We start from the raw sequence: 144,179 nt of genomic DNA on the forward strand, positions 1-144,179 counted from the left end.
CACTATTTTCTAGAGAAAAAAAATATTAGTCTTTCTAGTCTTTCTTTTAACATGATTGATCAAAATTTGGGTTTTTTATTGTTGTAGCTTAGAACATTTCTTTCAGCTTCCCAACTTGCATGTGTGGGTGATATGCATATTTGAGAGAAGCTCCGTAAGTTCTTTCATATATGAGCTGTAAGATTTCAAATTTTCTTGTGCAGAGAACCATCTTAAATACCTCCACGTTCTTCAGGAACTGTTTCAATGGTACACACTCATATGATAATATAACTTCCATTCCTACACCTTCTTATCTCTATTTTGTGTGAGTCAGCACAGTGGGAAGTCAGAATATTTCTGTTGGTCCTTCTTTCACTGCGGGGGACTAGCAACCACTTGGAAGTGCATACAATCCCTGACTTATGTTGGTTCGACTTAACAATTTTTCGATGACTTACAATTTTTCTAACTCACAGTGATACAAGCAACATGCATTCAGTAGAAATGTTACTTCAAATTTTGAATGTTCATCTTTTCCCAGACTAGTGACATTTGGTAAGATACACTCTTGTGATGCTGGGCAGAGACAGTGAGCTGCAGCTCCCAGTCGGCTACGTGACCACGAGGGTGAACAACCAATACACATGCAACCATGCTGTACCCAGACACCCACTCTGTTTTTCACTTTCAGCACAGCAGTGAATACCTTACATGAGATATTCAACACTTTATTATAACGTAGGCTTTGTGTTAGATGATTTTGCCCAACTGTTAACTGGTGTAAGTGTCCTGAGCATGAGGCCAGGCTAAGCTGTGATATTTGGTAGGTTAAGTGTATTAAATGCATTTTCAACTTATGGTATTTTCAATTTATGATGGATTTATTGGGACATAGCCCCACTCTAAGTGGAGGAACATCTGTAATGGTGAACACATAAATACATCCTACTATCTCAATCTGCACTAAATTCCTGGATCACCTTCCCTTTCACCATCTCTCAAAAATGTTCAATGTCCCTCCCATACCATCTGACAGGAGGGAAAGTCAAAGTGGAAATAGCAATCCACTGATTGCAATTAAAATGTCTTGTTTTTGCAGATTTTACACATTGCCAAGGCCCCTCCCAGAGATTTGGAAGGGGCCTGTGTAAGTGAGGGTCTTTCCTACTGTAGCCTTCTCTGATCACTGAAGTGGGGGGAATGCATCATAGCTAAATTGAGGGGCCAATCCCTCTAGCTTACTTCAAGAAATTTACCCAGGTTCTGCATTATGAACTGGGAGTGCATTTCCCATGCCTCAATCAGCATTTCAAGGAAACAGAGATTCAGAATTTGAGGTTTAGAGCTGAAAAGGAAGTTAGCAACTGTACAAACCCCTCCCCACTCCATAGATGATTAAACTAAAATCCACGGAAAGTTAACATGAGGATGGCTTTATTTCTCAGTTCTCTTGTGAATTAATTATTTGGGGTTCACCAAACTGATATTGAGTGTTTTCCATGTACGAGACATTCTCCCACCAGATTCTCACAATGAGTTTATGGGATAAATGAACCTCATTTATCTAGGAGAAAACTGAATCTCAGTGAAATTGTTTCTGGACCAACTTTACACAATTAGTAAACTGTGTCATTGGGATTTTAACCTAAGCAGTCTCTTTCCAGAATTCACTTTCTTGACCACCATGCTATATCACCTGCAACTACCTACATATGTGTGATCTCCTACTGTGAGGAATATAAATAAGAATACTTTCCGCATTGTTTTTTCAGTTCACAAATTACTTTCACATATGTTAGCTTTCTTGATCATTACACTGCCCCTAAAACATAAATATTATAGAAATTATTATTATCTTATTTTACAAATGAGAAAACCAAGGTTTAGAGATATTAGGATATTTATATTACTAACAAATGGTGGAGGTGACCCTCAAATCCATTTCTTTCTATTCCAAGTCCCATGTTCTTTCCTACTATTCCTACAGGACATTGAACTATTAGGTGAACTGTAGCTACAACGACCCCTCACTACCCCTCTTATAGGAACTTCCAGTGGTCATCAGGATCAATGGCCTAGAGAAGCAAGATCGGACTAGGCTGGGATGCTTTGTCTTATAGCCTCCTCCCAATAGAGCTGTGTTTGAAGTCTCCCTCTCAGGCTACAGAATCCTGACATCTCTCCTATTGAAAAGATATTGGACTTTGAAAAGTCCAACTGAAAAGATATTGGACTTCTGTTGCAAAGTATTCCTTTGCTGCATGTTACCCTAAAAATGTTTGAAGTATAACCCTATTAATAGTAAACCTGAAAATTGTTACTAAAGGATGTATTAATAGTTTCTTCCTCCATTGGAGCCCTTGTTTACATCCTTTGGGAGTTCAGTGTCCTCTCTGGTCTCATCCACCCCAAAGCAGGGACACTGTTTTGCCTGTTCTTCCTTCTCCTCATGTTTTTCCCACATAAACCATTTTAGTTAAAATTAAGTTGGCTGTTAGTGGATTAGAGTTAGGGACATCAGTATGAACTCATGTTGAGCTTAATATAGATACAGATGGTTACATATAGAAACATGTATAGATGTGTACATACAGCTTGCTCTGTCAGCTGAGAATGTCTAAAAGAAACACCCCAGTATCAACTATCAATCTAATGTCCAGATCTTTGTTCCTAACACCAGTCTCCAAAAAGGCAAACAGGGTCCCTGGGAGAAACTGTTGATTCTAGGACTGGAGGATGAAATAAACAAGATGAGCATGCAGTATTTTGCCATGCCAGGAAGGAAGGAAGGAAGGAAGGGAGGGAGGGAGGAGTGAGGGAGGAAGGTAACGATGGGAGTATGTCAAGGAATATAGAAGCCAACAGAAAGGTTTGCCCATGGTCAAAGCTGAACAGTTCCGGCAGCAAAATAAATATAGTAGTATTGGATTATAACCCAAAGTACAAAATAAATATCCATGAGCCCATACTGATATAAATAAATGACTAAATAAAGAAAAATAGATACAGGAGAATGGACAAATCTTCCTTGCAGACAAATCTCAAATCTTTTGTGTAGGTGCTCTACCCTCAAGGAGATGGAGCTAAACCCTCCACCCCTTAAGTGTGGGCTGTGAATAAAACTTACATCCTCTTTATAGAAAGAGGAGTAAAAAATAAAAAGTACCTTTACTGCAAATACCACCTCAGCCAGGTGATCAGGTTTAACATCAACTAGATATTCTGTGATTAAAATGGGGTTTTACCTCTGTGGTCCTCCTTCCCCAAACCCACAACTCCAGTATTATCATGAGAAGAACATCAGACAACTCCCAAATGAGAAACATTCTACAAATTATCTGATCCGTATCCCTAAAAACTTTCAAGGTCATCAAAAACAAGTGTGAGAAACTATATAGCCAAAAGGAGACTAAGGAAATATGACAACTTAATGTAATGTGTTTATCCTAGATGGGATCCTGGAACAGAAAAAGGACATTAGGTAAAAACTAAGGAAATCTGAGTAAACTATGGACTTCATTCACATAAAACGAGATAAAACTGGACAAAATATTCTTGCAGATGGGATTTAAGTCCCCACAGAGAATTTAAATCAGTCCTGTTGGTGAGCTCAATAAGATGTAAAGACAAAATGAAAAGATTCCAATTCAGATTTATCGGGTTGTATTAGCAGTGGCTGCCTGTTACTATCAGATTTTGAGAAAACGTATCCATTAGGTAGTCAGTTGTCTTTAAAAAGTAAAATAAAATGAAATACCCAGCAGAATTCTTTATTTGTCACCTAAGCCAGCCGACTCCCAAAATTTATCCAAACAGTCAGACAGTTCTTCAACAATAAAACTATTAATGCATAGAATTTGAACAATTTGAAACTTTACTGAAATACTATGAAATATTGTATTATAAAACGTAATGTAATTAAAAATAGGATTGGGTATACTGAGAAGGCATAGAGGAGTAAAGAGGATATGGAGAAAGGGATAAGACAGAGCAACAGAGAAATATTATTCGAAAAATTGAAAAATTGGGAAAATTTGCACTAATCAAAGAAGCTGAGAGCAGAAATAAACAGATATTTCAAGGTATAAACAGGTCATCTCTAAGGAAAACTGGACCTCAGTCAAGATAGTATGTCCTTGTAATGATACAATGATAATTAATGATTAGGCATAGAAGTATTTGACTAAAAAACTTAGGTCATTTTTCTCTATTAACTATAAAAAAAAAATTTCAACGGGCTGGTGAATATTGCAACACAGCAATACTTACCTTCATTTTTAAGAATCAGTAAGAGAAAGAAAAAATATTGCCACAAATAAAAGAAATATTTGAGGGTGGAGAAGGTGATTAGGATAATTTGCAAATCTGGATGATAACTCTTTATGATAAAGGTGCATTGTCTTGCTTATAAGGAAAGAGTTCCATGCCTTTCTTTAATGAACATTTGGAATAGGGCATTTCTACAGTAAAACAAATACTTTCCCATAAACTCCAACTGTTTGAAAATTTTGATGCATATAAAAGCATTTATTATAAAGGGGTTTCATCTTCAAGGAATTCATGGAAAAGACTGACAAGTACAGGTTTCTGGTAACTGACTATACTGCTGAACTGAATGAATAAGCATTTTCAGAACTCTAATGGAAAACTGATGAATTCATAAAAGTGCTAACAAAAGATCAAGATGAAAAAAATTAATTACATGGGACTGAGTGAACTGACGAGGATGATTATAATTTTTGTGACTTTCTGTTTGAATTTTTAAAAAGCATTTATTTGTGAATATATCTAATATAATTTCTGTTCATACACTCAAAATACTTTCAATTTTGGATTTGTTGCTTGCATTTGACACTTCCAGAAAGATGACTGGGTAAATACCTCTGGCCCCAAGCCTCTGGGCGCTTTTCAGGGAGCGAAGAAGATTTTTCTTCTTCTATTATCTAAATCTTCATCTCATTCCACAAGTCACTAAGAACGTTCCCAATTGTTCCTGGGGACCATTCACTCTAGCCACTTCCCCTCAGCGCAAACCTATACAGTAGTTAAATGAAGGAAATGCTACCTCTCTCCAAATGCTCTCTCTCTCCGTATATGGGGAAATTGAGACCTGGAGAAGAACAGTGATTTGTCCAGAGTCACAGGTAACATCAAAGACAGAAGCTATAATAAGGACTTCCTGTATAGCACAGGAAACTCTACTCAATACTCTGTAATGATCTATATGGGAAAAGAATCTAAAAAAGAGTGGAAATATGTATATGCATGACTTATTCACTTTGCTGTACAGCAGAAAGTAACACAACATTGTAAATCAACTATACTCCAATTAAAATAAAAAAAAAGACAGAAGCTGAAGTGCAACAACATCCTCCCTCATCTCAGTCATTGGCATGAAGAACTATCGCCAAAGAGCTGCTTTTCAGAATCAGGAATATATTCTGCCATCTATCATTAAACTATCATTAAACATAAATATCCTTACTTTTTTAGAATCTCAGTTACTCAAGACATGTATGTGAAATGCCAAATGTCCCCAAAGATAAAAGAAAGATGACTTTTAAAACTATAGGTAAACAAACTGTAACATAAAATATCTAAAATGAAAAGTCAAAAATAGAGGTTCTTTCGTTAAAGTGACCAGTTGCTTCTTGAACAGCATCATGAATCATTGCACCCCTGAGAAAAGTAGATGTCATTACTCCTTCCTCCATCCAGTATTTGTTGAGCACTAGACATAGTGTGCAGAAAAGAAAAAGGAAGCCGAAAAAGAAAAAAATCTTTAGCTTCATATGTTTATTTTTTATTTAACAAACATTCACATGACACTATGTGTCTGGAACTGTTCTAAGCACTTTTACAAATACGTACAAAAATTTAAGCATCATGAAACCCTAGGAGGGCGGTGCTGCAACTATCCTGATCCTCAAGATAGGGAAACTGGGCAGAGAGCGATTATTTGCCCAAGGTCACACAGATGGAAAGAGGCAGAGCTAGGATTCAAATGCAGGTGATCTGCTTACAGAGTCCAGGCTTAGAAATATGGTTCTGTGCTATGTACGCTTAGTAGTTTAATATGTCCATACAAGTAGCGGCTCTCTTCAAGGATTTAGAGCACTTTGCTGAGTGATGATTGCCATAGGTGAGATTTGAGGGCAGCACTCACTGAGGTCCCATCAAACTCTTATCTATGTGCTGTGAACAGTAAATTGTTTACTTTACAATATTATAAAGACTTTTATTAATTTTTAGATAATAGGTCAATATAATCAAAGAATTGAATAATACCACTTTAGTCAAATGCCAAACACAGTCTCTGATTATAACATACCTCCTTGTTCTTTCTGCAGTTACCCTGATAAATTTGAAAATTTACCTTTCATAGTCCATCAACATATTTATTGAATAACTACTATGGGCGAGATACAGAGTCAGGCTCCATGGGAAGTTTTACCAGGCACTAGGCTCTTTCTACCCTAGAAACTTATAATCTAGCTGAGATCATAAAACATATTTTCCTAAATAAGCAACTAATAATACAAAGAAGTAAATAATAAATGTGAAAAGAATATTACAGATAATAAGTGCTATAAGAAAATTAAGAACCTGCTCCTTTCTGCTCCAGTAGTTCATTACACATACCCTTATTAGAGCAATTATCACAATGTAATTACTCACTTGCTGTGTGTAATTTACCTGCCTGTCTCCTCCATTAGAATGTTAGCCCCTCGAGGGCAAGAATGCAGTTTTATTCATCATTGTATCTTCAGTGTTTACCACCTTGTCTGGTATATAATAAATACTTGGCATATGCTTGATGAATGAATAAATGTAGGTCACAGGAGGCAGGCATTTCTTCTGTGGCCAGTGTAGCAGACTGACTCATCTCTAGAGTCAGATTGTGGGGTCTGAATCTCAGCTGTACCTTTGAAATGCTGTGTGACCCTGAAAAATTTACTTGATTTCTCTGCACCTCATTTTGTTCATTGGTAAAATGATAGTAATAGAACCTTTCTTTATCAGCTAATTTTACTATGGAACATATCACCCCGAAAACGAATAGCTTGAAACGGCAGCCATTTAATTAGCTCAGCCTTCTGTGGGGCAGTAATTCGGGGTGTGTTAGTTCTTCCGCCTCGGCTAAGTTCAGTCACACAGCTGAGTTCAGTTATCAGGTCAGCTGGGCAATGGCTTGGTCCATGTGGTATCTCATCCGCCACAGGCTAACCTGGGCTTTTGCACATCGCACCTGGCAGGGTTCAGAGAGGGAGAGTTGAATTAGACAAGGCCTCCTGAGGCTCAGACTTGGAGCCGGCACAAAGTCATTTCTGGCAGATTCTGCTGGTCAAAGCAAGTCACAAAACCAGCTCACACTCAAAGGGTGGGGAAATAGAATCCACTCTTGATGCGAAGGGCAACCAAGCCACATTATAATGGGGTGTTTCTATGGGGAAGGATGGAGAGAAGTAAGTCAGAAAGAGAAAGACAAATACCGTATGCTAACACATATATATGAGACTGGGGCCATTCTTACAATCTACCAAATTCTCATAGGATTAGCAAGAGGATCAAGAAAATAAAACACCTGAATGATTTAGACTAGTGTCTACCACACAAGTAATAAGCTCAATAAGTATTAGCTATTATTAGTCTGCTTGAAGTTGCCAGGAAGTTTCACCTTGGAAAGAAATCTGAGTTCAATCTTGAGAACTACGTGCGGTTTCTATACGTAGAGAACCAAGGCCTCTGATAAGAACACAACCTAAGCGTTGGCACTGTGCTGTGAAAGCGGGTTGTGTTCAGAAAACAGCTAACAACAGACTTCCCAGAAGCATTAGAACTAGATCCTGGGAACCCAGGATGCTGGACAAGGAGTTGGATTTGACCCCAGGGCAATAGCAAAGCATTGGCTTTTGACTACGTGCTACTCAATAGCACTATTTCTTGACTTTTATTGTTATTTCAGATTTTTTGTTCTTCAGTAAGCTCCTTGATGCTGATGGTTTGTGCTATCTCAGGCCACATCTACCCAAGATTTAAAATAAAACACTAGAAACCTGCAAGTTTTGTCTGGGTTTTGCCACTCCCTGGCTTTGGGGAGCCAACAGGTCCCTCCTTCCTCCATTTCATTGTAAAATGGAACAATACCTCTCTCCGTCCACCCATTTTACAATGGTGGCAATCTGAAAGGTCAGGCCACGGGAAGTAGTATTTACTAACCGAAAGACACACGGGGAGGCCAGGCTTTGATATTGATATAATTGGAGGAGAACTCGTAAATCTTAAAAGAAAAGTCAAGAACCAGAGAAGTAAAGTTTCAACGTGGCCGTCCCTTCCTGTTAGGCAGCAAAATGCTTCTTGAACTGCTCTGAAGATAAAATTAAGTTCACCCAGTCCGGTGAGATGGTCCGGAGCAACCTGAACCACAGATTCTCCTGGGTCCCTGTCACCCTGAAGGCTGACCAGCCTCCTCAGAGCTGGGGGCAGCTCTCGTTAAACTGCTCAGTGCCAGCAGTTTCCGCATCTTTCCACTGTAAGTAGTTTAAATGCAGATTCACTGATGAATAAATCTGATAATTCTGTCAAAGTGTGAAGACTGTTTGAATTAGATGACTACATGATCATAATTAATTTTTTTTATAAGACAATTCTGGCTCCTCTTATGTCATGTGAAATCCATCCTGCTGAGTACTCTCAACTAGTCACGTCCTTCCTGCCATTTTAAAAACAATAGTGGCAGAGATGCAAGCTGCTGGTAGTACTCAGCAGGACAGATCAAACACACAGATGCAATTTCTGTACGTTGAACAGTGAAGTAAGATAAAATTCAAATACTTACAAACGCTTAGTAGCTAGCATCCGATTTTTGCAAAATTGAATCTTTCATAACGGGATTTATTGTAAATAGTGTCATATCATTTGTGAGTTCTGCGATAATTTCAGTCAAAGCCAGGGCAAGATATTGGAGGTATGTAATTTATATGATATAAACACTGGTTTACGCACAGATTAAGAACAGATTTTTTTTATTATCAGTATTCTTTTTTTAATTGCTTACAAAATAGCCATAAGTGTAATTTTTCTCTGAATGTTAAACATTCTCAAATAGTGTAACTTTAAAATCGAGAAGAAAACAGCCTAACCTCTTCATTTTAACAGCTGTTTTAGAATTGCAACCCCCAACCGGTCCCCCTTCCCTTCCGTCCAGGTTGTTAAATAAGCATTACAATTGTAGGTAGTTAAAATTTTTGAAATGTGGCTTTTATATTGTTTGAAAACAGCAAAGGTCCTAGTAATCATAATTATATATCAATATCAATATATCCTATCAGTAAGTATATATACATATATATATAAATTCAAAACTAAGATACTGCGAGGTCTACAAAACAACCTTAATCCCTAATTCCTTTATGATAAAATGGAAATATGGCAATAATTTAAGCGATCAATACTCTTATTCGCCTTTGGGTTTAGTTCCAAATACTTCATTGGAAGCTCATAAAAGATCAACGGCAAAAGCGTACCATAAAATTATACTTTGCGTGGCAGAGAGTTTGGTGACACTTCACACACTTGCTAATGAAACAGAAACCCCAAAAGGTGTTATATTACAGTCACACAGTCTTCCTGTTCAAGACCTAAATAAGAGAAATTAAAAAAAAAAAAAGAAAAAACATAGAAGGGCCAGAAGATTTGGAAGATCTGTTCTCTTTCCTTCCCCTGCTCTAATCAAAAAGTCCTTTTCTGTTATTTTATCATGTATTGGAGCTTTTTATTATAAATATGAATATGAGAATGCAGCATCTCAGCAAGATCTGAATAAAGTAGTCTTACCCTCAGATAATCTAGGACCTTGATAGAGAAAGGCCTTTGTGAAGGATAAACGCTTCGCTATGATCCTTCCTCATCTATTCAAGAGTAAATATCCCATATGCATGTTAATGTTGATCATTCTAAATGGGGAATTCCCGATTTCTGAACCAAAGAATTTTCAGGTTTCCCCCTCCCTTAAGCAGGTGTCTTTCCATCTCTCACCAATCAAAGGGGAAGGTAAAAAGGCAGGCTTTCAATGAGCTGATGTGTATTTTAATAAGTTTACTAATCAGAGTACATATCAATTAGAATGAATCATGTTCATACGTTTAATAGCAAACAAAACTCAATCTAACTCAAGTCCAGCTTTCTTCCATGTTCATTTTATTCAAGGGCATACCTTCTTTTTTCTGCTTTTTTTTCCCCTTCTTTCTCGGACACCTCCAGCCCCCATTGACAACCAAAATGCAGGGCTATAAATGTAAGGGTGCAATACATCATGAGGTAAGTCTAGAGAACATGTCCTCTACCAAAATGCACATGAATCTCTGGTACAGCAAAAATTCCAGAGTCATGCTGGGGTTCTTTTTGCATGCTAAGCAGGGTCAAAAATGTGAGCTCTCTGTGGCCAACCTTATATATCAGATAAGCTCCAAAGTTTAAAGGTTATATTTGTGAAATTGCAGCTGGCTTTCCTGGCACTTGATTCTAGCTCCTGCAAATCAAAGACTCCTAATTGAAAGGCACATCTGACAATAAGCTTAATCTTCCAGTAAAAGAAAAAATTGTGAGTTCTGAATCCTTACTGTTGAAGAGCTGACAGAGAAGTTCAGAGATGGTTGTATAACCAGGGAAAATATGTTTTCCAACAAGATCATAAAGCTTGAATGGTGCAGGGAAACAAATGTAAAGCAAAGGGCTGTCCTCTATTCTGTCTACTTCCCCCACCCCCACCCCCGTTGTACACTTAGCCACTCACCTCTTAGGCAAGGGCTCCTGACTTCCAAGTCAGACTCAAACCCCAAATACCAAGACACTATAAAGTGACATCTTGGCATACTTTGAGATCAGATTGTTTCTGCATTTCACAGTGTGAGGGGTGAGGGGGAGGTGAAAGGGAAAAGCAGCATACCAATGTAGTGAAATCTGGAAACAACAGCACATACACAGACACAAAAAGTTTGCATATTGCACAGAGCGCTTGAAGATCATAAATCTATGCATGAGAAAGACGTAGTGGAAATTTTGGGGGGGATTAGAGTTTATTTTTGTCATCTCTGTGAGACAGCTACTCATTCATCCAGATCACAGCTAAGAAAAAAGCTGGTCACAGAAATTAGCAGTTTCAGCTCAGCAGCGAAGTCGCCAGCCTGTGAAGGCAGAGAGAAATTGACTAATTAGCAATGCGCACTAAAACTTGACGGTTCTTTATAGAGAGAGAGAAGAGAGAGGGAGAGAGAGGGAGAGGGAGGGAGGGGGGGCTCGCTTTTTCCCCTTCTTTCTTCCAAAGATGTTTGAAATCGCAGTCATTTACGCTCGACAATTTTTACAATAGCCTTGAGCCATAATTTTGCGAGTCTCTCCAGCATCCATCCCCCTGTATGGTCTCTCTCTACTGGCCAAGCACGACCGTTTCTCTCCCCAACCGTGGATTTCCTATTACTCTCGTTACGACTCACTGAGCCCCAGGCCCAAGGATAATGATGTGTTGTTTCTTGGTAGCATAATTTGTCACACGTACATTTTTTCTTCTTCTTCTCTTGCAGAAAGCTCTGCTCCCTCTCTCTCTCTCTCTCTCCCCTCTCTCCCTCTCTCTCTCCCTCTCTCTTTCTCTCTTTTCTCCCTCTCCTACATTTTCTTGCTGTTGCTAATTCATGGTGATCAAATGATGTACGACAAAATAAATTGTAAAGAGTGACTGCCCGGAGTTGGGAACCTGAAGGTGTTTTCCCCCTCCCAAGGAGAGAGCAAACCTTTAAAAAGGAAGGACAATTGATTTTGGGGGGGAGCTTAAGTGAGCCCTGACTTTGCAGCTGGTTGAAAGCAGGTAAGTTTCTGGCCTTGTGTCTGCCTTGTGTGTGTATTTTGTTGTGTCTTTTGGGTTGTTGGACGCGTGGGGAGGGACGGGAAGGGAGTCTTTCAGAGGGGTGGGGGGTGATTGTGTGGCAAACGCTCATAAAGAATAAAACTCCTATTGCAAGAAATAAGCAGATGAGGGGGGAAGGCAAAGGAGGAGAGCAAGAAGGAAGGGGAATAGGAAAAGATGGGGGGGAAGACAACGAAGCGGGGAGAGCGAGAGGGAGGTATGATCGAGTCCACTTAAAGGGAGAGACTCTGGGAGATGTTTCAGGAGAGCCAGAGCTTTGGGGGCGGGGGCGGGGGGGGGTGCGGATGCTGCCGGGGGAGGGAGCTCGCGGGAGATTAGGGTCCACCTGGAACGGGATGATAAAGTGAGTCGAGAGGAGCCCAGTCCGGTGGAAATAGGAAGCCGGCGATCCAGGACTGGCGCCAGGCAGGGCAGAGTGAGCCGCAGTGGAAGGCGCAGGTCCGGCGGGATCCCTCTGAGCCGGGCGGCGGCGGCGGCGGCGGTTCTCCCGGGCTGGCGGGCGCGCGGGCCGGGTGTGGGCAAAGGGTCCCTTTCTGCTCAGCCCTAGAAGGTGCAATTACACGTTAAGGACCTGGCGCATCGATCTCGCCCCCCCCCCCATCCTGCCCTCCTCCGCCTGGATGCGGGCGGCTCAGACTTTTTGCACAAGTAGTTCCAGGGCCGAGGGAGTCGGGGTGCCCGAGTTGGGGGGCTCGGGGTGGGGGGGCTGTGCTGAGGGGCTCTGAAGGAAGCTGCGGCTTCGGCGGCAACGCTGGATCCAGAGATCCCGCGCCGAACTGCGCGCCCCCCCACCATCGGATAGCCCCCAGCCCCTCCCCCAATACCTGCCGGTTAACTTGAACTTCTCATAGTTACAGGAGTTAAAGCCACTGCGCCCAGTGCCTGGGAGGGAGAACCGTCCACACGAATCCCACCGGGCCTCCCGGCTCTTGCTCTAAATCCACCCCAGTAGCTCCACTGCCTTCCTCCTCATCTTCCTCGGTGCCGCCCCGCGGGGGAAGGGGAGATACACGCCCGAACTTCCGCGCTTTGAAATGCAGGAGGTGGGGGGAGGCGGGGGAGAGGGGGTCTGGGGCTGGAGGGATTCTCCTGCCAGGTTTAAAGGCGTCTCTGGAAAATTAGCAAAACTGAGTGGTGACTGGGAAGCCAACAGTTTGCGAAGCAGGGAAGCAGGCAGGGCCGGGGTGAGGGAAATGAGCTAGAATTGATAAGGACAGCTCCCGCCTCTGCCTAGTCCACTGAGCTGGTCCTCACCGCGCTCCGCTGCACTTTCCCGGGAGAAGAAAGGGCTTTATCTGCTCCCTCAGACTATTAGTCTAGGAGTTTCTCGGGGCAGCACGGCTAATCGAAGGGGTCCCCAGCTTTTGGAGGGCTAAGTATTGCCCGCCCGCACGCCTGTCGTGTCCCCGTTCCCACCCCCCAAAACTGGACCAACTGCGAAAAGCAAAGCTGCGGGCGCGAGTTGACCTGGAAGCTCCGCCGACGGTCGCCTCTGCGCTCTCGGGCCACCCCCCGGCTCCCCACTCCCCGGCCTCTCCCCGCCCCGGCCGGGCATGGACACGAGCCCACGGGGTGTCTCGGCCTCAGCCGCCACTTTGCCGTCGCTGATGCCACCGCTGTCGCTGCCAAGAGCCGAGCCCGGGTGGTTTTAGGAAAGTGGGGGACGAAGTGTGTGGGCGGTGGCGGGAGGCGTAGTAGGGAGCAGAACGGGCGCCCGGACCCCAGACAGGGCCCTTCTGGTGGCGCTCACGGATCCAGCGCCTTCAGACCTCCTCCGAGGGTCGGTGTCCGGAGGCCAAGCTGAGCACTGATTGTGGTTCTTCGCCCTCCCCTCCCCTCCCCTCCACACCCGTCCCCACGCCGACCCCACCCCACCCCCTCCACTACCCTTCTCCCCTCCCTCCCATCCCCCACCCCTGTCTGCCAGGTCGGAGGAGGGTTTAAAGCCAGGTGCGCCGAGTCAGCTCGCCATGTCCAGATCCGGGGACCGGACCTCCACCTTCGACCCCAGCCACAGCGACAACCTGCTGCACGGCCTCAATCTGCTGTGGAGGAAGCAGCTGTTTTGCGACGTGACCCTGACGGCCCAGGGCCAGCAGTTCCACTGCCACAAGGCCGTGCTGGCCTCCTGCTCGCAGTACTTCCGATCGCTTTTCTCCAGTCATCCCCCTCTCGGGGGAGGGGTCGGCGGCCAGGACGGTCTGGGGCCCCCCAAGGACCAGCAGCCGCCGCAGCAACAGCCGCCGCCGCCGCAGGAGGAGCCGGGGACTCCTTCCTCCTCCCCCGACGACAAGCTGCTGACCAGTCCTCGGGCCATCAACAACCTGGTGCTGCAGGGCTGCTCGTCCATCGGGCTGCGCCTGGTGCTCGAGTACCTCTACACGGCCAACGTGACCCTCTCCCTGGACACGGTGGAGGAGGTGCTGTCGGTCAGCAAGATCTTGCACATCCCCCAGGTCACCAAGCTCTGCGTGCAGTTCCTCAACGACCAGATCTCGGTGCAGAACTACAAGCAAGTGTGCAAGATCGCCGCACTGCACGGCCTGGAGGAGACCAAGAAGCTGGCCAACAAGTACCTGGTGGAGGATGTGCTGCTGCTCAACTTCGAGGAGATGCGCGCCCTGCTGGACTCGCTGCCGCCCCCCGTGGAGTCGGAGCTGGCGCTCTTCCAGATGTCCGTGCTGTGGCTGGAGCACGACCGCGAGACCCGCATGCAGTACGCGCCCGACCTCATGAAGCGCCTCCGCTTCGCGCTCATCCCGGCCCCCGAGCTGGTGGAGCGGGTCCAGTCAGTGGATTTCATGCGCACCGACCCGGTCTGCCAGAAGCTGCTGCTGGACGCCATGAACTACCACCTGATGCCCTTCAGGCAGCACTGCAGGCAGAGCCTGGCCAGCAGGTATGAGACAACAAAGCGGGGGGGGGGGGGGGGGGGAAGAGGCGAGAGGCCGGAGGGAGGGGTGGGGGCAGGCAGGAGGAGGATAGGGGTGGGCTGGGCGGGAGGCTCAGGCAGGCTGAAAACAAACGAAAACAAACAATTCAGACTGTGTGGGGAAAGTTGATTTCAGAGTCCCTGAAAGGTCAACAGGAAACTGGCCTCACAGCATCCCCGAGCTCTAGAAAGCCCACGTTCTCAATATCCCCAGAGCCGGAGATGTGGGACTTGCGGGCTGAAACTGACAGGCAGGTGGGGTCAAAGGCCAGGCAGTTAGAAGTACAGCCTTGGAGCCCTTTTTATCCAGGCTTCCCTCTACATCTCAAAATATGCTTACTTAAGAAAAAGGGTTCTGTGATGAGAAGTCCCCACCCCAGTCCCCCTCTTTCCTGCCTTGGGCAAGCAGAAGTGCCAGGCGATGCTCGAGGAGGAAGGCTTTCATTCATTCTGACACTCAAGTTATTTTCTGTTTTTCAACGACTGGGGTTTGCTTAGAGCTCTGAAAGGCTTTGTCTTTTAGGGTCGCTGTCAGAAATTCTGGCATCCCATACCCAGGCAAACTTTTCTATCTTATGAAAAAGCAAAACCTTTCCTTACAGCAAAGCAAGAGGATTCGGGATGTCAGAGTGAATCCTGCCTAGTAGTTCCCATGTCAGAGGGAAGCACAGTTGAAAACTGAGAGAACTGAGAGGAGGGGAAGGTCATCTAGCTGCAGTTAGGTCTGTACGCCTGCTCTGAAGTCACAAAGAAGTTGGAGAGTTGTTATTGTTGTTGTTGTTGCTATTTGGAATGTGTCCCCTGTGTGTATTGAACGTGGGATTTCCTGTCAAAGTTGAGAGAGAAACAATGCCTTTGAAAAATGCTGCTGAGATTAAAAAAACAAAAAGACTGTTGGAATTGGCAATCATGTTTTATTGGCTCCAATTTTAAACGCCTTTTTTAATGAGCCCTAGCAGAGGGTTGCTTTCTCTTTTTAGAAAAGAGAAGCAGTATCTTCTCAGTTTCTCATGATAAAACATCATGATTCCAGATGCCAGGCTATCCCAGTCTAATCCACCTAAGTGCTATGTTAGAAAGTACACGGTTTAAGAATCCACCATGGCCTTTTCCCACTCAGAACGATGTCTTAAACATGGGGTCCACTTTCTGCAGTCTTATGGAATTAAATGTTTATTTTTTCCATCATGATGTTTCTACCAGACCTAGGTAACTAAACTTTTAGGAAACAGGAAGATATTCTTACAGTTGTTTAGGGAGCACTTGTATTCAGCTGAGGCCCACGGGAGGCATGGGAAATCTTGAACTCACAAATCTTGTAAGTTGATTTTTCTACTATTTTCAAGAAATGAATTGTAGTGTCAGAACATGACAGTTAAGACAATAACACAAATGAGGATCCAAACTCATGTGATTGAATAGTGAACACAGGAGTCCAAGCGACAATAACATGGAATGTATTTTTGTTTTGTAAGAGTTCCAATTTGCCTAAAAATCAAGATGGTAAGCTTAATGTGACAGGAAATGCTACCACACCAAGGAACACTGGTGATCAATATTCTGTTATTTTAACTTTTGTGACTTACACATATACTTAACTTAGCATGTATCATACTATTAAGTTATAGTCCTGAACATACATTTATTCATATTTTTAAATGTACAATCTAGTATAAATTCAGAAACCCAGAAGGATAATAAAATTAAGATTTAACTTGTTCTAAGAGTAATTTGGGGAAATAAGCATTATAAATTTGATCCAATAAATAAGCTTGAAGTCCTCATTGCACTTTTACCTGATAAATATGTCCTAGGTTTCAGTGTTGGAAGAGTTGACTTTCAAAATGCAAAATCCGTTTCCCACCTTAGTCTGGATTTAGCATGCCAGCTGGGGCCTGCTGGCTCTGTCCTGGTGGATGGCTGAGATACTAGGCTGCCTGGCTCCGTGACGACACCGTCCAGCTTCACTGGGCCATATCATTTGAAGGATATGTAGTGGCGTCTGACCACTGAATGCTTACAAGTGTCATGGATGCTGCAAGAATCTGATACTTCTGCCATAGGAAGAAAACTGTATTTTCCTTTAAAAGCGGAAGATACGGAAAATAGTTCATGTGAACCTATTGTTGATCTCAAAATAATATAATTTAGACTTTGTTCCATTATTAGTAACTGAAGCATTTTAATTTCAGGGACTAATTACATTATTCTAATTTTAATTCACAGAAAGAATGCAAGAATAACCACCAAGATCTTAACTTAAATGTAGACAAAAATGTTGTAAGTTGCAACCAATAGTATGATATCAGCCCATTTGTTATAGCATCAGAGCAATATAAAAATGTTCTCTCAGTCTTACATGTAGTCTAACAGAGGGATAAATGTGTTAAACAATTGTTTTTATTGAAGACAATTGAATGGAAGGGCATTGTATTTATTACTTTTTATCCACCTGTAGTCTAAATATGAAAGAGTTCCTCAAATTCAGAGAAGGAGTGGGAAAATTTAAATTGGCCAGTCTGTTGGAATAAGTTCAAAATACAAGCATATAGAATAACTTCAGAAGGAATTTACTTGTTTAAGAATACATGCTATCTATAGAATGTAGGGCTATTAATATAATAACAATATTTTAAATATTTTTTAAATTATTGAGTAATTTTGAATTTTTATTAAGTCTAGAAAAATAAAGCAAACCAAGCATAAAGGCTTTATAAATATGCAAATTAATTTTTATCCTAGTTGCTTAGTTTTTCTGATTATGACATTTATACTCGTATTCATATTTTATTTTAGCAAACTAAGCATTAAGGATATTAAAAATAATAGACTTATTATCTTATATTAAAGTATATATATAACTAATTTAAGACCACAGGACCTGGATGGACAAAAATTAAAATATTTTGAAGTCTTATTTCTTATTTTCATATTGCTTTATTGCAAGAAATGGGACACTTAAGAAATAAGTTTTGAAAAAGTTTCTGGGAAAGTCATTATTAAAGGCTTCTAAAGCAAAAAAATTTAATAGAGTGACATGACATGCAACATTTAGTGCATTAAAAAGTAAATATCAAAAGACTTGTAGTGTAAGTTTAGCTTAAGTAACCCAAAAAGTTTTTTTATTTGTATTTTAAAATTTTTTATGCATAATTTAGTAATTGTCCCAATTAAATCAAATTGGACTGGCTTAATTAACTTCTCTTTTACATTTTCATTGCACCTCCCACAATGTAACAGTTAAATAAATGTTTAGTGAAAGTTGAAGGAACTAAAATTATAAAGTAAGAAAGCCTCAGTGTTACATTTTACCAAAAGTTCTTCAACCTATGTTACTATTGCACATAACAAAAGTCCATTGAACCTCCTCCAGCAGAACACCTGTAATAGAAAAGCATTCATAAAAATAATTATATTTTTAAAATTTCCCACCTTAGTCTGGATTTAGTCTGGATTTAGTCTGGATTTAGCATGCCAGCTGGGGCCTGCTGGCTCTGTCAGCTATCCAGCTGTTACAGTCCTGTATACAGGCCTGTATTGAAGTGTAATTTTGAAGAGATTATATTTTATAGATGATAAAAGGCTACCTTATAAAGATTTCACTTTCTGCAAAACAGTCTATTTAAAGATTTCATATAAATTAATGTAAAAATCTATTTAAACATCAGAAATACTAATTATCTATTTGCTAAAATGACTTGCAATGATTAAAAAGCCATTAGAATTCCTTAAGGCACAGTTTTGATTCCTGGTTTTGGTGCTTAGAAAATGTTTCTTTAAATGTAGGACAATATTTTCTATTGATTCCCTTCCTAAGACCTGAATAACAACCTTAACAAAGCAAACTAATCTTGTGTCCTCGCATCCTCTAAATTGTGATTTCCCTTTATGTCAATTAGATACCCTCAGATAAGAACTTGTTAGGTAGTTAGATTTTGTATCAGAAGTCACTCAACCATTCAGAATACAATTTGTTTATTATCTAAAACAGGACCATTGATTACAAAATTATATCACAGATATGGGAGCCAAATAGTTATATCCTACAATCAAAAAGCAATTAGAGTAGATATTAGTGCATTGCATTGGTTCAGAGGACTTACTGACAATAGTGGACATGTTCAAATTTTAACTCATCTTTGTTTTTTTTCCCCATACTTATGAACACATTGAGGCTCACTCATTACCTTAGCTAATTTCTAAGTATCTCAAATTTCTTATCTTAAAAATACAGTGAAAAATGTTACTTTACTTACAACAGTTACTTCATACCAGGTGATATTCTAAGCCTGTTACAAATATTAAGTTATTTAATGCTCATAATAACCCTAAGGGATGGGTACCATCATTTGTTTCATTTTATGCATAGAAAAACTGATGCACAGAGAAGTTAAGCATTTTGCCCATGGCTGCACAGCTGGTAAGTGGTAGAGCCCAAGTCTGAGCCCAAGCAGTTGTGGCTCTTGAGTCCGTGTTCTCATCCATGGTGTTCTGCTTCTTACTATGAGCCTCTCTATTCTATCATATAATCTGGTGATTGACCCTAGAGTTATATGTAGGTTTAAGACTTCCTTTTTGGAAAGACATTTGTGAGGGTTAAATTTTAATGTATCTGACTTTAAAAGAAGTTAAGGACATGTATTATTCTGGACCAAAGGTCAGCTTTTTTGTTTCTGTAAAAGGTCAAATAGTAATTATACTTGGCTTCAGGGTCACACTAATCACACTAACTCTGTTGCAGCTACTTCACTCTTCCTTGGTAGCACAAACACAGCCACGGACAATACGTAAATGAATGAGCATGGCTACGTTACAATAAAACTTCATTTGTGAGCATTGAAATTTCATGTAATTTTCACATGTTATGAAATATGATTCTTCTTTTGATTCTTTTCCACCATTTGAAAATCTAAAAACCATTTTGTGTTGGGGGGGTGCTGTATAAAAACAGGAGGCAAGCTGGATTTGTTCTGTGAGTCATAGTTTGCCAAAACCCATTTTAGGCACTTGGGATACATCAGTGGACAAAATGGACACAAAATTTTGCCCTTATTCTAGTGGAAAGAATCCCTCTGGTGTTCTTGCTTCTGTTTGGAAGGAATTCAAATCTAAATAATTCTATTATGCTAAGTTAAAATTTCAACTTTCTGTAGTAAGACTTAAGAATTTGAATAGCAACCCCAGGAAGGTAAATGGTGATTAATTAAAAGAGTGAACGCGTTGCTCATTTTTTTCCAACATACTGGATATAGAACCAACTAACATAGATTGGTCATTATTCAGAATAGGCTTTAATATCATTGATATGGTATTTTAATGATTTCCAGGAGGAAAGGTACATTTAACACACTGCTTTCTGAGACTGACATGTACATATCGAATAAACGAATCTAGGCATATGAATGAACATGTGACCAATTATTCTTCTAAATGCCAACCTGTATCTCCAGCTGCTGTGATCAAAGGGCATTCTTGGCAGGATTCCTGACTTCTGAGTGCATCAGCTGGATTGACTATGTCTATAGAACCTCCCTGCCTTCTCCAAAGTGGGTAACCTCTGGAGGAGCGTGCGTGCTGCTGTAGGTTTGGCTTATGTGCTTATCTCCCCGACTGGATCAAGTGCCTGGACTTGACCCCAAAGTGTGAGTTCAGTATGAATGCGTATGGGTCTTAAATATAATTGTGGTGGACACTTAGGATTTGTTTCAGTTTCATGTGAATTGACAAAGCCAATGAAAGATAAAAATGGAGGTAATTTTAAAGATGATTACATACACACACACATACACGCACACAGCTGCTGTTTGCCAGTAATAATGGTACCTGTCACTAATGGAGCACCTACCATGAGTGAGCTTGACACATTACTTACATTCTTTCTAGTCCTTTCAATCTTTTAACATATTAGACAGTTGAGGCTCAGAGAAAATAAGTAAGTTGTCCAATTATCTGAATGATGTTGAGTTGGGAGTCAATTGTCATCATCTGAAGAATAGTCTCTTATTATGAGTGCATATTGTACATATGGCCTCTATGAAAAGCAAACTCCAATCTACACCTCCCATGTCTTTGTTTTACCACAGCACAGTAGTGATTAAAAGTTCCAACCCTCTAACGCATCTTCAAACCACCCAACCAATGAAGAAGAGTGAGAGGAAGATAGTAGAAAGCCCAGATTTTTTCCTACTGGTCTACCATACTCAATTATTCGTTCTGAGATTAAGGGGTTAAATAATGAGATTGCTGAGATTATCACTATGATACTGACTTACTAAAAATAAGATGAGCCAATATATTTTAAATAAATCAATAAAAATAAAAACTTTTCAGCTTAACTCTGAAAAATAATTGTGAAAATAAAACAAACCAAAACAAAGCCTTGGAGCTCGTATTGGAACCAAGAGATTGCCCCCAGCCCCCTAGATTTCTGTGCACTGGAGTCCTAGAGAAGCTATCAGCTTTGTTTCTGTGAAGACAAGAGAAAGCTCTTCACATTGGTGATACTTACAGGTGATAAATACAACAGGTAGAAGCCAGAATTATAAAAATACTCGTATGTTTTAATAACAGAAAATAAGATTAGTCTAATTGAAAATTTATTCTGCTTATCTTTTGTTTCAAGAAAATCATTTTAACATTCGCTACACTGTAGTGTTTATGCCTTCTGTCATTCATTTGGAATTTCAGAAAATATATTCAGTGCTATGTCATTTCCATCAACATCCAAGTTAATTCTTGATGCATGAATTACTAATGATTTCTCTTAAAAAAACCAAACAAATAAGCACTGTTATGATATGGGCAGGACAGTGAGTTAACCAGGGGAAGGACTCTCGGTTGTAACATATAGTGAGTATGTCTATTTTACTGTAAATATCAAAAGGGCTTATTTACTCGCAAGTATTAATGACAATCAGGTTAGAACTATTTGCAGCATTAGAAGTAAAGCAGAAATGCACTAGAGAAAGCTTATTGTAGTTGGGAAATGAAAATAGCGAATATTTGTGATAGAGAGAAAATAAATCAAAGGGAAGTAAAAAGAAAAAACAGCAGTAACAAAAATGCAAGGAAATATGGGAAATCAAAGAAATTATTAAGATATAAACCATCTGAAAAAGAAAGAAAAAGAGAACTAGTAGTAAAGGAGGACGGGCAAGAAAATTCTAGAGTTTGGAGAGTAGACGCTCAATATTTGCTGGACTAATAAGCACAAATTAAGAAGCATTTAAGTCACTACATAGTGAACATATAATTTGCAGAGTTATAGACAAAGTTCCACTAAAAGGAAAAAAAACCTCTTTTCCTCAAAAGAAAAAAATCTCTCAACAAGAAAAAAATGGTCAGTCATGGACCCTTCACTCCTATAATTTGATTCAGTTCAATAATTATATATTTGTAATCTGAGTTAAGATGTTTTATAAATAACTCTTTGTTCTTGCGCTAGATAATGCAGTAGCTTCAGAAGCATCAGGGTTTAAAGGGGCAGTCTGTTATGCCAACAGGAGGAGATGAAAATGTAACTGTATTCTTTGTAAATCTTGATTCTCAGTATAATTAGAGCTGGCAGCAGACCTGAGAAACAAGGGGACCTTCATGACCTTGGGCACATTTTCTAAACCCATGCCCATGGCCGTGCCACGCCCACGGTGGGAATTTGGGATGATGCGTCGAATTTACCACTAACAAGAAGTTCTGCCACGGAATATCCCCCAAACTTATGCTGAACGTGTATAACACACCAAACTCTGTGCTGTGCTCTGAGATACAGAGTGAAGAAGACAGACACATTCGTGACTTCACGTGGTTTACCGTATAAGGAAGAAGAAATAAGTACACAGATTAATCACACGGGTAATACATGCTATAGATTGGAAAAGTGCCATTTGCTGGGAAACGGTATAACACAGTGCTGTAACCTTGTCGGAGTGGCCGAAGAGTTCTTTCTCTACAGAAGAGGTTTAAGATGAACTTTGAGAGATGAGATATCCAGAATAGTGGGTCTGGGGGAAGGCAGGGTCTGCAGGTGGGGAAGGCATAAGCTGAGAGAGGAGTACGTACACGAACACCAGGCGGCAAAGAGTTCGGTACCTTGCAGGGGCTGAAAGGAGGTGTGTGTGGCTAGAGATTGTGCAGGGAGGGTTGTCCAAATCGTAGAAGAAGTTGTGGGCTGTGCCAAGGATTATCCACTGCATGGATGAATTCCATATGGAAAAATCAGCATGCTTTTATACTTGAACTGAGTAAATGATCAATACTATATTGGAAACACTGCCGCCTTTGAATTCGTAAACCTAAGTGTGTATCTTAGCTCGACTTTAGCTGAGTCCCAAATCAGTAAAATGGGTTAAGAATTATAGTTCACCTTCCTGGGGTTTTGGTAAGGATCAGCTCAGAACGTGAAAGAACTCCAAACAGAAAGTGCTAGTTGTAATTGATTTCTTTTTAATTTTAAAAGATACACTAAGCAAAGTTACCTGAATACGTTTTTGCCCATCTAGAAAACTCTTGAACATATTTGTGATTTCACTGATAGCACAGAAATAGTCAGACTTCTAAGGACCTAAGAGTGAAGTTGGAGGGACTCGAAGGTGAACACAAGGTCATAGAAGGAAGTGGGAAAATCAGAATTTTTGATTGCTCTCAGCAATTTATATTTCATTCCTGGAAATGATGGTCTTTTTAGGTATAAGAGTCTCCATTTCTTCCTTTCACAGAGGAGAGTCCCTCCTCTTTTTAATCTCATACATTCGATGTAGGGCTTCGTTTGCTGCCGCTCGCAGAGCCTCTGGCGTCCAGCGTCTGGCTCTCTGCTCCCACAGCGCCTGCGAGCGGGTTGGTAAGTTACACCTGCGCAGGGACCGGAGCTTCCTCCGAGCTCAGCTGGGCCACCGTATGGAGACTGGCTCACTGGAGGCTGCAGAGAAGTGAACTGAAGAATTACAGTCGGTTTCACTTCCCTGCCTTATGTGCCTTCAGGTGCCTCTGAAGACAGACGAGGCCAGTGAAATGGAGAGGAGGACGAAGAGAGAAAGACCTAGGTTAGAAAAGAAGAGTCCTTGAAAATGTAGAGGCATCGTTGAAAGATGCGGAGGGACGGATGTGTTTGCGTGTCTGCGTGCGTAGCCCCAGACACTGCGTACTGCGGGCTGCCAGCTTGAAATTTTCTGTACGTCTTCTGAGAGGTGTTTTTATGAGCTAAAGGTCTATTTTGCGTGTGGGTGGGGCCGGGACAGTCAAAGATTCACAATCTGGCACTGAGTGAGGAGTTACTGGGTTGGGAGGGTCAGTTTTTTGCCAAAAAGAAAATAGTCGTATTTTGTAAATCCTGCTTAGAACAAAGCAGCAGACTCTGTCTGGCCCTGATTTTTAGCACCCCTCAGAACCAAGCACACCGGAACATCCTGGGCAAATGGAAAGGATTAGAAGAGGGAATGGAAAATCTGTGTCAGAGAGGGAAACTTCGAAGGAAGAACTTTAATGCTTTAGGATGAACACCAGGACCTCGGCACTTCCTACCCCATATGCATTAACAGGGGGCCATGGATACTGTGAGGGATCCCAGCCAATACTGGTGTGTTGTAGAGGCAGAAGTGTGAGCCTCCTAGCAGGGACCAATTTGGTGGATTGGTTACTATGACAACTGTACCACTACTGTCAGTGGCAATTCCTGTAAACTCCCTGTCTTAAGGTTTTCACAAGGGTTCACTCCAGAATAACATCTGTAGGTACAGACTACAGAATAAAGCTAGGAGATATAGGTACGGAGAGAAAGAGACTATGACATAATAGGAGGTACAGATAAAAATGTTATGTTATAGTGCAAATATCTTAAACAGTTCTATTGCATAGTAATTAAGACCTAAAATTCAGACAGATGCAGGTCAAATCCCACCTTGACCACTTAAAAGCTGGCTGTCTTTGGGGAATTTACTTAATCTTCTTTCAGATCGCTTACCTCTGAAATGTAGATAATGATACCCACCTCATCAGGGCAATTCTGAATGTTGGAAGAATGTATGTATACACTTAACACAGTACCAGACAGTAAATACTTAATCATTGATAGCTTTTATTCTTATAGGAATAGTTCTGTTTATATCCAATTTGCCTTTCTGTTCACTTGTTAGGACTCCTAATTCCAGGAGTCCAGGATGTTCATTCTAGAGCCAGATTCTCACAGTCTGGGTCCCAAGTGCTGCTCTGATAATGATAAGGTTTAGCTGACAGTGTCCGTTTTATCCACCTTTGAGTAAACTACAGAGCTGAGGCCAGTCCTGAGTCTGGTCCATTCCCTTGTTCTATCCATGTCAGCAATTGGAAAAGTTAGAAAAGCCTTTGTGGATTCAGGTTGAACAGCTTTTTGGAGGTGTAATTTACATCCAACACAATTTACCCATTTCAAGTGTACACTCCAAGGAGCTGTAGTATATTCAGTGTTTGCCACCATCACCACAATTAATTTTAGAACATTTTTACCACCCCCTCCAAAAAGACCCCATACCTATTAGCAATCAGCCCCCATCTGCCCTTGCCCCTTGCAGGTGTAGGCAACCACTAATCTACTTTCCGTCTCCATAAATCCATAGATTTCCTTATTCTGGACTTTTCGTGTGGAATATGGCATCATGCAATATATGGTCTCTGGAGGTGGCTCCTTCCATGCAGCATAAGTTTTCAAAGTTCATCTATGTTGTAGCATGTAACAATACTGCATTCCTTTTTATGGCTAAATAATATTCCATTGTATGGATAAACCACACTTTATCCATTCGTGGATGGACATTTGGTTTGTTTCCACTTTTTACTATTATGAATAATGCTGCTATGAGCATTTATGTACAAGTTTTTGTGTGAACATATGTTTTCAGTTCTCTTAGATACATACCTAGGAGTGGAATTTGCTGGGTCTTATGGTATCAGTTAACACTGAGCAGATGTTTAACTTTTTGAGGAACCGTCAGAATGTTTTCCAAAGCATCTGCACTGCATTCTCACTAGCAGTGTATAAAGCCTCCCATTTCTCCACATCCGCGCCCACACTTAATACCTGCCTTTTTGACTGTAGCCATCCTAATGGATGCAAAGTGCTATCTCACTGTGATTTGCATTTCCCTAATGGCTAATCATGCCGAGCATCTTTTCGTGTGTTTATTAACCACTTGTATATTTTTTGGAGAAAAGTTTTTTTCAACTCCTTTGGCCATTTTTTAGTTTGGTTATTTTCTTTTTCTTATTGAGTCGTAAGAGTCTTTTTGGCATTTTTAGGAGGGCTTCTTATGGTTCCTAGATCACAGCTGGGGGCACCTTCTGCAGGAATTGGGTATTCCATTTGACAAAAATGAAAATCAAATGCATGCACATGTACAGTGGAAAATTCTCTAGATACTTTCATAAGGCACATATGTCTTATTAAAATTCTTGGTTTTTAGTGTGGCAGAGGAAACTATCTGTGGTTGGTGTTTGTTTTCTTCTTCATTTGATTATTTTGGCTTTATGTTGATTTAGGCATTATATTCCTCAAGTGGTAGTTGCACTTGGTGTAGCAAATCTTTTATTCAAAGAAAAAATATTTATTACTCAAGTTATTTATTTACATTGTCTTAAAGGCACATCAGAAAGTTTTATTCAAACTATGTTTATACGATAATTATTTTAGGGAAATGAGGTAAAATTCTTTGACTGCCAAGACAGTGATGACTCATAAGAACCACTGAAGAAGAAGAAATTTTTTAATAAAACCTGAAAAACAGATGCTCTTATTCGAAAGGGGATGCAAAAGTGTTCCTTGTGGGGGTGAGCAGGAAACAGCACAGCCCAGGATTTTCAGTCATGGCTGACATTCAACTGAGGGCTTCCCTATACGTATCACCAAGGCGGTTTTTGACATGGAAAAGCTAAATTCATCATGAGAATAACTTGTCCGGTTTCATCTTCCTTTGCTACAGTGTCCTTGCAATTTTCCTTAGGGACAAAAAATATCGACTGCTCTTGACAAGAAATTACTTTTACTACTCTTAGTAGGTTAGGTTACTTCATTGACTCTTTTTTTTTTAAGTTTTTAATTTATTCATTTATTTTATTTTTCGCTGCACCATGCAGCATGTGGGATCTTAGTTCCCTGACCAGGGATTGAACCCAGGCCCACGGCGGTGGAAGCGTGGAGCCCTAACCACTGGACCGCCAAGGAATTCCCATAGGTTACTTCACTAACTCTTGCTTTGAGTGTATGGATGTGGCAGAATGTTCAGCAAATCATTTCCTGAGCTTAATGTTTATGCTTCCAGATGGAACAATTTCTATTTTGATTATGAATCTCTTTGAACAATCAAATTCTTGCTTTCTGTTAAAAGAGTTACATGTCTATTACACGACAAAGAAGACTTGAGGCCACCATCATAGATCTGAGTGCAAAGCAGTAGAAATTTTAACGTGGATTTCTTATCTAGCTATTCAAAGGGACCAAGTGTTATTAAAAGCATGTGATAACTTCATAGGTTTTAGTAGCACTACCAACAGATCCCAGGTAAGCAGATAATTGCCTAAATTAGTCACTTTGTGTGTTTAGAAGGCAGGCACCTTCTTCCCTCGGCAGAATTATAGAGAAGATACCTAATTCAAGGTAGTCAGTTCAGAACCCTGAGAAGCCCAATAAACTTCATCTGTCACTCAGACATTATTTTTATTTATTTATTTATTTATTTTTGCGGTACGCGGGCCTCTCACCGTTGTGGCCTCTCCCGTTGCAGAGCACAGGCTCCGGACGCGCAGGCTCAGCGGCCATGGCTCACGGGCCCAGCCGCTCCGCGGCACGTGGGATCTTCCCGGACCGGGGCACGAACCCGTGTCCCCTGCATCGGCAGGCGGACTCTCAACCACTGCGCCACCAGGGAAGCCCTCAGACATTCTTATATTCAAAATTTGGAAAGAGAAAGCAGACAAAGCAAAACTGAAATAGTTAAACACCACTTTGTTGCACTCAAACTGAAGATCTGTGATTGCTCCAGAGTTAGGCAGCAGCAATCAAAAATCCATTCCAAAGAAGGGGCACCCCCTGTGCAGGAAGAAGCCCCTCAAGTCTTGCATCAGCCTTCTCAAACTGAGAGCCCAGGTTCCAGAACATGATAGTCTTTTTGACCTAGAAAGAATAATCTCACCTCAGAAAGATTTTTGTGGAGAGTGCTTCCCATTTTTTATGGCAAGGAAACTTTAGAATCTCAGAGCATGAGAAACGTTTAAAATGTCTGAAAGCACAAAGAAATGTATGTCTATAGCTTTACAGACACTAATTAGAGTCTGCCACAAAAGCTTATGGGAATCACTTCTCTCCTTTATCCATATCTGTTCTTATCCCTCCTAGTCGCCCTCCCTTCATTGGAACATTGTTAACCATTAACATTTACTGCATATGTAAGTAGGCGAGCACCAAGCAGAGGAGGAGATAAGGAGTCTGCCTCCCATATTCCAAATTCTCCATACGGTGAGGTTGGCTGCTATAAAATACAGCTGTTGTGTGGTGAAATTAAGACCATCCTTTCTTAAAGCAGTGTGCAGGTTTTGACCATTGAAGCCTCCTTCTCAAGTGTCAATTCCCAAAAACGAGTGTGAGAGCCATTGGCATCATTCTGCCCTGTGTTTCTGTTGGCTGGTTAGTTCTGTTAAGGACTGTATTAGTCTGCTCGAGCTGCCATAACAGAATAAATATGGACTAGGTAACTTAAACAACTGAAATTTGTTTTCTCACAGTTCTAGAGGCTGAAAGTCCAAGATCAAGATCCAGCAGGGCTGGTTTCTGGTGAGGGCTCTCTTCCTGGTTTTTAGACAGCTGCCTTCTCACTGTGTGCTTGCATGGCCTGTCCTCTGTATGCAGAGATGGGGGGTGGGGTGGGGAGAAGAAGAAGGGAAACTTTGGTGTCTCTTCCTCTTCTTATAAGGACACCAGTTCTATCAGATGTAGGCCCCACCCTTATGACCTCATTTCACCTTAACTACCTCCTAAAAGCCTTATCTCCAAACACAGTCACATTGGGAGTTAGGACTTCAACATAAGAATTTGGAGACAACACCATTCAGTCCAAAACAAGGGCCAAGAATAGAACACAAGGAATTATAAAACAGGTTCGAGGCGCTAACTGAAATGTTACTTTTCAACTAGATCTATACAGGCAAAATTATCTAGGCAGATGAGCAATTATCCAAGTCAGCAATGTGTTGATAGATCCTCCAATAATACAAACCTAGAAGAGAAAAAAAAGTACAGATCTGTTTTCCTCAGCCCCATAAAATCTTGCCTAGATCAGTAGTTCTTTTTTTTTTTTTTTTGTGGTACGTGGGCCTCTCACTGTTGTGGCCTCTCCCGTTGCAGAGCACAGGCTCCGGACACGCAGGCTCAGTGGCCATGGCTCACGGGCCCAGCTGCTCTGCGGCATGTGGGATCTTCCCGGACCGGGACACGAACCCGTGTCCCCTGAATTGGCAGGCGGATTCTCAACCACTGCGCCACCAGGGAAGCCCATAGATCAGTAGTTCTTTGAAGAATCAACCATAGAGCTTTTTTATTGAAACATATCTTCCCTAGTCCTACCCAGAGATTCTAAATAGATTGATCTGGAGTGTGGACCCAGGAACCTGCATATTTAACAACTTCCTGGGTGATTTTGGGACCGCACTGTGAAAATCACAAGACTAAACAGATGCTTCTGTTTTCCAATTTGCTACGTATCTATGGACGATGGAAGAAAATACTGATTGCGATTTACTGGAAGATAAGTTTAAGGAAAATTTGTTGCAAAATTAAAAGAAATCAGATTCACTGACATGAGAAAAAGGGAAATGAGTCTTAGGGAAAGTTATTGGAATTACCGGACTCTAGGGGATTTGTTTCCGGATGATGAAATTTGGGTACCTACTGTGCTAGAGAATTTTCAGGATAATTCAAGCTGCACAGTATAGAGTCCACAGTTCAGCTTCAGAGAATGTGGTGAATTTTCCCAGAATAATTTGTTTCTGCCTGTCAGAGATCTGATGATTGTAAAGGACAGTGTCAGGGATTGGCTGATCGGTGACTGCAAATTCCCCTTCCTGGGGGTACGTTGGAGAGCCTCCCAGATCCTGCAGATCCCTCGAGCCAGGGTTTCCTTTATCACTTAGCCCCTCCAGGGTTGGTGAAGCAGCAAAGAACAGGCTCCCCACAGGGAGGGAGAGGAAAAGAAGAGGAAGATAAGAAATTCCTATTTCACCCACCACAGTGGGGTGTCCCTAAGCTGGATCCCACAAGCCACACCTCATCATCTCCACATCTCACACCCCAGGCCTGCCTCAGTCCCTCACGGCTTCTCTACCCCAAAATAAGGATAACTTTCATTTATTTTAATCCCAGGCTGATTTCATAACATTATTCTTCCCCTAAAAATAAATTCTGGGCCCCTGTAGAGGGTATCAGCTACAACTCCCTTTTCTTGAAAATGGATACCTATTTATTGCCATGAATATTCCAAGAGAAGCATGGGGTAATACATTCAGTTACCAACTAACTTTTCTCCCTGTCTCTCTGCACGACCACTCCTGCAGTGATGCTCCAACTGGCAACAGCCTGCCTGGCGGGAGGCTGGCTCCTGTTACTCAGTACGAGCTTCCTACTTTCCCCATGAGAAATCTTTCCCTGGAGTTAGAGGAATGGACAAAATCAGTCTCTAGACCCATTGAGGTGTCAGTCAGGCCATTGTTCCCTCATCCTGAATGGCTGAACTTCTATTTGGGGAACGTGATTTTGTTAAAGATTCATTTTTACTGTTAGGTCTGGAACTGTCAGATACAAGTAATTTCAGTGGGAGGTATGTAACATCCTGAACTTGGATTTTCAGCGTCATCATGTGATCTTGCGTCTTTCTGCACTTTGTCTTGTGCAGCAGGTACCAACATTTCCTCAGGTCAGGAAGTCACTCTTTTCTCTTCAGAAAGGCGGCCAGATGGGAGGGAGAGAGAGAGAAGTCTCAGTAATGAGATTGGTTCTCAAGAGGCAGCGTAGTCTAATAATTGGCCTTTATTAGGGGTTTAAACGCAGGCATTACTTAGGAGTCCATCACTGGCATGAGAGTGATGCTTTATCGCTTTTCATCACTAGGCTACACAGAGCTTGAATAGCTCCTTGGTGACAGGCTGCACAGAAGCACTTCTCTCTTGAGTTTTTTCCTATGACACAAACATTGGTGTCCCTGCCAGCGTGTTGGGTGGCATCTGTTTTAGTGAGTAGGGAGACCCCGAGTCCCACTTGGAGGCAGGAGGATTAGTCGAAGAGGTCATACTTGCCACACAACTTCCTCCCAGGAATAGGGAGGATTAATGAGATGCTATTCCCATTGCAATTCATGCTCCTCAGAAAGTCACTATGTACTAGGTATTAGAATTAGAGATTATATAGGTAATCAAGCAAAGAAGATATGCAACTACTTCTAGTTACCAAAGGAAGCTTTCAGCTAGGAGGTTGGGGGCGGGTGGAAATGCAGTGAGTATAAAGTTGGCTGGAAGCCATTTTTCCTCATGAAGCAAAGGACAAGGAGTGAAGTGTGAAATGCTATGTACAGTATAAAGATAGACCCATTCTGGCTTATGAACTAAGCCTTGGGGAGGCTTACATTTCATGGATTCAGATGAGGACCTTAAGACACTTCTGTCATATCTGCCTCTGCCATCATGAACCAGTCTACAGCTTTGGTGTCCAGAGAAATGTGGCAAAAACATCAGTAAACTACCCCACCTGCATGCTGGAGGAACCGGTGACATTCTGAGTTCAGTATGTGTCAGTGAAGAATTGTGGAAGAATGTCCTAGTGTGCTACGGGGGCTGGGGTGAGAAGTGAAGGAGTGGGAAGATGGTTCATTACAATTGTAACATGCAAGGCTCCAGTCATTCAACATGTTGAGCTTCTCATGGTCAAACCTATAAGAAGGGGCCAAGTTGGAATGTGACTAGGTTTTCAGAGTCACAGGATTTTAACATGTGTTAGAAGTAAAACACAGTTAACCCATGAAGTCCATGATTCATAAATATAATTGCTAGAACAATGATTGTATATTAGAACCACACAGAAAGCTTAAAAAGATTTTTAAAAGACACCGATGCTGGGTCCCACAGTAGATCATGAAATCAGAATCTCTGAGAGGCACCCCGACCCTAAATATTTTATAAAAGCTCTCCCAGGTGGTCCTAAAGAGCAGCCGCCATTGGGAAAGACTAGAACAGACTAGGGATTAAGCATTTTAAAGTGATCAGTTTTAAATAAGATATTAAGTAAATAATATACGGATATGGCAAAGATCATTAAAGCCCTGTATTGTGCTAATAACTGAAATTGGGTAAACTTCCCCGTATCGTGGGTAGCCCCCATTCTGGGGGACAACACTGATCCTAGGTAGCAGGTTAGATTTGGGGGTTAATCAACAAGACTGTCTGTTCTCCAATGTCACCCTCTGACTCTTCCACATTTTGGTTCAGAAACATGGCTTTTCCTCTTTCCCTTTTGCCTTTTGACACCCCCATCACCACACCCACTGACTAGACCTTAAAACAGATGAGGAAAAAAAAAGGATGATAAGAATCTGTAATGACATATATCTGGATTAGTGGGATTGCAAATGACTTTGACTCTTTTCACCAGTTCGTTCTTTTATTCATCATTTCTTCATTCCTACAACAAGCATTTACTGAGTACCTATGTAGTACTAAGTCCTTTTTGTGTTTAACTATACTTAGAATTTTTCTCAGTGAGCCTGTGTTGTCTTTATGATCAAACGAATCGTAAAGTTACTTCCATTTTAGGAAAACTAAATACTGTATATGACTGACCATTCTCCAGTTACCACGCAGCCAGACTCCTGGCGGGAGATAAAGTGTCAGAAGATGGAAGCAAAGACATTTTCAGCCGTTCCTGAGAATCACAGAAGGGTTGTGTACGAAAGCCCTAGAGACATTTCCTCTGTGAAATGGAAGAAATAAAACCCATCCTGAGGCACTGGAAAAGGTGCCCAAACCCTTTTTCCTCTATTCTTTCATCTGTTAAATGGGGATAATGATACTTTATGTTTACCTACCTCAGAGAGGCATTACCAGGTCTATTTAAAGGCTCTTCTGATGAAAGCTGCTGTGTAATTACCAAGAACAGCTATGATAAAAAAAAAAAAAAAAAAAAAAACCTAAATACAACAGCAAATCAGCTGGAACAAGTTCTCCAGGGAGTTTACTTCTCTGGAAAAACTTAAGAAAGGGGTAGCAGCTCTCCTCTGGCGACTTTTGGGTACCCTTCTAGCTGGAAGTTTAGGGAAGGCTAGCTGATCTGGAAAGTCTCCTCCTGGCTACTGATTTGGGATCTTTCTCTGTTTACTTTTCCCCCATGGTCTAAGCAGTTTCCATCTGAAATTCCTCTTTCAAGTTTTTCAGATCTTAACTCAGAAACTGTTTTATCCGTGAAAAGAATCTCAAGCAAGGCAATTACCTATGACAGAGAAAGAGAGAGAGAGTGTTTGAGAGAGACAGAGACAGAGACAAAGAGAGAAAAGGGAGGCTATAATGTAGAGGATATGTGCATTTTATCGAGGATAAGTAGTGGGGAATTCTTTGATAGTTTATAAAAAGAGGACCGAAGTAATCGATCATTAATGTCAGGCTTTGCTGAAATTCATTTGACAAAGCATGTAGGGTAAATTAGATGGGAGCAGAAGCTCACAAAGCGAGGACATCACTATTACAACCGCTCAAGAGAAAGTCAACCTAGCTGAATCAGGCTACTGGCAGTTCGGTTGAAATGAAGAGATATATATTCTTTATATTGGAGTATATTTGATTAACAATGTTGTGTTATGTTCAGGTGTACAACAGAGTGATTCAGTTATACATATACATGTATCTATTCTTTTTCAAATTCTTTTCCCAATTAGGTTGTTACAGAATACTGAGCAGAGTTCCCTGTGCTATACAGTAGGTCCTTGTTGATTATCTATTTTAAATATAGCCGTGTGTACATGTTACAGCTCTAGAATCCCTAGGATTTGGTACAACATTGACTATAGCAGGAAACTGAGAGAAGAGTCAAGATTACCATACGATTTGGAGAGTTGGATATCATAAGGTTTGGGGACTTCCTTAACAGAAAGAGATGGCAGCCAAGAATGAGTGGGTTGAATTTATGAATGAGATCTAGACCAATGCCATTGTAGGAAGCCCAGTGGTTTTATATTTTTGTTAAACTTGCTTGTGCAGTAAATATTCTGACTGTTTATAAACGGTGCACCTATGGTACCTGAAAAGGCTTCTAAACAATAAAAGAAACTGCCAAAATTCCAAAGATGGATGTTCAAGTGAGTGCTTTGTAAGCTTAATAATTATGCATAATAATATTGTCATTTATCGATTGATTACTATGGGAACTACATACATATTTTCCATATGCAACTCAGATGTCAGCTGGTGGCTTTTCAGTTCTGGTAAAGATCTGGTAAAATTGTTGCAAACCCCTTCAATCCAAAGGCCTGTGGAAATCCAAAACCTTTGTCTCTGTGACTCCCTAGGGCTTTACATCTTCCCGAATTTCCCTGCCTCTGGATCACTACCAAACACCACTGCTGTACCACCAGATGTGAAATTGCCCATTCACTCGCCGCTTGTATAAAATGCTAAGCCATCATAGGGTTAGCAAAGTTCACTGAAGTTGGAAAGTCGTGGGAAAGAGGCATAACTTCTTCCAGTCTTCTCCAGCCTCTCCCTACTGGATCATGTTGGGAGCATCAGTTTTTTTTGTTGTTGTTTGTTTTTATACATTTATTTATTTTTTATTTATCTATTTTTGGCTGCGTTTGGTCTTCTTTGCTGGGCTTGGGCTTTCTCTAGTTGCGGCGAGTGGGGGCTACTCTTCGCTGTGGTGAGCGGGCTTCTCATTGTGGTGGCTTCTCTTGTCGCGGAGCACAGGCTCTAGGCATGCAGGCTTCAGTAGTTGTGGCTTGAGGGTTCTAGAGTGAAGGCTCAGTAGTTGTGGTGCACGGGCTTAGTTGCTCCGCGACATGTGGGATCTTCCCGGGCCAGGGCTTGAACCCGTGTCCCCTGCATTGGTAGATGGATTCTTAACCACTGCACCACCAGGGAAGTCCTGGGAGCATCAGTTTTTGTCTCCCCTCACGGTGCAGAGACATTCATCTTTAAAGGCAACAGCAGCACAAAATGCCCTTCGTTGGTTGAAGAGACTAGCTCTAGGAGGTGATTTTGTTTACGAGTTGCAGCCATTTCTTTTCCAAATTATGCTTAAATGACTTCATTTAACCCTCACAACATTCCCACTTTACAGATGAGGCAACTGAGGCTTCAAGAGGTTGAATACCAGCCCAAGTATATAAACGTATGAAGTGGTAAAAAGAGAACTTCAGTCCAGGTCTGGCTGATTCTTAAATTAAAATTAACTTGGCCTTTAAAAGATGGAATAATTATTATCTACCCCCATTTACATTGCCCCTTCGAAACTGCTTAGTTTTTCCATTACATTTTTGTTTAAAAAAAAAAATGGTGATACACCTCTGAAGACCATATATGGGGAATTACAGAGTAAAAATCCCAGTATTTATGTATCATTTCAGAGAGAATGAGTTGGGATGACTAAAATATCTAAACCATGGAAATGTGATGCTATTGCTTCTAAGTGATACAATTTGGATGGGGACATGGGCTACTCGCTTATCAAACCTGCAGCTTACACAAAGGAATAGCTATACTGACGATGATGGCGATGAGAGGAGGATGGTGATAGCATTTAATTAGCACCACTGTAAATGCTTTGCATATATTTTTTTTAAGCCTGAAGATGAAACAAACCTATGCCTTAGGTCTATTCTTATCCCAGTTTTACACACGAGATTCAAGAGGACAAAGAAGCTAGCCCAAGGTCACTCATCTCAGAACAGCTGAAGCCAAAAGTCTCACCCCAATTGTGAGACCTACACTCTTAACAACCAGGCTGTCCTGCTTGGAGAATTGTGATATTTCCAATAGATGTCCCCACTAGAATGGAAGTAACTGCCACGAAGAACAGGGAATTTATTCCTCTTATTCGCACCATGACCTTTAGTGTTTAGAACATAGTAGAAACTGGAACATAGTAGAAACTCAATTAATAATTGCTAAATGATAAATTAATTGAAACAAAGTGTCTCAATCAGTAGAGGGTATAAAAGCATTTAAAAAGGGTAATGCATTGATATTTAAAATACTTAACTAGAAGAAAGATAGGATAGGGAAAAGCCTGACTTGACAACCTGGGTTGGTTTTTTTAAAAACAATCTGTGTTTGTAGTCAGCTGGAACCAGCACTGCATTGTGACAGCTGAAAGACCATTGTGATTTTTAAAAAGCCTTAAAAAGATACATCACATCACATATCAATATCGTATTTGTTATATTGTGTACAGTTCTAATAAGGTACATTGAGTACATTTTTAATAAGGAAAATGGAAATTTTTTCAGAAAGAAATGGACATTTTCAACATGCTAAAGAGAAGACATATAGCAACCCTCTGCCGTTATCGGAGGTGCTGCCACGACAGCACCTTGCTCTTTTTCTCTGAAAGACTTTGGCAGATTCTCAGCTCAGCATAAGGAGAAAAAAATCAATCTAACACAACTGTCCAACAACTTGCCACAACAGAGTGCATTTGAAAAACTAAGGTCCATTTCATTATAAATTTCCAAATTAATAAGAATACTTACATAAAAAAAAAACGATTGAAAGGATTTCTACATTATGTAGAGAACTGGACCAAATCAGTGGCCTCAAGTCTGGCTGTGTGTCAGAATCAACCAGAAAACTGTGAAACATTATCGATTTTTAAGGCTTCATCCCACTGAATCATAATCTCCAGGAATTAGGACCTAAGAATCTATCTCAAGAATCTTAATTTTTTAATCCCCTCAGATGACCTTGATGACTTGCCAGACTTGGAAATCCCTGAACGAGATGACCTCAAAGTTCTCTTCTAACTCTCTGACTTAATGATTCTTAAGAATATTGCAGAACATTTTCTTTCATAAATAAATAATGATTTGTTATCTGCAAAATGAACTTAGCCTAAATGTACACGGGTGGCTCTAAGGTGCCAGCAGACCAGCTGATTTCTTAAATTGGTTAAAACGCTTCTTGTAATCTAGTTAATAAAAAATTTTTATATGTATCCTGGGAAGGAAAACTTTATCTGGCCTGTTTCCCAATTATTGAAGTTCCAAATCACTGAAATATAAATAAATGAGACTTTACCATACTTATAACACCAGTACGATGAAAAATTTGTTTACACCAGGAGGTTTTAGGTTATCCTTCAATCATTCATCCCTGGAACCAAAGTACCTATGCGCGCGAGCGCACACGCATACACACACACACACACATGCACAAATGTGACACATGGTAAATGTTGGGCAATTACTGAGCTGGAACAAAGGAGACCTTCAAATTCCATCGCCTTTTTAACCTTATATTTTTCTTTGCAAGAATCTAGGGACCCAAAGGCATCTAAATAATATTATTAATCACGACATACTCAGCTCTTTAACTTTCTCTAATTACTTAACTCTTAAATATATTACTTTGGTCTAAGTGGTGCTAAGATGAGGAGTAAAAAGGAGTATTTGTAAAACATTAACAGACTTAAAGAGAACAGATTAATTCTGGCTAAATTGGCTTCCTGTGTAAAGAGCTTCTAAAAAGTATACTATGTTGCCATATGAAGGAACTCTAATTATTGCAATATTGTAGATTTTGCCTAATCTAAAATTAAACCTGTAAGGCTCCACTGGAATTGTTTAGAAGAGAATAATTGAAACCCCCTTCAGCAAGTTAATTCAGATTCTTCTAATTTTACTTTTCTAGTTCACAAGGTATCTTTTTTCATGGCGTTTTCAAATTGAAGTTCACACACATCAAATAAATGGCATGATAATCAGAGGTTTCAATATCCAATATGCATTCATTATTATCTGTCATTATTGTCATTGTCACGATTATAATTGCTCACTGTAAAAAGAATGGAAGCTTTTCCACAGGAATTATTCACGTGTATTAGTTTCTAGGAGTAATTGAATAGTTGACATTGCATTTATATCAAAGTAAAATATGTGCTGGTTTTTCTCATTTGTTTTATTCTTAAGAAATAAGAAATGTAGAGTAATCTCCATTAGGTCTCCTTATTTGGATCCAGAAATGTTCACAGTTTTATGTGATGTCTGATGTATACTTTCTTATTAACAAGGCTCAAGATAGCCAATATAATTAAAATGATAATTTTCTAAGAACATACAATTATAAGATAACAGCTAGGTAGTGAAACCCTCTTAATTAACTTGTATTTATATATATGAACTCAGCAAGTATCTCTATGAAAAATACTACTTTTCTTTTTTAACTAATCAGGTTTGGCATAATGAAATAAAGCCCACATTGTATTGTCAATACTAAAGATAAATTAATAATAATTTACCTTAGAGTTTACATAGAACTTTTCACCTCATTGTTTTACATCATTCTCACGACAATCCTTTGAAGATGCAGATCAGATATTACTCCTCTATTTAAAGATGAGAAAACATAGGCTCCAAGAAGCCAAGTAAATTATACAAAGTCACTCTGCTGAATAGCAAAATCAGCCCTAGAATCCAGGTCACCTGGGTCTTAACCAGAATTTACGGTAAAATTAAAATTTTTTAAATAAATTTGAATTTTAAAAAGATCATGGACCTGGTAGAGTTAGAAGGGCTAGGTCTGAATACTGTTTCTGCCACTTTATTTGACTCTAAGAACTTTCTCACTTTCCTATAAAATGGAACTATACCTATGACGTAGGGCTGTTTTGCGAGTCAATGGAGAAAATGGTGAGAAAACCACTTAACTGTGTTTTGTTATTTTATGTGTTCTTTCTTCTGTACTATGCTACTTCTCACATGCTTTATCCTGTTTTTGCTTTCTGTGTGCTTCACCTTCACAAGGTAGAGTTTTAAGCTTTCTTTAGAATTAAATAATATTAATAGCGGGTTGGAACATTGAGTAACACTAAACTCTAGAAACAAAATACTGCAAGGAAGAAAGCCATAAATTGAATGAATGATGATATAAATATAATAGTGCAAAAGCTTTAGAATGTGTCTTCACTCACTAAGAAGGCCAAGTGTAATGAACTACTAGGAGAACTGTGCCTTTACAGAAAACACACAGCCAATGAGGGGAGCTGGGGTTTCCTTTACTTCCATGTAATTCTTCAGGAGGGCTGGGGGGTTTAGAGACTTGTCCTAGTTGATGTGAAGTCTCTCAGAGCTGCTATGCCAGCTAGCCTTTAAACAGTGTCTTTGCTGGCAGGGTGGAAGTTGTTATCATTTGCCATTTGATCAGTGGTTTATTTATCGGTAATCTCAGTCCAGTTCTTAGGGGACAGATGGCAATGACTGGCTCTTGGGGCACAAAGAGTGCTCCCCATTTGCAGAGATGGTCCATCTAAGGAGGTGGTGAAAATCACCAATGGGATTGGTCCAGGGAAACTAGCCTTATCAATGAATGAAACACCCTTACAAACATATTTGAGCCATGAGTTTATCTCCCTTTGTCACTCATGAAACACATTTTAAAAGCAGTACATTTATTTAAATATTAAAACAAAGATTTAATTACATTGCTTTGGTCATACCACCATTCCAATGAGTCCTTGCCTCTATGTCTAACCGGTAGATACGGTCCATCTTTACCCACCTTCAGTCTAGAGCACATACATGTGTCAAATCACGACAGCCAATCGTGACCTCCCGTTGAACAGGTCTGTCTACACGTGGAAACTGACAGCCATCTAAAAATATAGAGGCTTTCATCTTAACTTATACTCACAGAGTGGTTGATTATTTGAGCTAAACCTACAGGAAAAAATTGTCTTATATTAGTCCTGTAACCAGGCATTTAGGAGATTATATGGCGCATGAATTATGTATTGTTTGCGAATAAAAGAGAGGTACTTACTGCACTGAATTTTCTTAACCCCTGTGAACAAACCACCCCAATCGTTGACATCCTCAAAATATGGAGCTCTTTGCCATTGTATTGTTTTTGTTTCCCAACTACTGATCTATAAGGCATATGGGTACAGTTCCAAAGTACTTCAGCTTCAAAGAAGTCGAGTTTTTTTGTTCGTGGCAAAATTAATATTGCAGGCTGATATCACATTGAACATTCTTCTACAAGTACAGCTCCCCCTATGCATGAGTCCCTGATAGGAGGTTTTCCAGAAGGTATTTTTTTCTGCTGAGGCATATACGAGGCATTCTATAGCACCAGAGTTTCATTAAAGGAATTCTCTTGTTCCCTTCCTTCCCATGAAAATGTCATTAACTGTATTCAGTTAACTCTCCGAGTGTTAGGTTCTTAACCAACGAACAGTGCTTCTCCACTAGGGCGTACTTCGCCAAGCGTCCTTGAATCAGAACGACCAGGCTGAATATGTAATAATAGATTCTGAGCCACGCTGTGGGTGGTGAGCATATTTAAGAGGAATCCTTTTACATTTACTGACTTCTTCCTTCAATCATGGTTGTTTCGTTTCTTCCACCACCACCTTCAGCCTTTCAGGTGAACAAAAGTTTCAATTATATGTAAAGCAACCGTTAAATCAGCAGGACCCTTGTGGGGGGCTGGGTCTCCCCTCCTCCGTCCAATCGCAAGTGAGCTCAATCCATTACTGTTCCCGAGGGTCATACATCCATCAGGTCGAGTGTGCCGGCCAGGGTGCGTCTTACAGCTTTTACTGCATATGAGACATTGCAGGCCTGTTCTCAGGAACTGCCGGGCAGACTGGGAATCACAGTCACGCTTAATAGCAGCGAATTGCTAGCTCTTGATGGGTGGGTAGTCACTCCTTTCAGTGGTTGCCCCCTGGGGGGAGAAGGTAGAAAAACAGAGGGAAGGAATTAGAGTGACTTTGCACAGCTGAGCAAGTTCATGCCGCTGGATCAGTGGCAAGCGTTGGCAGGACTCCACTCTGGGGAGGCTCAAAACAACCTCACAGTCTCATTTTTACCGATTGGTGCTGCTGTGTCGCCCCTGGTGCCCTGGGATGGGGGGAGGGAGGGGAGGGGCTGGGAAGAGGATGAAGGTGGAAGTCTCAGCTAAATTCAACAAAAAGTCCTGTTCGTGCTGGTGAACCCACCCCAGTTAGCCCTGTGCTAATTGTACCAAACTGGTACTTGAAGTTCGCTGGGTGATTAAAGAGTTGGCTCACAAAGTCTCTGCATAACCTTAATTTTTTCAAGGTTCTTTGAGTGGAGAATGGTTTATAATAATGATTTTGACTAATACGATTTTTGACATGCAACTTTAATGCTTAACCTTAGTACAACTCCAGAGCATTTCATGTGTACTCAGCTGTAAAGAGTGATGATTTAAAGGGATAATATAAGAAAAAGGTCGTTCTAGAATGAACCTCTAACAAATTGCATAAAAGGAGCTTATTATTCCTTGAGTATGGGGATATGCCGTGCTTCTGATCATTTTTCTGCTTGGTTCAAAAAAATTGTTGAGACATGAATGGGAGAAGAAACAGGAAAAAAATGAAATAGAAATCTGCAAGCAGGGTACATTCTTTTGATGGTTATGATTTTGTTGCCACTAAAGAGGCTCTACAATAATGTGGTTATTCATCTCCTCTTTTGTTTTGGGTGAAGAATTCGCTCTAACAAGAAAATGCTGTTGTTGGTTGGTGGATTGCCTCCTGGGCCGGACCGGCTCCCCAGCAATTTGGTTCAGTACTATGATGATGAAAAGAAGACGTGGAAAATCCTCACAAGTGAGTGCCTTTCTTTATTTACTTACCCACCTACTTATTTCAGGTTAGAGCTATCTTGATGAATTTGAAAACATGGTTAATCAAATTAGACATTTTATTGATCTGTTACCCGTTGGAGGTGTGTTTATGTATCACAGGGGATTTAAAGTCAAAGACTAAATTAACATTGCAGAGTGGCCGATTTGGTAGTGGAAGAGGCCTAAATTAAAAGTGGCCTAAAATCAGTGCACTTGAGTTGGTGTTTCTGTGTGTGTTGCCACAGAGGGGGAGGGAAGACCGAGATCTTCCAAAAGAAATTCTTCCATTATGGTTTTGCTCTTGGAAAAGGGAAAGCTTGGTTAATAGCCCTAGTAAATTTTCTCATGTCAAAATGATTGTTTAGTTCATTGTCTCTGTAACCAATGTTCATTGTCCCTGTAACTAATGTTCATTTTGCTTTTTAGGCATCTTTCCTCATTAACCTTTAATCTGTGGCCCCGGGTCTTTAGAGAACCATCCCCTTCCATTGCTCCACTGTTCAGATGGACAGATATACCCAGGACCTCTCCCTGCTGCATTAAATTGTACTTGAAACTTCCACCCAAGATTCTTCTCCTCCCCTCCTTAAAGGGTGATTGTGTTTTAGAGCAAACTCTTGCCTTGGGCACTGAGATTTGGAACTTATTGTTACATCGGTTATGATTCCCAATCTGACTCAGTCACGGAATCAAAAATCATCATTTCTTGAGTGCAGGGGACTGTGTGCACCGGTCCCCTTGTGGACACCGTGGCTGCACTGGTCAATAAAACTAAATTTTAACTGTCAAAATTGCCCAGAGCTATATAGATAAAATAATAAGTGAGCAATTTTGATCCATAAATCAAAGCCATACATTTAAAACTGACAAAAGTGAAAGTTAGATTTTCTTATTGCATGTGTCTTTTAAGCAGTTATATATTTTAGCAGATTTTTTAAAAAGTCATTTCCTCTCCTCTTACTGAAAGCCCTTTAAAATAACACAAACAGGACAACAGTTTGCCCATAAATTCAGGAAAGGAGCAAAGACATGTGAGGTGGTGCTTGAAATAATACATTTTGGAGCTGGCTTACCCCAGCAAAACCTGCAGTAGCGTCGTCCAGGAACTGCAATGAGAAAACTCCCCGGACACCTATACACTCTGGTTGTAGTAACAAAGTGACGGAGAGTAGAAGCCAGATTAGGAAGGAAGAAAAATAAGTTAGAGATGCCTTCAAATGATTTTCATTCTCTTTTTGACAAAAATACCGTTCATAGTGGTTTAAACATCTGAATGAGTTGAGCAAGCTGTATTTTCAAGATTCGTCAGAAACTCAAGCTAAAGTAAAACCAAAGAATCAATTTTCTGACACTTGATCAATAGAGAAAGCCTACACAGAAGTAGACATGGATACGGGGAGGAGGAGAGAGGAAAGAGGAAGAACAAGAGATTCTTGATGGGAGATGACAGAGGAACAGAGGCCAAGGGGCAGGGAGATATTACACCCAAGCGATAAATGATATTCACTCACAAATCCATCTCTTCTCCCAAATACATCAGGCAAGGTCCAATTTTCTAGTGGTTTGAAGCCCTACGTTAAAGGCAAAAAGATTAATTAAAGCATTATGAACAATACCTAAGAAAAGTCTTAGGCTCAATTCAAGCCTTGTTCAGAGACAGGGTGATCATCTAATTTATTGTTCAACCTAGGAGACTTTAGAGCATGAAATGGGGATCTGTTAATTATGCTGGGGCAACGGGTATAGACTGGAACATAGGGTCACCCTACTTCAATTTTTCATATTGCCTGATGTAACTCTTTCCTTAGCAAGATGTAGTAAGAAAGCATGAAGTTGAGTCGGTCAGACCTGGGTTCGACCCCACATCTGTGACCTTGAGCAAGTCATATACATGTCCTGAGTCATGGTTTCTTCATTCTATAGCATCCTTTGAGTATTTTTAAAATAAAATTGTGTTTGTAAATCATCTAGCACATAGCAGGAACTCAGTGAATTGCAGATACTATTGCTATTGTTGTAACACTGTTACCAATATTAGCGTAAGAACTGTATGTACCTTTATACCTTGGAGGCCTCAGTCAACTCAAGCTCTCCAGGAAGAGGGGAGACAAATTACATTTTAACAGACACAACACAAAGACCCACTGCTTCAGTAGGGAGACCACTTTCTCTAGTTTTTATATGTTGAATGTAGTCATCTGCAGACTAAGAAGTAAAGATAGATGGGTTTCTGTTGACTCCATTCATCAGATTTGAAATGGAAGGAAATAAAGACATTAATGTATAGAAAAGTTCAAATAATGGGAACATTTGCAAAGATCTTGAATCGTTTTTCTGTACTCAGGCAGCTCACAGCTTTGAAATAAATGTCTACTCTACTTGTACTCTTCATTTCACTTGGCTTGTACTTTAAAAAATAGAGTTTATTACTTGCTGGGCTGTGACTACATGGTCCCGAGTGAAAGCATATTTTTTAGGTTTATTGGAGAAATATAGACAGTTTATTTGGATGATTTCTGCTGCTGGTTTGTATTTTTTAATTAAGGCATCTTATTTGGCTAAACTGAATAAATAAGTCCGGTAACTGATCAATTTCCACACTCTTTAGCCCACCTAATAATAAATGAAGAAATGTTTCTTATTGGAATAAGAAAGTATCCAAATTCTCTCCAAATCCAATGAAACATTAGGGATTGCAGAGCTTTCCACGGTCATTTTTTTTTTTTTTTTTTGACCCCAAAGAACTGCCAAGCTAATTGGCAGGGAGTTGAGGATGACAATTAATGCTAGCAGACAGTTTCTGGTGTGGCGTCTGTTCATTTACTGAATGACTCTCTCCATAAAAACTAACAAATAAGCTAACCAGCAAAAACCGAAAACCTGAGATGAGCTAGAGCCTCTGAATCTTAGAATCCTTTACCCACTTGGCTTGAGCAAATATTTTCCAGCCTGTCTCACAGACGTGCTGCTTTTAGAAGGGTGCCATCCACGGGCAGAAGCACAGCTGCCCACTTATGGGTGTCACACCACTTACACATGTAATAAAACCAAGAAGAATTAAAAGGAAAGTCAGTCATAATTTTCTTTAGCTCTTATTCTGTTATGTTATTTATGTTTTAGAAACACTATATAAAGGGTCCACAAATAACAAGAAATTGAATGGAGTGGAGGTGAGTGGAAGTGAAAAAATGATTCTACCTAACATAAAGAAAACAGAATTCAACAGTCAACTAACCAGTGGCTTGGTCTACCCAGACAGCAAAGGGGATGATTATTTTCACTGAAAAGACTTAGTAACATACTAACACAACCTTCATTTTTATCCTCCTCTTTGGAAAAAAAATCACTTATTTAACATTATAGAATTAATATTAAGAATAGTAACAGATTCCCCAGCCTCTATCAGCAAAGTACTGAGAAATACCCTGTAAAAATGACGGTAGGTCCTTTTGTAAATGTGAAATGTTAAGTGTTGGCGTTGTTCTCTTGACTGTTAATAATGAAAGGGAAGTTGAAATGCACTTTTGTTCATTTTTATTTTACAGTACTGCTTTTCTTGCATTTCTCACTCCTGCACGCAGTCTTCCATTTCATTCTTAACCTATTAGGAAGCAGTACAGGAGACATGAATACTAAAATGGCCAATGCAAAAAGCATGCCTCTTGCACTTTGCAGGTCCTAAATCCTTCGTTTAAAGATCAAACAAAACAGTTCCCATGGCTACTATGTACTTTCATAGCATATGACTGACACATCAAAGTTTTTATGAAGTCCTCATGTGGAAGCAGCTTACCTTCCTTCCCAGGAGACAGTACAGAGGGGCTGTCTATTCTATTTGGGTTCCCCACTGACCACGTGTTTCCCGGAAATTGACTTCCTTTTACCTACATTTCAGATAAGAGAGTCTACTTATTAGATGCTTCTTATTGTTTTCTGTGAGCAATACCAGGAAAAGGGATTTCAAAATATAGATTTATCTCTCCATGTGCTGCTGAGGAGTTCCCTTTAATAAGGTTAGAATAAAAACTAGAAGAGCTAGGTTAGAAAGGTGTGTTCCTTCTTTTGGCCACTTGCAGTTCCATTCATTAGAGGGAGGGGGAAATGCCTTTTTTCCTCTTCCTTTCAATTTACAATTCTGTTCTTTGCTTGGTAGTGCAAGGATTTGGGGACTTGGATTTCTTCATTCGTAGAAAATAAAAGAAACCATTGTGCAGAGGTTTCCTGGGTTGTCTTCTCTGGTTCATGGAGGACCGTGAACTTGATCCCATCCACCACACAGGAACGGTCCCGGGGCTGGGCATCATCGATTTCTTTTAGGAGAGTCACAAAGATCAGAGGCTGGTGGACTCTTCATTTTTTTAAAAAAAATATACTTTCCATAAATGTTGAAGAAAGACTACTGAGAAAACACATCTTATCTAAGACATTGAACTTCAGTTCCAAAAGATAAATATAGATTTGATGTTTATCTGATAATTGAGCAATGGAGAATGGTTTAATTGCTGGTTATTCAGGGAATAATAAACCTGCACATTGACAGTTTTTTTTGTTTGTTTGGTTTTTTTTTTTTTTTGCGGTACATGGGCCTCTCACTGTTGTGGCCTCTCCCGTTGCGGAGCACAGGCTCCGGACGCGCAGGCTCAGTGGCCATGGCTCACGGGCCCAGCCACTGCACGGCATGTGGGATCTCCCCGGACCGGGGCGCTAACCCGTGTCCCCTGCATCGGCAGGCGGACTCTCAACCACTGCGAAGCCCGACATTGACAGTTTTGATCAGACTTTTTTCTTGGTCCTCTGTTTCTTGATTTCAGTTCATTTCCGTTCTTTGAGGTTATATTGAGAGGAAAGGCAAGTTAGTCGAAAACAATCATTTCTTATAATTTGTTTTGAAAGAAATAAAAAGTAAGCTTAATTGAGGGTTTTATACCTGTAGGTTTCCTCTATTCATATGATCTTTATTACCAGGAACCAAAACCCACAAATTGTTTAACTTAATTTAATTTCTAGACAGATAGGTAGGGTCTGTAGACAGTGCGCTTCTCGTTGCAGGAGAACCTCAGAAAACAACTATGTGCTTCCAGAATGACTCAAAATGCCTGGGAAGAATTTAGACTTAACTACAGACCTTATTCCTTTATGTAGCAAGCAGTTATTGCATACCCACTCTGTGTTGGGTGGTAAAGTAGAATGTGATCATCTCTCCTTCCAAGAACCAGAGGAAGCAATGACAGTAAGAGTGTGCTGAGGGATAGACAGGGGAAGCTGGGCTGCTATGGGAGCACAAAAAGGGCCCTTCATCTAAACGTGGGAGGTTCGGGAGGCTTTCCTAAAAGTGACCTTCTGTAAAGCTGGAAAAAACGGGTAGGAATTATTGATGCAAAGAGGTGGGTGATAAAGTATTTTAATAAAAGGGTCCAGTACTGGGAGTGGCAAAAGGCAAGAGAGACTTGGTGCCTTCTAGAAACTGAAATGAATTTATGTATCTATAGGAGAGCCTGAGGTTGGGGAGGTATGTGGTGGGGCTGGAGCAATACAATAACCAAGAGCCCTATTGTAGGGGACCGTTTCAAGGAATTCCTAAGATAGATTCAAGAATTAAGAATTGAGAGTAGACATACCCCTCTCATTTTTATTTTTAGTGAAAACACAGTGATCTAAAGGTTTTAAAAAATAGCATGACAGTTCTTCTCTCTTAGCTTGGAACTTTGAATTTCAATTCATGGAGTAATTGTTTCCAGGACATTGGACAAAGAAGAAAGAGAGAGAATTGTGTTTGGACTTTTAAAATATGTTAGCATCTAATTTTACCTTCAATGAGCTCAATTCTAATTTGGTATCCATGGCTGCACATTGCTATATATTTTGAATTATTTGCTTCTGTGTATTCATGCACCGGTGCATTAGTGTATTTTTCATAGATTTTTTTCTAAAAAATGTGTGGTGGTCACTCCATATACTGTATTTCAAGTAAGTTGGGTGACTAGAAAGACCAGTTGACTGTATTTCTTGTTTATATGTACCTCCCTTGAATACGGCAAATGCTTTTTCTCCAGAGAACAGCATGGGTACCAATAATTCTGAGGCCTTCTTTACACCCCAGCTGTGGTATTTGCTACTGAATCTGGCGTGAAGGAGGTGTGAGTGATACGGGTTGCTTGGATTTGCTCTGTGTCAATCCTAGGCAAATTGCAGGCGAAGTCCAGCAAACCGTTGAATGTGAGCACTGAAAGATTAAATGATCTTCTTACCCAACCCTCTCATTTTACACATTAATTTCATTCATTTAACAAATATAAGTGATACCTTCTATGTAGCAGGCATTATCCGAGATACAGAAGAAACAATGATGAGTCAAAGCAAATAGCATCATGTGTTCACCAAGCTTAGAGTTTAGTGGGGGAGTCAGCATTAGTAAATAATTCCGGATAGCAGTATAGAATAGCAAAATGTGATGGTGCTCTGAAGGAAGGGTATAAAATATATAAAGTCGTGTAATGGAGAGACCAGATCTAGTGTAGGAGTCATGGACGATATCACCAAAGAAGTGACACTTGAGCTGAGATCTGAAGGATGAGACAGAGGTAGCTCAGGTAAAGATACGAGGGACGATTGCTTCAGGTTAGTTAAAAGTAAGTCCTAAGACCCCGTAGGAAGAAGGTGCATGACTGAACTCAAAGAGTGAGGGGGAGAAAGATATGACATATGGCTAAAGACATCAGCAGGAACCAGACCACGGAAGCACTTCTATGGCACATTCACAATTTTGGTTTTTACTTTAAATGACTGAAAGAGCAGAGGTGTCGTACCCAGAGTCCCATGATGATTTAGTGGCAGGACGAGGAATAGAACACTGGTCTCTGTGTTTCTCTCAAACAGTGCTACCTCACGTACCACACCAGTCTGTCTCACCAACAAGTGCTGTTAGTCAAGACTCCAAGCAGATGAATGGGATTTAATCTGTGCCGACCCATTGCACCCATGAAAATCTAAATGGATCCAATGCACTTGGATTAGTTCCACGTTCAGAGAGTAGAACTAGTACAGGTTAATTGAATAAATATCCTATTCCTAGAGGTCAAGAATATAATATTGGTTTATGAACTAAACTGCAAATTAAGACGTGTAAGTGATGAAATTTGCATGGAAGATTACTGACAAGCCATAATTCAATGAAGATTTCTTGACATTTTAAATCTGCCTTGGAAGCAGTGGCAAAAATGAAACTACACACACACACACACACACACACACACACACACACACACACACACACAGAGCAACATCTCTCAGGACAGACACGTCTAAATGGAAATGTACCCCCAGACATTGTTGACCGTGAGCCTTTGGTCATGCTGCTTCGTCTCTGATCCTTGTCATCTGCACTGTGAATATAATTATACTCACCTCTTAGATTTATTGTGAAAATTAAATAAAATAATACAATAAAATTCTGGGCTCAGCATCTGTAATATAGTTGTTTCCTTATACATTTTTTAAATTTTGTTTATTTAATTTATTTTATTTTTGGTTATGTTGGGTCTTCATTGCTGCATGTGGGCTTTTCTCTAGTTGCGGCGAGCGGGGGCTACTCTTCGTTGCGGTGCGCAGCCTTCTCTCTGCAGCAGCTTCTCTTGTTGCAGAGCACAGGCTCTAGGCATGCGGGCTTCAGTAGTTGTGGCCCGGGCTCTAGAGCGCAGGCTCAGTAGTTGTGGCGCACGGGCTTAATTGGTACACGGCATGTGGGATCTTCCTGGACCAGGGCTCAAACCCGTGTCCCCTGCATTGGCTGGCGGATTCTTAACCACTGTGCCACCAGGGAAGCCCCTTGATACATTTTTATTCTATTTGACTCCATTTTGTATTGTTTTATAACCAAAAAGAAGTGAATCTTGTCTTCTGCTCCTATCATCAAAGGTTTGAGGAAGGAGACACACTTTTTTTTTCTTTTTGTAACAGTTATACATTTTATTTTTTAATCTAATTACATATATATTTTTAAATTTTATTGAAGTATAGTTGATTTACACTGTTGTGTTAATTTCTGCTGTACAGCAAAGTGACTCAGTTATACATATATTCTTTTTCATATTCTTTTCCATTATGGTTTATTACAGGATATTGAATATAGTTCCCTGTGCTATACAGTAGGACCTTGTTGTTTATCCATCCAATATATAATAGTTCACACCTGCTAATCCCACACTCCCAATCCATCCCTACTCACCCACCTCCTTTTCGGCAACCACAAGTCTGTTCTCTATGTCTGTGAGTCTGTTTCTGTTTCATAAATATGTTCATTTGTATTGTATTTTAGATTTCACATGTAAGTGATATCATATGGTATTTGTCTTTCTCTTTCTGACTTACTTCACTTAGTATGATAATCTCTAGGTCCATCTATGTTGCTGCAAATAGCATTATTTCATTCTTTTTATGGCTGAGCAGTATTCCATTGTATATATATACCACATCTTCTTTATTCATTCATTTGTTGATGGACATTTAGGTTGTTTCCCTGTCTTGGCTATTGTAAATAGTGCTGCTATGAACATAGGGGTGCATGTATATTTTTTAATTATAGTTTTGTCTGCGTATATGCCCAGGAGTGGGATTGCTGGATCATACGGCAACTCCATTTTTACTTTTTTAGGAACCTCCATACTGTTTTCCATAGTGGCTGCAACAACCTACATTCCTACCAACAGTGTAGGAGGGTTCCCTTTTCTCCACACCCTCTTCAGTATTTATTATTTGTAGACATTTAATGATGGCCATCCTGACCAGTGTGAGGTGGTACCTCATTGTAGTGCATTTCTCTAATAATTAGCAATATTGAGCATCTTTTCATGTGCCTCTTGGCCATCTGAAGAAGACACACTTTTGACTCAGGATGAAATTTCTATTTCTAGCATGAAGCTATGTGTATCAGTTGGGATGGGCTAGATTATGCTGTGGTAACAAACAACTCCAAAATCTTAAACCAACAAAAAACTTAGTTCTAACTCATGCTACATGCCAGCACAGGTTGGCAGAGGATGTCTGAGTCATTCAGGGATCCAGGCATATGAGGCTCTACCTTAACAGGTATTTCTACCATCGGCACAGCAGGGGGAGAAATGAGCTGCAAGCGTCTTGCACTGGCAATTAAAAATGACATTTGTCATTTCTGCTCAGTCACAGGGTTCATTGGAGACTCCTCTTGATCTGGAAACCAAATAAAGAGACAAATTATCTGGCTCCCTAACACAAAATGCACAGTGATAGATTAGGGACAGTATGAACTCGGCAAACTCTTTAATTTAGAAACAGCATAGCAATTTAGCAACCCCACCAAATAGGCATTTGGAAGGGTGCCTATCCAAAGTTGTGTTCCCTGATAAGAGTCCTCCCTAATTCTGCTCATCAGCCTTTGTTCTCCATGGCCATGGTTCCACTGTTCGGAAGATTCTTCTTTTTTCATTATCTTCCTTATCTAAAGTGAACCTGAGGATTGTACACTTCCTAGGAGTGGAAGAGTTTTCTAAGTACACTTCATGTCTAAGACATTTAGGGGACAAGGGTTATTTTAAGTCTCTAATTGTCACAGGCTCTTGTAGTCCAGACTGGTGAATCTTTTGGTAATTCATCCTCTAAAACACTTAGCTGTCTTCTTATATTTATATTTCCATCTACTCCATGGCCAGTGACCATATGCACTTTTCTGATATACTTCTTATATTGCTTTTTCCTTTGTTTTCTTATAGCCATTTTTCTCTTCTCTCTCTCTCTCTTTTCTCTCCCTCCCTAATACTCTATATATTTGTCTATCTACCTGGCTCTGCTGGGAAAGCTCCCTTTTTACTCTTTTCCCTGGGTTACAAGAGTTTACTCGGTGTCTCTCCTTTCATTGAAACTTTCTTCTAAGATACTCTAAGGTGGTAAAATTACTATGAAAGCAATACTTTTTCTGTTTGTTTTTGGAGTTCGGAGCAGAGAAAGGTTTATTGGAGGACCAAGCAAGGAGAACTGGTGACTCGTGCTCAAAAACTCTGAACTCCAAAAGCCGTACTTTTAATTTTCTTTGTCAGTAAGCTGAGTTTTTTTTTTAATTTTTATTGGAGTATAGTTGATTTACAATGTTGTGTTAGTTTCAGGTGTACAGCAAAGTGAATCAGTTATACATATATCTACTCTTTTTTAGATTCTTTTCCCATGTAGGCCATTACAGAGTATTGAGTAGAGTTCCCTGTGCTATACAGTAGGTGCTTATTAGTTATCTATCTTATATATAGTAGTGTGTATATGTCAATCCCAATCTCCCAATTTGTCCCTCCCCACCCTTACCCTCTGGTAACCATAAGTTTGTTTTCTACATCTATAACTCTGTTTCTGTTTTGTAGGTAAGTTCATTTGTACCCCTTATTTAGATTCCACTATAAGCAATATCATAGGTTATTTGTCTTTCTCTGTCTGACTTACTTCACTCAGTATGACAGTCTCTAGGTCCATCCATGTTGCTGCAAATGGCATTATTTTGTTCTTTTTGATGGCTGAGTAATATTCCATTGTATATATGTACCATATCTTCTTTATCCATTCCTCTGTTGACGGACAGAAGCTGAGTTGTGTTTTTAAATTTTTATTGGAGCATAGTTGCTTTACAATGTTGTGTTAGTTTCTACTGTACAGCAAAGTGAATCAGCTATACGTATACATATATCCCCTCTTTTTCAGATTTCCTTCCCATTTAGGTCACCACAGAGCACTGACTAGAGTTCCCTGTGCAATACAGTAAGTTCTCATGAGTCATCTATTTTATACATAACATTAATAGTGTGGATATGTCAAGCCCAATCTCCCAATTCATCCCAGCCCTCAGAAGCTGAGTTTTAATTTACCTTTTTTGCTCAAAATTCTTTTCATCTTTTCCCAGATGAGACTGAAAAACATTGCTTCTTCCAATGCTGCACGCTCCTAGATGTTGAGACTATTTCTTTCACTCCTACGTATAAATAGGCCGATGTTTTTTGTGAGATCACCTCTTCTTTGCAGATCTTGCCAAGCACAGCCAACAGCAACCAATACACACTATCAACATTCTGTTTTCAGACCTCTTCCCTTGGAGGTGGAAGTTTATTAAATAACTGATGAACCATCCAAGTAAAAGCAAACAACAGTTTTTACCTAGTGGTTTTCCATACCATAACGCGCACTTCCATCTTTCCACCTTCCAGCATCAGTTTCCTTGTCATCAGCCCCTGGGCCCTCTTAGAACCAACGCCTATATCTTTTAGAGGCTAGGCTAGGTTAGGCAGTCATAACAACAATCCCCAAATCTTAGTGGCTTATATAAGTAAAGATTTATTTCTTTTCATGTCACTTGTCTATGGTAAGTTACCTAGGTCTGTATTCCATTTCTCCTCCTCTGGTACTCAGATTGATGGAAATTCCACGATTTGCCTTATTCCGGTTGCCAAGGCAGAGCATAGAAAAATTTCATACTGACTCCTTAAGCTTCTGGCCTGAATTAACATATTCTATTGGCAAAAACAAATCACATGGCCACACCTAACTTCAAAGTAGGTGGAGAAATGCAACCCTCCCAAGCTCTCAGAAGGATAATCAAAATATTTGTTCAATAGCCCTAATGATTACAACAGTGCACCCTTACGTTCAACAAATATTTGGTTCACTCTTCATGCAAAGTATTCTCACTCCTCCTATGAGCAGTTATCAGTCAGAGGTCATAGCTGCTCCATGCGTCTTTCTATCTCTTCCTCTATCAATGTGACATTATTGTCGGGACTGATCTTTATTCACAGAAGATTAGATGCCTCTACGTTAAAGGAAAAGTTTTAAAGTACACTCCAAATATTATTATAATGCATTTGAGAGGAAATTTTTCTAATTTGGACTCAAATAGTTTAAATATGTCCTAGTTGATGTAATTTTTACTAGTTCTACTGTTCATTATATGTCAACTAGTATGCATCTCTAATATAGTTATACAAAAACAAATATAGATATAAATCATATACATACACATAATTCCCATAGAACAGAATGGTTTTTATCATTGAGAGAGATGATAAAAAAGGAATTGAAATGACTTTCAAAATTACAACAACAAAAAAATGAAAACCTAGGGCAGTGATTATTATATGCAAATAACTCCATCAAAATAAAGGAGTAATTAAGGCAGAGTGCAAATAAGCAAACTTCCTTTTCAGACTCACAACATGACTCTATGGTGGCGTCAAGGAACTAAATCTATATTTTGTGACTATCTGGCCAGTTAGAATTTTTGGTTTTGTGTATCATATAAAAAATGACTCCATTACTGGGGAATGATCATACTATGACCATACCTTAGTATTTATTAATGATATTGCTTTCAATGAAGCAAACAGTTATGCTTCATAGAAGATACCTGAAGGGCCTGTCTGTATTTAGCTAGCATTAAAGATGGTTTTGTAAAAGGGGAGCGTTGAGCAGATACTTTCTTATCTCTGTGTCTGGATGTCAAGGCAAACTACTGCTTGCAGTGTGTGCTAATTATTAATCCCACTGACATGCCTTATTTGGTCGTTAAGTCTTAATTTCTTTAAAGAAAAAATTTTAAGATTGAATTCCAGTTATTCAGCTAGAACAATAATCATTGTGAGTTTCAAAGACGAAAATCTTGCCACATTTTTATGTTGAGAACCACAAAGCACTTTCAGAAAATCCTACTGCTAAGGCAATGATGTATCACTTTCACTTTCATTATATGTTTTTAATCAGAGCGTGACTTCACACTAGACAAAGCGATGCTTTACGCATGGTCTCACTTGTTTTTGCTAAAATCTTTTGACATGATTAATTTTACTTTAATGCTTTTGTCTTGTTGTAATGGTAAGGATGATGGGTATAAACCAGGCAAAAATACATGCTTTTCTATTATAACACCTCTGAGCATTAAAAATATCTTAGATGAAAGGGGAAAAAAAAAATCACAGGAGACTGGTTGGACTGGAATTAAATTTCTTGCTACTTGAGCACAGAGTACATGAGATTAAAAAAATGGTTCAGTCACTGTTTTTAGTTTTATTTTTGGTATTTTTTATAGCAATTTATTCATCTATATGATTAGATCTGAAGAGGAGGAGAGAGATTGTAGCTCACAGATTTCTTGATCTCATTTGTCACTTTGTAGCATTTACCTCCTTCACAGTATTAAGGGACCAAAAAATTAACCGATTCTATACGAGGTGTATCTCAACCAGATGCAGGTAAAGTAAGCCATATTTTCCATAGTGATGCCTGGCATCGGACATAGGCTAGTTTTCTGTGGTACTAATTTTCAGTCTACAAAAACTGAATACAATATCCTTTGTCCAAATTACAGAAAAGCAGTGGTGTAGGTGACCTTAAGAAGAAAACAATAGGCCATTCAACAAGTGAGACCTCCTGTGAGCAGCTGTCCAAGTATCAATTATTCCATATTCACTTTTTCTTTTTTGCTTAAAAAATGGAGTTGCTTACCCGTATTATAAGAATACAGCACTTGCTTTTTTCTACACGAACTGTCTGCTTGTTTTACTTGCCTGCTGAATAAATCCTATTACAGTACAAATATCATCTAATGCTGTCTAATGGAACTTTATGCAATGATGGAAATGTTCTATATCTTCACAATACAATATGGTAGCCCCCTGTGGCTATAGGGCACTTTAAATATGGCTCATACGACTGAGAAACTGAATTTCTAATTTTAGTTCATGTTGATGAATTTAAATTTAGATAACTCTTTGTGACAAGTGGCTTCTGTATCAACAGCACAGCTCTAGATGAAGTTGTGTGATGTGGTCACAGTCACTTAGGAGAGCTGTCTGCTGGCCCAAACCTATCCCCTTTTAAGCAAGGTGAAAAAAATCGGTGACTCCATGAAATAACTAAATTCAAAGAATACCCAGTGAACCACCTGTGAGCTCTCTTCTAGGTGCTGGGATTTCACCTCATTCTTTCCTAGAAATCCCCACTTTTTGTTTTTTAATTGTTCAAGGTTCTCCTTAAGAAGTTATGGGGTTTTTTTTTAATTTATTTATTTTATTTATTTGGCTGTGTCAGGTCTTAGTTGCGGCATGCGGGATCTTTCACTGCGGCACACAGGCTCTCTGATTGTGGTGCACAGGCTCTCTACGTTGTGGCGTGTGAGCTCCAGAGCGCGGATGCTCAGTAGTTGCGGTGTGTGGGCATAGTTGCCCCGAGGCATGTGGGATCTTAGTTCCCCAACCAGAGATCGAACCTGCATCCTCTGAATTCCACCAGGGAAGTCCCACTTTTTCATCGAGGTTACCTGCTATATTCATTTCCTGGGGCTGCCATAACAAAGTACCAAAAACTGGATGGCTTAAAACAATAAAAATTTATTCTCTCACAGGTCTGGAGGCTAGAATTCCAAAATCTAAGTGTCAGCAGGGCCATGATCCCTCCAGAGACTCTAGGGGAATAATGCTTCCTCGCTTCTTCTTAGCTTCTGGTGGCTCCTGGCAATCTTTGGTCTTCTTTGGTTTGTAGTTTCATCACTGCAATCTCTGCCCTGTCTTCACCTGGGCTTTTTCCCTGTGTCACTCCTCTGTGTCTCTGTGTCTAAATCTTCCTCTCCTTTCTCTTATAAAGACATCTGTCACTGGCTTTAGGGTCCACCCTAATCCAGTATGACCTCATCTTAACTTGCTTATATCTGCAAAGACCCTATTTCCAAATAAGTTACATTCACAGGTTGCTTCTGGTGGTTAGAACTTAAGCATATCTTTTTGGGGGACACAGTTCAACTCACTATAGTTGGCAAATGACACACATCAGGAAAAAATATAACAAAGCAAAGAGCTATTAAACACTTGCTGTGTGCAAGGCACACATTCTAGGCACCTCACTCGCATTTACACTCTATGGTATTAGGCGCTATGATTGTTTCTACTTCAGATGCAGAAATGGAGGCACAGAAACATTAAGTCATTTGCTCAAGGTCACACAGATGGTAAATGGCAGAGCCAAAATGAGTACCCAAACAGAGCTCCAGAGCCTGCACCGTTTTCTGTTTCTCATTACTATAGTAATGACAGAGAGCAAATCGTAGAAATAGTTAAAGGTGAAGCAAGACTAGACTTCAGCATTTTATGCAGGATAAAGTGGAATATTCTCTGCACAAATGGAATATATTAATATCCTAAATATGCACGTTTCTTTGTTGAAACTTCCACTACCCCTTTGTTGTTAATTGAAGATTGAAGAAAGAATACGGTACATACTGGGTTATTTCTAGGTGAAATTATTTTAGAAAGAGGTGATTTTCACTTCCTGGGGCCTTGCAGTTCCTTCCATTGCTTTCTGTGTATACCTTCTCACTTGCAAAAATTACAATTGTAAGGGCTGTGTGGCAAAATTCAGTTTCCTAAAGAGGGGAAAGCTGTGCATCTTGCTGTCTTGGGTTGGTCGTCTGATTTATCTCGAACTAATGATGCCGAGGTATTCCTCAGTCTGGGTATGTTGGTAAATCTCAGATCTTCGTTTCCTGTTCATTCATAAATTTGTTTGAAGTTTTTCATTACCGAAATCATTAACTTTACCAAATATCAGTAGCTGCTTTTGTGTGTGCATAAAATTTCCTAGCATTAAATTACTTATTCCACGTTAGAGCTTTCATTTTTTAAAAAAATGATAAGGCATCTTTTTTGTCTTTATTCTTGTCAAAAACCCAAATCATTTTCCCCACCTGAGTGATAATCAAAAGATGTATGTGCAGATGAATTAAGGAGAAGTGTAATGGTTACTTGTTTTCAGTCTTATTATTAAATTTGCAAGGTTGGATATCCTGTATTGTGTTTGTCACATATACATGTAAATAGGTTTCCTGATCTAATTCGGAAAATAATCCACAATGTTCCTCATAATTTATGTGTATCTCTAACGTCCATTTCATTTGCTAATCTCAGCATTGGGGATTCATCTTCCATGTCTTACTCCAGCTAGTTTCAGCCCCGAACTGAAAAGCTTGAGTGGACGTGGGTAGAAGATGAAGCCAGAAGTGTGGCACTACCCAACAGTTTCATTGGAGGGAATAACCTTTCTTGGCCTTTGGAAAACTTTTAAATTTTCCATATTCTGTTTTATTTATTTTATTTTATAACTAAAATAAATATTTTTTTTTGAATTTTTATTTTTATTTTGAATTTTTTATTTTTAAGTTTTTATTTTGAATTTTTTCACAGAATTAACCACATTACCTCTTCTGAGATCAACATCCTTTTGAACATGAAACATTTGTTAATAATTTCTGTTCCCCAACATAAATTTTGTTTGTTTAATTTTTGTTGAAATCTAGTTGATTTGCAATGTTGTGTTAGTTTCAGGTATAGAGCAAAGTGATTCAGTTACATATATACATTTATATAGATTCTTTTTTAGATTCTTTTCCATTATAGGTTATTACAAGTTATTGAGTATAGTTCCCTGTGCTATAGGTCCTTGTTGGTTATCAATTTTATATATAGTAGTCTGTATATTTTAATCCCAAACTCCTAATATACCCCTCCCTCCCCCATTGCCCCCTTTGGTAACCATAAGTTTGTTTTTTATGTCTGTGAGTCTATTTATGATTTGTAGATAAGTACATTTGTATCATTTTCTTAGATTCCACATATAAGTGATATCATATGATATTTGTCTTTCTCTGTCTGACTTACTTCACTTAGAATGATACTCTCTAGGTCCATCCATGTTGCTGCAAATGAAATTATTTCATTCTTTTTTGTGGCTGAGTAATATTCCATTGTATACATGTACCACATCTTTATCCATTCATCTGTCGATGGACATTTAGGTTGCTTCCATGTCTTGGCTATTGTAAATAGTGCTGCTATGAACATTGGGGTGCATGTGTCTTTTTGAATTAGAGTTTTCTCCGGATATATGCCTAGGAGTAGGATTGCTGGATCATATGGTAGTTCTATTTTTAGTTTTTTAAGGAACTTCCATACTGTTCTCCATAGTGGCTGCACCAATTTACATTCCCACCAACAGTGTAGGGGGTTTCTTTTTCTCCACATCCTCTCTAGCATTTATTACTTGTAGGCATATTCTGTTTGTTTTTTTAAAAAAAAAGAAACAGAAAATACTTGTCTTTTTAAGAAGCAGCTTTTGTTCCTTTTACCAAACAAAGTTCAGTCATTTACAAATATGATAGCCAATGCCTGATTCTATCAGGTCTGAGAAAAGCCAGGGGTGAGACTTGAATTCCCTTTACAGTTCACCTGGGTTCGTATGGAGGGAATTTTTTTCCCCAAACCACAGGCTGCACCCCAGCCAGCTCTGTATAAGCATATATGACTATTGATAATGGAAGCCCATTGAAAAGAGAGGCTGGAAAGGCGCATATCCATTAACATTACTGGAAAGTAACAGGACATTTATTCTGCTGAAAGTAGGTTAGTAGCATCATCCTCATGCACGTTGTTTCCTTAAGCAGAACTGATGGGGGCAGGGAGAGCACAAAGCAGTACCTTCCAAGGTCTTCTGAGTTACACTTGTTTGCGGTGTATAATATGTCACTTGACAGAGTGCAAACGCTATAAACATATTTCCCCAGAATAAATGTTTTCTATGCCAACTTTTCCTTCTGAGAAAAATATGTTAATAGTAGTTTTCTATCCAGGAATCAGCAAACTTTTTTCATAAAGAGCCAGATAGAAAATATTCGGGGCTTTGTAGCCATAAGATCTCCATCGCAACTACTCAACTACCAATGTAGCATGAAAGCAGCCATAGACAATAAGTAAATGAATAAGCGAAGCTGTGTTCCAATAAAGCTTTATTTATAAAAATAGGTGGAGAGCTGGATATGACCTGCATTCATAGTTTGCCAACACTTGCCCTCTAATCTAAGGACATGTCTATTTTATTCACGAATCACACCACTTTGTAATAAAACAATACTTATCATGGTAAGCATGACTAACATTTATTGTCCTGACTAAGCCATTTATATATATTAGCTCATTTAATCCTCACAACAATCAGTCCAATGATGCAAGTTCTACTATGACTCCCATTTTATAGAGGAGGAACCATGGCATAAACAGGTAAGATAACTTGTCTAACACCAGGAGTAAAAAGCAAAGCCAAGATTCGAACTCAAGTCGTTTCCCTCCAGAGATCACGCCCTTAAATCACAAGCCATACTGACCCTCAGGGAATATTTTGTGACCTTTATATTTAACTTTGAGACAGACTCTGTTCTGAACATAAATGAAGCACTTTCTCAGCCAGCAACATGGGGGCAGACATTATATTTACTTTGTTAATTACCTCCATTCCCCTGCCTATTTCACAGGACATGCCCCACAAACACGGGACAAATGCTAAATCAGGAGATTAACTCACACTTGCCAAGGCCACAGGCAAGTACCAAAAGTAGCTAAACTTTGGCTCATTAGCTACGGGCTCCTCCAGGAGGTCGTACACTGCTTGCGCTGAGACGTCAGCCTTTCAAAGGTATGTCCAGCCCTTAAATATGTAGTTAGGTTTCTCTGCTTACCTGTCTTTGAACTTGCAAATACTTGTTATGTAAACCAGCCTCTTTGTGGACTCTTCATGCAAAAGAAGTAAGGGATAAAAAGACAAGGAAGGGGAGTTTTGATTTTAGCAACATCAAAATGATAATGACCGTTTTAATTGAGAACTTGTGTTAAGCACATTATATACCTCTTACTTGGTGCTCACAAGATTCCATTTTGTGTTAAGCACATTATACACCTCTCTGTGGTAAGAGGTATGTATCCAGCATTGTGTTAAGCACATTACATACCTCTTATTTGGTGCTCACAAGATTCCATTTTAAGGCAGATATAATTATCCTGATGAATATTTTAAAAAACTAAAGCTTAGAAAGACTAAATAACTTGTTCAGACTTACAGTTAGTAAATATCTGAGTTAATATTCCAAGGCATGAAATTTTGACTCCAAAAGCTGGACGCTGCGCCCTCTCTGACCCTGGCTCTCTCTCCATCTCGTGGCTGAGGTTAATGTAGATGGAGAACTTCTATGTGTGAGACACTGTGCTTCATGCTTTACACCTGGGGTCTCCAGCTCCCGGGCCACAGACCAGCACTTGTCTGTGGCCTGTTAGGAACCGGGCCACACAGCAGGAGGTGAGCGGCAGGTGAGCGAGCAAAGCTCTATCTGTATTTACAGCCGCTCCCCGCCGCTCCCATTACTGCCTGAGCACCGCCTCCAGTCAGCATTATGGTGAGTTGTATAATTCTTTCATTATATAGTACAGTGTAATAATAATAGAAATAAAGTGCACAATAAATGTAATGCGCTTGAATCATCCTGAAACCACACCCCACCCCAGTCTGTGGAAAAATTGTCTTCCATGAAACTGGTCCCTGGTGCCAAAAAGGTTGGGGACCGCTGCTCTACACGGATTATCTCATGTAATACTCACAGTACCAGTGTAAGGTTGAGATCATTATTATCCCCATTTTATCGTTGAGGCAACCAAGGAGCGTGTCCAAGCTTGTTTGTGGTGGAGCCCAATTAATGAACCCAAACAGCTGGCTTCAGGGCCTGCCTCTTAAACTCGGCATTGCACTGCTTTTATCTTGTCGCTGTGATTTTAAGGGTAAGAATGGACATGGGTTGAGGGCTTTCTAGGATAATGGAACTTTATGTGCTTGTTTATTGGATAAATTATATCCTCATAACCACTCTGGGTTATATCCCTATCTAGTCCTCACAACTGGAAGGCACTTTCAAGTCTATCATTCGCTGGGTCCCCCACAATAACAATGTGAGATAAACAGGACCGGCATTATTATCACTGTCTGACATATGAGAAAACTAAAGTTCAGAGCAGTTAAGTGACCTGTCAAGGTCATGTCATAATTGATGAATCTGTGACTCAAACCCGTGGGTTCTGACCTAATTTAGTTTAGTGTTCTTTCTATTAAGCCATATTCCATGAAACCTTATTAGGAGTTCTTTGACCTGTAACTGACATTATTTGAACTCTTTTTAACATGGTATTTTTTTTCCAACTGGATTATTTAGAAAAGTATATATCAGAAGCTTTTAATTCACTCAAACCGTTTTGAATGGAAAAATAATTAATTCCTCGATTGCAAATAACACGGCAGTGAGAACTCACAGGTGCCATATTAAAGCGGAAGCACATTTGGTGAATCACACAGGAAACAGAAGATGTTTGATTATGAGTGAGTTACTTAGAGAGATGCGGGCAATGGTTAAGAACACCTCAAGGAGTAGTTTACCTCCTTCCCCGTCCCTCATTGCTAACACAGTGGGGCACTGTCACCACTCTTAGGGCTGAAAGGCTAGGGGAGGGAAAAGTTTCCAGAACAAGAGACAGAGGGCTGTGTTGAGATGACCATCTAATAGACACTTTATTCACACAAGGAAGGCAGCCCACACTGACCCAGAAGCAAGCTAGGGAAAGAAATACCCTAACCTTTCTCTTCTCCTTCCCTCTGTCTTCTGAAACCAAATCCAGCCAGAAGCCAGAGAAAAGGGAGCCCTGAGATGTGAGCCCTGAGATGTGGTCAGTAGCATCAGCACCTGGAAGAACCAAGCAGGCTCATTGGGGTGGAGAGTGGATCTGCAGGGCAATCAGAAGATTCTCAGCATTCATTATTTTATTTTATTTTTTTTTGCGGTACACGGGCCTCTCACTGTTGTGGCCTCTCCCATTGCGGAGCACAGGCTCCGGACGCACAGGCTCAGCGGCCATGGCTCACGGGCCCAGCCGCTCCACAGCATGTGGGATCTTCCCAGACTGGGGCACAAACCCATGTCCCCTGCATCGGCAGGCGGACTCTCAACCACTGCACCACCAGGGAAGCCCCAGCATTCGCTATTCATAAGCTACCTTTTATTAGACATCAAACCCTTCGATTGACAATGTCAAAATACAGACATTTTCAGTTCTTTGGAACTGTAATACTTAGTGTGGCTTACCAGAGTTCCTTAAAACCTGAGCTGTATTATATTTTCTTCTGGGTCAAACTGGCCCACTACCAAGTAAACTGGAGTGGAGGCAGGTAGCAAGGAGATAGTGACATGGTACCACCAGGCCTGCACACCAGTTACAGGTCAAGCCTGTAATCTGTATTATCCTAAGTCCATCCGCCATAGTAAGAATGACCGTGAATATTGGTTTGACTTTTCAAAGATGGATGACTTTTCTTCTTTCTTGCGATTCTCTTTGCCACGTTGAAGACAGTCTCCATGGTACAGTGTTATGCTTTACAGACATTAATGCGATGAAGTGAAAATCTGTGGTTTGACTCACCTTTAGCAGAAAGCACAAGTGTGTTTGAGGTGAGAACTCAGACCACTGTCTTCAATGGCGTAGATCCCTGTTGAGTTCTGTGAGTTCCTTGTGTACAGAGCGCTGCCCTGCTGCCTTACTGCTTCTCTCCATGGTCCCAGGTTCCTTTTGGTTGCATTTCTCTCTCTTTTTTGTCATTGTTGGTCATATTGCGTTAGACTTGAGCCTTGTTTCTGATCAAAAAAAGGCCCTACATATCTGAGGGATGGCATAGGTTTGAGCTGGGGCCTCTGATTGGCACTAAATGCTGAAGGAAAAGCCATTGTCGGGAGGGTCCTGTGGGAGAGTCACACTGTTTTGCAAGGTCAGATGGGTATTTGTGGATTTAAAATGGGTGAATCAGGCAAGTGGGTTCACTGTACTTGAGATCTGAAAGCAGAAGGAGACTTCTGGAGAAGGTGTCCCCAAACTTGTGTCCACTGGAGCACTAAGCGTTCTAACACTTTCATCACACAGAGATTTTCAGGTCGGCGACTGCGGAAGATCAGCCATGCGAAAAAGAAGAGTTTGATTAAAAATCCATTTAAAACAAATGTGTCAGGGTTGGGGGAGAGGAACCCTTCCCTTCCCTGAAGTGAATAGAAAACAGGTGAAAATGTAAATTTCAAAGGCGTCAAGCCTGAACAAATGCTCAGGGAATGTAGATGTCAAATACGCATCATTTTTAATGAGTATTATTAACTTCAATATAAATCTAGTTTGAAAGCCATTTTTTTCCTCTCTTTTATCCCTTAAATATATGGTTTACCTCTTACCTATACAGTTTCTTATGATTTATGGTACCAGGGCTTCAGGGCTGGCAGACAACTGGCGCATCCCTGTGCCTCTCTAAAAGCCCAAGGGGTGCGTCACTCTGCAGACTACAGTTGACCTTTGAACAACGTGGATTTGAACAGCGTGGATCCACTTACATGCGGATAATTTTCAGTAGTAAATATTACAGTACTACACGGTAGTGTTTGGTTGAATTCCCAGATGCAGAGGAATCGCGGATACAAAGGGCCGACTATAAATTACACTTGGATGAATGCTCTGCGTTGTTCAAGGGTCAGCTGTACTAAGAAATGCCCAGCTTTCCTCTCGGCAGGGTTTTAAGTGTGACTTTGCCACTTTGGTTGTCCCCTGCCTCCTCATGTCATCTAAGTGTCCAGAGTCATGGAACAGAGGGTATAGTTTTTAGAGTGGTTTAGAAATCACCAGCCTCAGAGCAGCAGCGCACTCCTGGCCCGCACGGGAGTAAAGAGCCTTCTCTCTAGAGAGCGTGCTTTGTTCTCTACAACTGTACTCTTCCTCCTGCCACTGTGCCATCTCACCATTCTCCCATATTTCCAGTTAATAAGACTAATGTGAAGGGGATATCTTTAAACACATGCGCTTCCAAAGGAGGGGAAGAGGAAGAACTTGAGGAAGAGGAGAGTCATGACAATTATTAACGCTGTTCGTACATGAGGAAGCTTGGTGGCCCTGGTGTTGAAATCGGGGAGTGTTTATTTGGCAATGACTTCTGGTCCAGAGAGCATCCGTTCTGTACTTCTAGTACTTCTAATATGCCTTTCACCTAGATGAAAATTGTGTCTGTCTGGTTAAGTCATCTTCTTACTCCGAAAATGTAACTTTGTGAAAAATGTGTTTTCTCAGTAATCCTGGATACTTCTTTTTTTAGTTACTCTGTAAGTACTAGTGTTTGGCAGAACATCACCCTGAGTCCTCTTCTCATCCTGAACTCCCTTCCTGCAGCATGGCATCTGTAACAGTTCATGATGGGCCATTAATCCTAACACTAACCCTAACCCTAATCTGTATTTACATCCCAGAGCTCTCTCTTGAAACCAACTGCTATATTTCCAACTGCCTCCTGAACATCTCCACTTGGCCTTAAAATCGTTATCTTGCCTTCGAACTCATTGTCTTTGTTGGTCTCTATTGTGGTGAATGGCATCTTCATCTCCCCAACCTGAAAACCCAGGTGTCATCCCGGACTTGTCCCTCTCCTCCAGTCCTTTCTTCATCTTGTCAACAAGTGTTGTGATTTTTATCGTCTGTATCCACTTTAATCTATTTCTTCATCTCAATTCACCTTGTCGATCCCTAACATAAAATCTTTCACAAATTCCTGAAAGTAGCTTCCCAAAAGATGAGCTCCAACCCGTCAGCAGGGTTTCTAAAGCCCACCTGCCTGGATTCACTTTATGCCCATTGTCCCGTCCCACACCTTTCCTCCAGCTTTTCCAAACTACATGCAGATCCCTGAGATGTAGCATTTCTGACACCTAGGCGATTGCTCGTGCCCTTTCTTCTGCATGGAATGCTCTTCAGTTCGAATTGCACATACAATTGGGCAGCTCTTGCTCTGTTTCAAGCTTTGTGCTTGGAACTTGGCATACAAATAGGACATGGCCCATATTATTAAGGTTGCCGCAGTTTTCCCAGGAAACATACATGACTCAGTTCTATATAATGTGCTAGGTCAGCATAAAAGTAGGTAAAGGCTGCTAAGGGAGCACATAGCAGTACACCAACGTGTCCATAAATGTCCTTCTGAGCAGGTGCTTTCTGACCCACCTCTAATAAAGAATCGATTTCTCCTCCGTGTTGTCACAGTTCCCTGCCCAGACCTACCTTAGAGAGCTTATTGTTTGTTTGTGTTGTAGTTGTTTAAATGTCTAGCTTCTTGGGGAGGGGGAGATAAATTAGGAGTTTGGGATTAACATATACACACTGCCATATATAGAATAGATAATCAACAAGGACCTACTGTATAGCACAGGGAACTCTACTCAATATTCTGTAATAACCTAAATGGGAAAGGAATTTGAAAAAGAATATATATATGTATAAGTGAATCACTTTGCTGTGCACTTGAAACTAACACAACATTGTAAATCAACTATACTCCAATATAAAATTAAATTAAATTTAAAAAAAAGAGAAAACCCAGTCATGAGACACAGCTCATGGTATATATATATATACAAAGGGTATATATATATACTTCGTGTTTTCTAATCTTCCACATATATTTATGAAGTTTCTTCTAAAAGCAAAAAAGTTAAATCAACAATATCTATAAAAGTGGGGGATGTAAAATACATTAGACTTTTTTGCAATATTTGTATTAATGCATTTGAGACAAAATTAAAAGGTCTAAATATGAAACAAAAATAAATAAATAAAATAAATGTCTACCTTCCTAGGCTGAAAGCAAGAATTACTGTGCCTTATGTTTCTTTATAGCCATTGTGTCAACTACATATAATAATCATTGAAGAAATGACTGAGTGGTACCTAAACTGCAATAGCAGCTTAAGCATCCCTGGAAATCAATAAACTGACAGACATCAAAGCCAGTTTACCTTCACATCTTATTCCTCCAGTGATCAATTTGGATGGGAGTTACATCAAATTATTTGAGATATACATAACATGTTATACAGTGAGGCCCCAAGGTGCTTATAGTTGTTAATGATGAGAGAAATTCCAATTCATTCTGGTCTTCGAAGAGTGGACTTATGGGTTATACACATGTCTTATTTATAGTTCAAGCTCAAACATTGTGGGCAAGCTTTGAAAATGTATTCTTTCTTATGAAGTGTTTATTAAAACAGGTACTGCTAAATATCTGTTGAAATAGTGTGTTTCCACCAAATTGTAGCACATTTTGATGAAACTTGCAGGTGGTATTTTTACAAAATGTTCATGAAAGGTAGGCTGTACCAATATTTTGAGTATATATATATATATATATATTTTTTTTTTTTTTTTTTTTTTTTTTTTTTTTGCGTTACGCGGGCCTCTCACTGTTGTGGCCTCTCCCATTGCGGAGCACAGGCTGCGGACGCGCAGGCCCAGCAGCCATGACTCACGGGCCCAGCCGCTCCGCAGCATGTGGGATCTCCCCGCACCGGGGCACGAACCCGTGTCCCCTGCATCGGCAGGCGGACTCTCAACCACTGCGCCACCAGGGAAGCCCCTGTGAGTATATTTTATATCACCCTAAAAATACACAAAGATTGAAAATAAGATGGCGCTTACCATAGTGACTATAAAATGTTGAAATTATTTTTTAAACTCTGATAAGTATAATAAGTCCAAAGATATATGGAATTTAAGAATTGACTCTCTGTGTAAAAGTTGCTCTTAGATAAAATATATGACACCATATACAGAGGGAAACCTATGCCTCAAATTCATTTTATTCAGTAAAAATGCTACACCTCAGTCTAGTCTGCTTTTTGGTGCTAGGGCCCATTGATGTTTAGTATCTGGGCTCTCCTACTAACCAGAAGACCCTCAGTAAATTATTTATATCTTCAGAGCCCTGGCTCTTTCGGTTTTAAATTCTGGGAAATGATCCCTGCCTACCTCATGGAAGGTGCATGGGAAAAATCCTTATAAACTGGAAAGTGACATACAAATATGATGAGTTCTTATTATTCCAGGCAGAGAGAGAACAACATAAACAAAAGCAGAGTGTGACATTGCATTTTAAACTTAGGAAGTTGCAAAGAGTTGGGAACTGCTGAAAAGTGGGTTGAGAGCAGGTATAAAGGGTCAGGTGAAAACCATTTAGATCTTATTCTATAGTCAGTGGGGAGTCACCAAAACTCTTTGAGCAGGGTAATAACATAATTAAATCTGTGTTTTAAAAGTTAATTTAGGGTAAATTAGAAAAGGAGAAGTTGGAGACAAGGTAACCATTTATTACATAACCCAGGCAAGGGATAATTAGGGCCTGATTTACAGCAATGGCTATGAAAACAATGAAAGAATGGCAAAATTAAAACTCATTTCATAAGTAGAGTTAAACTTCGTTTGGTAATGCTGGACACTAGGAGGTAAGAGACAGTCTGGCTTGATGGGCTAAATTGAGTTGATGCCTTTGCTCAAAGGAGGAAACCAAGAAGATTCAAGTTTAGAGAAGGATGGAATAAGTTTAGTCTTAAACATTGAGTTGTGGTGTCCCTATCCATCATATTCAGCTTTGTGCCTGGTACGTTGTAATTGTTCAATAAATATTTGGTGAATGTATCAATGAAGGAAGGAAGAATTAAAGACTGAGAGAGATTTAAGGGAAGTTATCCAGGAAGGACTGGAAAATATTGGTCTATATGACAGAGGAGAAAAGACTGGAAATACAAATTCTGAAGTCAGCATATAAGCAAATTGAGATCTGAAAGGAAGAAGAGATGGAGTAAAAAAAAGAACTAATGAGGCTTCCGTGGTGGCGCAGTGGTTGAGAGTCCGCCTGCCGATGCAGGGGACACGGGTTCGTGCCCCGGTCCGGGAAGATCCCACATGCCGCGGAGCGGCTGGGCCCGTGAACCATGGCCGCTGAGCCTGCGCGTCCGGAGCCTGTGCTCCGCAACGGGAGAGGCCACAACAGTGAGCGGCCCGCGTACCAGAAAAAAAAAAAAAAAAAAGAACTAATGACTCTAAGAAAATAGGATTATGTATGTCCAACGCCTGGCATAGCATAGAGATCAATAAATAAATATTTGTTGAGTACATGAATGAAGGAAAGAATGAATACCAACTTTTCAGGAGCAGATAAAGGAAGAACAGCTGGGAGTCTTGTTGTAGCCCTTTGTTTTGCCTGAAGTGTTTGTCTGAATTGTAGACTAATTCTGCAGTTCATCATCTGGCTCCCATGAGGAAATGTGAATTCTATAGCCTAAATTTCAGGCAACCATGAGGAATTTCTTCTTGTCCTTCTCACCTCCACACGTTTTCTTTCCAGTTCAATGTATTTACTTAAATCTATCATCAAACTGCAGTTGTAACAATTATTCTTTCCTTAAGACTGCCCATAATACAACAATGACAGGAACTGATAACACTTTTTCATGTATTAAAAATGGGCCAAATAGAACCAAAATGCTCAGTGCATTCGTGACCCGTATATACAACATGTTGCATGAGACGTTTTGGAGCTATTGGTCTAATACCTTGACCATCGTTAATTAGGAAAGCCAGTTTGGTGAGAGAGGGTACTTCAGTCTCAATCAGAGTTGGCCTTTCTCTTACAGGCCCAGCCTAGACTAGCAGATGAGGACAGCAGGGTGAATAAGAATATGTAAATAATAAGAAATTAAACCTAAAGCTTTTAGGAGTCCTAATGAAAAAGGTTTATATCTACAAAAGCAGTATCTGAAAAATACTAGAAATATAAACTAGATACAAAACATAATGTAAAAAAACCAATTTCTAAATATTAATTGTATCAGTAAAGGGATAAAATTGATTGTTAGAATTCAAGCAAACTACAAATCTCACAATTTGTAAAATTTTAACCTTATCATCCCCTTTCCTCACCACACACACGCACACACACACAAAATCAAAGTTTTTTCATAGCTGATACATGATTGATCTATTTGTATTTACCACTGTCCTTTGGCTTTACCTACTCTCTGAAGAATTAAATAACCAAAGAGCAGGCAGCAAGCAGGTAACAGAAGAAATAATAATATTAGAATAATATAGGAACCAGACCACTGGTCATTGAATAATCATGAGGTGACTCTATTTTTAAAATAGAGTCATCATTTATCATTAGAGTCCAAGAATTCTTGTTTCTCAGTTAATAAAAAATTTTCCATTAAAATTACTTCTAAATGTCAAGTGAAATGTAATTCAAAAATGAGAACATAAAATTATGTCTGTTTTCAGAAGCACCATTAAAGCCTTTTTGTAATTTCACTGACTTTTTCGATTTTCCAACTGACGGTGCGCATACAGACATTTTTGCATCTCATTATTGTGTAGTGGAAATGAACTTGGAACACTTTGTCAGCTCAAAGACCCCAGTTGGTTTGAATGATATTTCCCCACAAAGGATGATCATATTGATTTGCTACAGTCATCTTTGACTATTAAGGATTCAGAAAGTTAACTACCACTTGAGATGAGGGGCTGTGATTCACATAAGACCTAGGTTAATATGACAAGAAAGGGTAGAAAATGTGGTGAAACTACTTAATCCAAAAAGGATCATCTGTAGTTTAAATGCATGTGTTATTTGTAAAGTCTGGGGGATTACTTTAAGGTAAGGAAGATGACTTTTTTATTCTTTCAACTTCTTCACTAAAATGTTTGCTTCTTAACTGAAAGCAACTTACTGTATTAAAGGACTTACCTGCAGATCTTTTAAGTTATTGGAAAATCTGGTCTACTTAAAAAAATCTGTCTTTAACAATATCAGCATAGGATGTCTCTGCTAAGTATTTGTCCATATGAGTCTCTAAAAGAGAAAATAAACTATTTAGATTGCTTTCAGCACTGAAGTATGAAGTTCAAAAGTAGGTTACCATGAATAGCTAGAGAATGAGAGAGAGATTTTGTCCAGCTCAGATATTTGGAATTACTTAGGAGAAATGGAGTAAAGGAAATAACGTTTATATTATTCTCTAAATCAGCATGGTCTGCATCAGAAAAAAAAAAACCGGACACCAGAGTTTTAAAGAGATCCCCCAAATCTTGTCTTACCATTGTAGTTTTCCTCTTTGTTTCGTTGGTCTTACTTAGAGCCATATCTGAGCATAGTTCTTGATGTTTTTTCTGGGGGGCAAGCAAAGAACAGTGTACACCATCTAGTGGCTTAGTTCAAAATTGCAGCAGTGCAAGAAAGGCTTTTGAGCAGAGTGCAGCCAATGACAATCAGCAGACTGACTTCCACATTTCTCCAAGCGCCTGAGGAACGCTGAAGGGGTTGCCGTGAATTCCAGAGGGAAGCCCTCACAGCACATAAAAAGATTCGATCAAGGAAGTTAATTTAAATAGCCCACAGTTACAATCCTACTCTATTCTGACTACATATCTGTAATCACTCTGCTTTAATGAGAACTTTTTACTTGCCTGTTTAGTACCAGAATTCATATTCCTACTGTAAAACTGTTATGTCAAGAAGTGAGCAACTTGGATGGGAGAGGAAATAGGTTCCATTTGTGATCATATGCTAAGTGAATTGCTTCTCTATATCATCAACCAAAGCTGTGGTTGCCAGTCTCTGGACTCCTGGGGAGCCATGCAACTACCACAAGAACCTTGAATCCACAGTCACAAGGCACATTTTCTAAAAATCAAATGTACAATGTCTTTTACATACACTGGACTCACACTGCAATTCAAATGTAATTGGTAAAAGAACATTACTAAATTATCAGTAGTTTATTTGTTATGTGATTTTCATCTATATAGATTAGCATATCGTGCTCATCTAGGAATCCAGAAAATGCATTTATTTATTTTTATACAGTTATATGTAAATTACATAAAAGATAGATTTTTAAGAAACAGAAAGGTCCTGACTTCAGCAGTGCTACTTCTAAGATTTGTTCTAAGGAAATAATCATTCACATGTTCAAAGATATTCACATCAGTATTGTTTATAAGAACAATTACTAAGAACCAAACTCAGGTGTTCGACAATTAGGGGTTGCTGAGTAAGTTTTAGTTTATCCATACCAAAACATACAGCATACCACTATTAAAAACGACCAATGAAAATCTATACTGTTTTGAAAATGAAAATACCATACATTTACAGGTGAAAAGAGATTAGGAAAGCATATATATCATATGCATACCATTTTTATGTATTTGTGAGTAGGCAAAGAAAAAATCTAAAAGGGTATCTTTTATCCCATGAGAAATGAATAATTTATTTTGATCAAGCATAATATAAGAGAAAGAAAAGAGTCAAGGATTCTTCTACTAAAGTTTTTGTCCTGAGCAAGTGGAAGGTTAGAGTTGACACTGACTTAGGTGGAAATGTTTGGATGGGAAAGCCAGGGGTTTGTCTGGAGGCATGTTGAGTTGGAGAGTCCATCTGGTACCCAAGTGGAGCTGTATGGAGGTTTTTAAAGTCATGTGGCTGGAAGATCTCCGAGACAGTGAGTGATGGAGGTGAGAAGAGATTTCAAGGCCAAGCTCTGGGGGCCTGCCAACATTTACAGATTGAGTTGATGAGAAGCAGCCAGCCACGAGTCAAACTAGAGAACAGCAGTCAGGTAGAGGAGGATCCAGAGAGAATGGTCTCCCGGAAAGACACAGGTAGAGAGTGATCTGTGCTAAATGCTGCAAAGAGATCTCATGAGATGAGCACTGGGAAATGACGTTGGTTTGAGCAACATGGACGTTGAAAACAGCTGTTTCCATGCAATGATGAAGCTAAAAGCCTAATTGAAAAAGCTTCAGTGAAAATGGGAGGGGAAAAATTGGAAACCTTGAGTAAAGACAACTCTTCTGAGAATTATTTATGTAAGGGAAAACAGAGAAATGGGATAGGGAGGAAAACAAGGATATTGATTCAAGAACTTTTTTTTTTAAGGTGGCAACATATCAGCATATTTCTCTGCTGATAGGAGAGACCTGATAAAGAGGGAAAAAATTAAAGACATAAGACATGATAAAATTGCTCAGAAAAATATCGTTGAATAGTCAAGAGGGAATGGGACACAAATGGAGGGCTTGACTTTAGAAATAAGCGTGGATGGTCCATCCATACTTAATAGCAAAAGGAAGCAAAAGGAAAGGCAAGTATAGGTAATACTGATGCAGGTAATTTGGTTGGTACAATGCTGGGAGCCTGCGGGAGTTCTTTTCTAAATGTTCTATATTCTCAGTGAAATAGACAACAAGGTTATCAGCTAAAAGTAAATCAGGGAGCAGATGTTAAGGGAGCTGAGGAGAGAGAACAAGGTATGGGGTAGTCATTTAGGACAAAGGTCAGAAACCTTTTTCTTTAAAGGGCAAGGTGGTAAATATTTCATCCTTTGCAGGCCCTTAGGTCTCTGTCGCAACTATTTAAATCTGCCATTGCAGCAAGGAAACAGCAGTAGATAAAACGTAAACTGACGGCCATGGCTGTGTTTCAATAAAACTTTATTTACAGAAACATGTAGCAGGCCCAATTTGGCCCTTAGACAGTAGTTTGTTAACCCTTGGTGGGATAATAAATGGTGTAGGGGAACACAGTAGGAACTTCAGGCAACAATAACATGAATTTTAAATGATGGTATAAATATCACCAGCCACATACAGTTGTGTGGGGCTGGATATAACCAAGATTTGGTTTTTCTACACAAGTGTGAAGAACGGAGAATGGAGCAAGAGAGTTGAGAGTGTGTGCCAGGAAACTATTACAAGGTGAACATTGAAATCTAAGCTGAGTCAGGAGGGAAGTAAGGAAATGAGGGCTATGGGGTATGAGGGACAGTGGGAAAGAGGAAGGTAATGGATTTAGGCCTCACTACTAGCCTTTGATGCTCAGATGCTTTTCCTGAGGGAAGACAACAGCTCATTGGCTATTTTATTGCAGAGTAAGAGCTAAACAGTGGTTCATACATTATAGAGTAACAATGCTTAGAGTAGTTATCACTCTGTGGGGTAGACGTAACGCTACTCCCCATTTTATCAACTGGAAGGGAAGGAGAATCCACATCGATGTGGACGCTGTGTTTGAAGGACAGTCTTGTTTACAATAATATCTAATTTTTTAGTCATTAGGACTACTCCCTCTCTTCTTCCCCTGTGTTATTATAAAAATGTTCTTGCTTAGTCCTTCTCCACAAATAATCCATATATCCATTGGCATGTTTTAGTTAACGGTCTTTTTTTCCCCTCTCGATGTCTCCCTCTTCCCTTGTCTTCACCTCTTAGCCTTTACGTGTGGTTATGTTTTACCTTTTCTGAGTCGACACTTAAAGGTGCTTATTCTCTGCTTTTTTCTCCCTCTAGACCTTTCTCTTTTTTGTTGCGCTTATGATCTTTAAGATGACGGCTTTTCTTTATTTTAGTAGAAACATACGCAGGTGATGAAAGAATGTTAGCACCATCTAAGCACAGGCTCTAGCCCCTGTTCACTTGGTTAAGGCTTTACTGCCCTCCTGAAACCTTCACGGCCTCTCTACTGAGAGTCATTTACTGTTTGGTATTCAAGGACCTCCCTGACCTTGTCTCGCACTACCTTCCCAACTTTACATCCCATTGCTTTTCAAATCTTACTTTACACTCCAGCCCCACAAAGCTCCCTAACAGTTCCCCAGCCACCATGCCTCTGTGCACACAGATGGCATTGACTGGAATTCCCCGAGCCCCTCTCCATCAGTCCATCTCCCATCCTTCCTTCAAGGACCCATCACAAATCTCCTTTTGGATCTTATTTTCCAAGACAACTAAAAAAATTACCCTTCATTTGCCTCATCCTTCTCTGTACTTTGGACTTATGTCATTAACTACAGTCTACTTTGCATTATATTTTCATGTGCACATAAATTTTTCCTCCATTGGACATGAGCCCCTGGATTCTTCCCTGTTTTATACACAGCACACAGTAGATGTCTGATATATATTAAGTAAAAACTAAATGAAATCTCTTATCTTCACAAAACATGTGTTGTTAGGAAGTTAGTTTAAACCACATAAGGATCATCAACATACCTCTTGATAATATGGGGACCTGTGTCACTTCATCCCAGCCACAATCCAAATGTGAATCTTTTGGGGACCATACATTTCTACCCCAATAAGCCAAAAAACTATGTTTTAAAGTCCATTCCATAACAAATCCATGCTTTACCAATTTCATGCTTTTGTCAACTTGTTAATATTGCAAGTGAAGGAATTTTGCTTGTTTGCAGATTGTTTTTGTTCTTTGTAAAGTAAAACGACGTAAGAATATTTGAAGGAGGAATGAAGGAAAAGGAACAATGAAAGAACTAACTTTTATAGTTTGTCTGTAACGAGCCTGGTGCACTCCGTAAGTTATCCAATTTAATTGAATTCTTCCAATAGCCCTGTGAGGTAGATATTATTATCCACATCTTACTGATGAAGAAAACCATGACTTCTAAACTCACACAGTTAAATGATATCAAACCTAGATCTGTATGACACTCTACTGTCTTGAACCTAGGAGCTAAAGCCACATGCTTATGACATTGTTAGTCTACCTTAACTAAATTACTTTACTTTCTCCATCTGACATTTAAAAGTATTAGTTGCAAGTTACAGAACTCCAATTCAATCTAACTTAACTATTTTGTCATCAACTTAACAAATATTTATCGGGAGCCTTCTGTGTGCAAGACATTCTTCTAGGCACTAGGGGTTCAGTGGTGAACAAGACAGTCATGCAGCCACATGGCTAATATATTAGTATATTGCCTACCTACGCAGCTAATATATTAGTATATTGCCTACCTACGCAGCTAATATATTAGTATGAAAATATTTTATAAACAAAAGATCTGTCGGACAGTTAAGAACTGTTAAGAATAACACAGCAGGGTGAAGGAGTGGTGAATGAAAGGGCAGGCTTTTTATTTTTTTTGTGGCAAAGTCAGAATTTATTTGCAGGACACCAAGTAAGGGAGTGGGAGACAAATCTCAGATCCACTCCAACTTGGTCTTTGAGTTAGAGGGTTATTTATTTATTTATTTTTCCTTTTTATTAATTTTTATTGGAGTATACTTGCTTAACTATTTCGCTTACATGTGAAATCTAGAAAAAATGGTACAGATGAACTTACTGGTAAAGCAGAAATAGAGTCACAGATGTAAAGAACAAACTTACGGTTACCAAGGAGGGAAGGGACGGTTGGACGAATCGGGAGATTGGGATTGACATATGTACTCTACTATGTATAAAATAGATAACTAATGAGAACCTACTGTATAGCACAGTGAACTCTACTCCATGATCTGTGGTGACCTAAATGGGAAGGAAATCTAAAAAAGAGGGCATATATGTATACGTATAACTGATTTACTTTGCTGTACAGGGATGCTTTTTAAGTGGGATTGTCAGAGAAGATCTCCCTTTCTAGTAGACACTGAGTAAAGTGAAGGAGTTAGCCATGGGTGTAACACAAAGGAAGAACATATGAGGCAGAGGACAGCAAGTGCAAAGTCCCTCAACCAGGAATGTGTTTGGGATGTTGAGGAGATTCCCAAGGAAGGAATATGACCGGAGCACCACTGGGGAGGGGACAGTGGTAGGAAAGGCAGCTGGAAAGGTGGCCAGCAGCCAGGCCATATGGTCCTCGTAGGCCATTCTGAAAACTTTAACATTTATTTAAGGTAGATGGCAAGTAAGGAAAGGACTGACAAGAAGTGAATGTCCTCATCTGATTTGGTTTTTGAGGGATCATTCTGAGAGTTCTGTGAAGATTAAGCCAAAAGGGGACAAGAATGAAAGCAAGGAGACTGTTGGGGGCTTTCATAAAAGTCCAGTGGGGAAACAGATACATGGGCCACATAACCAGGAGGGCAGGGACGGGCCTTATGGACGATGCAGAAACAAAATTTCAAAACTGTGGTCTCATTTCTCCTCACTCCTCCTCTCCTCTCATTTCTCCTCACTTCTCCTTGCTCAGACCTGCTTCTCCATTGCCCCACCAGGATCTGTGGTCAGAAAGGAAAGGTTTCTTCTTGTCGGCGCCAGGGCGCAACCCCCGCTGAAGGGCCTGGCTGGGTCATGGGACCATCTCAAGACCAAGCGCTCACTGTGCCCAGGACTGTGATTATGAGCCCAGATTTATGGTCCAGGGGATGGGGTGCTCTAAGGATACCTGGAAGGAGCAGTGGGATAAAGAAGTTTGCATTTTCTTTGTTTTGGGTTTTTTTTTTTTTTTTAAAAAAAAAGAGATAAGGCAAAGCACCCTGTGAAGAAAGCAGAAAGATGTAATGGCTGGGGAGAGATTGAAGATTGTACATCGCTACCCGACGGAGCCCAGGCCCAGTGACTGCTCCTTTCTCCGGATTTCTCTGCCACAAAGCTCCTGGACCACTGTATACTCCTGACAGATGGTCTCCTATGTGTCTGTATAGTGTTTCAAGTAATATAGTGACTGCACATTTCCCAAGAAAATAAAAAGGGCCATAGTGTCAAATAATCCAATAAAGCCTCTAGTACCTATGATGAGACAGTGTTGAGCATTAGCAGGTTCTCAGGCGATTTGCACATTGATTCCAACCAGGGGAAATATGGAGCCCATGCTTACCCAGAGTCCAGAAGCAGTCATGTCACGCATATGTATATCCACGATCAGTTTATTGAAAGAACTTCACGTATGGGGCCAACCGAAGACAACTTCTTTTTTTTCCAACCACAGATTTTCCGAAACCTCTCTATTGGATGTCTCGTCTCTCCCTGTGGCTACACCTCAGGAAGTTCTTAAAGCAGCCCCAGGTGTCTTGGGATGTTCAATAGAAACCTTGTTCTCTAAATACACTTGAAGTTTCTCTGTCTCCTATTGACCCCCAAGTTCAGTGATTTACTAGGAGAACCAACAGGACCAGCATGTCGTCCTACTCACAGCTATGAGTTATTACAGGGGGGAAGTATAAGGCAAATCAGCAAAGGGAAAGGGTGCATGGAGCAAAGTCCGGAGGAAACCAGGCTCAAACTTCCAAGTGTCCTCTCCCAGTGGCGTCACGCAGGATGCATTTATTTCCTCCAGTGTCCGATTGTGACAACACCTGTGAAATGTTGTCTACCAGAGAAGTTCATCAGAGGCTAAGTACCCGAAGATTTTATTGAGGGCTGGTTAGGTAGACGTCTGCCTAGCACATACCAAAACTCCATACTCCCAGAAGCAGGCGCTCAGCATAAATCCCATTTTGTGGGATTTATGTGGCTAGCCACTAGACTCTTAACTAAGAGTCTAGCCACTCTTAGTTAAGGTTGTGGGAACACTCTTGAAATCTAAGTTCCCTAACATCGACCAAAGTCCAACCTTTCTAGGAAAGGCCAGGCCTTTCTAAGGATAGCGGTTTCAGGCCTGCTGTGTTAAATCTTTCCTGCACACTGACGTTGACATGAGGGTAAGAAAGGCTGACCCACCCGTGGATGGAAATCAGCCATGCAAGTAGTCTGCTTTAACCAGAGATAGAGCTGGAGGAGGGGAAGGGAAAGGGAGAAAAGCTCTTATTTGCCTGGTGTTTTTAGAACCTGGCTTTCAGGAGGTAAATGCGGTAACGCTGATTTTGTTTTCTCATGAGCTGTCTTTATGGGCTCTGCTGTGAACCTTTTTCTGAAGACTTCCCACTGTCTACCGCATAGCTTCTGTTAAGGTCACCTTGAACTAGCAATTAATCTTCTTGGGTGGGGGTGTGTGTCCTTTCATGGCAGTTGTAACCAAACAGACCCACAGCTCAGCCCACAGGGAGGTACTGGGTGATAGTGTTCCACCAAACCCAAAAATGCAGGCCACGTCTGCCCCCGCTCTCTCCCTTCACACTCCCATCACAGACGGCTCCCACCAGCCTCTTGTCTTCAGACTTCACCTTTTGCTGGCCAAGCCCCAGGAAGCACGGAGACATCTGGCCCAAGATTCTTCCACCAGCCTTTGCTTTTGTTTTTGGGGTGGAGGATAGGAGGAGAATTCTGTTCCACCGTGGATGGAAAATGCCCAGTGGTTCCACAGTCTCCCACAAACACTCTCTTTAAAAAAAAAAAATCCCTACCCACTAATAGTCTTCCACATCATTGTATATGTAGACAAAATATGTGTGTGCGTGTGCGTGCATGCGTGTGCACAGTCACATGACCAGTGAGACACAGATTAGGAACCACTTTTAGAAAGTCTGGCATCAGTGGCCTGGCACAGACCTTTTTCTTTTTTTAAACAAAGCTACATTTATTGAGCACCAACTATCTGCCAGACATTGACTTACGAAAGTGCTGCTTTCCATAGAAACGGAAGGAAGTAATTTACCAAAACAGTTTAAGGAGTTCAGTTTTTCTGACCCAATTTAAACATGACTGTTTGGACCAAGTCTTTTTGGGATTAGTGTGACTGTCGACGTGCCTAAGAATAATCTCAGAAGCATACTGAAATTCCAGGTTCCTGGACCTAACCTTAGAAATTCAGATTCAGAAGGTCAGGCCTAGGACCCAGGAGTCTGGGATGGGACCCAGGTGATTCCAGTGCAGGTGGTCTGGACCAGCCTGTCCTAGCTCAGGGATGCTCAGACTTTAGAGTACCCATGGGGTCTGTAACATACAGTCTGACTCAGGATGTCCAGGGGGGTCCTTGAGATTCTGCACTGCTAATTTTCCCCCGGGTGAGGTTGATGCTTCAGGTCCATGCAACATACTTTGAGTAACAAGAACTTAGATGGTCGGTCTCCCAGAGGCTGGTTCATGCAGCACTTACCCGCCAAAAGGCCCGACACAACTCTTTAGATTAGCTTCAGCCTTAGGGTCTCAATCTAAATTCTAAGACAAGAAAAGTGCCATATACTCATGCACGTTCATAAATATATTCATAAGTAAATATCACTTAACGTTCAATGACTATCTAGCTTTACCAGTAAAAAATGGTGCCCGAAAAAGAGAAAATGGAACTTCACTATTCATCATATTGCCTACGTGTTTCCCTGTTTGGATCTGCAGAGCTCCAAAAAGTTGTCTACTTTTTCCAGCAATACAGATTTCAGAAGTTTCTTAAGAGATGGTTCTAGGGGCCTTGTGATGGCCAAGACCAGGAGCTCATCTCCTGAGATCACTTCCCCTGTGTGTTATAAGCTACTGACTCAGTACAGTCTTCATTGCCCAGCCCGCCTGCCCTCGTGCTTCCCAGATCCCACACATACACATGGGTTCATGGGAAGGCACACATGCACACACCAGGAAATGACCATGGAGGAGTATATAAGAAATCTTTCTGGATCTTTGCAATGAAATGTCCTTTGAAGTCAAATAAGTGCAATAGCACGACGTACTGAAACTGCAAGCGCAAATGCCGTGAGGGGTGGTCTGAAAGGAACGACGGTGTTGCTCACTGTTCTGATAATCCTACCGACTGCTTCCAGAACCATCAGGTGGCTCCACATACCAGGAGAAATTCAATTAGGGTAGATGCCATGACTGCTTGTTGTCTAAGGAGAGAGTGCTCCAGAGGGAATTTGAGTCGAGGAATAGGCTGCCCAAAAGGACAGCGGAGGTAACAGTCCACCCTTTTTATTTGCTCTCATGTTCCCCAAACACATTTTCTCTGGCCTCAACATAATAGTTGATATAGTATAGTGATCATAGTATTAAGGACATTTTGGAAATTGATCTAATTTTAATAATCATTTTTATAAAAATAATCCAATTAAAATATATCCCTAGAACTTAGCCTAAGATCTGACACATAGTAGGAGCTCAATAAGTATTTGTTGAATCCATGTTCCTTTTACTGATAATGACTTTTGCTGCTGTGACAACCTGGAAAATCCCGTCTTGGTTTTATGATTTATCTTAAGTGTCACTTTCTCCCTGAAGTTACAGTTACTTCCTCCCTGAAGTTACAGTTGCTTCTTCCCTGAAGTTACAGTCGCTTCCTCCCTGAAGTTACAGTCACTTCCTCCCTGAAGTTACAGTTGCTTCTTCCCTGAAGTTACAGTCGCTTCCTCCCTGAAGTTACAGTCACTTCCTCCCTGAAGTTACAGTCGCTTCCTCCCTGGTGCTTCCATCGTTGTTCTTCTAGAACACTGTGTATTCGATTTCTCTGTTTATTCTCTCTGCACTGTGAGCTCTGAAATATAGGAATGGTGTCCCAGAGTTTAGCACAATAACTAATTCCTCAATACAAATTTTTGAATGAAAAAATGAATGAAGAGGTGGGTAGATTCTTTTGCTGTCTCCTGGATTTTAAAGTGAACCACTAGAGTTCACTTTCCAATCCTGAGTATGTGTGATCTACATCAGAAAATGCTTCTTTACACATCCTCATTCTACGCACCATATCCATTTCCTTCTTCCCGCCATCAGTAACTATGGGGCCATCATCTAAGAGAATTTAAGCTGTTTTACGATCATTTTTGCTATCCTGTTGTCATATCATTCACAGTATAAATAGTCCTGGCTCCTTCAACCTTTGTCAAGGATCTTATTTTCACACGTTTAAATAATGAGTTGATCTTCTACTTTAATTCATTTACAGAGTTGACTATTCTTTTTTACTGAGCCTTTTTAGGTGTAGAACAATGAAAAGTGCAATTTCTCACTCCCCCAGGACATGATCAGGAAGACACTGTACTGGCACTTAGGAAAGGACAAACATCAAAGCACTAGCATGTTTCATCAATGTGTCTCTGAAAACACACTTTAAAAAACAGGAAAAAAAAAAAAAAAACACCTAGCATTTGGAAGAAATTGCAGTGTTCATTCCTAAAGATGTTTTACTTTCCAAAAGTGAAAATAAAACTATTTTAAAATTCTAACTATCATATCAAGAACTAAACAAAATAAAATAGTTGGTACACCACATTGTAATAATAGGGTCATAATTTGAAAAGGGAGTTTTGCTCGAACAGCTAATAGAAGTCTTATTTTAAGTCCCCTCAGCTTCCGCTGGTTGTTAGCCTTTCCCTCCACTTAAGTGCTCAGAGCTAAAACTGTAAATCAACAAGGATTTATTGAAAACCTTTGACCTTGGCACAATTAGGCCTATGATAGATCCTAAAGAAATATGTCACAGTCTTTGAAGAACTTACAAACCTCCTTTGTTTAACACATGTATTGCATATAGGGTGACATCCATCCTAGATGCCACAGAATCCTGATCTAAGGCATATATCTTTCTCCCTTTCTTCCCTTTCTTTCACTTCTTCCCTCCTTCACATCTTCTGGTATCCATACATTTTTTACACCTTCCAAAGAAGTAAATGCCACGGTCTCTCTTAGTTATAGCATTCACTCATCATGCTACTAACATTTATTGATTCATTAATATTTCTAATTACTGTATTAGGCATAAAATCTGTAGCCATGCCTAAGGCTCTCCTATCCTATGTACTGGGCATTGTGGTGGTCGTAAAGCTATAGAAATGACACAGTCTGGCCTCAAGGAGCTTACAGATTCTTTAGGGTGGGACACACAAAAGGCAGATGATTTTAATGCACTGTATCATGACTTGGCAGGTATAGGGTAAAGGCATGCATTTACTACAACAGTGGCACAGAGGAGAGAGTCACAAAGCAAGTTTTCATTGTCAGGAAAACTCTCCCTTAGATACAATTTTGTATTATGAAAGAGAAGCAAACTCTCTTCTTCTTGCATAGCCTCCAAAACCTAACACATAGGCACTTTTATTCAGATTTATACATTTCGAACTCACTTCAACAACTTTGTCTCCAGTGGGACTGTGGGAACCCAGCTCTGTGTGTGCAGAATAAGTTGGGAGTGAGGAGAAAGTGTTGGCCACCTTTGGGTTAATTCAGAACCTTCACCAACTCTTCACAGGATTCAGACCATGTGAATTTCTTACGGGATTTGGTTTTCCAGACTCACTGTCCATAATGATCAAGTCGTTCCCAAATGCACAAAACATTTCCATTTATTTGCAGCTTACAGGGATAGTAACCATCCATATACAACAGAAAAAAAAGTAACAGAGCCTTTTCCATGCATTATTTATTCAATAATATGTATCAAGCACGTGCTTCATGTAAGATGTTTGACTATGTGTCTGTTTCTACCTCCAGAGAAGCAATGGCCAAATTTCTAGATCTTTGCAGAAGGACAGGATGGTAGGATTAAACTAGTGATTTTTTTTTTTTTTTTGGCGGTACGTGGGCCTTCCACCGCTGTGGCCCCTCCCGTTGCGGAGCACAGGCTCCGGATGCGCAGGCTCAGCAGCCATGGCTCACGGGCCCAGCCGCTCCGCGGCATGTGGGATCTTCCCGGACCGGGGCACGAACCCGTGTCCCCTGCATCGGCAGGCGGACTCCCAACCACTGCGCCACCAGGGAAGCCCTAAACTAGTAAATTTTTAAACATTTATGTTTCTCAATTATACTTACTATAAAATTGAAGAAGATGTAAGAAAAAAATTTCTCTACAATCCTATAGCAAGAAATACTCTTTCAATGTCATTAGACGGAGGCACCTTTCTTTCAGGTTATATTTGTTTTCAACAGCATGTAATTACTATTTGAATTTGCTTTAATGAGTAAATATTGCACAAATATATATTCTAGCAATACCATGCTTCCAAAATATCATTTATTTTGCCAGTTTAGATAATTCTATAGAAAAGAACCCTTTAAGAACAGAAATCACGTAACTATAGGCAACTTATGATATCAAGAAGTCAAAAACCAACAGAAAAATGTATACCATACAAATGGATTTGAAACATATGGAAAGATGCTCAACCTCTATCACAAATGAGTGGAGATTTAAATTTTAACTAGACACCAATTGTTCACCTACCGTGTTGGCAAAGGTACAGATATAAAAAGGGATACGATGTGATGCCATCCATTAAAATGTAAAACGCACCCATCCTTTGGCCCAGAAATTTCACTTGGAGGAATTAATCCTTCAGATAAATGCACGTGTATGTGTGTTGTCGACCCATGAGGACACTCGGCAGAGCACTGTTTGTAATAGCAGCAACCTTCAACACATCCCCTTCCCTCCAGCCCTAGCGCCCGTACCTCATCCAGCCTCCATCGTCCCTCATCCGGACCACAGGAGGGGCGCCCTGCTTGATCTTCCTCTTTTCCCTCTTTCACTCCTACAACATCCCTAGGAGCCAGAGTGATATTTTTAAAACATAAATCAGATCATGTCCTGCTGCTGCTAAAACCCCTCCAATGCCTTTCCATCATGCTAAGAATAAAATCGACACCCCTTATCCTGGCTTCTAAAAACCCATCTACCCAGCCTCTGCCTGCCTCCTGAGTTCTCTCATGCCTCTCTAGCCCTCACCCTCGGTGCTCTAGACACAGAGGCTTTCTCTGGGCTGCTCAGGCACATCCAGCTCATTCGTGCTTCAGGGTCTCTGCATGGATCCCTTCCCCTTATTTTCTTGCAATGGCCCTTTCTCAACCTTCAAAATTTACCTTCAATGCCAGTCCCCAGAGAGACCTTCCCTGACCACCTCAGCTAGAGCGCTAGCCAGGCACTCACTCTCTAACACACTGTCCTATTTTTTTTCCTTTTTACATTGTCTGTCATCGCCTGGCTGTGTTCCTGTGCATTCCACTGTGTATTAGTTTACATTCTTCTTTTCCCTGTCATTTAGGTCTCGGAGAGCAGGGATGCTGTCAGCTTCATTCGTTGCTTTATTACCAACCAGAAAAGTATCTGCACATAATGAGTGTTTAGTAAATGTTTGCTGAGTGAATTAATCAATGGCCATCAGAAGGGGCTGGGACACATTATAGGACACCCATCGGGTGAAGCAGTGTATGGCTGTTGAAAAGAATGGGCCGGTAGACGATCCAAGTGTCTTCCTCCGACCAAGACTGCACCATCGCACAGATCTGGCCTCGGTCTCCCTCCGAGACCTCCTCTCAGATGCTTCTGTTCTTGGTCTTCTTGCTGTTCTTGCTACACTCCACACCTGTGCCCCAGGGCCTTGGCACTTGCTTTTCCCACATCTATGCCTACCACTACCCCTGCATGGCTCCCTTGCTCACTTCTGTCAGTCCTCTGCTCAAAAGTCATCTGTTCAGAAAGCCCTCCCTGACTACTCTCAAAATTCCTCACCCTCCTTGGACCCAGCTTTACTTTTCTTCATTGCACTTATCATTTGAAACAAAAGTGCCTATTTATTTGTGTCCATGTTTATTACATGCTTCCCCTGACTAGAACGTTCCTTGATGCTGTCATGACCTCCCCAGCAGGTAGAACCTTGCCTGACATACAGTAGCAGCTGAACAGGTCTTTGATTGGTGAGGAATGAATAAATGAATGTATTCTTGAGTGCAAAAAAGCAAGGTACTAAACAGTGTGCTCATAGAATGCTGTGTCAATTGTATTTTTAAAAAATGACCCGTATATATAATCTCTCTGGAAGAAAAATCCAAGAACACAATAACAGGGGTAGCTTCTACAGTAGGGAACTGCAAGGCTGAGAGGCATAAGAGGAAAACTTATTGTTCCTGTATATCATTATGTTTTATAAGACTGTATTTTTACAAAACATGGGCATTAATTACTTTTTCCAAAAAATTATGTCATATTTGACAGTTTTGTAAGTTTATGTATTTGAAGCCAAAAGGAAATCAAGGACCTCATAAATGTTACTTGAAATGATAAACATTCAACAGCCATGGATTTAACAATCCTATAAACTGTCATAGCCCTGTGCAATCTCGTTTGGATGTTCATGTACATCTGTGGTTGCAAAAGATACCTATACTTTCTGTTGGAAGGGGTATATATATTCCTCAGATATAAAATATGGGAGGAAACAGGAGCGGGAATCTTAAGCAGAACAAGGCCTTCGTAAGTGCAGCAAGACCCCTGCACATTTCATATGCCAGGAAAAGGGCCTCTGTGCCCAAGATACTTTGAATCTGCTTGCAAGGTTGAAATATGCCCTCGCTGTTCAACAAATAAATAAAAACCCTCTGCCAATAGACTCTACCCATCCTTAACTAGCTGATTTGGTCAGTGTTTTTCTAGCTCCATCAAATACATGTAAACGTGTCTTCCTTTAAGAAAATCCACTATTTGAATATGTGGATTTATAGAAAAAAAATGTGAAGGAAGGTCCACTTGCTTTATTACGGATTCTTTCAAATATGAAAATAAGAAACATTTAAAAGTGATTCAATAACAAAAAATTATACAGAAATTTCAGGAACACCATCATTGAACACACAGGTACTCGGTAATTACTTGCTGGTTGGATGAACATACCTATTGAAAATCAGTAGAGTGAAATGGATGAGAGCATGGGTTGGGATCCAGATATCCCTGTGTTTGGATTCTATCTCTGCCATTCATTAGCTGAGTCTGACCTTCAACAAGTGACTTAACCTCTCAAGGCCTCAGTATTTCTTACAGAAATAAAATGAATGACCAATGCCTCCCTAATAGTTAGTTATATTAAATGAAAGATATGGGCAAATAAAATATAGATATATTTTATCATGTATTATAATATCATATATTATTTCCTTCATGTAATTTATGCCTGATTAGGAGCAAGTAAGAATGAATCATAAGTGCTGTTCTATTTTCAGAGATATAATATAGGTAACTATATATAAATATAATTACATATACGCATAAGTATATAGCACCTGCACAATGCCTGGCACATAGTAAATGTTTGGTAAATGGTGGTTTCTATTGTGAAAAGTAACACAAAATACTCTGAGAGTTTGACTCTTCATTTTCATATCCACAAAGACCAATTTTGTGTACCACATGCCAGTACATTTCATGTCACTGTACAGGGAGGGGTAAAAGAATTTGTGTCACTGAGATTTTTGTGGCCTTAACATTATGGGAAAACATTTAACAGGTATGTAAGTGAATTGTGGCAGAGATTCAACTTGTAAAATGGCTAACATCTATTGAGTGTGTGATGATCAGTCATTCTGCAGAGTAAATACTGTGACTTAGTATCCTCTCCAAGGATGGCCCGCTTCCTACTTTCTTCATTAAAAATATTAAATGTAAATGTTTTATTGAATTTCCCAGACTAGAATAGAATAGCAGGTATTTGGAGTGGGAAAGGCAAAAATGGTACAAATTGCTTCAAACTTAGAGACTAAATGAACGTGCTCCCTCGGATGACCAAAGGTTTCTTCCTTTTCAGTTTTCTGGCTTTTTTTCCCCTTTCCTTCTAGCACTTCGAGTTTGTTTAATAAAGTTGAGAATTTTCACAAAGGGCCTTATGAACACGTGTTATTAGATTTTAAATCTGATTTGAAAGTGCCTCTCTCCTCCTCCCTGTGAGTAAAGTGACCTTTTTAAATGGAGGGAAGTGGGTTTAGATGACAGTCATGATAAATGCGGTCATGTTCACTCAATAAAATAAGGCCCAGTGCATTTGAGGATAAATCAGTGAAATGTACAGCCCCACCTGTCTGTCTCCATCATTCATTTCCACTGTCACTTTCACAGTGGCTGATGGATCACAGTTGCTGTAAAATTAGACAGCCTTTAATCTCATTTCATCCTGATTAGCTTCTCTTTACCCTTTCCCTCTAACTCACTGACTGACACGCTAAAAACTCACACCGGGCTGTATATGAACAGGGAGTACAAACTTCTCCTCCGGTACCTGCTTGTGAGGGCGAGGCCGGCGAGCATCCCTAGAGAAATCTGGAAGGGAGAGGGCATGTCTTCCTTGTTATTTAAAAGATAATCAATAATTGCGGTACCCAGTGCCATTTTAAGCAGATGTTTTCTCTTGATCACTGCCCTCTTTATTTTGCTTTCGTTCAGGTTTAATCAGAAGCCAAAGAAATGAGGTCTTTTGCAAAACTCAAACATTGATTTCACATCGATTTTTTTCTAATAGATTTGGAGCGTTTTACATTCAGGATAATCCCCAAAAGTTATCTGTGTGTATTTGTAGCCTCTCAATTCAGAAGAGTTGAGTAAATAATAAATCAGAAGAGACAACAATTCAGGAATGAAAATGCTGAAAGAGCCAAGAAATATAGCATACAAGGTTTTAAAACAAGAGTAAAAAGCGTAGATAAATGAGAATATCTTCAAGCAGCCTTTATGTTAGCATTTCAAAGACCTTCTCGTATTTTGAAGGTTTCAATAGTTAGTTTAGTGCAATAGTTTCGTTTGTTTGCATAAAGCATAACAATAGAGGTAATCAAACGAGAAAGAGGCTTAAGAATAAATTATGTATTCTTTCCTTCACTTAATTTCTGCCTGAATGGGAGCAAGTAAATGGACAAACACAACTGTTGTTCTATTTTCAGAGTCTGTGCTTTATTATAAAGCTGGACTTCCGGTTAAAAAGAAGATAATACGATTTTTTATTACTTATAAAATGTGGGCATTGAACTGACCAAAAATTTTAAATAAATATTGGAAGACTGGTAGTCATAAAGTAAGTTGGTTGTATCAGTGGCCGCTGTTCTTACACGCGTGTCTCATGAGTATATGCTTACAGGTGACAATGCTGTAAGTTTACTGCCCAGATGGCATTGTGATAAACCAGAGTAGCACCAGGCTGTTCACAAAATGCACAATATACATCATATATTTGTAGCATAGCTTTGTGTTTGGTATAATCCAAACAATGATGAGTTAATTTAAGAAAAGAAAAAAAGATGTTCCAAACACATCCAGTCGCCCAATTTTAGTTGCTGCGTGAACTCAACATATACTCTGCCCCAATGGACTCTGAGAAGTGATGCCTGCAGGAGCTATATGGTTAAAAGCATTTTCCAAAGAGATAACTAAGGGTTGAGGGGCAGAAGGACGTTGTTGAGGTGACTCCCTAAATCAGTTGACCTCATTCATGGGCCACACAAATCCATGGCACACCCAATTTCTACATGATCCCGGAAATCCAGGGTTTCCATACCAATGTCTTCTCCCTTGTGGCTATAAGTTCGAAAATAGTGAATATTCACAGTAAAAGTGAATACATAATAAAATAATGAAAATTCCTAAAATCTTTTAATATGAAGCTTAAACGACCTGATTTGCTCTTTCAGAAGCTGTGTTACAGGTTTCAAAGCTATGCCTGTTTCTCCTTATTTTTGTTTACATATCTTAGCCAGCATAAGCACATTCTGAGAAAAAAGATAATAAAAACAAAGTGAAATGAGATATATATCATCCAAAGTAAATTGGGTATAAGGTAGGCTCTTTCTCTCTCTCTCTCTCTCTCCATTGGCAAAAGAGTACAGAGTACAAGCTGGCCCTGACTCATATTGATTTCCCACTGCACTGGTTTCTTAAGTGCTCTGTTGATCCGTGTCAAGCAATAAGTTCCCTGCCTGAACATGCATATCACCTCCCCATTTGTCCTCACCTAGATTTAAGGTGCCCATATGATGAGCTGAACAAGGACATCATTTTTCCTACTGGTGTCACTGGGCCCAAACCACTGCCTGTGATATGATAACGAACGCTGTGTAAGTTTACATTCACCATATGATATAATAATAGCAGAGACTGACACTGCACTGCACACGGGGTGACGGGGGTGTCCTATTCTTGTTGTGTGTGTCCCCAAAGAAAATGTAAATGAGAACAGATGCAGCGAAACCTTTGGTGGGTTTCTGAATCACTCCGCCCTCCTCACAGCCACCACATTTGGGGCAGAGCAGGGCAGGACGAGGGGAATGGGTATTTATGACGTTCCTGACAGTTTTTATCTTTGTTCCAGAAGAGCTCTTAAGCAGATAGATAGAAAATGTGTGATTATGCTGCTAATGGCATTGTACAGGAAATTAAGCGTATACATTTGGAGAAGGCATTAAATCAGCAGGACCTTAATTTAAAAACTTAACACTGTATGGAAATTCAGCTTGCTCGTTGCTGTGGAATAGAAAGCAACCAAGCACCCTGAGTCTGTTTGTGGAAAGATTGCCAGCGAGCCAAGTTTGGGCAGAGCAGCTTAATGGCTCCAAGTGGATGCTGGGTTATTTCTTCCAAGCAATAACCCCAGCCCCAGCCCTGACCGTTTGGGAGTGTCAGTCATGGTTGTAGACTGCACGATCCCCATCATCAGGCAGGTGAGGAGGACTTAAGAATTGAAAGCAGCCCGACAGGTTGTTCTTGACTAATTTGCAGAATAACATTATGTAAAATTAATCAAAAGGGGTGGGGTTGGCAATTGCTGGGAACACACCGCTGAGCCACTGTGGATTGGTGGGTGCCCCACTCTGCTTGTCTATGTGCTTTTCTTCCTTCTGACTTAGTCTCACGTTTTATACATTTTGGTGAAAGCACATAACTAGTGAGCCAAGGTATCAAGTCCTAAGATGGAAAATTTTATACGTTTTTTTTTTTTTCTCAATTCCAGTTATGCCATACAACAGTGCCCATCACTGCGTTGTGGAGGTGGAAAACTTCCTGTTTGTGTTGGGCGGAGAGGACCAATGGAACCCTAATGGTAACTATTGAACCACTTAACAGTAGGTGCTCGACACGTCTGTGTGTGATGAGGGGTGCCAGCGGCAGTCCATTTTGTAATTACCGTGGAAAACATATTTCTGTGCAGCAGGGACAAACGAAGTAGTCGGTGAAGTGGGCTGGCAGAGGACACACGCAGCAGTGCATTCACTCATGGACTATCTGGGGATTTGGCTCCACCGTGATGCCCAGCCCCTCTCCTGATCCATCCCCTGAGGAGTGCCACCAGTGTAAGCCCAGACTCCCTCAAGGGAGGTAGCAAGCGGCAACTATTAAGAATTCTCACCACCTTCTCCACCACTTTTCTCCCATTGTATCAGGATAATAATATGCAGTTTCAATACATAAGCGTTATCTGCTGTCACGCTGTACATGACCTGAGCTGAAGTGCCTTTGCAGCGTTTATTACTTGACACCTGTTCTGGCTGCTGCATCTTCTGCAAGGGCTTCGTCCACAGATTATCCACCATCTTCCCTGTTGATGCGATTACTTCATAATTGTATCACAAAGAGAAAGTCAACATTTGAATACACTTCCCAAGTCTAATGTAGGGAGTACACTGCGCCTTGCAGAACACGCAAAATTATCAAGATATTTTTGGAAATCTTGCACGTGAAGGAGGGGTTGCAGTTGTAGCCTTCTGTGTAACAGAGATCATTATGAGTGAGAAACCATAAAACAGCTTGCAGGTACACATTTTTGCTTTAAAACCCCAGAACAGCCAGCTGAAATTACATATACTGCATATATTTTATGGTGAATGTTCTCTTTCAGCATCTGCACAAAGGTAAATTATAGAAAATTGTTACATCTGTTCACTCTAGAAAATCTTAAAGGAAAACAACCCAGGCCACCCTCTAAGAACATTTCTTTGAAGGGAAAGGGACATTCTTTCTCCAGATCAGCTTTGTTGGTTCATATCTTTCAGTTTTGGAAAGATGGTTCCGGGGCTTTGGGAGAAACAGATTTGGAACTAAAATATTTAGTATCTCTCCTCTAACTTATCTTTGCAATGACTGATTTGATATGTTAAAACAAAACAAAACAAAAACCCTGGCCCATATACAACCCACTGTAAACTCTCCATTTCCTGTTTAACCTCTTCTTCCGAGGAAGTGATTTGAACAGAATAGAGCGTTTGTAAGGAAACAGTACACAGCCAGCAGGTTTATCTAAAAAAGAATCTGCAGAACTTCGTTTTGGGGGTTTTGTTTGTTTGTTTTCTTGAAGGCCAAATGAAGACTAACACATGACAAGACGAGGCTGGAAAGTCCTGTTTCTTTCCTTTTTTTTTTTTTTTTTGGTCGTACTGTGCGGCACATGGGATCTTAGTTCCCCATCCAGGGATAGAACCCCTTGCAGTGGAAGTACAGAGTCTTAACCACCGGACCACCAGGAAAGTCCCATGGAAAGTCCTGTTTCTAATGATGGTCCTTTCTCAGCCCACCTCCGTTCCCACGTGGGATAAGCCTCTGCTAAAAGACCAGTCTTGGGGCGACAACTCAGTTTTCACAAATCACTATGAACCTCCCATTCCTGTGAGACAGACCTTAATCAGCAACACAGAAAACCCACTCCCTGGGTTTACCCCTGCCCCCCACCCCTGCCCAAAATAACCTGCCACTGCTTACTGTTCAACTTCTATCAGACACACAACCGAGAGAATGGGTGGGGGGATTAGGGGCGAGTATAAGGGACATATTCCTTCCTCTAGTCTAGAGAATCGAGATTTTATCATTGAGCTAATTCAGATTCCCATAAAACTACACCATTGGACCTCACTGATTTGCCTCCCCCCGACTCCTGAGAGGAGCAGTGATTCAGTTTAAATCCCTCAACAAATATGCTGTGAGAAAAGACTACAGAAAGCACAGCATTGCATTTCCTGTGGGGGCACCTTTCACTGCCACCACTCAGCGTGCTCTATGTGAAGACCTGCGTGACAAGTCCTTGTCAAACCAAAGTACTGAGGCATGGTGTGCTTTGAACAATTACTTCTAACGCCAATCATATGATTTAATGTGTCTCTTTTGCTTTAGCCGCCAGGAGGCTCAAAATTGAACTTCAGTAAAACTTTAATTACTATATTTTGTTTACTTTTAGTCTCCATACGGGCCTAGCAGCTCACAACTCTCTCTCTCTGTAAGACCCTTATTTAGAACTTTGGGAGTTCCACCTGCATATCTGAGTCATTCCGTCCCTGACTTGTTTCGCCTTTGAGGTCATTTAGTATAGATCGGGGTAAGTGCTGATGAGCCACTGATTAGCATCTCCTAAGCACAGGATAATTGGTCACACTGTGAGGCAAGCAGGCCAGTCTTTTGTACCTCATGTCAACCAATCAGTCATTGGCTGAGGCCTTCCCCCAGGTGGGGGTGAGGGTGGGCAGTGAAGTGGCCTGTTCAGCTGAGGGCAGTTCTCTAGAGAGGGAGCAGCTGTGACCATGAACAACCAACAACCATCAGCTAGGGAACAGGTGTACCAATCTGGTAAACGTATCTCAGCTAGGTACCAAAACACACATCCACCACCATCCCTTAAATGGTTTCCATGGACTTTCATATTCCATCCATCTGGTCAACTGCAGCTGACCGTTTTGGTATTAGTCGTAGTATTTATTGAGTAGTCATTATTTCCCAGGAACTTTGCTAAGCACTCATCTGCATCATTTCACTTAATCCTCACAACCATCCTATGAGGCCTGTTGCATGATTGCTCTAGTTTTACTATGAGGAGTCTAAGCCCTAAGAGTTTAAACAACTTTCCAGGACACACAGCTTGCAAGAAGATGAGTGATTCCAACGTAGGTCTGTGTGACTCCACAGCCTCAGCCTTTAACCAGTGTATCACACTCGCCACCTCACATAAACATATGTATTTAGTTAGATATTAAACAACAATTGTGCATTTGCCTTTGATCTTGTGAAATTAAATCAGTATTGTATCACCATGGACAGTGGCTCTTACTGGCTCCCAAAGAGCTCTTCATTATTTCCCATTTAGAAAACCATGAAGGGACACCATCATCTCAAAAATATAGGATTTTCATTTCATAATACCTCATACAACTAAAAAGGAAGCAGTTGATACCAAAACTTATAAAGCACAGCAATCCTGGGCTTCCCTGGTGGCGCAGTGGTTGAGAGTCCACCTGCCAATGCAGGGGACACGGGTTCGTGCCCCGGTCCGGGAAGATCCCACATGCCGCGGAGTGGCTGGGCCCGTGAGCCATGGCCGCTGAGCCTGCGCGTCCGGAGCCTGTGCTCCGCAACGGGAGAGGCCACAATGGTGAGAGGCCCGCGTACCGCAAAAAAAAAAAAAAAAAGAAAGAACAGCAATCCTATAATAATATACAACATACTTTAATTTCACTACTGACAGGGAGGAAGAATTTAAAATCCATGAGTTTAAATGTTATGTATACATCAGTTCCAAAGATGAAATCTTAAGTTAAACTTTAGTTCTTATGAAAATGGTGCCTGAGATGCATGTCTTTGAATGAAATACAAAAATGTACATTTCAAGACATGCTCATAAAACACAAATATGTACTCATAAAATACAAATATAATTTTATTTACTGATTATCTTGATTAGAGGACCAAAATTTGAAATCATGAAATATATGAGTTACTGGAAATATAAGCAGGATACATACATTTTGTTTCTACTCAGCTATAGATATTAACTCCTATTAACTCCCTTCATGTCATTAGTGATAGACTGCATTGTAATATGCTAATATACATGCATATATTCCTTCAGTGCTCCAACTTACAGAGAACCAATTTACATTTGTCACTTACTGATGATTGACTCCCAAGAAAACTGCCTGCAGGTGATCTCCTTTTCATCCTGCTTCCTTCCCCTCCACCACTGGCTGAAAACTGCCGCCCCTGCCCCATTTTACCTATCTCCCAAATGATAGTCAACAACAGGGTCTGGTGACAGGACATCATCAAAAAAGGGAAGAAGTGGAGGAAGGGTTAGAAGAAAATGGAAAAGATGAGAAGAAACCAAAGGAGTGAAGAGTAATCCAAAATTCTATTGCATGTGGCTACCCCTCTCAAGCTTCCAAGTAGTGTCGATGAAAGCCACGAGGAAGAAATGAATATCCCCATTTCATCTCAGTTTCCTCACTCGACCACACTCATTCCTTCTGACATTTATTATCCCCTCTGCACATCCTTTGCCAACTTTAGAACATTTTTCTTCTTTTTATCTTCCCATCCTCCATCCTTGCCCTTTTTTCACACCATTGACTCTGCCTCTGGAAACCCTTTCTTCATCTTCCATCGAAATCACACCAGTCCCTGCTTAGCCTTTTCTCTGAGTGAAGGCCACTGGCATTCCCACCAATAAGCAAAGCAAATAGCTGATTTCCACCACCAGTGCTCAGCATGTGACGGCATCTGTCCCATAGCTGAAAGGAGGCAGATGTCTTCCTCCAAATGGAAATTCTAAACCAGACTTCACAGAGAAACACTCTTCTACATGGCGTGTATATTCTACATTCCTCTTAACAACACTGATCTTCAGGTACATTTGGGAATTAACCTTGAAACCTGACTATCAAGAATGGCTTTTTTCTACAGGGAGATGATTGCAAATTCTACAGAAGCTTACTTATAAACCAACTCTAGACATAATCCTTCCTTGGGTTGGAGCCTCCCTTTGTGGGATCCAAGTCTTTTGGGTCATACTCACTCCTGGCACTCTTAACTCCTTCTGCAATCCCCAACTCTTACTGTAATCCCCAAATAAAACTTGACTTACCACCCAACCAGGCCATCCAAACCCTCCCATGCAATCCTTGGAACTGATGATCTCACATCAACAAGATCCCTATAATCCTTAAACTCTTCCCTAAATGGTCCCTTCAGCTTCTTTTCTAATCAAAGCCTGGCTATTCTCTGAGAGGACTGTTTTCCCAGCCACCTCTTCAATGGGGACTAGGTTCTGTTCCCCACCCCCGCCCTTATATTTCACATTATTGGAGGCCGATAGCTTTTCTACTTCTTCTTCATTGCCACTCCCACATCCTTAAAACTCACCACTTTAAAGGATGTCTTCAGATTTTACCACCTGCTGCCCCTTTATGTGGCAGCTACCCACTGTTATCCTGCAAATGCCACCTCCTTCACTCTACCCTACCACTTTTTCATTGTCCATCATCCCCTCAAGCCCTTACTTCCCTCCTTACTGAGCTTATATTCTGTTGCCCATCCTTATAATCACATTAGTGCATACACCTGCAGCCCTCGTGTCCTTCTCTCCTATGATACTTGCCTGGTAAAGCCCTGGTCCTGGTTAAACCCAACTTTCTTCCACCTCTCCCCTCCCCCTGAGCAACTAAATGTGGACATAGAAAACCGTACGGCCATGCTGGCTACTAATGAACCATGCTGGCTACTAGCCAACTCCACTAAGTTTCCCTGGTCAATGCACTCTTCCACCCTCTGAGTTAATTATTTCACACCTTCTCTCTCCTCAGATACCTTTCTCCAAAACCTCCCTCCTCACTCTCAGCTGATAGCCTTGCTTTTTAGTCCAATGAGGACAGAAGCAATCAAAAGATAAAATCTGCATCTTGCTACTACCAAATCCATTGCTACCCGTATATTTTAGATAAAACATATCTCTCTTATTACTGTTTCTGCTCCAACTTAAAGCCTATTCCTCATTCCCTTTTGCCTACTCAAGGACTTTGGGGTACTTCTGAATTGAAAAACACAACCAAGAACTAAATAAAATTTTCTCTCGATGCTGCATCTTCCTGCTATAATCTTCTTTTCATGTCAAAAGTCCTAAGAAGCATTGCTTATCCTCTTGCCTCTGCTTTCTTACATCTTAGTCTCTCCTGAGGAGTCCCCACTCAGGCTTTCATGCCCTCCTGTCCACTGAAACAGTGCTTGTCATGGTCACCACCAACCCCCATGTTTCCAAATCCTATGGTCAGTTCTCCGTCGCTCACTCCTCTTTTCCTCCTGCTTCTGACAACTCCTTTTCTTTGCTAGTTTTTCTTCTTCTCCCCCAGGGCTCATTTCCAGCACTCATTATCTTCCATTTCCATACCCTTTCCCTAAAGAGTTTCATCTTGTTCTTTGATTTTAAACAGTATCTCTTGACTAATGACTCCAAAATTTGCACCTGCAGCCTCATTTAGCCAGTGGCCTACCAGCCACTTATGCTTTGAGATCCGATAGTCCTCTCAAGGTTAAATCCAAAACGGAACTAATGGCTTCTCTCCCTAACCCCCCAACTACCCCTGCCTGGTCTTCCCCACCTCGGCAAATTGCACGACATTCCATCCAGTTCCGCTGGCTAAAAACCTAGCAGTCGTCTTTAATTACTCACTTTTTCTTATACCAGTGCTCAATCTATCAGAAAATTGTATTGGCTGTGCCCACAGAATAGATCCCAAACTCGACCATATCTTGCTTCCACCTCCACTCAAGCCAGCTCTTGCCTTGACTGTTGTGATGGCCTCGTGACAGGTCCCCCACTTCCAGAGCAGCCCTTGTACGGTCTAGTTTTTTACACAACAGCCAGAGTGATCATGATAAGAGGTAAATTAGGCCATGTTTCTCATTTGCTCAAAACTTTCCAGTGACTTCCTAATGTTCTTATGACAAAAGATGAAATTTGACACCAGTCCACAAGACACACCATGTCTGGACCTTGATATACTTCGACTTCTGTCCAAGTCACCCCAGCATTCTTGCTGGTTTTGAATGCATGGCCAGCCCAGGGACTTTATACTCACCTTCCCCACTGCCTGAGACGCTAATTCTGCAGATATTTGCGTGGCTTGCAGAAGATATCTGTGAGCAGGTGACCACCCTACTGAAACTGGCTTCCCCTCTATCAATCCCTGCTTTATTTTTCTTTCTGGCATTTGGTAAAGAAAATATAGCATTATTATATATGTATTTATTTACAAGTCTGTGTTTATTTATTTACAAGAACGAGGACTTTGTCTTTCTCGTTTACCAGCATATTCCCAGAACCTAGAACACATAAGACACATAGTGAGTGCTCAATATATATTCTTGCAATTAATAATTGTTTTGTATATATGCCCGTGTGAGTGCGTGTACACACACACACACACACACACAATCCTATCTGTTTATTCCCGTGGTGAAGTTTGGTACCTATATTTCAATGGTTAGTTATACATACATTAATGAAAAACATACTTTTAGAGTTAAGACTTCAGGCGCTTTAGATGACTATCATCTCAGTTGCTACACAGAAAATGGAATACACACTTTTGCTCCTATTTCTTGCTTTGGTGTCAATCTGTATGTAAAACAAGATTCATTTTCATACCTTGGAGGCATTACTGTGTTTCTTAGGCTCAACAGAGGAGATAAGCTGGTTAACCAGCTCTGAGGACGCATGTTTCCCATTTCAGTAAATGTACTTGTGATACATCACAGCAACTGTGCTTTCCCCAAATGCACAAACAGAACTTGCATGACGGTCATAGCCTACGACTGATTTCCTAATGCAAACTCTTATGGTAGTGATTGCTATTGTTTCCCTGGAGACAGGGTGGACTCTTCCACTGCTAGAATTCTTGGATCATTTAGAAAAAGGTTCTATCCAGAGATATCACACAAGTTAGTCTCTGGAACTGATTATGTATAGACAATAACTTCATGTTTTTAAAACCTATAAACACCAAAATACAGAAATTTCACCCTAACTTTGGTAGTCTGATAAACATACTTGCTTTTATTATTATGGTTGAATTATTTTTATTCCAACTCATCCCCACCCCACAGAAAAAGTGGAGGAGAAAAGAAGGAAAAACGTTTGAAGAGGCATATAAATTTTTCTTCTGACTTATCGCTTCTCATACTGTGTTAGATAGTCCCTCTACTTAATTCATCTGTTTCTTAAACCTGAGAACAGAGGCATCTTATAAAATACTTTTAAATGTGCAAAACAACAAAGGAATTTAAGTTTTAAGTGTCTCAAATATATTTTTACAGGAAAACACAGTACAAATTTTGTCAGCAGATATGATCCCCGATTTAATAGCTGGATACAACTTCCGCCCATGCAAGAAAGGTAAGTGTCTATTTCTTAGGTCTGAAACATTTGTGGCTGCTTTACTGGAAGCAAGGATGCTGAATGGTTTTCCATGATAAGGTACGCTAAACAGAGCCAGTGAAAGTCACAGGCGTCAAATACAAAACCTGGCCTGGCCAACTTAGACTAACTGCCTTATTAACTCAATGGAAAAAATAATCAAATAAGTCAATTATTTGTCCCAGTGGAGGAAGAAAAAATTTGTATGACTTGTCTTCCTTTTTTTGTTACTAGTTAAAGTTCATTTTTTTATTGAAGTATAGTTTCTATACAATATAAGTGTACAATATAATGATTCAAATTTTTAAAGGTTATACTCCATGTATAGTTATAAAATATTGGCTGTATTCCCTGTGTTGTACAATATATTCTTGTAACTTATTTTATACCTAATAGTTTGTACCTCTTAATCCCGTACCCCTATCTTGCCCCTCCCCCCTCCCTCTCCCAATTGGTAACCACTAGTTGGTTCTCTATATTTGTGAGTCTGCTGCTTTTTTGTTATATTCAATAGTTTGTTGTATTTTTTGGATTCCACATATACATGATATCATACAGTATTTGTCTTTCTCTGTCTGACTTATTTCACTTAGCATAATGCTCTCCATGACTTGTCTTCCTTTTCCACGTTGAATTGGTTTTTGCTTTTTTTTTTTTTTAACAAACAGAGCTACAATTTCACTGGCTATTCCACTCTTCTTAGTTATAATATATTTAAATCTTATCATTGAAATATAAAACACCATTCTCACAATGATATGTATATACTTTGATGCAGAAATTTCAATACTGAAGTTTTTAGGTCTCACAATCTCAAATTCATTGCATTTACCTCCTCAAATATCTCCCCATCATACATTCAAAAACAGTTGATTTGTTAGCTTAGAAATAAGAGTTTTGCCAAGTGTCCTCTCATTTTTAATGTATGCAGTGTTTATCTCAGCCAGTTCTCCTAGTATCAAAGGACAATAAGGCAACTATGTTTATACATATTCAGTTCTCCTGACTGTTACTTAGGCAGGACACCGTGTCTTAATAGGCGCATGTAAATTCACATACTAAAGTTTGAACACTTGGTTCTTTTCAAATAATATCTCAACATCCTCTTGAGCAAATTTTCCAATATAATAGTAAGGATAAGCTGCAACCTGTTTGCTCTTCTCGATTGGACTAAGAAATAATTTTCTTTCTTATTTCCTTCCTAACCTTAACATCTCCTCCTTTAAACATTTAATCAGATTACCGTGAGATCAAGCTAAATCCTTAATCATAAATTCAAAGTTAAAAAGAAATTTTCAAATCATACCATTCCTCAAAAAGGTACATTACTACAGAAAGAGAGTATGAATCTCTGCTATAAAGAAACAATATCTAACTTCCCATTCCATGTAAGCATATTAAAACTCTCTTTCAGGAGACTAAAAGCTATACATTGAAAATGATGAGGCACAGTATAGTCTAAGGACCCTAGACACTGTTAGGAATGTCTAGCTGCAAGGTACCTCAAGAAATTATTCTGAGTCAATTAATACCCTGACAAACTTCTCAATCCTCCTGTTGTGTATACATGTATACATAAAAGCCTCTCCTGATGTCTTTCTCCAAAGTACCTTGTTTCTCTCCTTTTGGGGTTATTTTCTAGTTGCTGTTATTGTAGCTGCATCACTTTACCCTTTCATCAAAACCATTCCAAAAAATTTTGTTAAAAAAACATTTTAAAAATACACATCAATAACACGTTTGAAATGTCAGCATCTCATCACTATGGTCGCCTTTGCTGGGGGCTGTTCACCACGATAATTAACCTTCACGCCTTGGGTTTGGGAGGCATAACTCACGTCACGGTCAATTATCTCACTGTAGAGCCCCTAAGGATGAGAAGTATTGCTGCAAAACCTAATTAGTAATTTTTTAAAATGTGTATTGTTTACTTGATATTCTATAATGACTTCCTCTGAGGCATTATGGCCTATCATGGCAGGGTCCTACTTAGACAATTTTTAGCAGCTCATTGACCTGATAAAAAGACCTGCCATGGTCTGTCGGCGCCTGGCAGCCACCGTTGACAGGATGGACTGTTTAACGTTTCTTTCGAAGTCATTATGGTACATCATGTCAGGTCCCTAGTAAAAGAAGTTTTTTTTTAGATTTAGAGCAATCAACTCGATAGACCAAATAAAGAGCTCCTTCCAGAGCTGAATGGGAAAAGGCAGATCTCACAAATGCCCAGTCAATCTTCTAGCTCCATATCTCCTAGGGGTTGGTTGACCTAGGCAGCAATCCATAACTGAAAATGAAATTTTTCTGTCATCGCCGAGCTTCCATTCAACATAGCAAGTACAGTTAGCTACCAGCATGGTTTAATTGGTGATTCAACAAAGAAGGGAAAAAATACTAAAATATATGAAATACTCTTCAGATCAGAAAAGAGGTTTCTTGAGACATTTAATTGAGTTAATTTTGCATTGTCTGGACCATTAGTCAAACTCACCAGAAGTTTCCCACCTCCCTCCTTCCATTAGCTGCTGCCTAACTGCTGAGAAGTTACCAAACTGATTGAGAATAATAGAAACACATTGAAAGCCACCTCTGGGATCACCCGCTCTCACAGAGCTGGCTGGGCAAATTCCTAGGATTATCTTACCTAATCAGAGCTTCCAGAAGAATATAATAAAAGTGCAGAACACCCTCCCAGTTCAGCAGAGAAATGGGCACGTGACCTCCAGGCTCACTCAACCATAGGTCAACTCAAGAGTTGTATGCCTGCTGCCTATGGGGTTACTGACAGAAGTGATTAGACAAAAGTACAAAGATAAATGTAAAGCTATGAGTTGTTTTGCTCTCAGATCTAGGATTTGATTCTTCAGTAAGAAGAGGGCAAAAATGAACACTTGGATCAATAAAAATGCTTTGGTGACTTTAATGTTGTTTTAAAAAAAAGTAGACATTTTAGGTATTATTCTTGTGGAGATATTACCCCCTAGCTAGTCTTGGAAACAGAAAAGAAAAAGAAGGGAGGGAGGGAGAGAAAAAGCCATTTGGAGAGCACCAGTAACAAAGCTTAAGTTTCACAGACTAGGTGAAAAGCTGGAAGCAAATACAACAAAGATGTTTCCAAATTTAAATACTATGTTTCTAGCAGCCTTACAAGAAACAATGGGAGACAATATTGTGTTTTTTAAAATCTGTTGTTTTTAACCTGATGGTAGAAGTCAAAAGTTGAAACTGAGATACAATCTCAGTTTTCTGACCTAAGGGTCAGAAAGAACTTTTAAAGTTCTTTAAACACAGGTTTAAAGTATATTTGTAGAGGTCATTGGTAGTCTTTTTAAACTTATCTCAATTCATTGAATATCCTCTCTGGCATTGGGACGGGGGTGGAGGGGTGGAGGAGGGAGAGAAGAACAATTTGTAATACAAATAGTGTAATTCCATTAAAAAATCTTCAATAATCTTGAGCTTCCTTTTTCCCCCCGAAATAAAACAACCTAATCAGGTGTGCTCTTCATGTGGGTAGGTGGGGCAGGAAGCATTCCCAGGAGAGACCTGGTATGGTAAAATTTTAGCCTCGAGCAAATGTTCACAGTTGCTGATAGACCATTAACTATCCAGTGTTTCTATAATGCATTTCGTGAATTCTCACTTTGGGCATGCAAGGGAATAAGTCAGAGACTCAGAACCTTCGCTATTAAAATTTCTGCATAAAAATGCACTTTTAGTCAGGAAGTGAAACCTACTGATTTTTTTTCCCCCGTTCAGAACCTAACAGTGACACTGTGTGGATAAAGCTAGGAGTACACGGAGCATCAGATTAAGAACGCCTGGGCTAAAAATTGAGAGTTCCGACAGGCTCCCTCGGGTTAAGAGAGGAAGGAAGGAACCAGAACAGAAAGAGTGAGAAAACTGAACTTTAGACAAGATAAAAGGAGTTCACACTGCCAAAAGAAGATCTTTCTCTTATTCTCCACTATCTAAACTTCATTAAATAGAGGATTTTCATACTTGTCATGACTAACATTTTTCTCTTCTAAACCGGAATATAGTACATAATACATAGAAGAACTCAGAATATAGTATGTTACCCACATGGTCCAAACTATGGGATTGGCCCACTAAAGATAGCCTATTAGTAAAATTAGTAAATTAATTATTTCATATGCTCCAAAACCTGTCATAGAATCATATGGAAGAGGGATACTGACCTACCCTGGTGGCAATGATGCAAAGAAATATCTGTGTTACTTTAGTACAGATTTTTGTAGACATGAGTCGGTCTTTTCAATCAAATAGTTTAACTTGAGAAGGTAAAAGCGCTAGTAAAATAACCTTGACCTATCATATTCAATAAGAGAGCAATTGAAATCTGGTTAGAGAAATGGAAGGAACCAGTGGTCCATCTGTGTGCACTTAATTTTGCTATTGTTATTAAACCTAACTTTATATTTAGATGAGTTTTTACTTCTTTACACCAGGAAATCCCAAATTTTTTAGGTTGTTAATCCCCTTGATAATATGATTAAAAACTTCCCCCCAAAATGTTTCTCCAAACATATTCCAAAAATGCACATATATATATATATATATATATATATATATAATATATGACATTTTATTAAAAAATTCTTTTTACAGTTTCAGAGCTTCATATATCCCTCAGAAGACATGGGCCCGGGATAACAACAACCCTTATTTAATGAAATCTATCTCACTTGCTCTTTATTCTCCTTCCTACTTTTATCCTTCTCTCATTTTCCTTTCATCATCTTTCTGTGTTTTGCACAGCACATATTTCTTTCAAAACCATCAAGAAAATATAGGAAAAAAAACATAGCCAAAATATTACTCTCAAGCTATCAATGTTGCTAACAATTCTAGGACTATCCAGAAAAACTGAACCTTACGATCTAGCGATCCCACTTTCACATATACTGTATCCAAAGGAACCAAAATCAGTAACTTGAAGAGATATCTGCACTCCCATGTTCATTGCAGCATTATTCACAAGAGCCAAGATATGGAAACAACCCAAGTGTCTGCTGACAGATAAACAGATAAAGAAAATGTGGTGAATATATAGAATGGAATATTATTCCGCCATAGAAAAGAAGGAAATCCTGCCATTTGCATGACAAACATGGATGAAACTGAAGGTGATCGTGCTAAGTGAAATGCCAGACTGAGAAAGACAAACACTGTATGATATCACTTATACATGGAATCTTATTTTAAAAGTCAGACTTAAAGAAACAGACTAGAATGGTGGTTGCCAGGGGATAAGGGTGGGGAAAATGGGGAGAGATTGGTCAAAGGGTACAAACTTTCAATTATAAGTAAATTCTGAGGATCTAATGTACAGCATGGTAACTACAGTTAATAATACTGTATTGTTACTTGAAATTTGCTGAGAGAGTAGATCTTAAGTGTTCTCACAAGAAAAAAAGTTACTACATGAGCTGGTGGATGTGTTCATTAATTTGATTGTGAAAATCATTTTACAGTGAATGCGCAAATCAAATCATTACCTTGTACCCTTTACGTGTATTACAGTTTTGTCAATTATGCCTCAGGAAAGCTGGAAAAAATAAAATAAAACTGCATAGATCACCGTCCATAACTTATGCCATACATTTATGGTATAAATTATATAAAAACACTGAAGAATTTAGTCATCACTTAAAATACTATTCGGAAAAGTTTATATGCAAGCATCCTGATAGCTGATTTTTAAAACCTTTTTATCCAAATAATATCAACCGATAGCTCCTGAGTATGAACAAAACGTTGGACACTATGACAAACACTTTACGCATGTGTTCACAAATAACCCCATGAGGAAGGTACCATCATAATCTCTATGTTACAGATGAGTAATCTGAGGCTGAGGGGGCTAAGTAACATGTCAAAGCCCACACACCCAATAAGTCGTACAACCAGGCAGTCTGATTCCAGAGAACAAACTGTTCATCAAGATGCTATATACTGCTTCCCAGAGGTTTTGACACTTAGGAAACACAACTTGGAAAATCTCCAAACAATATAGGTTTACCTGATTTAAAACCTCTAGGGCTCCTCATTTTGCTTTTGACATGGCCCAAGAGTCTTGGCATCAATTTTTATAAAGACCATTAATTCAATAAACATAAATTATGTTCTCTGAGGGGCTTGGCACTTTACGATTGTACTTTTTCAGTATTGAACCATATGTTATCCTTATGAAGTATATTATTCCAGTAGCGTGAATGAGAAAAAAAGAAGCAAAAGGTCAAGGACTTGCTTAAGATTTCAACCTAGTCATTCTAACTCCAAATCTTTGAGTCCTCTTCCAACCTCTTTTCTCCCTCAGCTCTCATATATTATTAGTAACTAAGCCTTACATCCTCCTTTAAAATATCTTGCATCACCTCTTTTCATGTCTTCTACTAAAATTCTAATTCAGGTCCTCAATCTCTTACTCCTAGATTATATTCTCCCTCAGAACTGGCCTCCCTGTCTCCAGTCCTTTCAACACAGCATGCATGTCTTTTGCCTTTGATGGCAGGTGGGATAACTTAATAAATAGTCTCTCTTGCAAAGAGACTTTAAAATATCCTTAGAGGTTCGTGAGAATCAACACCAAGAGCTACATAGATGAAGTTCCTAATATGGGTTATATAAGAGCAAGATTTCAACACTATATTCAGTTGAAAAAGTTTCTCTATTTGCAGTCATACTGGGAGGAAAAAAGAAAAAATGATAATTGAAGAAAAATTTTGATGATGTAGTTCTCTTATAAATTGGGAACAATGACCCTTGAAGGACCATAAAGAAAGTGAATGTCAAGATAATTTATTATTGTTGCATTATCTACCTCATTTTTCACTTTGTCTTACTGAGCTGTGATATCCTTACAAGGTACCAAATATCCCAAACATTAGTGAACACTTTAACAGTGTATAAAAAGCAAGATAAAAGAGCTGAAACAAAGAGTTGGTGAATTTCTCCTCTACTGTGACTTTAGTATCCATAATCTTAACCAGCATGGGCACTGCAGATGGTTGCTGTACAAGGTCTCAGATTTAGAAGGGAGCTATACGTGTAATTTCCAAAGGTCTGCACCCCTTTCTGAAGCAGGCTGTCCTCACTTCCCATGACTGACTGGGCTCCTTTTGTGATTTACATTGGGTTGTTTTGTTTTTTGTTTTTTTTCATTGTAGAAGAGCCAGTTTCTATGCATGTCGGTTGGACAAACATTTATACGTTATTGGTGGACGGAATGAAACTGGCTACTTGTCCAGCGTGGAGTGCTATAACCTAGAAACAAATGAATGGCGTTATGTGTCCCCTTTGCCACAGCCTCTGGCAGCTCATGCAGGAGCAGTGCACAATGGGAAAATATACATTTCAGGCAAGTCATTCATCCACTTTGTGTTACAAAGTTCAGTTCCAAGGCATTTTCTTGACTTGTGTGTCTATGCTTAATTCACAGGGGGTGTACACAATGGAGAATATGTCCCATGGCTATATTGCTATGACCCCGTCATGGACGTCTGGGCTCGAAAACAAGATATGAACACAAAACGCGCCATCCACACTTTGGCTGTAATGAATGATCGCTTGTATGCGATTGGAGGAAATCATTTGAAAGGTCTTTTTTTTTTTAATCACAATAACATTTGCATCTCATGTTTCTTGCTAAGGGGGTTTCTCGTTAGATAATCATAGTTAACCAAGTAAAAAGGTTGACCAAATAAATTCTACTCTTTGCAAATTAGCAGTACCCTTGGGCAAGCACTTATTTTGGCTCTCCTGCAGATAGGATTATTTTGAAGTTACCACATACATTAAAGAAATGAATAATGATGTCTACAGAAAATTTAAAAAACTAGAGCATTAATAACTGAAAAGCACAATTTTTTGTAACAATGAATTCAGTAAAATAAATTATTCCTTATCACCAAAATTATAGTAATGGATTTTTTCCAGAAAATTGTTTTTGTAATAATCATAAAGAACTTTAGTCAGAGAAGCACAAAGAAGAGTGTATGTGATTTTTCTTAAAGAAAACAGTAGAATTTCATGTCTAAATTTAGAATTATTTCTTTGAAGGGTTGAATATCAAGCCATCTATGATTCTCAATTCTTTCCATTTGCTTTTTTAATCAGTAACATTTAAAGCAGAGTCTTTTTAGGGCCATATTTTGGCTTGTTTCCCTCCTCGTGTATGTATGTGACTGCAACTTTTTTGTAGTTTGTGTGCATGTGTGTAACGCTGAATTTGACAGGAAAGCGGAGAGACCTGTGATACTGAGAACATCATTGAACTGCTTTGAGCTTCCGTTTTCCCATCTGAAAATGAAGAAGGTGGTCAAGTTGTTCTCTAAAATCTCTTCCAGCTCTGACTGTCCATGATCTTTGAAATTGAACAAAGTGAGAAACAGGCCATCTGGGTATGGCACATAAGGCGATTCCGTGCATTTATTTTCCAGTCATATACCCATCTTAAACCATGAGTTAGATATAGACATTTTTTCTCTTTTTCATAATCCATATTTACCCCAAATGTAATAAATACTGGACAAGTATAATTTTTAAATAAGTATTTCCAAATTCCTATTCAATCAGAAATGACAATATTCTGGTCTAGATCTGCTTCTCACCTTAGAGGTCTCCTCAGTGGAAGGGAGTTTATCTTTACTGTTTCAGACACTTCCCATTTCATTCTTTTTTGCTTTCACTGGTGCTCTTTCATTTCAATCCATACTCCATTCATTCCTTTACATCAACATATTTTATATTAACTTTGTAGCTTTCTGCATTAAAATATGACTTCTACTAACTTCTTTTGCACAAGAATGCCTCATATTTTAGGAACTTTTAGTATTTAAGGTTATACTTGGACAGAAAAGACTTAGGTAATGACAACCTAAATGAAAAATAGCACATGCACATCAGAATTAGGTTAGCTCAGGAAGACATTGTGAAAGGGGGAAAGAGTATGGATTTTGCATCTAAGCCTGGGTCTGAATCCCGGTTATGTACTTAGAGTTGTGTGATCTTACTCTAGACATTTACCTCATGTCTGTAAAAAAGGGGTAATTATCCTTTCCTTGGTAATTGTGAGGGTTATAGTCAACGTATGTACTCGGTACAGAGAAGGCACACATATCCTCATAGATGCCACTAGGGAAACTTGCCCAAATCCCCATTTCATATAAATGCTTCAACAATTATCATCAAACTCTTAATGTTAAAGGAAAGGATTACATCACAGGGTCGCAGTAAGCACATTGCTCTGTTGCTCCCTTATGTGATTTATTTTACGTAAAAAGTTAGTGGCCTGCGCATAGCACACGGTGCTTTGTGACCGCCTGGAGGGGTGGGATAGGGAGGGTGGGAGGGAGGGAGACGCAAAAGGGAAGTGATATGGGAACATATGTATATGTGTAACTGATTCATTTTGTTGTAAAGCACAAGCTAGCACACCATTGTAAAGCAATTATACTCCAACAAAGATGTTAAAAAAAAAAAAAAGTTAGTGGCCTGAAATAGTCTGTCCACCACTTCAAGAGTGAACATTTTTCTGATTTTTGGCCTATCTCTTTAATTACTTTGAAGAGACCGGTATGTTGACTAATTTACCATATGTGTTGTGATTGTCAGCTAGCCAACATCCATAGCATGTGTTTAACCATTAAAAAAAAAAAAGTCCTTAAGGGTTTGGTCTGCTCGGTGACCCTGAAGCTCCCATTAAGGATTTTTCACTCCCTAAATGAAAGGCAGGGCTTCAGTGGAGTCTGGGGAAATGAGTTGTTCTCTGCAACCTAGTTACTGCTCCAGCCACTGAGAAATTTTATCAAAAGTGGGAAGAGTCTTTCAGAGGACGATAGCCCCCTACTCTAAACCTGGATCCTTAGTAGATACTGGAAACCATTCACATCATCACAGCTGTTTATACATATAGTCAGACTGTAAAAAAAGAAAACAAGTAAAAGATTTTGAGAGAACTGAATATTCACTTAAGAAAAGCAATAAAGTCTGTTCACCCGGATTCAAATCTCAGCCTACCTAATGGCTGTATGACTAACTCAGGTCATTAACTCCCTCTGTTCCTCAGTTTCTCCTCTATAAAATGAATATAATGGTATCTATAGGATGCTTGAGGGGGTTAAATGAGCTCCTTTATACAAAGCACTTAGAAAACAACCAGCTTATTGTAAGCAGTCTATAAAATGCTTGCTTTAGCTATTACTATTTTAAATCTTTTTAAATAAGGTTTAAATAAACCTTTATTGATACTCCAAGGTAAATCAGCTTCTACCAATGACATCTAGCCAGGCATTTTTGCTTTGAAGTAACCCAAAGCATCCAGGCTTGGAGTGTCGGTGGCGAGGTGGAGTGGGGGCGGGGGGGAGGGTTGCCTGTTTGTTTCTTAGGTCTTTCCGACATGTCTCCCAATTTCACCAGTCAGCTTATACATGTGTCTTCAAAGACACAATTATCTACTTCTTGGCCCTAGTCCTTTTGCAAAAAGAAGCCCTAGCCTTAAATTGGGACCCTGAGAGTTTATTCTTTGGTGATTCCATTTTGCTATGTCACTTAGGTTTCTCCCACCTCGATGTAATGCTCGTGGAATGCTATGACCCAAAAGGTGATCAGTGGAATATTCTCCAGACTCCCATTTTGGAGGGTCGCAGTGGTCCTGGCTGTGCAGTGCTAGATGACAGCATTTACCTTGTGGGAGGCTACAGCTGGAGTATGGTAAGTGTCCACATTTACCTCCTCCTCCTTTTTATTTGTGCTTCCTTTTTGTTTCTCTCCAAATGTGTTACCACCCACACAAGTACCTTTTAAGAGTAACATGTTTATATGCACGCAGTAAATTGCTTTAAGCTGTAAAATAAACTCAGTGCGGTCGCTGTAGAGCTGTCTTGCTATCTGGTCAATTGTATCCGGTAGCTCTCTGCTTCCCTCCCACCCCCATGCTCTCCAACTAAAAGTCGGACTGAAGTGCTTTTTACAAACGTTCTATTAAAACTGTTTGACTGGGAGAGTGAAAAGTTTCTGACCAGCTAAGCATAAAAAATGGAAATTAATTGTTCAGTTACCCACAAATTCTATTTAGGATTATGTAATTTGCCATTGCTTTCCACTTTCCCCTCGCTTTATGATGAAAATTTCTAAACATACACAAAAACTGAGGGTTCAATGGGCCCTTGTTAACGCACCATCCAACTTTGACATCCATCAGTGCTTTACAGTACTTACTTCATCTACCCTCCCTTTGAAAAATTTTGGTTGAAGCAATTTGAAGCAAATTCTAGACATGTTATTTCACCCTAAATGCTTCAGTATTCCTCTAAAAAAAAAAAAAATCACTTGTTTATGTAAACACACTATCATTATCACACTCAGTAAAATTAACAATAATTCCTTTATATGCAATCCATTTTCAAATTTATCCCATTGACTTGAATAAAAATGTATTTTTCAAATTGATATGTTCAAATCAGGATCCAAGAAGTCTCACTTGGGGACTTCCCTGATGGTGCAGTGGTTGAGAGTCCGCCTGCCGATGCAGGCGACACGGGTTCGTGCCCCGGTCCGGGAAGATCCCACGTGCCGCGGAGCAGCTGGGCCCGTGAGCCGTGGCCGGTGGGCCTGTGCGTCCGGAGCCTGTGCTCCGCAACGGGAGAGGCCACAACAATGAGAGGCCCGCGTACCACAAAAAAAAAAAAAGTCTCACTTGTATTTGGTTATTATATCTCATACATCTCTTACAATCTGGAGGATTGCTCCTGCCCCTCTTCCTGTCCCATGCCATTGTCTTGTTGAAAAAGCAAGGTCAGTTATCTTATAGAATATCTGATACTCTCGAATTGCCTAATGATTTCCTATGTTGTCATTTAAAAATAGTCCTCTGTCTCCCTATTTCCTATAGACTGGAAGCTAGAGATAAGGGCTTAAGTTCAGCTTTTCTCTGTTTTTTAAATTTTTTTGTTATTTATGTACCATTTATTTATTTGTCTATTTATTTATTTTAGCGAGAACACGTAAGGAGGTGGCTGTGTAATTCAAATAACATCACATCAGAAGACACATAGGGTCTAATGGTCTACACAGTCACTTTTTAAATGATGACCGTTCCTATATTTTCCTATTTATGTGTGTTGGTTTTATAAGATTAATTTGGGATTTTAATAATATTAATTAGTTTTATTTCTTTTGCATCCAACAAGATTGTTATATAAAGTTTGGAGGAGCTTTAAAAAGCTATTAGTTATTTGGAAGTGAATGTGTATTGACATATATCACTAGATATTGGTACATGTGATCTTTTGCTAGTGGAAATTGATAGCTGCAAGAGTATGTATGTTTAGAACCAGACACCAGGAATACACTTTCAGAAAACGACTATGCTGGTTGGGATTTTTGTTTGTTTCTTGCCTATGGTAAAAACAAAGCTACTTTGGTTTAGGAAGGGAAATATTATACAAGCACTAGCCTCAGAGATTGACAAAGGAAACAAGATTAAAGACATTTTTTATTTCTCATGTGGCCTTTTCAAAATAAGTAAGTCAATGTGTGAAGAAGTTGGCACGTCTTCATTTCCAGTTTATTTTAAACTGGTTTTGAACCCCATCTCTGATTCTCTATAGTAGTAAGATAAAAATGGAAAAGTGAGGTGACAATCTAAAATCCAATTTACTTCTTTTATTTGAATATTTAAGATAGGGCTTCCCTGGTGGCGCAGTGGTTGAGAGTCCGCCTGCCGATGCAGGGGACACGGGTTCGTACCCCGGTCCAGGAAGATCCCACATGCCGCAGAGCGGCTGGGCCTGTGAGCCATGGCCGCTGAGCCTGCGCGTCCAGAGCCTGTGCTCCGCAACGGGAGAGGCCACAACAATTAGAGGCCCGCGTACCGCAAAAAAAAAAAAAAAAAAAAAAAAAAAAAACAGAATATAAAAGATAAATTTTTTTTAAAACTTAAACCAGAGGGATAATTTCCAACTTGAGGTAAGTTATCATAAGGGATTTATAAATCATCTAGGGTGTTGTAGGTGTTTGACTTTTATTATTAGCCACACACCCATACAAAAACCCAGATTTTGAAATCTTGCCAATCCCAAATTTTTCCTTAGAGTACAATGGTTTAAGATCCATTGCTTTCATTTGGAATTTTTTTAGCAAGAGCAGAGAAAAAATATTGTCTTCTTAATGTAAGTGTGATAAATAAGCTTTCTGTGGTAATTCTCTAAAGGCTGTCTTCTCTGCTATTCCAGGGAGCCTACAAGTCATCTACAATATGCTATTGTCCAGAAAAAGGCAGCTGGACAGAACTTGAAGGAGACGTAGCAGAACCACTGGCAGGCCCAGCCTGTGCAACAGTTATCCTGCCTGCCTGTGTACCTTACAACAAATAACACCAGGAAACCCTGGAATGAACAGTATCGCATTCTAGGAAGCAATGACAGGTGACATCCCTATTCTAATAGGAACAATACATCCTAATGGTACAACTGCCGAAACTCCATTCTTAGTTTCTGATGATTTACAAGAAGCTACAAAAGAAAAAGACCTGTCCTTGAACAGGTACTCTGTCTGTAAGTCGGATTACACCGAACTTCCTGTGGTGATAGACTCTTCCATTTCAGACTGGTTTTAACTTGTCCCAGCTTTATAAAAACTCCTCACATGGATCTCAACTTTCAAAAGGAGAAAGATAAAATACAGGAGCGTGCCCCCCAGAGAGACCTAAGATCAGTATTGTGCATTGTAGTCTACCTGCATGTGATCTATGTTGAAGTTTTGGGGATATTGTGTTCATGAATGATGCAAAATTTGACCCACCAAAATACTCACACTGCATTACAGAAATTGCCACTCAATTCTGTATTCCTAACCTGTGGCAACTTCACAGATTCCGTAGGCAACACAGTTATAGAAAATCATAAAAGATTAAAGAGGAACATTTTTGTTTCCATATAACTTCATTTCATATACCTTTTGCCCCTTACAGCACCTCGTGGGAATGTAGAAGAGAAAGATATTGGCTCTTGTAGCAATTGCTTTCTGCCCTGTAGGTTCCAGGCTAGCCAGAGTCATAATTTCTGTGTCCTCAGTTTTATCCGAAAGATTAAGACAAAATACAGTGTGTCACCATTCAGTTTATAGAGGCTCACTCTTTCTCATTTGGAGCAGCATATTAAGTCATGAATACACCTGGTCTTTGCTTCGAAAATATAGGACTGACAAAGACAGTCATGCAATATTGAATATTCTGTAAATAGCACATCTGGCCCAAACTTAACCCCTAATGAAAACTGAGAGATTGCTTTCGGAAATTCAGGGACGAAAAGACAGATTTCTCTGAAGAACTGTCCCCTTTTCTCTCTGTCCCTAAAACACACAACTTGAAGAGCCTCAGGAGCAAACCATAGCTCCTAACAAAATACCTGTCCCTCTTCCTCACCTTCGGCTCTAAAAAAAGCTCTAGATATGGCTCTAGAAAAGCCCATGACGGACCCTCCTTCTTTCCCGCAACTCATCACATTTCTTTGTTATCACCAGAGACGCCTGGGCTCAGTTAAGCGAGCAATAGCTAGCTGTCTTGAGAGGCATGAGGAATTTAAGAGCAGAAGGTCAGGAGAGCATGAGACAGTGTCCATGCGGGCCATCAAAAGAGAAAAACTAGCAGGAACACGGATTTGCTTTTCAAGCTCTTCAGAGCTGGCACAACAATAGTTAGGAATAAATCAAAGCCTAAAATATTTTGTGAATCACCCAGAGATGTTGTTGAATCCCTCAACAAGTGTGTCTTTCAAAAACAACCTCACAGGGAAGCCACAGGTTAAAAATGTCTTGGTGATAAGTTTTCACCGTGGAGCATGTCCAGATGGATGAGTGTACTAGAATCCAATGCCGTTTCTACAGTAAAGTGCAATCTTTGTTGTTTTTGTATTTATTTGTATGTTCAGATCCAAAGGATCCGTTGTAAAAATATATATATAAATATATATATATATCCAGTGCAATCAACTTTCATTTCTTTTTTCCTTGATCGCATATGAGTATATAGCAAAAAAGAAAAGTTACAGTACTTTGTGAGAAAATCCCATCTGACGTCTTGAGGAATACAAGGTCTCCTTCAGAACCTTTTATCGTCAACGGTCCCCATTTCTTCTGAAAGTCACCATTTATACAAGGGTATTTGCTTTCCTTGGACTTGCTCATTTAATTTTTATTTCTAGCCAAAATAAATAAAAGCGTTTATGAGAACTATAAGTAAAGCTTTCTGTATTTCAGAAAGGCACAAACTATTAGAAAGTGAAAAGTGAATAAATAAGTCACAGAGAATGTAAATTTTGTACAGTATTAGAATGTGTACATGAAGCTTGCTTGGAAGGGGAAAACTTTAAATAAAAACTTTATGTACTAATTCAACTGTCTCTCCTATTCTGACTTATAAAGCATGTTTATAAATCTACACATTAACTTGTTTGAAGGTTTGTAATAGGTAAATGCATAAATATTTTTATTCTGCAGATATACTTTACAAGTTTATTTAGCTTCCTGGCAGTATGTAGTATGTACGTAGTACGAACAATGTTAAAAATTACGAAATGTTTCAGAGAAAAGTGTCGTGAGTTAAAAATCATGAATTGAATCTGGTTTTTCCACTGTAAGAGTGTTGCAATAAGGCATACTTAAGATCTGATAACCAAGTATTTATAGAAATTGTTAGAAGCACCATATGCGTTAAACAATACTTGCACCCTTAGGATAAATGAATCCCATATTTAATTAAGTCAATTATCTAAAAATATAGTGTTCCATTTTACTTTCTTTTTAGAAATCTGGAAAAGAGGCTGTGCAGGGCAAGGAAAGGACTGGGCTATGGAAGACAATAGGAGTAACTGAGGCACGTGGCTGCAGGTTTGGGCAAGCTTCCAGGTAAAGAGCCTGAAAGCTAGAAAGAATTTAATGCTTCCCAGCCAAATATTCCATTATTAATGATTAAACTGATAATTAGAGGGTCATTTGACCCTCTGTAGTATTCTACAGAAGCAAGAGTAATGGAGTTTCTTTTGCCCACTGAATCTTCAGCTCTCCATGCTAGTGTAGCATAGCAGAAAAGGCCCTTCTCTGTAGTAGCTTCTTATCCTGAACCAATGGCTAGTTGTTGCAGAACTTCTTTCATATACTGTGAAGCCCCAGAAGCTATAGTGCTGACCAGTTATCATGATCAGTTAAGCAAATATACTTGGCCTTTTCCTAATCCCAAGGAATCACCTATTTTAAGTTCATAACTAAACTAAAACTGGCTAAACTTGGAGGAGTGAGTATAGGACCAGATTTTTTAATTACTTAGGCTGTGTCTGTGGTCTTAAAATTAGTACCTGTGTTTGTTCTCCCCTGTAAGGGCCAAATTTCTATTTTCCTAGCTGCTTGACACTTACATCACTTAACAAACTCATCATTATCAACATTGTAATACCAAGTATTTATTGAACATATCCCAAAAGGCATCACTGTAAATGCCAGGCTTCTGATTAAACCTGGTTCTCTAGGTTAAAATATTTTTAAATGAACAAGCAAACCAGCTAAAATAAGGTTGGTAAACATACCAAAGCCAATTAATACACACTGCTGGGTATCTTAACAGACTGAGTTCCCATAGATGAGGTAGGAGGAAGACCATGACTGATCAAGCCTGACTTTCTAGAAGTGCCTGACCTAGAGGATGTTGGAACTTTGGTGGAAAACAAAATGGCAATAAGAAGCAGCAGAAAGGTCCATATAAGAAGAAAATAGGACTTCCCTGGTGGCCTAGTGGTTAAGAAGCCACCTGCCGATGCAGGGGACACGGGTTCGAGCCCTGGTCAGGGAAGATCCCACATGCCACAGAGCAACTAAGCCCGTGCGCCACAACTACTGATCCTGCACTCTAGAGCCCTCAAGCCACAACTACTGAGCCCGCATGCCACAACTACTGAAACCCACGCACCTAGAGACTGTGCTCCATGACAAGAGAAGCTGCCGCAATGAGAAGCCCGCACACCACAACAGAGTAGGCCCCGCTCACCACAACTAGAGAAAAGCCCACACACAGCAACCAAGACCCAATGCAGCCAAAAATAAATAAATAAATAAATTTATATTAAAAAAAAAGAAGAAAATATCCAAGTAGTTAGTCTGTTTGATTTGTATAGCTGTAAAGGGCTGCTCTGCATCAAACATTAAATATGGGCCACATATTGGGTGGGGTTTCTTAATGGCGTTATTGGCTGGCTCTATTTGGTGCAAAAACACAGGGTTCAGTTCTAGAGATAGGTCCTGATAATGTGCTTCAAGAATGCAGCACAATGGGATAGGACTCAGGAAAAAGTCTTCTACAAATTGAAGCTTGAGTGGCTTATTCCATTCTATTCCAGGCTGTTGCCTAGCATATATTAAGGACTTGGTAAATGTCAGTTCTTAACACTAACACGAGTAGCAGCATTACCTTCGTGTTTTCAGCTCACTGAAGATGTTCAAAACAAGATGGCTGCAGTCAGTTGACATTTAAGACTGTCTATTCAGGCTCAGGGGAATTATATCACTTCAGGCAAAGTGATCCTTGATTGTGACCTCTCCTTCCATTTTTTCACTTATTAAGTGGACTCTTCCTCTGTGACCTTCCAAATCCCCTACGCACAAAAAAATGACATATGGCAATAGGCAGGAGGGAAGGTGAACATTTGGCTGCAGGACAGAGGCATCCTACATTTACAGAGAAGGCAGGCTCCTGGCTTCCCATCAAGTCCCTCAGATCTGGGCCATTTGGGAAGTGATTGAACTAAATTAGGGAAAAGGAATAAAGGAATAGGGTTTAGTTATGAATTCAAAGTTATATCAGCAATATTATAACAAACATAACACTTCCACTAACTTCACGTTTGTTATGGGCCAGGCATTCTACTAGGCATTTTATACATGTTTTCTTATTTACTCCTCTAAACAGCTCTATAAAGTAAATGTTAGTTGTATGTGAAAGGTAAGGACACATGCTCAGAAAGGGTAAACTATCTGATAAAGTTAAACAGCTCATAGGTAGCAGAACAAGGATTCAAACTAAGGCTTTAATCTTAGGCCACCTCAAACCACCATACTCTCCTGCTCACAGAATAAATTTCTTAATCATTTGAAGTCTCATAGGAATTCCTGGTAGATTGACTGATTTTTCCAAATGCAAATAGGACGTGTTGGAGGGGAAAGTGAACAATTAATGATGGTGCATTATGGCAAATGCTATATTGTTGTTCTGAATGAACCACTGGAAAGAGTGACCAGAGGAAGGAACTTGCTCTGTGACCCTGGGGAATCATTTAGTCTCTCCAACTTCAGTTTTGTCATCTGTATATGGAGTGATAATCTCATCTTCAAAACATTACTGGGAAAATCATATGTAAAGAATGTGGAGATGAGACCTTCAAGTTGGCAGAGGAGTAAGACGTGGAGATCACCTTCCTCCCCACAAATACATCAGAAATACATCTACATGTGGAACAACTCCTACAGAACACCTACTGAACACTGGCAGAAGACCTCCGACCTACCAAAAGGCAAGAAACTCCCCACTTACCTGGAGAGGGCAAAGGAAAAAACAAAAATCAGAGACAAAAGAATAGGGATGGGACGTGCACCTCTGGGAGGAGGGAGCTGTGAAGGAGGAAAAGTTCCCACACGCTAGGAAGCCCCTTCACTGGCAGAGATGGCAGGTGGGCAGGCGGGAAACTTCGGAGCCATGGAGGAGAGCACAGCAACAGGGGAGCAGAGGGCAAAGGGGAGAGATTCCCACACAGAGGATCGGTGCTGACCAGCACTCACCAGCCTGAGAGGCTTGTCTGCTCACCCACTGGGGCGGGTAGGGGCTGGGAGCTGAGGCTCAGACTTTGGAGGTCAGATGCCAGGGAGAAGACTGGGGTTGGCTGCATGAAGACAGCCTGAAGGGGGCTAGTGTGCCACAACTAGCCAGGAGGGGGTCTGGAAAAAAGTCTGGAACTGCCAAAGAGGCAAGAGATCATTGTTTCAGGGTGCATGAGGAGAGGGAATTCAGAGCACCACCTAAACAGGCGCCAGAGATGGGAGCGAGCCATGGCTATCAGCGTGGACACCAGAGACGATCGTGAGAAGCTAAGGCTGCTGCTGCAGCCACCAAGAAGCCTATGTGCAAGCACAGGTCACTAGCCACACCTCCCCTCCCGGGAGCCTGTGCAGCCTGCCACTTCCAGGGTCCCGGGATCCAGGGTCCCGGGATCCCACTTCCAGGGTACCCTGGGAGAACACATGGTGCACCTCAGGCTGGTGCAACATCATGCTGGCCTCCGCTGCCCACAGGCTTGCCCCGCATTCCGTACTCCTCCCTCCCCCGCGCCTGAGTGAGCCAGAGCCCCCTAATCAGCTGCTCCTTTAACCCCCTCCTGTCTGGGTGGGAACAGATACCCTGAGGCGACTTACACACAGAGGCGGGGCCAAATCCAAAGCTGAATCCCAGGAGCTGTTCGAGCAAAGAAGAGAAAGGGAAATCTCTCCCAGCAGCCTCAGGACCAGTGGATTAAATCTCCACAATCAACTTGATGTACCCTGCATCTGTGGAATACCTGAATACACAACAAATCATCCCAAAATTGAGGCAGTGGACTTTGGGAGCAACTATAGACCTGGGGTTGGCTTTCTGCATCTAATTTGTTTCTGCTATTATGTTTATCTTAGTTTAGTATTTAGAGTTTATTATCATTGGTAGATTTGTTTATTCATTTGGTTGCTCTCATCCCTCTTTTTTTATATAAAGACATATATGTTTTTTTCCTTTTTCTCTTTTTGTGAGTGTGTATGTGCATGCTTCTTTGTGTGATTTTCTCTGTATAGCTTTGCTTTTACCATTTGTCCTAGGGTTCTGTCTGTCTGTTTTTTGCTTGTTTTTTTTGTTTGTTTGTTTTGTTTTTAGTATAATTTTCAGTGCTTGCTGTCACTGGCGGATTTGTTTTTTGGTTTGGTTGCTCTCTTCTTTTTTTATTACTTTTTAAATTTTATTTAATTTTTAATAATTATTTTTTTATTTTAAAAATTTTATTTTATTTTTTTCTTTCTTCCTTTCTTTTTTTCTCCCTTTTCTTCTCAGCTGTGTGGCTGACAGGGTCTTGGTGCTCTGGCCGGGCATCAGGCCTGTGCCTCTGTGGTGGGAGATCTGAGTTCAGGACATTGGTCCACCACAGACCTCCCGGCTCCAAGTCATATCAAACAGTGAAGCTCTCCCAGAGATCTCCATCTCAACGCTAACACCCAGCTCCACTCAACGACCAGCAACCTACAGTGCTGGACATCCTATGCCAAACAACTAGCAAGACAGGAACACAACCCCACCCATCAGCAGAGAGGCTGCCTAAAATCATACTAAGGTCACAGAGACCCCAAACACACCACCGGACACAGTCCTGCCCACCAGAATGACAAGATCCAGCCTCACCCACCAGAACACAGGCACCAGTCCCCTCCACCAGGAAGCCTACACAACCCACCGAACCAAATTTTGGCGTCTGGGGATACACACCAAAAACAACGGGAATGACGAACCTGAAGCCTGTGAAAAGGAGACTCCCAAACACAGTAAGTTAAGCAAAATGAGAAGACAGAGAAACACAGAACACATGAAAGAGCAAGGTAAGAACCCACCAGACCAAAGAAATGAAGAGGAAATAGGCAGTCTACCTGAAAAAGAATTCAGAGTAACAATAGTAAAGGTGATCCCAAATCTTGGAAATGGAATGGAGAAAATATAAGAAACGTTTAACAAGGACCTAGAAAAACTAAAGAGCAAACAAACAATGATGAACAACACTATAAATGAAATAAAAAACTCTCTAGAAGGAAACAAGAGCAGAATAACTGAGGCAGAAGAACAGATAAGTGACCTGGAAGATAAAATAGTGGGAATAACAACAACAGAGCGAATAAAGAAAAAAGAATGAAAAGAATTGAGGACAGTCTTAGGGACCTCTAGGACAACATTAAATGCACCAACATTCGAATTACAGGGGCCCCAGAGGAAGAAGAGAAAAAGAAAGGGACTGAGAACATATTTGAAGAGATTATAGTTGAAAATTTCCCTTATATGGGACAGGAAATAGTCAATCAAGTCCAGGAAGTGCAGAGAGTCCCATACAGGACAGGAGAAATCCAAGGAGAAACACGCCAAGACACATATTAATCAAACTATCAAAAATTAAATACAAAGAAAAAATATTAAAAGCAGCAAGGGAAAACAACAAATAACATACAAGGGAATCCCCATAAGGTTAACAGCTGATCTTTCAGCAGAAACTCTGCAAGCCAGAGGGAGTGGCAGGACATATTTAAAGTGATGAAAGGGAAACATCTACAACCAAAATTTCTCTACCCAGCAAGGATCTCATTCAAATTCAACGGAGAAATTAAAACCTTTACAGACAAGCAAAAGCTAAGAGAATTCAGCACCACCAAACCAGCTTTAAAACAAATGCTAAAGGAACTTCTCTAGGCAAGAAATACAGGAGAAGGAAAAGACCTATGGTAACAAACCCAAAACAATAAAGAAAATGGTAATAGGAACATATATATCAATAAGTACCTTAAATGTAAATGGATTAAAGCTCCAACCAAAAGACACAGACTGGCTGAATGGATACAAAAACAAGACCCATATATACGCAGTCTCCAAGAAACCCACTTCAGACCTAGGGACACATACAAACTGAAAGTGAGGGGATGGAAAAAGATATTCCATGCAAGTGGAAATCAAAAGAAAGCTGGAGTAGCAATTCTCATATCAGACAAAATAGACTTTAAAATAAAGACTATTACAAGAGACAAAGAAGGACACTACATACTGATCAAGGGACCGATCCAAGAAGAAGGTATAACAATTGTAAATATTTATGCACCCAACATAGGAGCACCTCAATACATAAGCCAAATGCTAACAGCCATAAAAGGGGAAATCGACAGTAACAGAATCATAGTAGGGAACTTTAACACCCTACTTACACCAATGGACAGATCATCCAAAATGAAAATAAGTAAGGAAACACAAGCTTTAAATGAAACATTAAACAAGATGGACTTAATTGATATTTATAGTACATTCCATCCAAATACAACAGAATACACTTTCTTCTCAAGGGCTCATGGAACATTTTCCAGGATAGATCATATGTTGGGTCACAAAGTCAAGGCTTGGTAAATTTAATAAAATTGAAATCGTATCAAGTATCTTTTCCGACCACAATGCTATGAGACTACATATCAATGATAGGAAAAAAATCTGTAAAAAATACAAACACATGGAGGCTAAACAATACACTACTAAATAACCAAGAGATCACTGAAGAAATTAAAGAGGAAATTAAAAAATACCTAGAAACAAATGACAATGTAAACACAATGACCCAAAACCTATGGGATGCAGCAAATGCAGTTCTAAGAGGGAAGTTTATTGCAATACAATCCTACCTCAAGAAACAAGAAACATCACAAATAAACAACCTAACCTTACACCTAAAGCAATTAGAGAAAGAAGAACAAAAAAGCCCCAAAGTTAGCAGAAGGAAAGAAGTCATAAAAATCAGCTCAGAAATAATTGAAAAAGAAATGAAGGAAACAATAGCAAAGATCAATAAAACTAAAAGCTGGTTCTTTGAGAAGATAAAAAATTGATGAACCATTAGCCAGACTCATCAAGAAAAAATGGGAGGAGACTCAAATCAATAGAATTAGAAATGAAAAAGGAGAAGTAACAACTGACACTGCAGAAATACAAAGGATCATGAGAGATTACTACAAGCAACTATATGCCAATAAAATGGACAACCTGGAAGAAATGGACAAATTCTTAGAAAAGCACAGCCTTCCAAGACTGAACCAGGAAGAAATAGAAAATATAAACAGACCAATGAGAAGCACTGGAATTGAGACTGTGATTAAAAATATTCCAAGAAACAAAAGCTCAAGACCAGATGGCTTCACAGGTAAATTCTATGAATATTTAGTGAAAAGCTAACACCTACCCTTCTCAAACTCTTCCAAAACATAGCAGAGGGAGGAACACTCCCAAACTCATTCTGTGAGGTCACCATCACCCTGATACCAAAACCAGACAAAGATGTCACAAAGAAAGAAAATTACAGGCCAATATCACTGATGAACATAGTTGCAAAAATCCTCAACAAAATACTAGCAAACAGAATCCAATAGCACATTAAAAGAAGCATACACCATGATCAAGTGGGGTTTATCCCAGCAATGCAAGGATTCTTCAATATACACAAATCAGTCAATGTGATATACCATATGAACAAATTGAAGGAGAAAAGCCATATGATCATCATAATGGATGCAGAAAAAGCTTTCGACAAAATTCAACACCATTTATGATAAAAAGCATCCAGAAAGTAGGCATAGAGGGAACTTACCTCAACATAATAAAGGCCATATATGACAAACCCACAACCAACATCATTCTAAATGGTGAAAAACTGAAACCATTTCCACTAAGATCAGGAACAAGACAAGGTTGTCCATTCTCACCACTATTATCCAACATAGTCTTGGAAGTTTTGGCCACAGCAATCAGAGAAGAAAAAGAAATAAAAGGAATCCAAATCAGGAAAAATGAAGTAAAGCTGTCACTGTTTGCAGATGACATGATACTATACATCGAGAATCCTAAAGATGCTACCAGAGCTAATCAATGAGTTTGGTAAAGTAGCAGGATACAAAATTAATGCACAGAAATCTCTTGCATTCCTATACACTAATGATGAAAAATCTCGAAGAGAAAATATGGAAACACTCCCATTTACCACTGCAACAAAAAGAATAAAATACCTAGGAATAAACCTACCTAAGGAGACAAAAGTCCTCTATGCAGAAAACTATAAGACACTGATGAAAGAAATTAAAGATGATACAAATAGTTGGAGAGATATACCATGTTCGTGGATTGCAAGAATCAACATTGTGAAAATGAGTATACTAGCCAAAGCAATCTACAGATTCAATGCAATCCCCATCAATCCCCATTGATGCATTGCAATTGGCGTCAATGGCTTCCCTGGTGGCATAGTGGTAAAAATCCGCCTGCCAATGCATGGAACATGGGTTTGAACCCTGGTCTGGGAAGATGCTACATGCTGTGGAGCACCTAAGCCTGTGCACCACAACTACTGAGCCTGCTCTCTAGAGCCTGCGATCTGCAACTACTGAGCCCACGGGCCACAACTACCGAAGCCTGCATGCCTAGATCCCATGCTCGGCAACAAGAGAAACCACTGCAATGAGAAGCCCGTGCACTGCAACGAAGAGTAGCCCCTGCCCTCCACAACTAGAGAAAGCCCGCACACAAAAACGAAGACCCAGCACAGCCAAAAATAAATAAATTTATAAAAAAGAAAAAAAAAAGTACCAATGGCATTTTTCACAGAACTAGAACAAAAAATTTCACAATTTGTATGGAAACACAAAAGACCCCGAATAGCCAAAGCAATCTTGAGAAAGGAAAACGGAGCTGGAGGAATCAAGCTCCCAGACTTCAGACTCTACTACAAAGCTACAGTAATCAAGACAGTATGGTACTGGCACAAAAACAGAAATATAGATCAATGGAACAGGATAAAAGCCCAGAGATAAACCCACGCACATATGGTCACCTTAGTTTTGATAAAGGAGGCAAGAATATACAATGGAGAAAAGACAGCCTCTTCAATAAGTGGTGCTGGGAAAACTGGACAGCTACATGTGAAAGAATGAAATTAGAACACTCCCTAACACCATACACAAAAATAAACTCAAAATTGATCAAAGACCTAAATGTAAAGCTAGACACTATAAAACTCTTAGAGGAAAACATAGGCAGAACACTCTATGACATAAATCACAGCAAGATCCTTTTTGACCCACCTCCTAGAGAAATGGAAATAAAAACAAAAATAAACAAATGGGACCTAATGAAACTTAAAGGCTTTTGCACAGCAAAGGAAAACATAAAGAAGCTGAAACGACAACCATCAGAATGGGAGAAAATATTTGCAAATGAAACAACTAGCAAAGGATTAATCTCCAAAATTTACAAGTAGCTCATGCAGCTCAATATCAAAAACACAAACAACCCAATCCAAAAATGGGCACAAGACCTAAACAGACGTTTCTCCACAGAAGACATACAGATTGCCAACAAACACATGAAAGGATGCTCAACATCACTAATCGTTGCAGAAATGCAAATCAAAACTACAATGAGGTATCACCTCAAACCAGTCAGAATGGCCATCATCAAAAAATCTACAAACAATAAATGCTGGAGAAGATGTGGAGAAAAGGTAACCCTCTTGCACTATGGGTGGGAATGTAAATTGATACAGCCACTATGGAGAACAGTATGGAGGTTCCTTAAGAAACTAAAAATAAAACTACCATACGACCCAGCAATCCCACTACTGGGCATATACCCTGAGAAAACCATAATTCAAAAAGAGTCATGTACCACAATGTTCATTGCAGCTTTATTTACAATAGCCAGAACATGGAGGCCACCTAAGTGTCCATCGATAGATGAACAGATAAAGAAGATGTGGCACATATATACAATGGAGTATTATTCAGCCATAAAAAGAAACGAAATTAAGTTATTTGTAGTGAGGTGGATAGACCTAGAGTCTGTCATACAGAGTGAAGTAAGTCAGAAAGAGAAAAACAAATACCGTATGCTAACACATATATATGGAATGTAGAAAAAAGAAAAAAAAAGGGTTCTGAAGAACCTAGGGGCAGGACAGGAATAAAGATGCAAACGTAGAGAATGGACTTGAGGACATGGGGAAGGGGAAGGGTAACCTGCGATGAAGTGAGAGAGTGTCATGCACTTATGTATACTACCAAGTGTAAAATAGGTAGCTAGTGGGAAGCAGCCACATAGCACAGGGAGATCAGCTTGGTGCTTTGTGACCACCTAGAGGGGTGGGATCGGGAGGGTGGAGGGAGACGTAAGAAGCAGGAGATATGGGGATATATGTATAGCTGATTCACTTTGTTATGAAGCAGAAACTAACACACCATTGTAAAGCAATTATACTCCAATAAAGATGTTTAAAAAAGTGGATACTTTTGTCTTTGTATAAAATAGATAACTAACAAGGATCTACTATGTAGCACAGGGAACTAGACGCAGTACTTTGTAATAACCTATAAGGGAAAAGAATCTGAAAAAAATAGATATACATGTATGTAAAACTGAATCACTTTGCTTACACCTAAAACTAATGCAACATTGTAAATTAACTATACTTCAAGGAAAAAGAAATTTGAAAAAGAAAATCATACAATGAAAAAAAAGGATTTTTTTTCCTTTGGTTTTCAGGAATTTTAGTATAATGTACGGTGTGATTTTCTTTTTATTTATCCTGCTTGGGGTTTGTTGAGCTTCTTGAAACTGTGGGTTGACATTGTTTAACAGTTTTGGAAAATTCTTGGCCAATATACCTTATTATACGGCTTTTCTTTTTTCTTTTTTTGCGGTACGCGGGCCTCTCACTGTTGTGGTCTCTCCCATTGTGAAGCACAGGCTCCGGACGCACAGGCTCAGCAGCCATGGCTCACGGGTCCAGCCGCTCCGCGGCCTGTGGGATCCTCCCGGATCGGGGCACGAACCCGTGTCCCCTGCATCGGCAGGCAGACTCTCAACCATTGCGCCACCAGGGAAGCCCTATATGGTTTTTCTGTCATCTCTCTTTCTTTCTGGGACTGTAATGATACATATGTTAGACCTTGTAAGCATGTACCAGAAGTCTCTTTCACTTTATTATATGTATGTTCTTCCTATTCTTTTTTCTCTTTGTGCTTCCTTTTGAATATTTTCTATTAATCTCTCTTCAGGTTTTTCAGTCCTGTGTTCTGCTGTGTCTAATTTTCTGTCAACTCCATTCACTGAGTTCATCTTTTAAGATATTAATATTTTTTTAGTTTTAGAATAAACTTTTGATTCTTTTTTTTAAATATTTACTTTATATTGGAATATAGTTGATTTACAATGTTGTGTTAGTTTCAGGTGTACAGCAAAGTGATTTAGTTATACATATACATATATCAATTCTTTTTCACTTTCTTTTCCCATGTAAGTTATTACAGAGTATTGAATAGAGTTCCCTGTGCTATACAGTAGGTTCTAGTTGATTATCTATTTTATGTATAGTAGTATGTATATGTTAATCCCAAGCTCCTAATTTATCCCTCCCCCCAACATTTTCCCTTTGATAACCATAGTTTATCTATTTTTTAAAACATTTAAATTTTTTATTTATTTATTTTTTTGGCTGTGCTGCACAGCATGCAGGATCTTAGTTCCCCAACCAGGGATCGAACCCATGCCCCCTGCAGTGGAAGCGCGGAGCCCTAACCACTGGACAGCCAGGAAATTCCTGGTAAGCATAAATTTAAAAAAATAGATTCTAGTACTTTGGTGAAATTCTCCATTATTTCATTTATTTTGTTCACTTTTCCTATATTTTATTTAACATATTGATCATAGTAATTTGTTTGCTAACTCAAAAATCTGGATCAATAGAAGGTCTATTTCTATTGTCTTTTATTCTATTGGTTATAAAGCATATGGTGCAGTATTTTTTTCAAGTCTAAGAATTTTTGACTGAATACACTGTTTTGTGTATTAAATAATGTACTGTAGTGACTGGATATAATTTTATGTTCCATTAGAGCAGGTTTCCTCTTTTTCTTTTATGCAGGAAGAATGCGGAGGTGACTATCTCAATTCAATATGGACCGAGCTTGGCTGTGGTCCATCTTCCTAGCGCAGGTCTTCCTAGGCTTTTGGCTGAGACTCTGCTCTTTGTCTCCTCGGCCCTGAAGTCCAAAGAAAATTCAACTCTTCCCATTAGCACTTTTCAACTTAACTTTTTATCATTCCAACTCATACAACTTTAAAATTTTCAAATGTCTTAAGGGGGTGGGCAGTCATGTATTTGAAGCAATTCTCTTTACCTGGCAAGTCTTGAATTCCTAAGTGCTGTGAGATTGTGGGAACAATTTCCTGTTTTCTAGAAGTTTTGACCTAGTTCCCCATCCTCCTGTACAACACCAGAACTCCAGAAATTTCCCTCCAGGGAAAGTTGGCTGTGTGTTTAGGGCTCCTCAAGTTTTCATTGTATCACCCCAGTTCTGTGTGACAGCTAAAGTTAGCTGGCTTCTCTTTCCCACAGGATTGGTCCTCCGCCTGGGCCAAGGTTGATCAACGCGTGGCCAGGACTTGAAAATGTCCCCAGAGAAAAAAATACTGGCCATCATCAGCTCACCTTAGAACGCTGCTTCCCTCTCTAGATTTTTAGTTCACCTAGTCCTAATTGCTTTTATAGCTCTCTAACGCCTTGAAAAATATGGAAGTCTTGGCCTGCTGTGGACTAAGTCATTCTCTCTAAACATATAAAGTCCTTGCCCTCACACTTTTTCATTTTCTTCATCAGTTATACCACCATTCAATACACTAATCTAGAGATGATTATAAAATCTTTTATCTAGTAGTTTTCCATATGAAATTGGCTTAGTTGTTATTTACTGCATTTTCAAGGATTATCTTACAAACATTAATTGAAAACAAATCCATTTATTTTCTACTTATTCTTCAGGACTGACTTTATATACTTCCTCTGCCGCAGTCTGACTCCCTGATTTCCCTAGTTGGACATAAATTCTTCCTTTCTGGAGTTCCCACATCACCTTATTTGTATGTCATTATTGTACTTCCACCTTGCATTACAGTTACTTACGTATATTTATATCCTTCACAGGAAACATCATAAAGCTTTGTCCACAGTGGAAGGAATAAATGAACAAAAGACTGACAGTATAAAACGTAATAATGCTCTGGGGATACCAAGAGAGTTCTTACATACTCATCCTTGTTGCTTGTGAAGAGATCACCCAGGAAGCAATATTTGTGTATGTTTTCTGAGCTGGGGGCCAGAATTACACCAGTATTATCCCATTTGTGTACTGGGACAAAGAATTTCATAAGAGTGAGGTCTTTATACAAAGAAACAAGGGTTTCTTCATACAAATTCTTGCTTTCACAGTCATTAAATAGGGGAAACATGGTTAACATGACAAAGGCAACTAGCTTGCACACACAGTCAAAGGCTATTTGCAGGGTCTGTCATATTGGCAGCGGTCAGAGTAGTCCTTGAGAAAATCCACGTACAACTTACATTTTCAAGAATATGAGCATAAAATTCCTGAGTCAGAAATGACTCTGCTACTCCAGGGATTCTAATACTTCTAAAATCAACCACTACTCATTTACTGAGCTCCACAGTGGGCAAAGCATTGTGGGAAACATCCCATTTCAGGCATTGTCTATTCTACACCAAGGGGATTATTTAAAACTATCCATAAATATATTATACAACATCATCAATATAATAAAATATGTGATAGGTGCTATGTGAACAGTATAGATAGTAAAAATTGTAAGGATTTAGAAAAGATGATGACCACCCTAGGGATGGTCTAGGGAGACTTGGATTACATTTTCTCATCAGACACATAGCCTCAAGGGCCTTTGGCTTTAAAGTTCTTTCCTTTTCTTCCTTTCCTAAGAGTTGGTTTAACATGGCCAATCATGTTGGAAAATAAATGACTAAATTTAATATGGCATCCAACCCCAGCTGGTTTTAATAGTCTGAATTGCTTTTAAGACAAACTTGTAAGAACAAGTAAAGAACTTCCTGCCAAACTATATGAATGCCATCTGGCCTGAAGTGAGAGCTTGGTGGTGGTCTAAGTCCTTTCACAAGGAGAGTACAATGTACCACAACTATTCTGGCAGAGCTTGGAGGTCTGTGGGGGGGAGTTGCAGAAATCTCACTAGAAATGTTAAATGAGGAAAAGGACCAGAGATGACTAAATAAACAATATCTCTGGAGAGCCAGGGGCTTTCATGTATTTCAGAGAGTTTGCTATGGTGAAGCCACATTAATAGTTGAGTAGAACACGAACTGTGGAGTGAAATTAGTGGGAGGGAATCAGAAAGAACACAGAAGAATGCTGTCTGACGATTGTATGTGACACCAGTACATAAATCAAAATTTGCCAATCTTTGAATGTTTGTTTAGCATGCTATGAAGTTATTAAAAATGACCATAGAGACTACCTGGTCACGTGGAAACATGTTCATGAAATGCTAAAAATTTAAGAGATAAAGATATAAGTTCAGAGGTACAGAATGCAAAAATGCAAGTGAAAAAGACTGGGAAGAGTTTGGACCCCAAAAGACAAGCTATTGTGCTGCATGATGGAGTAAAGGTAATTTTCTTTCATCCCCTTGTATTTCCTAAAATGTCCATAACTTGATTATATTATTTTAGTAATTTAAAAACACAGTACCTTTATTCAATAAATATTTCATGGTTTTTTCAAAGACATATTGTTTATTATCTCTACCCTCAAAGAACGCTGAATCTAGTAAGGGAGTAAGACATAAAATCTTACAAGTAGTGTGGAATACATAAAGTAGGAGAGCCATAGGAAGTCAGATGAAAAACATCACGTAGGACTGTCGTGATCATGAAGGCTTAATGAAGGCAGTGAAGTTTGAACGCGACCTTGAAGGACAGGATTTTAATAGATTGTGTTGAGCATGAAATGGCATTCTCTGTGGAGAAACTGTGCAAGCAAAAGGGCAAAGATGGAAAAGCATAGCTGTTTTTTGGAAAAGCAAAGATTCACATTGCTCAATGAACAGAGTAGCAAAGAAAAATGTGACTTGAAAGTGAGGCTGAGGCCAGATATTAACGTATCTTTGCCAGGCTAGATGTTGGATTTACTCATTTCATCATAATAGCTGAATGTGCATTTTCCTTCAGGGTTTACAAGGTGCAAAGTGTTTTCACATTCTATTTTTTTTAAACATTTTTATTGGAGTGTAATTGCTTTACAATGCTGTGTTAGTTTCTGCTTTATAACAAAGTGAATGAGCTATACATATACATATATCCCCATATCTCCTCCCTCTTGTGTCTCCCTTCCACCCTCCCCATCCCACTCCTTTAGGTGGTCACAAAGCACCAAGCAGATCTCCCTGTGCTATGAGGCTGCTTCCCACTAGCTATCTATTTTACACCTGGTAGTATACATAAGTGCATGTCACTCTCTCACTTCATCCCAGCTTACCCTTCCGCCTCCCCATGTCCTCAAGTCCATTCTCTACGTCTGAGTCTTTATTCCTGTCCTACCCCTAGGTTCTTCAGAACCCTTTTTTTTTTTTTTTTTTTAGATTCCATATATATATGTTAGCATACGGTATTTGTTTTTCTCTTTCTGACTTACTTCACTCTGTATGACAGACTCTAGGTCCATCCACCTCACTACAAATAACTCAATTTCATTTCTTTTTATGGCTGAATAATATTCATTGTATATATGTGCCACATCTTCTTTATCCGTTCATCTATCGACGGACACTTAGGTGGCTTCCATGTCCTGGCTATTGTAAATAAACCTGCAATGAACATTGTGGTACAAGACTCTTTTTGAATTATGGTTTTCTCAGGGTATATGCCCAGTAGAGGGATGGATGGGTCGTATGGTAGTTCTATTTTTAGTTTCTTAAGGAACCTCCATACTGTTCTCCATAGTGGCTGTATCAATTTACATTCCCACCAACAGTGCAAGAGGGTTCCCTTTTCTCCACATCTTCTCCAGCATTTATTGTTTGTAGATTTTTTGATGATGGCCATTCTGACTTGTGTGAGATGATACCTCATTGTAGTTTTGATTTGCATTTCTCCAATGATTAGTGATGTTGAGCATCCTTTCATGTGTTTGTTGGCAATCTGTATATCTTCTGTGGAGAAATGTCTGTTTAGGTCTTGTGCCCATTTTTGGATTGGGTTGTTTGTTTTTCTGATATTGAGCTGCATGAGCTACTTGTAAATTTTGGAGATTAATCCTTTGCCAATTGTTTCATTTGCAAATATTTTCTCCCATTCTGAGGGTTGTCGTTTTGTCTTCTTTATGTTTTCCTTTGCTGTGCAAAAGCCTTTAAGTTTCATTAGGTCCCATTTGTTTATTTTTGTTTTTATTTCCATTTCTCTAGGAGGTGGGTCAAAAAGGATCTTGCTGTGATTTATGTCATAGAGTGTTCTGCCTATGTTTTCCTCTAAGAGTTTTATAGTGTCTGGCTTTACATTTAGGTCTTTGATCGATTTTGAGTTTATTTTTGTGTATGGTGTTAGGGAGTGTTCTAATTTCATTCTTTCACATGTAGGTCTCCAGTTTTCCCAGCACCACTTATTGAAGAGGCTGTCTTTTCTCCATTGTATATTCTTGCCTCCTTTATCAAAACTAAGGTGACCATATGTGCGTGGGTTTATCTCTGGGCTTTTATCCTGTTGCATTGGTCTATATTTCTGTTTTTGTGCCAGTACCATACTGTCTTGATTACTGTAGCTTTGTAGTAGAGTCTGAAGTCTGGGAGCTTGATTCCTCCAGCTCCGTTTTCCTTTCTCAAGATTGCTTTGGCTATTCGGGGTCTTTTGTGTTTCCATACAGATTGTGAAATTTTTTGTTCTAGTTCTGTGAAAAATGCCATTGGTAGTTTTTTAAATCTTTTTTATAAATTTATTTATTTTTGGCTGTGCTGGGTCTTCGTTTTTGTGTGCGGGCTTTCTCTAGTTGTGGAGGGCAGGGGCTACTCTTCATTGCAGTGCACGGGCTTCTCATTGCAGTGGCTTCTCTTGTTGCCGAGCATAGGATCTAGGCATGCAGGCTTCAGTAGTGTGACCCACAGGCTCAGTAGTTGCGGATTGCAGGCTCTAGAGAGCAGGCTCAGTAGTTGTGGTGCACAAGCTTAGTTGATCCACAGCATGTGGCATCTTCCCAGACCAGGGATCGAACCTGTGTTCCCTGCATTGGCAGGCGGATTTTTACCACTATGCCATCAGGGAAGTCATTGACGCCAATTGCAATGCCACTGATGGAGATTGCATTGAATCTGTAGATTGCTTTGTGTAGTATACTCATTTTCACAATGTTGATTCTTGCAATCCACGAACATGGTATATCTCTCCATCTATTTGTATCATCTTTAATTTCTTTCATCAGTGTCTTATAGTTTTCTGCATAGAGGACTTTTGTCTCCTTAGGTAGGTTTATTCCTAGGTATTTTATTCTTTTTGTTGCAGTGGTAAATGGGAGTGTTTTCTTGATTTCTCTTTGAGATTTTTCATCATTAGTGTATAGAAATGCAAGAGATTTCTGTGCATTAATTTTGTATCCTGCCACTTTAACAAATTCATTGATTAGCTCTGTTGGCATCTTTAAGATTCTCTATTATGGTATCATGTCATCTGCAAACAGTGACAGCTTTACTTCATTTTTTCCAATTTGGATTCCTTTTATTTCTTTTTCTTCTCTGATTGCTGTGGCCAAAACTTCCAAGACTATGTTGAATAATAGTGAGAATGGACAACCTTGTCTTATTCCTGATCTTAGTGGAAATGGTTTCAGTTTTTCACCATTTAGAACGATGTTGGCTGTGGGTTTGTCATATAATGGCCTTTATTATTTTGAGGTAAGTTCCCTCTATGCATACTTTCTGGAGGCTTTTTATCATAAATAGTGTTGAATTTTGTCAAAAGCTTTTTCTGCATCTATTGAGATGATCATATGGTTTTTCTCCTTCAATTTGTTAATTTGGTTTATCACATTGACTGATTTCCGTATATTGAAGAATCCTTGCATTCCTGGGATAAACCCCACTTGGTCATGGTGTATGATCCTCTTAATGTGCTGTTGGATTCTGTTTGCTAGTATTTTGTTGAGGATTTTTGCAACTATGTTCATCAGGGATATTGGTCTGTAATTTTCTTTCTTTGTGACATCTCTGTCTGCTCTTGGTATCAGGGTGATGGTGACCTCGTAGAATGAGTTTGGGAGTGTTCCTCCCTCTGCTATATTTTGGAAGAGTTTGAGAAGGATAGGTGTTAGCTCTTCACTAAATGTTTGACTGAATTTGCATGTGAAGCCATCTGGTCTTGGGCTTTTGTTTGTTGGAAGATTTTTAATCACAGTCTCCATTTCAGTGCTTCTCATTGGTCTGTTTATATTTTCTATTTCTTCCTGGTTCAGTCTTGGAAGTCTGTCCTTTTCTAAGAATTTGCCCATTTATTCCAGGTTGTCCATTTTATTAGTATAGAGTTGCTTGTAGTAATCTCATGATCCTTTGTATTTCTGCAGTGTCAGTTGTTACTTCTCCTTTTTCATTTCTAATTCTATTTTTTTTTCTAATTCTATTGATTTGAGTCTTCTCCCATTTTTTCCTGATGAGTCAGGCTAATGGTTCGTCCATTTTCTTATCTTCTCAAAGAACCAGCTTTTAGTTTTATTGATCTTTGCTATTGTTTCCTTCATTTCTTTCTCAATAATTTCTGTGCTGATTTTTATGACTTGTTTCCTTCTGCTAACTTTGGGGCTTTTTTGTTCTTCTTTCTCTAATTGTTTTAGGTGTAAGGTTAGGTTGTTTATTTGTGATGTTTCTTATTTCTTGAGGTAGAATTGTATTGCTATAAACTTCCCTCATAGAACTGCTTTTGCTGCATCCCATAGGCTTTGTGTCTTAGTGTTTTCATTGTCATTTGTTTCTAGGTGTTTTATATTTCCTCTTTGATTTCTTCAGTGATCTCTTGGTTATTCAGTAGTGTATTGTTTAGCCTCCATGTGTTTGTATTTTTTACAGATTTTTTCCTGTAATTGATATCTAGTCTCATAGCGTTGTGGTTGGAAAAGATACTTGATATGATTTCAATTTTCTTAAATTTACCAAGGCTTGATTTGTGACCCAAGATATGATCTATTCTGGAAAATGCTCCATGAGCCCTTGAGAAGAAAGTGTATTCTGTTGTTTTTGGATGGAATGTCCTATAAATATCCATTAAGTCCATCTTGTTTAATGTATCATTTAAAGCTTGTGTTTCCTTATTTATTTTCATTTTGGATGATCTGTCCATTGGTGCAAGTAGGGTGTTAAATTCCCCTACTATGATTGTGTTACTGTTGATTTCTCCTTTTATGGCTGTTAGCATTTGCCTTATGTATTGAGGTGCTCCTATGTTGGGTGCATAAATATTTACAATTGTTATACCTTCTTCTTGGATCGGTCCCTTGATCAGTATGTAGTGTCCTTCTTTGTGTCTTGTAATAGTCTTTATTTTAAAGTCTATTTTGTCTGATATGAGAATTGCTACTCCAGCTTTCTTTTGATTTCCACTTGCATGGAATATCTTTTTCCATCCCCTCACTTTCAGTTTGTGTGTGTCCCTAGGTTTGAAGTGGGTCTCTTGGGGAGAGACCATTCAGCCAGTCTATGTCTTTTGGTTGGAGCTTTAATCCATTTATATTTAAGGTAGTTATCGATATGTATGTTCCTATTACCATTTTCTTCATTGTTTTGGGTTTGTTACCATAAGTCTTTTCCTTCTCCTGTATTTCTTGCCTAGAGAAGTTCCTTTAGCATTTGTTGTAAAGCGGGTTTAGTGGTGCTGAATTCTCTTAGCTTTTGCTTGTCTGTAAAGGTTTTAATTTCTCTGTTGAATCTGAATGAGATCCTTGCTGGGTAGAGTAAACTTGGTTGTAGACGTTTCCCTTTCATCACTTTAAATATGTCCTGCCACTCCCTCTGGCTTGCAGAGTTTCTGCTGAAAGATCAGCTGTTAACCTTACAGGGATTCCCTTGTATGTCATTTGTTGTTTTCCCTTGCTGCTTTTAATATTTTTTCTTTGTATTTAATTTTTGATAGTTTGATTAATATGTGTCTTGGCGTGTTTCTCCTTGGATTTCTCCTGTCCTGTATGGGACTCTCTGCACTTCCTGGACTTGATTGACTATTTCCTGTCCCATATTAGGGAAATTTTCAACTATAATCTCTTCAAATATGTTCTCAGTCCCTTTCTTTTTCTATTCTTCCTCTGGGGCCCCTGTAATTCGAATGTTGGTGCATTTAATGTTGTCCTAGAGGTCCCTAAGACTGTCCTCAATTCTTTTCATTCTTTTTTCTTTATTCTGCTCTGCTGTTGTTATTCCCACTATTTTATCTTCCAGGTCACTTATCCATTCTTCTGCCTCTGTTATTCTCCTGTTGATTCCTTCTAGAGAATTTTTTATTTCATTTATAGTGTTGTTCGTCATTGTTTGTTTGCTCTTTAGTTTTTCCAGGTCCTTGTTAAACGTTTCTTGTATTTTCTCCATTCCATTTCCAAGATTTGGGATCACCTTTACTATCATCACTCTGAATTCTTTTTCAGGTAGACTGCCTATTTCCTCTTCATTTCTTTGGTCTGGTGGGTTTTTACCTTGCTCCTTCATCTGCTCTGTGTTTCTCTGTCTTCTCATTTTGCTTAACTTACTGTGTTTGGGAGTTGTGTTCATGTATTCCACAGATGCAGGGTACATCAAGTTGATTGTGGAAATTTAATCCGCTGCTCCTGAGGCTGCTGGGAGAGATTTCCCTTTCTATTCCTTGTTGGCACAGCTCCTGGGGTTCAGCTTTTGGTTTGACCCTGCCTTTATGTGTAGCTTGCCTGTGGGCGTCTGTTCCCCACCCAGACAGGATGGAGTTAAAGTAGTAGCCGATTAGGGGGCTCTAGCTCACTGAGGCCGGGGGGAGGGAGGAGTACAGAATGCAGGGTGAGCCTGCGTGCTGCAGAGGCCGGCATGATGTTGCGCCAGCCTGAGGCGCGCCGTGTGTTCTCCCGGGGAAGTTGTCCCTGGATCCCGGGACCCTGGCAGTGGTGGGCTGCACAGGCTCCCAGGAGGGGAGGCATGGATAGTGACCTGTGTTTGCACACAGGCTTCATGGTGGCTGCAGCAACAGCCTTAGCTTCTCATGACCGTCTCTGGTGTCCACACTGATAGCCATGGCTGGCTCCCATCTCTGGAGCTCATTTAGGCAGTGCTCTGAATTCCCTCTCCTCATGCACCGCAAAACAATGGTCTCTTGCCTCTTCGGCAGTTCCAGACTCTATCCCAGACTCCCTCCTGGCTAGTTGTGGCACAGTAGCCCCCTTCAGGCTGTCTTTATGCAGTCAACCCCAGTCCTCTCCCTGGCATCTGACCTCCAAAGCCTGAGCCTCAGCTCCCAGCCCTTACCTGCCCCACCGGGTGAGCAGACAAGCCTCTCAGTCTGGTGAGTTCTGATCGGCACCGATCTGCTGTGCAGGAATCTCTCCCCTTTGCCCTCTGTTGCTCCCTGTTGCTGCGCTCTCCTCCGTGGCTCTGAAGTTTTCCACCTGCCGTCTCTGCCAGTGAAGGGGCTTCCTAGTGTGTGGGAACTTTTCCTCCTTCACAGTTCCCTCCCAGAGGTGCAGGTCCCATCCCTATTCTTTTGTCTCTGTTTTTTCCCTTTTCTTTTGCCCTACCCAGGTACGTGGGGAGTTTCTTGCCTTTTGGGAAGTCTGATGTCTTCTGCCAGCGTTCAGTAGGTGTTCTGTAGGAATTGTTCCACATGTAGATGTATTTCTGATGTATTTGTGGGGAGGAAGGTGATCTCCACATCTTACTCCTCCACTATCTTGAAGGTCTCCAAGACAAAGCATCTTAAAAACAGCTAGAGAAGAGAGTTATATTGTTTTCAAAGTATCAACAATGAGACTTTCAACTTAGTTCTCGACAGAAATGATGGAAACCAAAAGATTTTATAATAACATTTTTTTAAATAAATTTATTTATTTTTGGCTGTGTTGGGTCTTCTTTGCTGCACACGGGCTTTCTCTAGTTGTGGTGATCAGGGGCTACTCTTTGTTGCAGTGCGTGGGCTTCTGATTGTGGTGGCCTCTCTTGTTGCGGAACACAGGCTATAGGCATGCAAGCCTCAGTAGTTGTGGCACGCGGGCTCAGTAGTTTTGGCTCACGGGCCCTAGAGCACAGGCTCATTAGTTGTGGCACATGGGCTTAGTTGCTATGCATCATGTGGGATCTTTCCAGACCAGGGCTTGAACCCATGTCCCCTGCATTGGCAGGCAGATTCTTAACCCCTGCACCACCAGGAAAGCTCCTATAATAACATTGTTAAAGTGCTGAAAGAAAACAAAAGCCAACTCAGATTTCTATCTCTCTTAAAAAAAAATTCCCTCAAAATTGAAAATAACAATAGATAATTTCAGACAAATAAAAACTGAGGACATTTATTAACAGTGGATCTGCACTAAAAAAAATACCAAAGAGAGATTTTCAGGAGAAAAAAATGATCACAGATGGAAACATGGAAAAAAACAAGAATTAAGAATCCAGAAAAGGATACATATGTGGGTAACTATAAATGAGTATTGACCATACAAAAAATAATTGTGAATTATTGTGAAATTTAAAATATATATATAATTAAAATATATAACAAGAATAATTCAAAAGACAGGAGGGAGTGGTAAATAGAGTTCAATGTTCTAAATTTCCAGCAGTATTAGGAAAGAGATAAAATATAATTTTAATAAATCAAGGCATGTTGTGATCTCTAGGTTAACCATTATACAACTACTAATGATGATAATAATAACTGTAAAAAAAAAATAACTGTAAAAAAATAACTGATAAAAATAACTGTAAAAAAAATAAAAACATTAACGAATGAATAGGAGGAAAATGGAATACTGAAAATATTTAATCAGTTCTATAAAAAGCAAGAAAGGAGGGAAAAGAAAATATAAAGCAGACCAAATTAAAAGCAAATAGTAAGATGAGAGATATAAAACCAAATATATCAGTAATTTCATTAAAGATAAATGGACTAAATACACCAAGTAAAAGAATAAGATTGTCAGACTGGTTTAAAAATAACTCATTTTGGGCTTCCCTGGTGGCGCGGTGGTTGAGAGTCCGCCTGCCGATGCCGGGGACATGGGTTCATGCCCCAGTCTGGGAAGATCCCACATGCCGCGGAGCAGCTGGGCCCGTGAGCCATGGCCACTGAGCCTGCGCGTCCAGAGCCTGTGCTCCGCAACGGGAGAGGCCACAACAGTGAGAGGCCCACATACCGCAAAAAAAAAAAACAAAAAAAAAAAAAAAAACCTCATTTTATGATCCTAACAGGAGACAAAATTTAAATATAAGGTTATACCAGAAGAAAGGTGATGTAGCTATACTACCAGTAGGTGTAATAAAAATTAAAAAAAAAAAACAGAATAAACAAAGTTCATGTAAATGGGCATGAGTTCTTTCTACATTAAAAGCCTAGTATTTCTGGGTTGATAATATTTTGGCATATTAGATGCTGTTTTACAAATTATAAATCTGTTGTAGCTAATCAATGTTTTAAGAAATTATTGCACATGAAAGAAAAAAGGAAAAAAGAGAGAAAAAGAGAGATGATAGATAAATAGGCAAATGGACATGATAGATGTCTCTCCCAGGATTACACTCTCCCAGGATTCATATCTGTGGCTTAAAATTCTAACGTAATTCTTAGACCTAGAGGCCCTCCCTCACAGTATTGTTTCTTTAAACACGGTTCATAATCTCCAGGTGGTCTGCACTTGCACAGCCCCAGTCTCCACCCCTACACAAACACACAACTTTCTCAGCAATCTGAAGAAGAAAAGAGACACTGTGGCTCCAGAAGCCCTAAAACCATTGGGTGGGGGGGGCGGGTAGGGAGTAAAGTAACACTGGAGGCAAGATGAGGTATTCTGAGAATAAAGAGATAGGAGCTTACTCTGTAGAAGTAAAATATATAAAAGTAGTACTGTTATCCCAAAGTGAAAAAAAAACGTCCTGTTTGGGGATAAAAAGCCAAGGAATATGTCTGGTATATATCACCATGGATGTCAATTAAGTCTCAGATTCAGGTTTGACTCTTTAAAACGCTAGCAAAGGAAGACCAGATGGAGTGTGTGAGAAGTGAGTAGTTAATGGACGAGGCAGAGAGTGTTAATAAATTCCAAAGGACTTGTTCCATCAAGAAAGATTCCACTAATCTGCAGCAGCCTAACTCACAGGACCTCATAAGACACATTCTGTTAGTGTCAGTGTTCCACACCAATTACAGATTTCTGAAGGGCCATCAGAGCAAAACTATACCCTTCATATGTAAGCCGACACTGCTGTAACTAAGATTGCAATTGGACTGGGACAAATCTCTATGATCTTGATATATGAAAATCCAAATAGATGGTTTCCATAGAAATGAATAAAAACATTTCCAAATTACTTATTCAGGATTAATCCACTGCAGCTCTGCGAAGCAAATACATTTGATGAGGCTCAGTAAAGCAGCCAATGAAAAATAAACTACAATTGTCCAATAAGGTAGTTCCTTTCACTGACAGAAAATCCATGCACAGTTAAAATGTGCTTTTAGGCAAAGTGTTATCTTTTAATTTCAAGTGTATAAATCCATAAATTAATCATTGAAAACACATTAAAGATTACTGAATACGGTTTTAACTGGATGAAAAGAGCAAAGACTATAGCCACCAACCCTTCTATCCAAATCTTGATTCTATTATTTCCTAGCTGGGTTAACTTGGGCAAGTTCAATTCTTCTCTCTCAGCCTTAGTTTCATTATCTGCAAAATGGGAGTGATAATATTTTTCTCTTGGGTATAATGAAAATATTTTACACTTTTCAGATGAAGACAGCATAATGCAGAGAGATGAAGGGTTGTATTCAACACCATCATTAGTAAGAGAAAGAGATAAATTCAGAAGCCACATAACTGCCTTCACCGTCCCAAAACAACCCTCTTCTATTATTGTTCGGTTTTCTTTAGGTCCATATGGTTTCCATTTATACAAGTAAACCGAGCTGGAAAACTGGAGAATTGTCCAAACTAAATGATTTTTCCTCAAATGTTCTATCGATACAAATATACTCTCCATCCCACTCACCTCCCCCCACCGCCAAAAATGCTTTGTTTTCAGATATCTGTTATTAAATCAAATACTCTAAAATTTGAACCCATGGCATGTGTAGCAGGATATTAAATGCAATTTTTTCCTATTGTCTCAGATTAGAATTTTGGCTAAGTCCTCAAAACTGAAGACAGTGGGTATTCAGTACCTGTATGTGTTAGTTTAGGTTCTCTGAGAAGCAAACACCAAGACAGGTATAGATGTGAAAGAGATATATTGAGGAAAAGGTCTACTAGGGAAAAGGGGAAGGCAGCAGGGGAGACAGGAGGAACCTTAAGAATGCAATTCATGTCTGACCATGGTAAAGGGGGGAGGGAAAAAGGAAAGCTGGGTAGGAAGATTCTCAGCCTCCAGCTAATCTCTAAGGTTTGAAGAAGGCCAGTCGAAAGTTCTGGTGCCAACACCACTTCACAAAAGTTCCCCACCTGATAGGCCTGTCTCAGTACCCTTGACACACACGGTCACTGACTGGGAGTAGTCCATGAGGACTTTGGCACAAACAGGGACAGATTCAGAGCACAGCCTCTGGTGCTGTCAGTCAAGTGAGCTCCCTGCAGCAGGAGATCAGAGTGGCACGTTTTCATGACAGTTACACCACGTCTTCTCTATGTGAGGGTCATATTCCCAGAGGTCTTGCTGAGGAGGCAAAAGGGTCCAGTGACTTATAACCTTCAAACACTTCTGAAAGCAAAGACTATGAATTAATTAGGGGGAGACCTTGAAAGGGAATTTGTAGTAGAGAGCGCTGGGGCACTTTACTTCTCCCCAAACACTCATGGAAATTGGAGCCAGTTGATTGAATGGAAGCTGAGATCTCTACTTTCTACCCAAAGGTATGTGCATTCTATAGAACACCGAGCCTGCCCTGTCCTGCTTCCAGAGCAAAAAGCCAGAGCATCCTTGGAAAACCTAATATGTGCCCCCACTGAATTAGGGACCAGAGAGCAGCGCCTTTCTTTATCCTGGTGAAGCCTGGAGGTGGAATTCTGGTTAGAGAACCACTGGCATATACATTTTGGACATGCCCTCTTCACATCAGATTTCTCTACTATTTGAGACACAGTGTGTGCAGCCTTAGAAAGGGCAAGAGCTGCAATTGCACTGTTCATTGCCTTGCCACTTGTCTGTGACTTGAAGTAGATTATTTTACTCTTCTGAGCCTCCATTTCCTCATCTATAAAAGAGAATAGTAATTTCTACCCCTAGAATTTGTTGTCAGAGTTAAATGAGATAATGTATGAAACAGCCCAAAAAACCTCTACCAATAGTAAATATATTCCCAAGTATAGAAATAGAGTGCTCTGTAATCCTGTCTTATTGTACATTTTGAGGAAAACACAGATTTTGTAATTTTAAAAAAAAAGTACTTTTACGGTAGGTCTTTGTTGGTTATCCTTTAAAAAAAATTTTTTTTGTTGGAGTATAATTGCTTTCCAATGTTGTGTTCGTTTCTGCTGTACAACATAGTGAATAAGCTATATGTATACATATATCTCCTCCCTCTTGAACCTCCCTCCCACCCACCCCCTCCATCCCACCCATCTAGGTCATCCCAAAGCACTGAGTTAAATATAGCAGTGTGCACATGTCAATCCCAAACTCCCTAACTATCCCTCCCGCCTGCCCCCCCACTCTACCCCATCCCCCTAACCATAAGTTCATTCTCTAAGATTGTGAGTCTGTTACTGTTTTGTAAATAAGTTCATTTCTATAATTTTTTTTAGATTCCGCACATAAGCGATATCATATTTCTACCGTACCACAGGGAACTGCTCAATATCATGTAACAACCTAATTGGGAAAAGAATTTGAAGAAGAATAGATATGTATAACTGAATCACTTTGTTGTACAACTGAAACTAACACAACATTGTTAATCAACTCTACTCCAATATAAAATAAAGTTTTGGGTTTTTTTTTTAAAAAAAGCACTTTTAAAGAACTTGCTGCCTGTAAGGAATTTACTGAAAACCTGAAGACTCAGTGGGACTAAGAACAGCTAATGAGCTTTTCTCAGTATTCTTGTAATTTGAGGACAATAATAAGTCCACAATGTTTTATTGTTTAAAGACTGTAAATTACTCTACAGTTTGCTTGGAGTTATTACATGTGACAGAATGATGAACCATCCCAATTTGCCTAGGACCTTTACAGTTTACCACTCAAAGTGTCATATCTCAGAAACCCCTCAGTCCCAGCAAACCAAGACACTGGGTCGGCTATATATGAAGTTCCTAGAACTTTGCCTGGAATATTTTAGGCATTCAGTAAATGTTAACTATGGTCGTTTTCTTTTATTGCAATTTGAATTCATCCTCTATCAGCAAGACTGTGCTGAGCTTTGGAGTACAAAAGTGAATAAGACTCAGGGTCTCCCTTGTAGCGCTCAGAGATTGGCAGAGAAGGTGGATGAATGGGACTAATAGAATTTACTCCCAAAGTTAGGTTTTGATGCAATGTACTCTATAACTCCATAGAAACTTTATAGAGTAAATGTAATATGTATACTTTCTTAAAAGTGCTGTACTAGCTGGAGTCCTCCAGAGAAACAGAGCCAAGAGGAGAAATATATATATGAGAAGACTTATTACAGAAATTGGCTCATGAAATTATGGAGGACAAGAAGACCCCAGTTATCCCACCACTAATCTCTGTGTTGTTGTGAAGGTATCTTGTAGATGTAATTAAAGTCTATAATCAATTTATTTTAAGTAAGAAATGTTATTCTAGATATTGGACTGGACTTGATTCAATCAGCTGAAATGCCATAAGAAAAGAAGAAGGAAGAAGAAAAATAAGAAATTCCACCTGTGGATTTCATCTTCAGCTGGTGCAGGAGAGTTCCAGCCTGCTCTTCTTGACAGCCTACTATACGGATTTCAGACTTGCCTAGCAACTCCCACAATTGCAGAAATAATCCTTCGTGATTTTATATTTTATCTGTATAAAATATATATTTTTTTTCCCCTTTGTGTAAAGAGGATTGACACTCAATTCTTGAAGTTTTGCCCCTTGAAGACATATATATGTATCTTCAAGGGGCAAAACAATCCAGTTAGGCAGTAAACACAGATTTTGTATATCACCTTTAAACATGCAATAATATTGCGTATTACAAATTATTATTTTGTCAGCATATAAGGTAGGGTTCCACTGAAATGTGGAAATATAAATATAGATATATCCTTAAAATTTTTTATTGATAAATTCATTTACTATTGTCTCAGCAGGAGAAAGTTTATCCAAATTGAAATTAATGAAAACTACATAAGAAGCACTATGCACTTGAAAAGACTGTAACATTTAGCCTTGTTATCAATAGAATACAAATTATGTGAAAACCTTGGTAATAACAACATAACTAGTGATTTTGCTGAAATGAGTACACAAAAAACAAGTTTTATGAAATAGAGATATACTAATATATGAATTATGTGTGCCTTTATCTTATTACTTATGTAAACCTCATTGGCCCATCAATAAAATGCACATATATGCAAAATAATAATTAAATTCAGCCACCTTAGATATTTTGCTGACTTTCAGTCATATACAAAACATATTTTTATGCATATTTTTATTTTTTGTCATTATAGAGTTATTTTATTAAGGTAAGAAGGTTGGACATGTCTTTAAGAATTTGATAGTTGCTTTAATAGCTTTTGTATAGTTGGACTTATAATATGAGGCCTTCATATCCCACACATAACAAGGACAGGCCTGAATTGAGACTTCTTAATAGAATTTTGGTTTCTCCACCCTTACCATGCTACCCCAATAAACACCCAAGAGTCCTAGCCCCATAGTCGTATAGGAGAGCCTCTAGATTTTTCTATACTCCCAAGAGAGCTTAAAAAGCAAAAGGAGTTGAAAGAACACTGTTAGAACTGAATAGCAAGTGTCCTGAGAAAGATGTAGAATGACCTGCAAGGACCTGATAACCAGACAATATTGCAGGACCGTTGGCTTCAGGGCAGATAGCAGTAGCCATATATGTCATGGTCCTAAAGAATGAATTCCTTCTTAGTAGTGGAGAGTGAAGAACAACCAATAATCCTACATGTGATCATATCAACTGAAACTGAAAAGGAATTTGACAAAATTTAACAATCATTAATAATAAAAACTCTCAGAAAAATAGACATAGTAGAACTTCAATTTAAGAAAGAATAGCTACCGGGCTTCCCTGGTGGCGCAGTGGTTGAGAGTCCGCCTGCCGATTCAGGGGACACGGGTTCGTGCCCCGGTCTCGGAGGATCCCACGTGCCGCGGAGCGGCTGGGCCCGTGAGCCATGGCCGCTGAGCCTGCGCGTCCGGAGCCTGTGCTCCGCAACGGGAGAGGCCACAGCAGTGAGAGTTCCGCATACCGCCAAAAAAAAAAAAAAAAAAAAACCAAAAAAAAGAACAGCTACCAAAAAAAAAAATACACCAAAAACAAAAAAACCACTAATGGTGAAAAACTGAATGCTTCCCTCCTAAGACTGAGAACAATGCAAGGATTTCAACTCTCACCACTCTTATTCAACATAGTGCTGAAATTTGTAACTAATGCAGTTAAGACAAAAAAGGGGGGAAAAGGCATATAGATCTGAATGGAAGAAATACAATTGTCCTTATTTGTACCAAACATGATTGTCCACGTATAAAATTCCAAAAATCTACAAGAAAAATTTTTTGGAATATATAAATGTGTTCTGCAAGGTCATAGGACACAACAGCTGGTGTTTCAGAGAATTGCTTGGTGTGGGGAAATACACATTCGATGAGCACAAGTAAAGGGTTTTATGTAAGTAGTAAAGAAGACTCACAGGGAAGAATTGGGATTTTTTCCTACATAGGAAAAAAATACTGAGTTTTTCCATTTTAGGGAGGCAAGAATGTACCCAATCTCAGGATGTATTATATAGCTACAGTAATGGATACTGTGTGGTACTGGCTGAGGTATAGACACATAGGTGAGTGGAACAGAGCAGAGAAACCAGAAGTAACGCACACAGATACACCCAACTGATTCTTGACAAAGGGACAAAAGCAAAAATAGAGGAAAAACCACCTTTTCAACAAATGGTGCTGGAGCAATTGGACATCCACAGAAAAAAAGAAAGAAAGAAAGAAACTCAACCTAAGTTTTACAGTTTCTATAAAAATTAACCTAAAATGAATCCTGGTCTTAAATAGAAAATAAAACTTTTAGGAAAA

General features: G+C 39.8%; 1 protein-coding gene across 1 annotated transcript; it reads left to right on the top strand.

The window, feature by feature from the left end:
• Positions 1 to 13,875: 13,875 nt before the first annotated feature.
• On the top strand, positions 13,876 to 111,423 carry KLHL14 (kelch like family member 14; the record flags this gene model as incomplete). The annotated part of the gene is made up of 8 exons (XM_079942478.1): positions 13,876 to 14,804; positions 41,558 to 41,679; positions 89,810 to 89,899; positions 97,924 to 98,002; positions 105,217 to 105,407; positions 105,489 to 105,647; positions 108,603 to 108,760; positions 111,283 to 111,423. The coding sequence occupies 8 exons, from the start codon at positions 13,876 to 13,878 to the stop codon at positions 111,421 to 111,423; spliced, it is 1,869 nt and encodes a 622-aa protein (XP_079798604.1).
• Positions 111,424 to 144,179: the final 32,756 nt, after the last annotated feature.

The sequence above is a fragment of the Stenella coeruleoalba genome, assembly GCF_951394435.1.
Source record: "Stenella coeruleoalba genome assembly, chromosome: 14".
NCBI lineage: Eukaryota > Metazoa > Chordata > Mammalia > Artiodactyla > Delphinidae > Stenella > Stenella coeruleoalba.